The sequence below is a fragment of the Mustela nivalis genome (genome assembly GCF_964662115.1).
Source record: "Mustela nivalis genome assembly, chromosome: X".
In the NCBI taxonomy this organism is placed as follows: domain Eukaryota; kingdom Metazoa; phylum Chordata; class Mammalia; order Carnivora; family Mustelidae; genus Mustela; species Mustela nivalis.
Genome location: NC_139040.1, coordinates 118,917,465 through 119,060,574, shown reverse-complemented (window position 1 = coordinate 119,060,574; position 143,110 = coordinate 118,917,465). Strand labels below are relative to the sequence as shown.

Genomic DNA, 143,110 nt, shown 5'->3' with positions numbered 1-143,110 from the left:
AGTGGTCCAGTTTGGGGGCACCTGGGTGGCTCAGTCGGTTAAGCATCTGCATTTGACCCAGGTCATGATCCCAGGGTTATGGGGTCGATCCCTGTATCAGGCTTCCTGCTCAGCATGGGGAGTCTGCTGCTGCTTCTCCCTCAGACTCTCTTCTCCCCTGCTCCCATTTTCACTCTTGCACTCTGTCTCAAATGAGTAAATAAAAAATCTTTAAGAAAAAAAAAAAACGGTCCAGTTTGATTCTTCTACATGTAGCTGTCCAGTTTTCCCAACACCATTTGTTAAAGAGATGGTCTTTCCCCCATTGTATATTCCTGTTTCCTTTGTCATAGATTAGACAAACGAGTGAACATATAACTGTGAGTTTATTTCTGGGCTCTCTATTCTATTCCATTGATCTCCATGTCTTGTTTTGTGCTGGTATCATGTCCTTTTGCTTACTAAGCTTTGTACTATATCTTGAAACCTGAAATTGTGATACCTCCAGCTTTCTTCTTTCTCAAGATTGCTTTGGCTACTTAGGGTCTTCCACTTCCATGCAAATTTTAGTATTATTTGTTCTAGTTTTGTGAAAAATACTGTTGGCATTTTGATCGAGATTCCATTGACCCTGTAGATGTGGTGATATGGATATTTTAACAATATTAATTCTTCCAATCCACAAGCATGGAATATCTTTCCATTTGTTTCATCTTGAATTTAATTCATTAGTGTTTTATAGTTTTTGGAGTACAGGTCTTTCACCTCTTTGGTTATATTTATTCCTAGGCAGCTATAAATTTCTCAGTTTCTTTCTGCTACTTCATTATTGATGTATAGAAATGCTACCAATTTGGGGGTATTAATTTGTATCCTGCAACTTCACTGAATTAATTTATTCTAGTAGTTTTTTGTTGATACATAGGATTGACTATGTATAGTATCATGTCATCTGCAAATAATGACATTTTAACTTCTTACCAATATGGATTCCTTTTGTTTTCTTATCTGACTGCTGTGGCTAGGACTTCTAGTACTATGTTGGATAAAAGTGGTGAAAGTAGACATCCTTGTCTCATTACTGATCTTTGAGGAAAAACTACCAGTGTTTTACAGTTGAGTATGCTGTTAACTGTGCGTTTTTCAAATATGGCCTTTATTTTTTTAAAGCTATTTTTTTAAAAGATTTTATTTATTTATTTGACAGAGAGAGATCACAAGTCGATGGAGAGGCAGGCAGAGAGAGAGAGAGAGAGAGAGAGAGAGGGAACCAGGCTCTCTGCCGAGCAGAGAGCCCGATGTGGGACTCAATCCCAGGACCCTGAGATCATGACCTGAGCCGAAGGCAGCGGCCTAACCCACTGAGCCACCCAGGCGCCCTCAAATATGGCCTTTATTAATGTTGAGGTATATACCCTCTAACAATACTGTGTTGAGAGGTTTTTTAAATCATGAATGAACATTGAATTTTGTCAAATGCTTTTCCTGCATCTATTGAGATGATCATATGACTTTTATCCTTCACTTGGTTGCTGTAGTGTATCACATTGATTTGCAGATACTGAACCATCCTTGCATCCCTGGAATAAATTACAGTTGTGGTGAATTATCTTTAATGTATTGTTTTATGTGTTTTGCTAATATTCTGTTGAGGATTTTTGCATCTGTGTTCATCAGAGATATTGGCCCGTAGTTTTCTTTTCCTCTCCCCTCTCCTCCCCTCCCCCTGTCTGTCTGTCTGTCTTGTGGTCTTTTGTCTGGTTTTGGTATCAGGGTATGCTGTCCTTGTAGAATGTATTTAGAAGCTTTCCTTCCTCTTCTATTTTTTTTCTTTTTTGTGATATAATAGCTTTATATTAGTTTCATGTGTACAATATAATAATTCAACAATTCTATACATTACTCAGTGCTCATCGAAATAAATGTACTCTTAATCCCCTTCACCTATTTCATTGTTTTCCCCACCCATCTTCTCTATGATAACCTCCTCTTCTATTTTTTGCCATAATTTGAGGAGAATAAGTATTAACTCTTCTTTAAATGTTTGGTCAAGTTCACTTGTAAATCCATCTGGTCCTGGATTTTTAATTTTTGGTAGTTTTTTGATTACTGAATCATTTTTGTTACTTATAATCTGTTTAGATTTTCTGTTTCCTCCTGGTGCAGTTTTAGAAGATTGTATGTGTCTAGGAATTTATCCATGTCTTTTAGATTAATTAATTCATTCATTAGTTTTCATATTATTCTAATTCTTAGTATTTTTGTAGTGTCAGTTTCTTTTCTCTTAGTTCAGATTTTCTTTATTTGGGCCCTTGCTTTCTTGATGAATGTGAGTAAGGCTTTATCAATTTTGTTTATCTTTTCGAAAAACCAGTTTTTGCCTTCATTGATTTTTTTTTTCTATTTTTTTTTAATCTGTCATTTATTTCCACTCTGATCAGTATAATTTCCTTTCTTCTACTCACCTTGGGCTTTGTTATTCTTTTTCCAGTTCCTTTAGGAATAAGATTAGATTATTTACAGGGTTTTTTTTTTAATTATTATTATTATTTCTTTAAGAGAGAACAGACAGTAGGGAGGGACAGGGCAGAGAGAGGGAGAGAGAGAATCTTAAGCAGGCTCCATACCCAGTGCAGAGCCCCGTGCAGGGCTCAATCTCACTCTGAGATCATGGCCTGGGCCAAAATCAAGAACCAGACACTTAACTGACTGAGCCATCCACCTGTAATGCCCTTTTTGGCTCTTGTTACAGTGTTTGTTTTAAGGTCTATTTTGTCTGATATAAAGCTATACCCCAGCTTTTATTTTCACTTGCATTTGCATGGTAACTGTTTTTCCCTGACTTCTTTTTCATTCCATATGTGTCTTTAGGACTGAGGTGAGTTTCTTATAGGCAGCATATAGATAGGTTTTGTTTTGTTTTGGTTTGGTTTGGTTTTTATAATCCATTCCAGCACCCCATGTCTTTTGATTGGAACATTTAGGCCACATACATTTAAAGTAATTACTTGTAGGTATGTACTTATTGCCTTTTGTTATTTGTTTTCTGGTTGCTTTTGTATTTCTTCTCTGTTCTTTTGCTCTCCTTTTGTGATTGATGAGTTTCTATAATGTTTGACTTTCTTTCTGGTTGTGTGTGTGTGTGTGTGTGTGTGTGCGCGCGCGTGCATGTGTGGTTCCTATATAACGTCCTAGGTAAATGATCTATATTAATTTACTGTCATTTAATTTCAAATACGTTCTAATAAAAAGAAAGGAAAAAAACTTTTCCTCTTTTCTTGTTTAACTCCCTACTCTGTGTTTTGTGTATATGTTGTCATATTTTACATCTTTTAATTCATAATATTCTTATGTCTAATTACACACATTTCTTTTTCACGTAACGTCCCTTTGACATTTTTTGTAAGGCTGGTTTAGTAATGATTAACTCCTTTATCTTTTGTTTTTCTGGGGTTATTCTATCTCTTCAAATCTGCATGATAACTTTGCCAGGTAAAGTATTCTTAGTTGCAGGTGTTTTTCTTTTTAGCACTTTGAATATATCATGCCATTTTCTTCTGGCTTGCCAAGTTTCTGCTGATAAATCAGCTGATAGATTTATGGGGTTTTCACTTGAAGATAACTTTTTCTCTCTTGCTGCTTTCAAAATTCTCTATCTTTAAACTTTGACATTTTAATTATGTGTAGTGATGTGGGCCTTGTGTTTTTCTTCTTTGGAACTCTGGTGCTTCTTGGACTTGGGTGTCTATTTCCTTGTCAGGTTAGAGAAATTTCTGGCTATTATTTCTTCAAATAAGTTTCCTACCTCTTTGTCCCTCTTCTTCTTCTGGGACCCCTATAATGCAAATGTTTTGCTTGATGTCCAAGAAATCCCTTAAACTATCCTTATTTAAAAAAATTTTTTTCCCTTTTTGCTGCTCAGCTTGGGTGCTTTCCATTACCCTATCTTCCAAGTCACTGATATGTTCTTCTGCATCTGCTAATGTACTCTTGATTCTCTCTAGTGTTTTTTAATTTTATTTCAGTTATTGTATTCTTCAACTCTGTTTTTTTTTTTTTTTAATGTATCTTCTATGTCTTTATTGGAGGTCTCACTGAATTCTTCCACTCATCTCTCTGGCCCAGTGACTATTTTTATGTTCATTTAAATTCTTTATCATACATGTTGCTTATCTCTGTTTTGTTTAGTTGTTTTTCTGTGTTTTTTTTCTTTTTTTTTTTAAGATTTTATTTATTTATTTGACAGAGAGAGGGTGAGAGAGCGCAAGCAGGAGGAGTGACAGGCAGAGGGAGAGGGAGAAGCAGGCTTCCCACTGAGCAGGGAGCCTGATGTGGGTCTTGGTCCCAGGACCCCAGGATCATGACCTGAACCAAAGGCAGATGCTTAACTTACTGAGCCACCCAGGTGCCCCTCTTGTTCTTTATTTTGGAGCATATTTCTCTGTCTCCTTCTTTTGCTTGACTTCCTCTGTTTGTTTCTGTGGATTAGGCAGAATGGCTACTTCTCCTAAAGTTGATGGAATGGTCTTGTGTTTGGTCATTCCCTGTATCGACTGTGTGTGCTTGGTGAATTTTGCCAGCTGATTGGAACTGTGGCTGCCATGGAATAGGGGTCCTGGGGCTTTCTGTGGAGCAGGTGCCCTGTCAGGACAGCTGCCACTGAAGCAGATGCATGCCAGGGTGTCCCGGGGATCTGCGTGCTGAGGTGAGCCCAGCAGGATACTTGCAGCTGAAGTGGGTGCTAGCCAGAGGCTTCCACGGTCCTCTGCGCAGGGGGTACCTTGGCAAGGTGGGGAGAGCTGATGTGGTGTGGGGGCTGTGAGGTCCCTGAGCTCTCTGTGCAGAGGGTGCCCTAGTAGGGTAGCTGAAACGAAAGTGCACGCAGGCTGGGGGGGCCTGGGGCTCTCCAAATAGAGGGGTACCTTGGCTAGATAGCTGAAGCAGAAGTGAATATAAACCATGGTGTTCCTGGACTCTGTGCAAAGGTTGCTCTGAATGAAGGGGTGGCTGGAATTGAGGTAAGGTACAGGCCAGAAGGTCCCAGGGTGCTTTGCATAGAGGGCACCCTAGCAGGACAGCTGAAGATAAAATGGGCATGGACTGATGTGGTCCCTGGGCTCTCCTTGCAAACTGCCCCAGCAGGACAGCTGAAGCTCAACCACATGCGAACCAGGGTCTCCCAAGCTGCTTTGGCAGGAGATGCCCTTGCTAGGCAGCTGGAGACAAGGTCAGTGCAGGCGGGAGGGTTCCAGGGCATTCTACACAGGGCGTGCCCTGGTGAGGTGGCTGAAACTGATGCAGGCACAGGCCAGGGGTTTCCAGGGCACTCCCTGCAGGGGGCATCCTGGCAGGGCAGCTGGATCCGGAGCAGATGTCAGTTGAGATGTTCTGGAGTAGTTGACACCCTAGCAAGCCAGACACCCTAGCAAGCCATCTAAAGCCAAAGGGGCGTGGGCCTAGCATATTCTGGGGTGCTTTGCAGCTGTGTCACCTCAGTGTGTAGGCCGGGCCTGTAGTGAGTTCTCCCCAGCCGTATCCTAGTGTGTACTGCCCTGTGGTCACCTTGGTGGGAGACCTGCAGCTGGTGTGGGCCAGAGGCTCAGGTTTGCTGAGCAGGCAGGCTGGTTAGGGCGCCTAGATTGTGCACTGGTCTGTGCTTTCAAGGTAGAAGAGGAGTACAAACTATGTCTGCCAGCCCCTCCCACCTGGAATATTCCAGCAGAGCTCCCCTGCGGTTGAGTGAGGTTCTAGAGCTGACTCTTTCATATGCTCATTGTTCTTTTAAACTGTGGCTTTTTAGAAAAATAATAATAATATAAAAAAGAGAAAAGGATGAAAACCAGAGAAAAACCAAAACAAGGCAAAAAGACCCCATGGCTTATTTTTTATACCCCAGGGCAGTTGGGGCTGGTGTGGGCTTACAGACCCTGCATATTTGTGTTTGCAACTTCTGGACTTGAAGAAAGTCTTCTCTTTCCCTCTAGTTGATGTACTTACTCTCTTGGATTTTCTTTCTTTCTTTTCTTTTTTTCAAAGATTGTTTTATTTTAGAGCAAGCGGGGAGGGGCACAGGGAAAGGCAGAGAGAGCATCTCAGACTCCCCGCTGAGCACAGAACCTGACATGGGGCTCTATCCCAGGACCCTGAGGTCATGACCGCAGACAAAATAAAGAGTCAGATGCTTAACCAACTGAGCCACCCTGGTGCCCCTACTCTCTTGGATTTTCTTGCAAGATTTTAATTTTTCCATTAAGCCTTTATGTCCAGGAGTTGATTTTATGTACTCTACTATATGGTTTATTTGTACATTCCTCCATATGGATACTGTGTCACTCTGGTCTCCTTTATTGAACAGTCCATGCTTTGACACGAAATTGAACCAACACACTGGTCATAAACTAATTTCTCAAATATACCAATATTCTAGATTTTCTAGATAGGTTCATTAATTTTTGCTTCTTTTCATACTGATGTTAATTTGATTTTTGTGGCTTTATAGAATCCCCCGACACATGGTAAGGCTCCTCCACTGTCCTTTTCATCCTTTTCTTAGCTATTTTCAGACATTTATTTCTCTGTGAACTTTAAGATAACCTTATAAAATTCCAAGAAAAGTCCTGTTAAGGTTCTAATTGAAATTGAATGAAATTTATATATTACATTTGGAAAATTTAACATTTTTAATTATAGTAAGTATTCCTATCTAAAAACAATTATAACCTTCCATTTGTTCATAAATTGTTTTCTGTCTTTTAATAGCACATTATAGGTTTTCTTTGATGGGTCTTATGTCTCTAATATTAAATTTATTCCTGAATATTTTATAGTTTTTTGCCACAATTATAAGAAAAACTTATCCCCATTTTCATTTCTAGGTACTTACTGTTAGAGTAAAAAAATAAGTTGTAATATATCTACATATATACCTCCTTATCAAATATTGTTAGTAAGAATAAAAGGTTTTGGTTTTTTTTTTAAACATGGTCTCTTGGGTTTTCGAGGTAGACTATTGTAGCACCAATAAACAGAGCTAATTTAACTTTTCTTTTAGGGTTACTAGACATAGCAAAAAAAAAATGTGCAGAATTCCCAGTTAAATATGAATTTCAAAAAATAATTTTTTTAGACTGAGTATGTCCCATGCAATACTCGGGACATACTTATCCCCCCAAATTATTCATGGTTCATTAGAAACTCTGCATTTTATCTGGAAACTCCTTCTTTCCCAGTGATCGCACGTGCTATTTTATTTTCTTCACATGTTATGTTTGCCGAAGCCTCGAAGACTGGTTCTCACTCCAGGCTGTGTATGAACATCAGCCAGGAAGCTTTTTAAAAAATTCTAGTTCAGGCCCCTAGGCTCAGAGATTGAATCCATATATATTGTGAAAAGCTTCCCAGAGGATTCTGATAGGCATCTGGGGCTGAGAACTTCTGCCCCCAAACAGTATTAAATGATCATCTTGTTCGAATGCATTCCTGTCTCTTCCCTGATTTTAATTAAACATTTTTAGTGTTTTGACATTTAAAATACTTGTTGTTAGTTGTTAATAAATGTTCTTAGTTTTGTTTACATAGCGTAAGGGCCTATTCAGTCAGAGGTTGAACTGCCATTTTGCTGTACAGCTTAAATTGACCTTGCCCCCCCCCCCCGCCCCCAGGGAACTTACTTAAAAGCAAGTCTGGGAAACCAGTCCCAGGTAACAAAAAGTCCAAGTCCAAGGGTGGGTCAGGCCAGGTGGAGGTAGTTAATCAGTGGGGGCACATACTGTCTCCTAGCTACCAAGGAGTATGGGCCCCCACTCTTTGGGAGCCTTTTGGCACCAATCCTAACCAAGGTGTGATAGGCTGGTTCAAATGTCTACTAGGGTAAATTGTAATTCAGTTGGTCACCTAGCATCACTGTGGAGTTTCCTGTGTGTGGCCAGGCCCAACCACATGGGCTTTGCTCTATAAAAGTTAGTCTGGAAAGCAGGGAGGGGTCGTCCTCTCTGGAGGGGCGGCCCCGGCCAGTCTTTTTGATGGTTGGTCTGATTCCTGATGCTTGGCGCGAAATAAAGCTTTGCTTGACCTTCGCTTTGTATCAGTCTCGGTCCTTTAATCACGGACCCATTATTGGGGTACCCAATTTTGGAGGACCCAACAATAGTTTTCCTCTATTCCTATTTTACTGGCAGTTTTTATTAGGAATGGTTGCTTTTAGCGTCTCCTGGCATTAATTAGGCTGCCTGTATGGTTTTCTGTGTTGGTTTATTGATAGAATCATATTGCTAATTTTCTTCATATTGAAACACTTTCTACATCTTTTATTTCATGCCAGAGTCTATTTGCTAATGTGATTTAGAATTTCCATCTGTATTTGTGAATGATGTTGAGGTTGAGGACACCTTCCTGTTGTTAGGATGAGCTTTGTCTGATCTTGGTATTGAAGTTACGCTTCAATATATATATAATATGCTTTGTCAAGTGAACTGGGGTGACATGGATTCGTTTTCCCGACTGCCCGGAAGCGTGAAGTCCATGATCAGCAGCATCCTCTTCACCTGGGAACTGGTCAAAAAGGCAGACTCTTGGGGCGCCTGGGTGGCTCAGTGGGTTAAGCCTCTGCCTTCAGCTCAGGTCATGATCCCAGGGTCCTGGGATTGAGCCCTGCATTGGTCTCTCTGGTCGACTGGGAGCCTGCAACCCCCCCCCCCCCCCCGCTTCCCTCTCTGCCTACTTGTGATCTCTGTCAAATAAATAAAATCTTAAAAAAAAAAAAAAAAGGCAGACTCTCAGGCCCCCTCCAGATCTCCTAAATCTCACTCTACATGTTGACAAGAGCCCTTATCATTTGTGTCCAAGAAACGCAGACACAACCCCGCACTCACTTGTGCACTGAAGGCTGGATAAAAGCCAGGGGTGGGCCTGTGCGGTGCCTTTTTCACGGTAGACCGCCACTCTCCTTTCCAATCTGGAATTGGTCTCGTTGAAGTTGTTGGTCTGTTTTGGTGGCCATAGTTACAAGGAAATTTGAACTTAAAGGAAATCATTTCCTTTAAGTTGTTCAAATTTCCTTGTAACTGTACATGATTGTTCTAATTTCTAAGAAACCTGTGGGTAGATCACCTTTCCTAGTCCTCCTCTTGTGAACTTGGGCTTGTTTTCTTTTCCCCTTGATCTGTCTCCAGGGGCTTACAAGATTCTATTATTTGTCTTTTCTAAGTACCAGCTTTTATGTTTGTTTTTCCCTTGAGCTATTCGGGGTGGGGAAGGGATATTCCTTGTCTATTTCATTTCTTTCAGCTTTTATCTGTAAACATTCTCTCTTCTATGGTCCGGTTGTTATTTTGCTGTTCTTTTTCAAATGGCTTAAGTTTGGTATAGGTCCAATACTGTTAAAAATAATGAAGACATTTAAACTGTTAATTTTCTTGTAAGACCTGCTTTCACTGTGTCTGTAAATTTTAAGCAGTAAAACTTTTCTCCTTTTCATTAGGTTATTGGCAGCAACTTCCTTTTGAATTTCCTCTTTAAGGGGTTTCTAGGAGGGTCTCTGTTTACACATTGAAAACATTCGATTTTTTTTTTTTTTTAAGATTTTACTTATTTATTTGACAGACAGATCACAAATAGGCAGAGAGGCAGGCAGAGAGAGAGAGAGAGGAGGAAGCAGGCTCCCCGCCAAACAGAGATCCGTATGCGGGGCTCGATCCCAGGACCCTGAGATTGTGCCCTGAGCCGAAGGCAGAGGCTTAACCCACTGAGCCACCCAGGTGCCCCGGCTTTATTAAATGATTCATGAATCGGGCAGCAAGCATCCCCGTCTAGCAAGTAGAGGGGAACTCAGAGGAGTGGTACATCATGGAAGGATTTTATAGGAGGGGGTATAAGAAAGTCATAAGTGAAAGCAAAGGATTTTTCCAGGCCAGGTACTCTCCCTTAAGGGGAAGAGCAGAGGGATCTTAACCCTCTTTTTCCTTTGGGGGTTGGAGAGGGCCCCATCAGATTCATTGGCTCCCATCAAACAGTTCTTGACTGACCAATTAAGTAAGACTGCAGTGCTTGGGGAGGTTGAAACTGCAATTAGATTACATCTCAAGCCCTGACTTTTGTGCTTGGCCCCAGTGGTACTACTTTGGGCCTGTGGTTTTCTTTTTAACAGATTTAATAAAAAAATTTTTTCGTGGTCATGTACCTGATCTGTTTCTGTAAATATTTCATGGACATGCAAAGTGTATATTTTCCATCTGAAGTCAGGCTTTCTATGTATTTGTTACCCCAAATTATTAGTTGTATCAGTCACTTCATCTGTGCTCTTAAACTGAGTTTTTGCTTATTAGATCTATCCAATTCTCTGGGGCACCTGGGTTGCTCAGTCAGTTAAGCATCCAACTCTTGATTTCAGCTCAGGACATGACCTTGGGGTCGTGAGATTGAGCCCCGTATTCAGCTCCGCCCCAGGCATGGAGTCTGGTTTGGATTCTCTCTCTTTCCCTCTCCTTCTGCCTCCAACCCAGCTCTCCGGCTCTCTCTCTAAAGATAAAATAAAAATGAAATAAGAGCTATCTAATCCTGGGCGCCTGGGTGGCTCAGTAGGTTAAAGCCTCTGCTTTCAGCCCAGGTCATGATCCCAGGGTCCTGGGATCGAGCCCCGCATTGGGCTCTCTGCTCGGCAGGGAACCTGCCTGCCCCCTCTCTCTCTGCCTGCCTCTATGCCTACTTGTGATCTCGCTCTGTCAAATAAATAAAATATTTTTTAAAAAAATCTATCTAATCCCGAAAGAGGTGAATTAAAACATCCTTCCATCACTGCATTTTTATTCTATTCTATTTGCATTTCTAAAGGGCTTTCCCCTTATAACCTTAGCATCTACGTTATTGAATGCACGTAAGTTCATGAATGTTGCATGCACCGACTGTATTTTTTTAACCTTCTACGGCGTCCTTTTTTATCCTATTTGGTGTCTTGAGCATTGGTTTTTCTCTTCACCTGTTTTACCCGGTTTCTTGTTAACATTTCCCTTACATCTTTTTGGTATTTTATTTTCAGTCTTCCTTTGGCACTTATTTTGTGTTCTCCTTCCAAGCAGAATAAACCTAGATTTTTATTTTCAACTCTGACAGTCTTTGTTTTTTACTGGGTAAATTCACTTTAGCTGATTTTGGTGAATTAACTAACATGCTTGATTTTACTTTACTCAGCTTGCTCTGTTTATTAAGCTGCTGTTTGCCCCCCCCCCCTCTATTTTTTCTAGTTCGAGCTGCCATTCATTCCATTTCCCTGGCACTAATAGAGACTATAGTAGTTTTAATGGAACTTTTAGGTGTGTAGTTTTGTGCATGTATGTGTGTGTTTTGTAAGTTTTTATATGAAAGTTGTAGCTGGGGGCGCCTGGGTAGCTCAGTGGGTTAAGCCTCTGCCTTCGGGTTCAGGTCATGATCTCAGGGCCTGGGATCGAGCCCCACATCGGGCTCTCTGCTCAGCGGGGAGCCTGCTTCTCCCTTTCTCTCTGCCTGCCGCTCTGCCTGCTTGTGATCTCTGTCTGTCAAATAAATAAATAAAATCTTAAAAAAAAAAAAAAAGAAAGTTGTAAGTGACAAAGAGGCAGAGATAAATTCATGGAATTGAAAGTCAAACCAATGGCCTTGTGACTCCAATCCAGGGACCTTTCCACAATACCAGGGATTCACAGCAAAGCCAAGCATTTCTAACTACACAAACCCTCATGCTCAGATCAGCTTAGGGTCCGAGTCTGTCATTTTCTCCTGGGGCGTATCGGTGATGGTCTCGGTGAGCCTGAACTGAGCATGTCAGGTAGGAAGGGTAGGTCCTCAGTGTCCCGTGGCTTCGTGGGCCTGGTGTGGCCAGAACCACAGACCTGTTAGCTACATTGTCCAGGAGGCCATGTGGGAGGGTCCTGGATTTCTGGCCCTTTCAGGAATGTGTCTTTAGTAGTGGAGAGTTTAACCTTTGAACTCTGAGCACCTCAGAGCAGGCGAAGATGTTTGGGCTGTGTCCAAAAGTTGAGGAAGGTGACATTCCAAAAGCCCCTATGGCTTTTGGGGCTGTCATCAAAGGACAAGGGCCCCCAGTCTTCAGAGTGGGTAGACCTGCCTGGAGCACAGGCCGGAGGCCCCAGGCCCAGCACCAGTATTAGGTCCCTTCCTGTCCTGCACTGCTGCCTCCTTGGGTCTTTGCCCAATCGTTATCCTAAGGGGGACTGCCATGGTGGCAGCAGAGCCCATGGCTCCCCTCCTGGGGTCTCTGGGCCTCCTGAGAGGGCAGTCATTGTAACACGAGTCCACGAGATGTCACTTTATAAAGCTCTCCAGGGGCTCTTCATGGAGCTTCAGTAAGATATCTCAGGCCAAGAAAAATGTCACATTTCTCGGCTTTTGGCAGGAATCCCAGCTCCTCAGTTAGGGAACACCATTTATCCTCGCTGAACAGAAACTTCATTTGGCCATTATGTTGGTCTCCAATTAATAAATTACAGGAGAACAAATTAATTTACGTATCACGTGCAGCCTGCTAGATAAAAATCCTTCAAAGCCTGGGGAACGTGGCGTGGCCACGAAAACACCCCTGCGGGAAGAGAGCTGGGGATTGGGGCGGCCACGTCCGTGCTGGGTCTGAGCAGACTGAACAGCTCCGCGGGGTCCGCTGGAGGGGCCGACCCTGCCCCGACCTCCCGGGACCCGTGTGAGGGTCTGCATGAGATGACGGTGTTGGCCCTCGCCAGGGTCTGAACGCGAGTGGAGGGTGGCGGTGTCGTGCTTGCGGGGACCCCGCGGACGGAGCCTTGGTGTGGCTCCGAGCGGCAGCCGGGCCCTCCTCACCGCCCCGCGCTGCCCGTCTTCCACCGCGGAGAACCCGCTCCCGCCTCTGAAAAAACGGCAGCGCAGCAGGGGGCCGCACGACAGCATGGGACAGAGCTCGGGAAGGGGCGTCAGAGGACAGTTCTGCTCCAGCTCTGTTGCTCATGGGAAGGAGCTGGGGCTTGGGTGTCCTCACCTGTGACAAAAGGGGGCTGGGACTGAAGACAAGAAGTACTTGGCAGTCCCCGTGGCCTGTGAATCCTGGCCGAGGCGGGCTGCAACGCCGGTGTGGCTGTGTTCCCTCCTGCTGTCACCAGAGGCCTGCCGGTGGCACTGGCGGTGCTGAAAGCCCTCCCGGCTGGCAGCCTCCTGCTTGTTAACTCGCGAACCCTCGCAGCCACCCCAGGCGGTAAGCGCTGTTCCGGGCGCTCCTGTTTCGGGGACACAGGCCAGGTACCCGCAGCTGTGCCCCTGGGGTTGGGGGACAGGCCTGCTGCCAGCCCGCGGTCTGCGTGTGCTCACCCGGCTGTGCTGTCTGGGAACCATCGTGGGAGCGAACTTAACCAAAAACAGCGCAAGGATCAGGAAACTCCATTTTAACCTGGAGTTTCCACCTCGACGCTCTCACCAAATTTTACTTTAAAAAAGTAAAAAATAAAAAATCCCCAAACCAACAGCGGAGATGCTAGCAGTGGCTGGAAGGGCTGCGTTCGCCGGCCCATTTCCCTCCCCGGCGGCCAGGAGGTCATCCGGCCCTGGTGCTGGGGACGCACCCGCCTGGGTCCCCACGGGGCCGCACTCCTGCCCCCGCCGCCGCGGCCGCCCCGCCGGACCCCGGACCCCGGACCCCGGACCCCGGGCCCTGAGCCACGCGCCGCTGGAGGCTTCCTCTGGGGGAGGGCGAAGGAGGCAGGCGGCGGGGGCCTAGGATCTGGAACCGAAGCAGAAAGACCCCAGCGGAGGCGATATAAATGGAAACTCTGAGGCTGTGTGATTCACTCTGCCGTCGTGACTCATGCTCTGCTAAGGTTTCCGCGAACAATATGTTCACAGTCTGATTTAATTATAGCCTCGGCTCCCCGCTGCCTCGCTGAGCTTCCGAGCGCGCCCCGTCCCTCGCTGCCTCGGCGACGCCGCACGAGCCGAGATGCCTCCCCCCCACCCCCCCGGGGGCAGGGGGCGCTGGAGTCGGCCTGCGGCGGGGCCCTGTGTCCTGTCGCACGTGCTGGGCCGCTCCGGACGGGGCCCCCCGCGAGAGGGCGCCTTCCTCGACCCGGCGCGTGAAGCTTCGGGCTTGGTCTCCAGCCCACTGGGGTGTCTGCCTCTTGGGTTTCCCCTCCGCACAGAGGCTGCTGCCGCCGCCGGCGTGTGGGTGCGAGGGAGGGACTGCGTGGGGGACAGGATTTCGTCAAAGCTCCCGGGCGGCGCGAGGACGGCGGGAAGCCCAGGGCTGCTGCCAAGCGCAGGGACGGCGCCTGCTTTACCCCGCGCCCGCGTCCTGGGCTGCACGCCCGCGCCGGGGTGTCGGCGTTTGAGGGGTTTGGTTCGCAGATGAAGACGTGCGCCCGCAGTTCCAGTCCTGGTGTCCCCCACCCCCCTCCCCCAGCAGGGAAGTCCTACGGTGCATTTCTAGGGACAGGAGCATTTGCCTGGGTACCTGGCACTGTGCGACGTGCGCACCGAGCAGCCTCAGCTCGTGGAGGGGGGACAGGACAGAAGGCGGCCTGACACTGGCCGACTCCGGGGTTGCCAGATAAAACCCAGCACGAGCCGTTAACTTCGAACCCGGTGTGGTGAATAATTGTTTAGTACCAGCATGTCCCGAATATGAACTGGGACATGCTGGTACTAAAAGTGTGTTTGTTGTTTATCTGAAACCCCAGTCTAACCCGACATCCTGCATCCTTCATTTGCTAACTCCGGTAGCCCCTGGAGGCCTTTGGAGTTCCACAGCTTTTCCCCCTCTGCCACCCAGGGGCCGTGGTGGCTGAAACTCCGTGGACAGATGACTCAAGCATTTGGAGCCTCTGCTTCTGGTCCTGCACACGGTGGGCCTCCCACAGGAAGCCACTGTTGGCGGTCATGCACATGGCCTTCATGCCCACTGCTTCTGGAACTGCTGGACACTGACATCTCACAGCCATACCCTTTCCCCAGAGTTGCCCAAGGCTGAGGGGAGGCATCTGCCTCAGAGGTCACGACCCCAGACCCCCACACCACCTGTGACAGCCGGTGGCGGGCAGGCCAGGGTTGAGCACATGGTTCCAGCCCTTTCCCTTGCCCTCAGGACATGTGGTGTCTCACCACTGACACCAGGGCTCCCTGGGGGACAAGTAAAGCTAATCTCCACCTGGATACACAGCCTTTCTCAGCAAATCCCCGTTCTCTTATTCCACTTCTAACACTTGCTTCCCGGTCTCTCCCAAGAACAAGCCCTCAGTAGATTATTAGCACAAAAGCCCTCCAGCGACGGCACCAGAATTACCGTTTGGCTCCCTGGATGGTGGTGGTCATGCAAGCCTGTGACCTCTCCACATCCGAGCCCAGGCATGGCTCCTGCCCTGGCCCTAGGGGCACGGTGGGGGCGTGTGGTCCTTGGAGTGGAAGGGGCTTGTCTCCTCAGCGAAGTGGGAAGTGGAGAGGCAGGCCCGGGCTCTGAGTCCTCCCTGCGGAGTGGGATGTGACACCTGGGGGCGGGCGGCTGGGGTCCAGCTGTCTTCTCTCCTGGAGCCAGGCCAAGGAGGCCACGAGCCCCACGGAGGCCTGGCCCTGGCGGGGCAGTGACTGGGCAAATTGTCAGGACCCCATTAAATTCAGAAAAGCCAGCTGAGCTGAGGGGCTCCGCCGGGTGCTGTGTGAACGCTTCCCTGTCGCCCCACCTCGCCGGTGGGCTTCCGCGGGGCACACGGTCTGTAAGAAGAAGCGGGGGAAGGTTGAGGAGAAGGTAGAGTGTTTTAAAGAGCAAGGCCTGGCTTTGACTCTCGGTTCTGCTGCTTCTCGACAGGCTCTGGAATCTGGAGCTTCGGCGCCCTGCCAAGCCTCAGTTTCCTTCCTACGAGCTGGAGGCAAAAAGGCCTCTCCTCTGGGGCTGGCGGTGAAGAACAAATGAGCCGCCAGGACTGCTTATGTTCTTCGTCATGAAAGTCACTCTCAACATCCCGAGTTAAGAACATCTTCGCAGGGCATGTACAGAGAGGGCCATTTGGAAACGAAGTTTTTTTTTTGTTGTTTTTAAAGATTTTACTTACTTATTTGACAGACAGAGATCACAAGTAGACAGAGAGGCAGAGAGAGGGGCGGAAGCAGATTCCCTGCAGAGCAGAGAGCCCAATATGGGGCTTGGTCCCAGGACCCTAGGATCATGACCCAAGCCAAAGGCAGAGGCTTTAAAAACTGAGCCACCCAGGTGCCCGAGAAACGAAGTTTTAATTTTGACTTTTGAAAGCTCTGCAGCTCATGCAATAGTTGCTGAGTTTTAACGGCCAAGGGAACAGGTGGTTGTCTAATTTCGGAAGACTTAGGGCAGATGGCAGACTTTAACTGGCCAGAGTTTGGGAGCTGGTGACCCTTGGGTCACTTTCTGAGGAAAGAGGATGCTCTGAGAGGGAGGAGTGGCGCAGGGCACAGAGGATGAGCCCCCAGGAGGTCCCTGGGGAGGAAGAGGAGGCAGTGGTCCTCGGGAGAACGGCCTCCGTGGCTGAGCCCTCTCTTGGTCACTCCCAGGGAGTTGGCACATATGCTGCTTTGCTTTGCCAGGGTCTGTGTGGGAGGAAATAGCCCGTGGGTCATCAGTGACCCGCCTGGAAAAGGGACAGTGCCTCTGGGCATGCTAAGGGGGCACTCCCAGTCCTGGAAGGGGGCCCCAGCTTGGCAGGGCTCTGGACCTCCGCGGCCCCGGCTTCCTGACCCAGCGCCTGCCCTTGGGCTGTCTGTGTATGCCCTGGGGTTTGACACTGTTGGCCCCGCCAGGGTCGATGACATTTAGCATCCCTCATTCCCTTGGCTCGCGCAGTCAAGACTCGCCGGCCGCCGTGTGCTCCGTCAGTCCGCGCTACGGCGGCCTTTCCGAGCAGCCTGGGCCATCTGCGATCCGAAAAGCATGGTGGTGCGCTGCGCTGGCGGCGGTCTGTCGGCCGCTGGGTGAGCCGGACCCCGCAGGCCCCGGCTCCCCGTTTTACGACCTCCGTGATCTCTCCGAATGCGGACTTTGCACTGTGCGCGGGCGGATCCCAGAGGGGCACGGCCTCGACGCTGGTGGGCGGTGTACCGGCATCTGCGGTAGGCCCCGGGCGCACAGCACCTCTCCCCGCTAGGGGGGACCCAGCAAGCTGGGGTGCTGGGAGGCTGAGTGGCCTTGACGTGGGTCCCAGTCCTGGTCAGCAGCCAGGACCGCATTGGCCTTTGGGAGTGGAGAGGGTGCTTCTTGGGAGGGACCAGCGGCGAACAGAATTCCTCCCCACGAGCGTGCGGACGGTCCCCCTCCCAGGATGCTGTGGCCACGCTCGGCGGCTCCGAGGACACCTTGGGCTTCCCACATGGCTGCCATGGGCCTTGGGACCCCACAACCATGACCCCGCTTTACCTTCTCAGCAGCCCCTCCCCACCGTCCCGAAGACCAGAACGGCTAGCACTGGATGGCCCAGAATCCTGTCACATTCAGCATGCCCCCCGCGGCCACCCCTGCCGCCGCCGGACCCGCGCTGTCCTTCCAGCTGCTCCCGCTAAACCCCTCGCGCCTCCCCGCACCCCCCGCTGCTCTCCCTGCCCACCTCGTCTGCCAGCAAATCCGCTTGGCTCTCTCTCTGACCTGCCTCCGGAATCCGACCCTGTCACCGTGCCGCCGCCCCAGGCCAAGCTACCGCCCTCTCGGCCCATCTGTGACGGCATTCACCCCTGACCAGGTTTCCCTGCTTCTCTCGCCACCCCGTCCCCACAACCTGGGCTGACCTTCTTTAAAACATAAGTTATATTCGGTCCTGCCTCTCTGCGGGACTCCAGAATGGCTCCCAGTTTCAGAGACAAAGGCCAGGTCCGTCCAGGGACGGCTGAAGCCCTGCGTGACCTGCCCCTGTGGGCCCTCTGGCCTCACGGCTACCTTCTCTCTCCCCCTTCCTCCCTCCCTCTCTCTGCTCGGTCACAACACAGCACTGGGGGCCACTCAGGTTGCAGGGCACGTGCCCCTGCCTTCAGGGTCTGTCTCGCCCCAGGGCCCCTGGCAGTCTCCTGCAACCCTTCTACGTCTCGGTTCAAGCCTTTCCCTCCCGAGCCCTGGCCTGGGCACCCTGCTGCCTTCTGCGGCCTGACTCCCAGCCTCCGTGCAATGTGTGTCAAGGAGACTGGCCTGGAGGGGTTGAGCACTGTGCCCGGCTCCCCCAGCAGCCCCGGGGTTAGAGCAGAGATCTGAGCTCAGACCCTCGCCCCGAGATCCAGCCTCTTCACCCCTGCGTGCTCCCACCCACCCACGGCCCGGCAGTATAAAATTCCTTCAAAGCCCTGGGTTTTTCATATCTCACAAGCTTTGGTATGCAATAGTTCCATTTTCATTGACTTCTGGAGATTTTAAAGGTTTCGTTGACGTCTTTCACTTGGGAGTTATTTAGCAATTTAAACATTTCCAAATGTACTTGCATCATTTACCTTTTAAAAGGTCAGAGATCGTGGTCTGCATATTATATTTCACTAGTTCCTTCTTTATGGCTTGGTGTATAATCACTGTTTTAATGCTCCAAGTGTACTCAGAGAAGCCACTCGAAGTGTTACATAGGCCTGTGTATGTGCCCATTAGGCAAAGGTTGTTGATTGTGTCATTTGGATCTTCTGTCCTTGATGAGCTGCTGTTGGGCCCCTTGACTTAGCAGTAGTCAAGACGTGTGTTCATGTCTCCTGTAGTGAAGACCGCCGTCCCCCTGGTTCTCATCATGCTGCCTTTCCATATGCTGAAGCGATCCTATTGGGTACATCCGTGGTTAAAATGGAAATCTCATCTTGATGAATTTCATCTTTTATCCTCCCGTAGTCAGCCTTTTCATCCCTAATACTACTTCTTGTCCTCAAGTCTATTTTAGCCGACATCCCCACAGCTTGCTTCTGGTTACCATCTGCCTGACAAGGACTTTTTCATCCTTTTATGGTTCCTCCTTCACGTCCACGTGCTGATAAACACACATCTCTCTATATTAATCTAGTGGGCATGTCTTTTAACCGGCAGTCTGGATTGTGTAATCCTCATGCTCTGTGGCTTGTTTCTTAAATTTTTCTCCTAGACTGGGGCTTGTCTCACCTTGTCTGTTTCTATGCTTTATCCTATCGTGCAGGGAGGTTAAGAAGGTGGTGGGGGGGGGGGCTAGAGTTGATGGAAACAAGTAGAAGAACCCAAAGTATTTAGCAAACAACAGCTCTCCCCAAGCAGCAAAGGGCTCTGGATGAGGCATGAGAAATTTCAAGAAGCATGACCGAGGCCAAGACGATGACCTGAGGGCTACGTGCTTATGACAGGCACTGGACAGGTGGTCCGGCAGCCATCTCCCTTCTTCCTCATTAACAGAACCCCAACTTTGTGTCAGCTGTGACAGGTGAGGTCTCAGAATGTGGCTTCTACCCCTCAGGTCCACGATAGTTCTAGATTTGCAACTACCACAGTTCCTAAAGCTGTCTTGTTAATCAGTACTGGCTTTGCCAGCGATTGGTCTGAAATTGGTATGGGGCTCAGTTCTGGCCAATGAGAATTAAGGGGGAGTTTGCTAAGGGGAGGAAGGCGGGTGGGGGGAGGGGTGAGTGGGAGAGAGAGAGAAGCGAGAGAGAGGAGCTTGGGCACGCTGCGCCCCTCCTTCCTGGTCAGGATGCTGTGTTTTCCGCGTGTGATGCGCTAAGCTGTTGGTGGCCATTTTGCAAGCACAAGAGAAGACGCCCCCAACTCCGCAGACCGGAAAGGCATGGGTCCTTCATGACATTGTTGAACCCGGGTCCCAACCCTGCAACTTCCCAGTGCCTGACTCCTTGCTAAAATAGAGCCATGACTTTATCGTTTGAGCCACTGATGGCTGCGTAGTCTCTGCTGCACAGCTCCAAGTATCGAGAATCCTGAAGAATGTGTCCACTTGTAGGATCTGGCCTTTTCGAGTTCCAGGAGCAGACAGGCCTTCTGAGCGCACCCCCAGGCAGTGCCGGCCCACACGGAGGCAGAAAACACTGCGGGCAGAGCTTGGGGGCCCTTTATCCTCCCCTCTCCTCGGCCCTGTCCTCTGTCACACTGTCCAGGCCAGAGGCTGAGAATTTCACAAGTCAGGAGCTTTCGCTAAGACTAAAACGGGATAGGAAACGCAAATGCCTCTAAAAGGGCCTGCAAGGAGCGTCTCCGAGGACAGAGGAGCCTGGCTCAGCGTGAGGACAGAAGGGGAGCAGAGGCATTTGGGGGTCGTGTTTAAACAGGAACTCACTGAAGGGTTACCTTTACTATCTAATTTTTTTTTAATAAGCAAACACTTATGTAGCTCTTACTCTGGGGCCGAGTGATATCCAAGCACTTTAAGAATATTAATATATTTAATCCTTGCAACAACCACATGAGTTGGAAGCGCTATGATGAACCCCAGCTTACAGAGCATTCGGGCCTGGCATCCAGCCCCCGCTCGGGCCGGTGCTCTTGGATGTTCTGGAGGCAAGGCGGTTCTCTTGGTTTTAAGCAAACAGCCCCCTGCCTACACTGTCTGCTTCTGGGCCCCAAACCCTCTGGGGCTGCCGTGCTGGTGGGGTGGACTGGACCACCTGCGTGGCCTTGTCCCGTGACAGTGCCCATCCCAGGCGCTTTCTTCTCCCAAGGCCTCAGTACCTCTCCCAACTAGGGGAGCAGGCTCAGACCTCTCTTCTCACACCAGGCCCTTGGAGGCAGGTTCTAGGAGGAAGAAGGAATTCAGAGGTTGATGAAAATAGGGCTTTGAAGCTCTCCATTCCTCCTCCTCAAAGCGCCACCCTCTTTCTCCGTTCGCCCTGCTTCATCCTTGGTCCACAACAGAGAGCCCTGCTCAGGGCAGAGCAGATGATAGTGACCTTGATCTCTCTAGAGTGCAGTAATTGATGCCTGAATGGGGCCAACCCAGGTGTGGCCGGGTTGCAGTCCTGACACTGCTCTAATTTTTTTTTTTTTAATTCCCATTATCTCATTGTTTGTGGTCCTCCACAACCTTAAACGATGAGCACTATTATTGCCATGTGACATATGAGGAAACGCAGCTCAGAAAGTGACTTCATGTCCATCCGTGGCCACGCAGCTTCAAAGTAGCCTGAGTCCAAAGCCCACATTGGTAAGCACCTGTGATGAGGGAGCAGGAGGCTGGCTGAGAACGGAGCAGGGGCTGGCACCTTGCACCCCCTCTCCACCCACTCCCCTTGGTAATATGTGTGACATTTCACAGGCACCCCTGACTGCCCTAAAAGAAGAGCAAATGGTTATCTTGCAGAGATCACAGTCCTGCAAGGCAGGAGTCTCTCTTGGTTTACAAATGTCCTTGAGATTTACAACAAAGAAGTTGTCTTATCAGTAGCCCAATTTCCAAAGACACATAACTCAGTTCCTCAAGCCCTAACGTCACCCTCCCCTCCATAAAAAACCGAAGGAAACGGAGGTAGAAGGAAAAGTAAATAAAGTTAAATTTCTTTTAAAGACCTAAATCTCACTAACAAGGATGTTTGATAGCAGGAATGTAACATTCCACCAGGAGACTCCCAATTGTCTTTATGTTAGTGCCTCATTAGAGGGAAAGTGGCCTTGGCTTGATAGTAACCAGGCCTTCAATATCCTGACAGTCTTCTTTACCCCAATAGCCCTTCTGAACACCCCTTTGTCCTCACCTACCCAACCAGCCACTCCTCACAGGCCCTGGGCAGCCGCATCTCCGTCTGCCCACGGGTCCTGTCCCCGTGCTCTAATAAACCACCTTTTTGCACCAGAGACGTCTTAAGAATTCTTTCTTTAGCCGTCGGCTCCGAACCTCACCCCACCTAGGTTCAGGAACTTCATCACCTGGGCTGCCTCCCGTGGGGATCAGGAGTGTGCAGACCTTAGTGGGGTGTCGCCAGTGGCTTATATGCATTACCAGACGTGATTGTATGGACATTCCTATTACCTACTCTGTCCAGTATTTGGTACCGCCCAGTGACACCAGCTGCGATAACCATCACCCCATTTCACAGAGGATCAAACTGCAGCACCAGGAGACTGCGTAGTAGCTGAGAGCACTTGGTCCTAAGCAGCAGCCTGGAGACCAGACTTCAGGCTGGGCGAACCCCGGGCCCGCGGCCGGGAAAAGGCCAGGGCGTCCAGGGGGTGGGCGGGGCCAGGTGTGACACCTCAAGCCAATCGCTGCCTCCAATACAATCTGCCAAAGGCTGACCATCGGTCAAGGTCTCTAGCGCAGCAGTGACTACATGAATAGTCAATCCAGTTGTTCAGAGATTTGTAGTTCCCGGGCGCCTGGGTGGCTCAGTGCGTTAAAGCCGCTGCCTTGGGCTCAGGTCATGATCTCAGAGTCCTGGGATAGAGCCCCGCATCGGGCTCTCTGCTCAGTGGGGAGCCTGCTTCCTCCCCTCTCTCTCTCTGCCTGCCTCTCTGCCTACTTGTGGTCTGTCAAATAAATAAGTAAAATCTTAAAAAAAAAAAAAAAGATTTGTAGTTCCCACCGCACGGACCATGTTTCTTCCAATTGGGAACCCTCAGAGAAAACGGAGCTGGGCCTGGCCTCCCTACTTTAGCTGGGGAGCCAAGGGCGATGGGAGGTGGGGGGCTGGGACCGACGAAGCCCAGAAGCCCACATCCCTGGTTAGTCCAGCCCTGACCCTGCGGCGCCTCCGGGCTGGGTGTGCCCCATTCCTGAACTGGGTGGAGCGTTTCACACCACACCAGGCTGCCCATTTGCAAAGAGGATTTGGATCGGCTTAGGCTGAGCTGGGTTTTTTTAAGTCCCTGTATGCTAAACTGAGACTTCCTGTCCCCTGCAATACTCTCTCCATATGTACCATCCAAACCTTGTGTAAACCAAGGAAACGAGTCTCTCTTCTGAGGTAAATTTGTAAAAGCAGTGCAGGGTTCTTTGCCCAGATTTAGGTGAACATGGAGTCTTGAGACCCAGGTTTCAGTCTGGATCTACAGTGGGAGAATTTATGCAAGCCTCATGCCCGGTGAGCCTTAGTTTCCCCATTTGTAAAATCCTGGTGCTACTAATGCTCAGGTGACTAAGCAAATGTATGCTAAAGATCGGGTTCTTCTCCACCAACATCTGAGGGCTGTAGGGTTGGAAATCTCGGCTGCCTCCCTCTGTTTCTAAGACCCCAAGGCTCGCCCAGAAGTAAGACCCGCAGAAGACCCTAACCCTAGGGACCCCTCAGAGCCTGTCCTGTGGGCCTCACCTGTTCCCAGTGTATTTCCACACTCTCCCCTTTACGGTGCACACCCCCGGGGCAGCCTCCTGGAATGTTCCCCTGACCACTGCTTCTCATCAGGGAGCTCTTCCCTTCCTCCCCGGGATGAGTCACTACGTTGCTTGCTTGCTTTTCATTGTGCTTTTTTTAAGTTCAAAAAAAGAAATGTGTCAAATTTAAAACTCCGCACAGCACATCTATTTAAAGTGCAGAGGAAGAAGCCTTCGAGCGAGTGCAGAACCCGAAGGCCTCAGCCCCAGTCTTCCCTGAGCTTTCGAAGGTCCTGACTTGAAAGGCGGGGCGTGCTTGCGGTCCCTTCTGGGCTGGGGACAGGAGAAGTGGGAGCAGCGACTCTGCAGGGGCAGAGAAGGGCAGGCGAAGACTTGCCTGAAGGCTAGCCCCAGGGCACTTGGACGGTTTGCAGCCTCCCCGTCTCCGCCACCCAGTGGTCACCGCTGCATTCCAGGGGTGGGAAGCGGCGCAGGCTGAGGCCCGCGACAGTTGTGCGCGGGGCCTGGTGTGTGTTTGCTGGAAGATGGCCTGGGCCCGAGATGGGGCAGTGGTCCAAGGGGGGTGACAGGAATGGCCCCGCTCAGCCATCTGATGGCCCCTGCTTTGCCGCTACCCGATTCTTGCCCCTGAACCGCTGCAGAGCAGGGGAGCCCGGTGGCGTCTCAGGAGCAGCTGACGAAGGTCTGGCACCTTAGGCACTTGCTTCCTTCCCTCTGCTTTCCGGACACAGCCCCGCCAGAGCTGCTGTCTGGTGAAACCCTTCCCTCCTCTGCCCTGAGCTCCGGCCCGTGGCCCTGCTTCCCTCTCCAGTGAACTTCTCTGGGACACACGTTCCCGAGACAGAACTAACAACTGGGGGGCGGTGGGGGCAGAATGGGTAGGTCTGCGCCGGGATTGCCTCCCAGGCCCTGGGCCGGGTCCTTCTGCACTTAGCCTTCACGACTAAGAGGCGTTTCTTCATCCCGCCCTGCTTGGCCATATTCCTGTGGGCCGAGCACCGCCGGGCCTGAAGCGGGCCACAAAAACTGCTTTCTGAGCAATTCATGTCTCCGAACAGCTGACATATTGCGATAAGGCAGAGGGAGGCGTCACGTGACTTCAGAGTTCATTGGTTCCGATTATCCCACTCCGTCTGAGAAGGTGTTTTTGCCAAAATTGCACATATGTTCCTTAAAAACACACAGTTGTTTTCTGGTGGAGTTGTTCCCTCTCCCAAACCGTCAAATACTCGGAGTGTTAGACTCCAGAATAGTCTCTTGCGGTTTCGGTTCTTCTCATACCTCCGAGAGCTCTCTTGGTAACTCAAAGAAGTGGCTTTTCCTAAATGGCTTTGAGTAAGGCAAGGGGGCACTGGGCTCTAAGAGGCGACAATGTGGCTTTACCGTCCCCTCGCAAGTGGTGGAATCAGTGGCCAAGTCCGGGTGAACAGAAAGCATTCTGGGACTATGCAAAGTGCAGAGACACACACAACAGATGGCAGGGACTTCAAAAGCATAAGAGTCACCTTGAAAGATAATGGCACCGAGGGAAGGGGTGGGGGGCTTTTGTACCCTCTGACAACAAGGAAGCAGGGAAGACAAAAGCTATTTGCCAGACTTGCATGTGTATGTACAGGACTGAGCGATGGTTCTGCTATAATTTACATCAAGGGAGGCTGAGCCTCCTGTCGTCCTGTCCAGAAATAAATGGCATCAATCAGCTGACAAACTGTTTCTCTGGCCTCCTGATCTTCTGGTCTTTTTTCTTTTCCTTTTTAAAAAAAAAAAAAAAAACAAAAAAAAAAACCAAAAAAAACCACAGGGAGCATTTAAGTTCTATTTAGGCAGCTAATGTATAAGTCTCCTTCCATTCACTAGGCCCCAGAAAAGTGGCAGAAACTCTAACGGACCTTTTGACAGATGCCCACCCCGTGAGACACGGGCACGACCTGGAGACCTGTCTGCCTCTGGCCCTTGGCCTGGCTGGGGGCTGCCACTGGACAAACCTGGATTCATGTGAACCGGGAATTCCAGGCTCCGCCCGCCAGAGGCCGGGAGCAGAAAGGGGTCCCGTGATTCCCTCACACGTAGCCCCGTGCCGGTCTGCGGGCCTTGGTGTACCTTTGACGATGGGCAAACTGGGGTACACAGAGGCTACATCACTCACCCCCAGGTCACAGAGCTGGGCTGGAAGGCCAGTCTGTCTCGGGAGACAGAACCTTCGTTCTTGCTGCTGGCTTCACCTGGGTCAAAGCCAGGGTGAGCAGCAGGTGGGGCGGCCAACAGATTTTCAATGGATGTTAAAAGAAATGTTTGTTCCTGGCTCCGAAAAAGAACATGCTACCTCCCAGGACCAGTAAAGGTCAAAACTGGCCTTTCTGCTCTGTGAAGGACAGAGGGACTAGCAGCAGGGGCCGTGGGCCACGCTCACCTGGCGTGGAAGCCCAGTGGGCCGTGGCTGGGATAGTGGCCGCACAGGGCCTCTGCCATCCCTAAGCATCTGTTCTTCTCCGCGGCGTGGGCCTCAGCTGCTCATAATGGCAGCAAGCCTCCGAAGCCCGTTCTCCTCCTTTGAAGCTGACAGCTTGATGCCTGTGGAAATGTGATACTATTTCAGGATTTCATTTGAAAGAGGCTTCAAAAGAGGGAACCGAAGGCGCCGCTGAATTGCTTATTATGGCTCTGCCCCCCGGCCCGCACCTCGGCTGGTGAGCCCCGCCACGGCGTCTGTGGTTTGCGTACCATCCATGGGCAGGTGATGTTCTAAATTAGCATCTGGCTCAATTGGGAGGGCTGTAACTCTTCTGGAACTTTCTCTCCCAAGAAGCCACCAGGACTTACACAGCTTGTGCCTTTGTTACGTTGCCTGCCTTGGAAACGACCCTCCAGGAAGTCTAGCAGGTGAAGTGCGTGAGGCATGTCTTTCGAAACCCCAAAACAAAGGTTATGAAAATGCTACTCTGAAACCAGGCTGGCCGTGCCCACCTCCCTGCCTTGGACCCTCAGAGGCACACGGGCCCAAACATGCCTCCCTGGAAAGACGGGGCATGGGCAGGGAGCACCGCAGGAGCGCGGGGAGTGTGGTGCCAGGCCAGGCCATGTGCTGCGTGGGCAGGAGCCGCGGGCCAGGCCGCACGGTCGCTGAGCTCCATGCTGCCACCTGCGCACCGGGCGGGCCCGGCCTTCCGGTCCCCGCGGCGGCTGGGTCTCTGCTGGGTCTGTGCCACCGAGCGCGCAGCTTTTTTCACCAGCCTTCCGGCCGGGCTGAGGCCCTTGAGCACCGAGTCACACCTCCTGTAGCTTTGTGTTCCCGCCCCTGGTGCGGAAAGTGCGCAGCATGTGCGGACATTGATAGGGAAGGGGGAGAGGAACAGGGAGAAGTCCGTGGGCGCGGGACGGACAGATTCCGGTGTGGCTCTGTATGTAACCACCCCAGGCCTCAGCAAAGAAAGAACTGCGCTTTCAAGAATTCCAAACGAGGTCCCCGAGTCACATGTTCATGGGGCGTGGACACCACCGAGCCCAGGTAAGGAGCGCTGGGCCATGTGTTTCTCGACGCTCTCTCCCTGGGGCCCAGCTGAAGAGCGGCTCTCCCACGTCGAGAATAGGGATCAGTACGAAGTTTGGACTCCGAGGGGCTCTGGGCACCTCTGTGTCCCCTCAAAGCAGCGATAGTATCAGCTTTCTCCCCCTTCACATAAACCTCTGAGCCAACGATCCCGGGGCCATGTTCCCCACCTCAGTGGCAGTCGTCACAAACCTAGCCCGTCACCCTCCAGCAGCTGGAGCTCACCATTTAACCACCGGGGGTGGCCTGTCCCCCAAAGTCTGCCACCCACAGAGACTGGTCCCTGTTGTTGCCCACCCCGGCCTCCAAAAGGTAAGACAGTGCCTAGAGAGAAAATTCTGCTCACCAAATACCAGCCAAAGACGGCGAGGCCCTCTCCTACGAGGATCTGCCCTTGCTTGGCATTCCAGGCCCCCAGGCACGCCTGCCTTCCAGGGAACAGGCTCAAGTAGCCACTCTGGCTCTGTGCTAAGACGGAAGCATTGTCTGTGCAAGGGCACTCCGCTCGGCTCCCGGGCGTCTGGAGCACCCCCCCCCCAGGTGCGGGAGGAGATACTGCCCACCCGCAGGGCGGTCACTGCATGTGGGGGTAGGGGGCCCAGGCCTTCCAGAGGGACTTCCTGCTCCAGTCCCCAAACAACAGTTGGCCCAGCTCTAAGGAGAGTTGGCACCTCCCCTGCCTCTGTGTGTGTGTGTGTGTGTGCTACATCCAGAAGATGTGGGGTTTTTTTTCTATATAAGGCAGAAGAAATCTCTAATTCATAAGGAGCCAGGATAAAAGCCTTGAGACCACAAGCCAGAGTTAACTGCAAGCAGTTTTCTCAATCTCGGCAAGAGCGGATGCTGTCACACAAAGGTAGCTCTGCCAACAAAACAACAAGAGCCCTAGAAAGCAACAAGACACAAGGAAACCAAACTTCCACAGAAAGACAGAGTTGTTCTATTTGGTAAACAGTTTGGTCCACTACAGACTAGCGGACAGACTACATCCTGGTAAGACGTTCCCCTTGTCAAGGTCCGTTCCTGCCGCAGTAAGGCTCTTCCTATCTTTAGATGTGTCACTAGCACCGCCGACTGATTGCAGGAACTCTCAGCGAGAGCCGATTGAAGCTGGCTTCTCCGTTCACACTGCACTCAAAAGGGACCAGTTTCCAATTCCTCTTCAGACTCCGAGACCAGATGTTGCAGCAAATGTTACAGCAAAGCAAACCTAGAAGGGGATCCTGTGGCACTCCTGGGGGGAGCACAGGAGTCCTGCTCGGACAGACACTGGTTTCAGGTCCACTGCTGCCACCTCCTCCTGGCCAGGGTTTTTGATGGGACATGCTTCTGCACCAACACAGGGGACCCTGAGGAACAGAAAGTTCCCAACGAGGCTAGGGGGCAAGTGACAGTCTCAGGGCACCAAGGCCCTACTGCATCTGGCACCCTGAATTGGGCAGCAGCTCCTGCAAATGAGAAGCCACTGCCTTCGTTAGGTAGGTCATTGTCCCATAGGCCCCACTTGGAGCACTGTCATAAAAGAAGTGGCAAATGCCTGTGGCTTGGTCTTTGTCCAGGGTGTCCACGGCTCCAATCGACATCTGCAGCAGGAAGACCGAGGCAAAGAATGAACAGACTTCCTTCCCTCTCTGGCCCTGGGAGGACGGTATGTGCTAGAAGCCAGCAGCCCCCAGAGAAGGGCTCTAAGCCCAAGGGCGGGAGCCACGAGTGCCCGGAAAGGGACATCCAGCCTCTCCTCTGGGCACCACACTGTGCTCCCATGTGCCCTGGTCTGCAGCATGGCTCTGACTCCGCAACGACAGGACGGCTCCTCCCACCCCAGCTCCGGGCGCAGGGTAAGTAGCTGGTTTACCCAGGGCCCCACCCATAGCAAGTCATGTTTGCGCCAAAACCTAGGCCCAAACGACTCTCTCCATTTCCAAACATCTTTAGACTTCCCTAGTGGCCACTGTGCCATTTTCTAACCAACCGGTTGATGGTTTTTTTCACCATCTGTGATGACATTTTCTTTGAGAATAGTCTTTCCTACTGGACAAAGAAGCCTCAGCCTTGACAGAGATAGATACCAGCCTGGCTGCTACCTTGCCTCTGCCCCACCTCGGCTGGGGGCGTGACAGGGCAGGCCTGGGCACACCCACCTGGTCGTGCAGGAACAGCTGGTTGGCCGTCCGCACGATCTGGTCCACGTGGATGATGCCCCCGATGCTGTTCATGTCGGTGTCCGAGAGCAGCGTCAGCACCATGATGGCCTCCACCAGCAGCTGCCGGTACTCGGGCTGTGGCACGCGGTTCAGCACCGACTCCACGTGCACGGCAAACTTGATCTCCTGGGGGGTCATCTGCCAAAGGGACCAGCGGAGGGGTCAGGAGGGAGGGGAGGACAGCCAGCCCTGCTCCCAGCGTGGGCCGCAGCACCCGTGGCCTCCAGGGCTCGGCCCAAATGCTGCCTCCTTTCTGGCCACATTCTTGATGCCGGCAGCCAGAACCCTCTGGAGCGGGAGGCCGACAACTTCGCAGTGGGGGTGAGTTGGCCTTGTCCTCACTTGATTTAACTACCCCACTAGACTGGGACGTCCAGGGGCCAGGGCCCTCTGCTCATTCCTTTCTTCCTCCTCACTCCGGCCGGCATATAGCACCGGGTCTCGGGCGCGGTAAACACTCAGTGTGTGAAAGAATGCATAGGGGAAAGGGAAGCAGGAAGCTGACTGTCCTCGGCAGAAGGGGCGGCAGTGTGTGGGGCCACAGCTTTGCTCTTACGGGTGCTTTCAAGGGCAAAGGTAAAGCTCTTGACAGGCAGATCTGTGGTGTGGGAAGCACGCCCTCGCGCCCTGCGGGGAGACCGGCCGTAGGTGGGCACCAGGCTTTCCCTGTCCTACCTCTCTCGTTGTTGACGACGGCAGCACGTATCCATCGATGGACAGACCGTGGCACTGGAGGCAGAGCACAGCACGCGCCGGTCAGACTCCGGAGCCGGGTAAGTGTGCACACGCGTTCACACACTCTCCAGTCACTCTGCTCTGGAAACCTGCACGCGGGCTGCACACGCCAGACTGCTCGCGTTATTTTTAGAGCGCTTGTTCTCACTGCCCACAGGCTGTGTTTTTGATGGACCAATTCTAGGGAAGCAGCAGGCGGCTTTCAGATCGCACACGAACAATGCCCCAGGGAGCTGCTGGGTCCTCTGGAAGCTCCGCGTTTCACTTGGCTACTGGGCCCTGCCGGCGGCGCGGCCCCCTTCAGGGCCATATAAAGGGAGATTTTCATGGCTCCTGCTGGCGCAGTGATACTTCTGTGCCTTTGCAGGCATCTATTTTTGAGATTACTATAATAAGCACCAATCACAAAAGACTCGAGCACATGCACAGACATGCACACGCACACCCTCGTATATAAATATCCAACGCCAGCTCAACACAAAATGCTGCTTTTTCATAATAGAAGTGTCTTGGGATTGAACCAGGAGAGGTCTGGATGGAAGCGTATGATGCCCCAGGAAGAGTGGGGAGCTTTTCTAGGAAGTTCGTTCTAGTCTAATTCGAATTGGCTGCCTTCTAAATCCCAGGGGTTGGCAGGCCCAGGACAGGGGGGCAGCAAACGCCCACGCCTCTGGAGCAGAGGTGGGGGAAGGGGAAACCGAGGCTCCCGTGGGCTCTGAGGGCATTGCTGCTCTGTGTGGACCAGCTGCCTGAGGACAGGGCCCACTCGGACCTCCCCGTGCTCAGCGCTGTGAAGGCCTCTGTCCCCACAAAGCAGAGACGCTAAAGCTCCCTACTGGCCCAGGGGCCGCTGCCCCAGCAACAGAACAGCTGAAACGTGCTGTGCCTTTGGGAAGGGGGTTGTAGTACATGCTCATTTGGGATGACTTTCCTCTCCTCGCCTATGGTGTAATGAGCTAACAAAAATAGTTTAAAAAAAGAAAAAAAAAAAAAAAAACAAAACACCAGTCCTCCCCATGGTTCTTAATTTGCACCAAAGCTTTTAACTGAGCTTTTAACTTTTAACGTGCCTGGGTGCAAGGAAAGATGAGCTGCGGCAGGACCCTGGGGGACACACAAGTGCCCTGTGGGGGTGGGGGGTGTGCAGAGCAAAGTGGTGTGGCTTCCACCACTGCCCCATCCTTGGTCACCCATGTGTGCAGCCTCCGCTGTGTTCTGGTGTGTGCAGGGCAGGCTGTGGCTTCTGATAACCTCCGCTGAGATTTTCAAGGCCTCAGGCAGCCCGAGAACTGCAGCCCTGTCAGCTGGCCGCAGGCCTGGGGGCAGCTGGTGCAATGGAGGGGGGCTGGGGGCCCCATCCTCTAGGAACAGAGCCAGAGGCGGCCCCGGGGAGGTGGGTTTGTGCTTCAGGCCACCCGGGGCCTGACACGGGGCCCTACAGCCCCAGATGTGTGTATCACGTTGCTGAATGGTACAGAGGCCACCACCAGGCACACGTGGGAGGCTAAGGCCTAGGGGTGCCACTGCAGGTCACCTATGTCACAGTGTTGTCATCAAAAGCCTTCCCTGCCTTATCTCATTTTGGTCTATCTTGACTTTTCTATGTTCCTGAAATAGGTCAAAGGTGGGCCCACAGAGCTTGCACCGCCCTCTGATCTTACATGCTGCGGTTTCAGCCGGCCATTCTCAGGTGGGACAATCTGCTGCCCGGGGACACTTGGCAATGTCCAGAGATAGTTTTGGTTGTCACAACTGGGGGGGAGTGTCGGGGGGCATCCAGTGCACGAAGGCCTGGGATGTTGCCTAATGTCCCACGATGCACAGAAGAGCTCCCACAAAAAAAGAATTACTCGGCCTTGAATATCAACAGGGCCAAACATCAGAGGGGAAGAAACCCTGCTCTAGGCTGGGGGCTCCCCAAGCTCAGGGGCCAAGTCCGCTCACTCTGCAGGGGCCACCATACTTCACAAAGGAAGTAGGGCGGTGCCTAGTTCCCCTGGGAGGGTGTGTCCCCAGCGACAGGGCTGGTGGAATGCAGTCCAGTGGCCAAGCTTACCTTCTGAAGTATCTTCCACACCTTCTGGTAGAATCCCACAGGGACCCTGTTGATGGCTCCGTCCAGCCTTCTCCTGCGGAGCCACTGGCCCTGGCGCTCCCCCCAGCCAATGTGGTGCCCGCCCGAGTCTGAGGATGACGTGCCAGTGGGCGAGGATGGGGTGCTGGACCTCTGCAAGACACAGGGAGCGTGGCCTTCAGAATCTGCAGAAACGGAACCCCACAGGACTACTGGCCCTCGTGAGGGAGGACTCTGCTGATTCCTCAAAACAGAGACCATAGGCCCAGAAGGAACATAGTTCCTTGATTGCACTCGGGCCATTTCCTGCAGCTGGACTCATTCTTTCCTGTACAGGCTGGCTACTGATCTCTTTTCGTGTACTCCTCCCAGCCCCTGAGAGGGGGTACACCACCAAAGGACCCTGACCTGACCACGGGGAGGCCTAGCAGGCCAGAGTGCAGCCCCTGGGGTCAGACTGTGACTCCCAAGTCAACGCCGCTGCATCTACCCAGTTGCTCTGGGCCTCGGCCTCCCCTGTCCAATGGGTCACAGTCACACCTGCTGTGGGGAGCCGTGAGCACTCACTGCAGGAAGACACAGAAAACCCTGAAAGCGCACCTGCCTTGAGGTAAGGGCACACGGGACTCAGCTGTCCCTGCCAAGGCCCTCTGGCATCACTGCACGAGGGAGGCGAGAGCGAGCCCAGGCCAGTAAAGGCCAAAGTGGCCACTTTACTTGCACAGTGCCCCACAGAGGCAGTGGACATCTCCCTGTCCTGCAGGTGCCGCAGACAAGGCAACACAGCATATGGGGGAAGTCGGAGAGGGGTGGAGTAAAGGCTGGGAATCCTTATTTAGTAGCGAGGCCTCTGAGATGACGGTATATTTTCCCCCCACCCCACCCCACCCCCATCCCTTTGAGTCCCTTTGTTTGCCTGTTCTTGGCCCTGGACTCCACCCTAACCGGGGAGCATGGCAGCCGCCGAGCTGGAACACAGGCTTTGCTGAAGCAGAGGGAGCATCCCATTCCCTCCTCCTGGCCGGAGGCTGGCCTTATTCTGGCCTTCGAGAGCCAAGCGCTGGGGCAGGGCCAGCACTTCCGCTTCTGGCCTCAGGAGCCAGCAGGCCCGCCCACGACTGCAGATGCAGCGCCCAGAGGCGCCCAGTGGGGGCCCGGAGCTCTGGCCTGAAAGCCGTGCTGGCTTCCTGGGGGGAGGGGGGCGGGGGAGTATGGCAAGGCTCACAGCCTGCTTTCTGCCAGAGGATGGGTTCTTACTTGCCCATCTACAGGGCAGCCGAGGGTAACTGTCATCCTCCTGTGTTATCTTGCTCCAGCCTAGCTGGTACCTTCATTTCTCAATGCACAACCTCGAACTTAAAGGTTTAAAAATGAAATCCAAATGGCGAGCATGCTAGCAGGCCAGGAGGCAGTTTTCCCTATGTACTCATTTTGACTTCATCGGATCTTATTTTGAAAAGGCTGTTAGGCTGGGTTATTCCATGGGGCTCATTACTGCCATTTAAATACGGCAACAATTAGATACAAATAAAAGTAATTACAGCCGCACTCATCAATGACTCAGCTGGTTTTCTCCTTCTAGTTTCAAGAGGAAGATTAAGACTCGCTTCTGCAATTAGAATATTTCCTACTCCTCAGGCCAAGCCAGGGCGTCGTGAGTACAAGGTGCTCATCAACACTTGTAGGCCCTGGCTCACCACCACAGCTCAGAAGAAAGGCATAGAACCAGTACCCCGAAGGTTCCAGAAGCTCCTGGACAGAGCTCAAATCAAGAACTTCTCAGCTTTCCTTCTAGACCCTCTTCATAATGACATTCAAATGAAAACTCTTAAACCTGGTCAAAGCTGTGGGAGTTAGGGATGAGGTGGGTGCACGAGAAGGACAAGAGCATTCAGACACCACGAACGCAGAGGCGGTGAGGAGGACAGTCGGGATGCGTGGTTTACCGCGGACTTGGAGGAATGCGCACTGCTGGACATGGCCTGGCTCACAGAAAACAGCTATAAAACAAAGAGAGTCCACTCAGTCATGTGCAGTGACACCGAAGGACGCAAGCAGACAGGAGGAACACAGAACAGCATCAAGAACCCCCGCGGAAAGAAGGCGCAGAGGAGGCAGGCGGGCAGGCAGAAGTTTCCACTCACCGTCCAGGCCAAGAGCCCCAGATGCCAGCCAGCACAGAGCTCAAGGCTCCATGTCACGGGGGACTTTGGAAATTATCTTTCTCGGGAGGATGAAATGTTACCCATTCTAGTCCTCGCAGGAGATGCCTTATCAAGTTAGGACACAATTTATTTTCCAAAGTCCCAGCCACAAAGCATTAATCTTTAAGAGTTGTGAAAATCGGGGCACCTGGGTGGCTCAGTGGGTTAAAGCCTCTGCCTTCAGCTCAGGTCGTGATCCCAGGGTTCTGGGATTGAGCCCCACATCGGGCTCTCTGCTCAGCAGTGAGCCTGCTTCCCCTGCTCTCTCTCTGCCTGCTTGTGACCTCTGTCAATTAAAAAATCTTAAAAGGGATGCCTGGGTGGCTCAGTTGTTAGGCGGCTGCCTTCAGCTCAGGTCATGATCCCAGGGTCCTGGGATCGAGTCCCACATCAGGCTCCTTACTCGGCAGGGAGCCTGTTTCTCCCTCTGCCTCTGCCTGCCTGTGCTTGCTCGCTCTCCCTCTGTCTCTGACAAATAAAAAAATCTTAAAAAGTGAAAATCTGTAGAAATCAATCAAATATCTGCCCATAACCAGCACTTAGCATCTGGCCCTACTGGCATTAAATAGATATTTATTAAATGAACAGGTAAGAGCAGGCTGATGACCTTTGCCCAAACAAATATTTCCTCATCTAAAAATCTATAATATATCCTTAACTTGCATGGGGATAGTGCCTGGGCAAAAACCATGCACCCGTGGGGTTCTTGCAAAAGTGAGTCAAAATTTAAAATGTTAAAGCATCTATAAAATTTTGGAGAGAGAATAATTCTTTCCTTGATGTAAGGGGCCAAACAGAAAACTTGTACTGGCGGAATTTAAACCTAGCAACGTCGATCATTTTGTCCCAGAAGATACAAGGACAGTACTAAATGGAGGCAGGAGCCAGCCATAGTCCCCCACAGCGAGCGACAGTCGGGGTCTGGTGCCACCGAGTGGCTAGCAAAGGAAGATGTTTGCAAAGTTGGTTCCTGACTTGGAAAGAACCTAAGGTAGCAGCAGAGACAACATGGAGAATGTGCATGTCACTCTCCAAGTCCTCAACGCTCGCTCGCTCACAGGGCACTGAATCATGGGGAATGTGCTTCAGACTTTCTGGAGGGAAGCGGAAGAAATGGGTCCCAAAGGTGCCTGGAAAGAACGGTATCCGTACACTGTTTTCCTTCCAGGGTTAAATTCCCCCAGGCAGTGTGGGGACAGGGATAGCAGTATTCTTTCTAGTCATATAATCAATGACCATGTTTTACTTTTCTCTACTTCCTTTTTTTTTTTGCATAGAAACTCCTGGCAAGGCAGAGCCCAGAACATCTCACAAAGCCTCTTATTAAACCCAAGAGCTTGGTAAATGGATTTATGGTAAGGCCTCCTCTCCTGCTCTGCCTGCCCGCCACAGCCCGAGAAGCTACCTCCACCCAAGCGGATTTGATGGGCAAAATCACTCTCCATATTCGCAGCCTTGCTTTCCACATCCAAGCCAGAAAGAACACAAATCTGAACACAAAGCACACGTGTGAAGGACAGAACAAGACAATGTTTCACCTGGTCGTCAGCACTAAATCGCCTAGTCATCTGAAAGTAAAAATACGTCAGGACATAAACAAAAGCCAGTTTCAAATCAAGGATGCCCTACTTCTATCAACCTCTCGGAAATCCAGGAGTGTGCTGGCCCAGCTGCTAGGTGTGACCCACGAGCGCCTCAGGGACTCAATCTACTGAGTCATCATCTGACACAGAGAAGAGAATCTAAGTACATTTCTCACTCGGGTGGTGGTCAGAAGGACACTCTGCTTCCTCTTACAGAGCAGGTAAGTTCTAGCCCCATCCCTGGCACACGAGGACTGAAGAGCTATGGCCTTGAGGTCCTGGGGGGTCACTTCAGAAGGAATTTCTGGGGGCACCTGGGTGGCTCAGTGGGTTGAGCCTCTGCCTTCAGCTCAGGTCATGATCCCAGGGTCCTGGGATGGAGCCCTGCATCTGGCTCTCTGCTCACCGGGGAGCCTGATTCCCCCTCCCTCTCTCTCTCTGCCTGCCTCTCTGCCTACTTGTGATCTCTGTCAAATAAATAAAATCTTTAAAAAAAAAAAAATAAAAAAGAAGGAATTTCTGGTGAGGTTAAAAGTGAACCGAGGAGAGAGACAGCAGCGGACGGCGGCAAACCCAGGTATCATGAGTGTCCTGTTCTATTTCTACCTTCTTTGTGCTACGTCATTTGAAGGACACATTTCACAGCAAGACGATTCAGTTACATTTTGTACGACTCTAATTTTGGAATAGCTGTGGCCCTCCACCGAGAAAGTGTGGTTCTTGGCAACAGAGACCAACATGGGTAAGGGTGTTTTCTGGAATGTTCACAGAATTCTTAGATATCTGGGTAGAATGTGTTCAGATTTCAGGACAGCAGGGATCACACATCCTCTACAAAGAGCACCGTGCAGGCCCTGGGTTTCTAGCACTTTCTGAGGTGAGCCCAGGTAGGACAACCACTTCTTTCCCAGCACTGCCACCAAGGGTCCTGTCTTACCTGTTTCATCTCGCTCCTCAGCCTGTTAATGCCACTCCTCTCGGTTTTGGTGACCCCAGTGTGTCCCACTTCATGGATGGAGATGGCAGGGCTGGATGTGGAGGAGTGGATAGGCCGCACTGAGGGGAAACACATACATGGCTCTTAGAAACTACTAGCGTCCACCCTGAGGGAGGAATACATGCCCTGTGCTTCTTTTTATCCACCTCTAGCTCTCCCACTTGATGAAAAACTCCAGAAGGAGACAGCCTCCTCCGCTCCAGCCAGTGCTCTTTCCAGCCCCTGGCACGGCACCTGCTACAACGGCCCCGGCCCCAAGGGTGTCGGAGTCAAGGGCTGAAAAGGTGAACATCACTTAATTAAGCGGCACGCAAAAAAAAAACCAACAGAGTGGCCATAAAACCCTTTAATGAGTTTTTTTTTTTTTTAATTTCTTCTCCAAAAGCACACCTTCCTTGTAGAAAAGTAAGGCCACCCCACTATGGGACCCTTGGGGGCTGGAGAGGAAGTCCTCGGAGAAGAAGCCAGCGGAGGGCTGCAGGCGGAGACCTGGCTGCCCCAGGCCCGGCGCGCTCCTGCCGGCACATGAGGGGTGGGGTGGCTCCTGTCAGTCGCCTCACTTTCAACCTGCTGTGGCAGCCTCCGGACTCGGACTCGGGGCTCTGTGCGCCCCACCCCTCCCCGCGCACCGCTTCTCAGTGCTTGGGCCGCAGCAATCATTCTGAAGGCAGGGCTGATCATGTCACACTCGGAGTCCTTCCAGGCCTCCCTCTGCCTTCAGGGTGAAGCCCTCCTGCCGAGTCCCACCTGCCACCCCCCCCCCCCCCCCCCCCCCCGTCCAGTGCCCCGAGCCCTGCACTCCTGGGCAGCTGCACAGGGCTGGTCCCACCTCCCCCCCACCCCCGCACTCCTGGCCAGCTACAAGGTGCTGCACATTTGCACGTGCTGCCCCCACCCACCCCACCCGCTCCTCTGCAAACCCAGCTCAACGGTCACGTCCTCAGAGCGGCTTCCCCTGAGTGCCCAGCCTTCCCACCGGGCCCCCACTGAAGCCGCAGAGTGGAGGGTGCCATCTAGGACAGTGGAGATGACTAAGGAGCCAGCAGATACCGACATTTAAAGGACAGCGGGGAGGAAGGATACCAGGAAGGTAGAGAACAGAAGCCAGAAGCTACAGCAGGGCCTGTATAGGGTGGGCAGAGCTGGAAATATCTCCAACATCTCAGGCTTTAACCAAAATTCCGAGACTGTTTGAGTCTCTTAACTTACAAAAATTGAACGATGACGGAAGACAATTAACAAATGATGTTATGTGTAAAAAGACGGCAATTAGCCTTGCTTGCAATTAGACATATTTATAGCTTTCAAGTGACACTACTCTGTTCTCAATTTTGTAAGCATCTATAGCTTTAGATCTAATACCAAAGTTTTCGTAATTATCTGTGTCAAACCCCGAATATTATTTTCATGAGCAGGAACACATAAAATATTTATCTTGCATATTTACATTTCAAGGACTGTGCATTTGAATAGAACTGAAAATTACTTTTGGAAAAGGATCTCAAGCACTCCTCCTTCAGGAAAGGAGAAAAGCGACCAAAACACATCTGATTGCACGATGCCGTCTTTGTTTGCTGGCTGGTGTGCACTCTGGGGAAAAAATACGAAGTACCCGATGTCCTTCTTATTAAATAAAAAGAATGACAGCCCACACGGCATTTCTTTGGCTTGATGAAATAAATTTGCCAATGTGTCTGCAAATCATTTTGCTTTATTATGAGGGGGAGAAATGATAATTGCTTCAATTATAATTAGGGAGCATTTGAGAACAGAATTCCACCAGGACTCGGGCGATTATACTTCCTAGCACAGCAAACAAGGTTCTGGTACAGATCAGAACGGAGTGAGCAAAATGGAGAAGCAACCTCAGCAAGAAGGTGCTAGAAGTAGAGGGCTCTACTCGCCTGAACGGCAGTGGGGGTCTGCTTGAGAGTGCTTCAAGCCAAATCAAGGGCAGGGTCACCTCACCCCCTCCTCACACGTGTGCACAAGTGACAGCGGAGGGAGGGAGGGGGCAGGCCGGGGCGCGTGCCACACCCACACGAGACAAACAGCACTAGCAGCAGGTCGCTGAGGGGTCACAGAGGCCAATAGGCTGAAATCTGGACCTAGGACTGTACCTCCCCATAAAGTAGCAATCTGAACCTCATAGATTCTGTCCACGACCGCAGTATCGGGAGCCCCTGGGCCCGCCAGCCCGGCCCCCTCTGGTCCCCCAAAATGGTGAACTGAGCATTTACTTACTGCTTCTCTCGACGCCAAACTCTTTTCCACTGAGAATATGGTGCAGGAGGCTTTTCATGTCGAAAGGGCTGAGGTTCATCAAACTTTCAGAAGCTTCTTCTCCTATAAATACACACCTTTTAAGTGTCTCTGACACAGGGCTGGTGGCACGTAGAGGCAGGTGGGCCTGGGGGAGGTGGTGACAAAGGCCACTGTGGCGGGTCTCCCTGCTTGGGATGCCCTCACTACCAGTTCAGGGATGAACAGGACTGCTCCTCGGTGATTCTAACCTGTGGTTTCAATATTCGGACACGTAATTTTTCACACTGTGATGATTCCCAGTGTTGGAGCGCGTCTCACTGTTCACTTACATCTCTAAATCGGCAGGGTGACTCCCAGTGGGAGGTGCTAGGAAGTGGGGGATGGCCTCTCGCCGCAAGGACATACAGTAGGAACTTAGCTACAGACGCAGGGCCCAAGGACCCTCGTGCCTCACTCTCCCTGACGCATGAAAGTCCGCGTCTACATGACAGAACCTGGGAAAGCATGAGCACAAGCAAAGGCCCAGAAGCTCTGCTTCCCAAACCCTTGGGCAGGCTCCCCGTGGGGCAGGGTGAGAGGGCGGGACCCCCCCCGCCCCCCGAGAGTCCAATTGCACACACGTACCTGAGCAGTTCAGGCTCCGTGCCAGCTCCGTGGCCATCACCTGAATGATCAGTCCGATCCGGAGTCTGAGCATCTCCACGAAGAGGCTGGGCTGCGCCCTGACGTACATGGCCAGGTAGACCACAATCTCCTGAAGCAGACACATGCCCGGGCGGCGTTGCAGAGCCCAGCTGCGGGGGGAGAGGCCCCTGCGCCTGGAGGAAGGCGGCCGCCCCGCCCCGCCCCTCCCCAGCCCCCGGACCTGTGTGAGGACAGCGATGCTGATGTCCTGCCCACTGGCTTCGTAGATGAGTTTTGTGAGCTCCTCGGGGGGCAGGGGACTAGGAAGAAGCATCAAGACACAAGCACCATGAGAGATGCCCAGGAGGGGTCTTGCCCTGCCCTCCACAGAACAGCCTTATTTTCCCGTGGGAGGCTCCCAAGTGACAGGGTTTTAAAAAGACCCTCTTCCTGGGGCGCCTGGGTGGCTCAGTCAGGTTAGTATCCAACTCTCGATTTCGGCTCAGGCCATGGTCTCGGGCTGGTGGGACTGAGCCCCGGGTAGGGCTCCCTGCTCAGCGCAGAGTCTGCTTGTCCCTCTCCTTCTGCTCCCCGCAACCCGGGCTCGTGCTCTCGCTCTCTCTCAACTAAGTAAATCTTTAAAACAAACAAAGACCCTCTTCCTGAGTGGTAGATGGCACAGATGCTCTCAACACAGTCCCACAAAGCCCCACAAACGTCAGGTCCCGAGGCTGAAGGCTTACGCAGAGATAGTCTTCTCCCGGGGCTCTGGCGGCAGGCCCACCGTGAGCTGCTTCTGGTGTGACAGCAGGTCCGTGCAGGCCTAATCACGTAGGGAAAAGGGTGAGGGCCACGGTGACAGTGGGGGAGAGGGGGAAGTCAGCAAAGCCAACAGGCAAGTGTCACCGCCCATAAGACCATAAATTTACCTTGACAAACTTTATAACCCAGGTTGCCGTTTATTTGAAAATTCATGTATAGACCCCAGACTGAGCAACCCAGGCAGGGCTGGGGCCCTGTGAGCTCTGTGGCCTGGGCCTGGCCCTGCAGGGCCCTCTAGGGTACTCGGTGCCCACCCAGCAGAGCAAACACACTGCATACGCAGCTATTCCACAAGGGAGATGAGCTGCCATGAGTCCAAAGATACCAATGTTAAGGGTTAAAGTCTTCAGTTGTCAAGTGTCCCCATTATTCACGTACAACAAACACCTGTCGCCTTAACGGTAACACTGCACTCTAATGTCTTAGAAAGCAGTTCTGGGTTTTGCAGGACCTCAGGGTTAAAACGTTAATCATGATTGCACTGCAGATGGGCAGAATTAAGAACGCTGCATGAAAGGGTTGCCAGGCCACAGAGCATTTTCATTTTATTTCTTGGTAAACCTTCTTCTGCAGCTAAAAAGGAACCAAACTAATCAACTTGCATTTCATTTCCTTTGTTTGCCCTCCAAGAGCAGTGGGAGGCCAGGAGAGGCGGGCCTGTCCCATCTGTGTGTTCGATAACTGCTTTTCTCTACAAATAGGAGGTGCTCACTTCCAGCTTTACAACAGAAAGAGGGCACGGGGCTGGAAAGAACACACGGAAGTCCCGAGTGCGCTTGCTCTGACCTCCGCCAGGACTTCCACTTTCTTCCTGAGCAGGCCAGAGATATAGCGGATCAAACCCCACTCCTGGTTCAAGCCAGCTTTCCTGTAGAGCTCGCTGAGGAGGTTGTGAACCGTGACCCCGTGTTGTCCGGAAAGATTTGTGTCCCAGCTGGGGCCCCTGTCGAGAGAGGGAAAACCCCAGAAGTATGGCCTGCAATGCTTACGGGCCGGATTCTCTTGCAGCAGAGCTCACTTGGCAGGGAAGGAAATGAATCACCACACATTCTGCCAAGCTCTGGGGGCCCTGCTGGTGCCTCTGAGTCTCACCAAGAGGGTTCCATCTTACCAAAGCATCCCTTCTATTTGAAACAGAAGCCTAACAACAGGAAGCAGTGAGATCCTGGCCTCGCTCAGCCTTCTCATTCCAGGAGGCCAGTGCTAGTAGGCAGAGAAGGGGATAGAAGTCTGTTTGTGGTGATCCTGGATAATCCGGCTGAATCGTGACCTGGTGTGCTGGAAGGCCAAGAAAACTAGAACAAAGAGTCAAGGAGAACGGAGCGAGCTGGGGCTGGCGAAGACCGTAAACTTACTTTATTACATACAGAATGTACAGAATGTCTGCTTGTTCCTGGAGGTTCGCACAATCTTTCAGCTGCTCCACGAGCTTCTCACAGTCCACGTCACCCTGGTCATCTCTGGGCCACTGGAAGTCCTCTTCAGGCGCCTGGCCACACAAAAGACAAAGAGCAGGGGAGAGAAGCTAAGCATGTGAACTCACGGAAGACCGGGAAGTAACACCAGCGGGGTCTTGGAACTCTGTCACTGTTGGGCTCCAGGCTCTTGGGGACTCTGCTGTAGCTTCTCATTTATAGGTTTTACTGTTTCTGATCAGCGAATCACTATGCTACTCGATGTTTGCAAGAGATCAGGCCGAATGGGTTAAAATATGTGTAAGTTTTATTTATGCAAAGTTGAAAAACAGGTGAAAACCAACCCCTGGTATTAGAACTCAGGCTAGCGGCTCCCACCAGAGTGGAGGGGAGGAGGCCGCTGGGAGAACACCAATGGCGCAGTCCCCACCCCCGGTCTCCTGCTTCTGCCAGGCCCGCCTTTATATAGTTGGTGCTACAATAAAATATCCTTTTGAAAGCAAAACAAACACAAAAAGCATGTAAGCTTTAAATGACCTAAAACTGAGGTTAGGTTAAAAGATTCTCCAGTAGACACTGAATCTTTCTATTCATGTGGGATAAAATTAAGGGAGACTTCTAGATAAAAGAAATTATGGGAACTGGTGGAGAACACCCTGAGATTTTTTTCTCCTTGGGGATCTCTTTCTAGTTTTGTTCCCTGTTCTGCAAATTGGGGCCTGGCTTTGGCTCGCTGGCACGGATAGGACAGGGCTAGGTAGTGAGCTAGCTTATTTCCTCCAGTGTGACAGACTCTAATGACAGGGCAGAAAGGCCTTTTCCCCCATGCAAAATATAAAGGTTTGCATCAAATGCATTGTGAATACAGACCCAAAGCAGACTGCCAACAACTAAGTGAGGGGGTTCCCACTGAAACCCAGAACTTCCAATCCTCAAAGTCCTAGATATCAAAAAATATGATCTTTCAAGTTCAACCTTGTAAAAGAGTTCTTAGGACTATATCAGCATTGAAAAACATTACACTTAAAAAAAAAAAAAAGTGATTCTAAATACTTCACCTTTTTTAGGAGTGGCTGAGGAGAATCAACAAGATTTAGTGATTTCCGGTGAGCACTCAGAACTTTAGTTGGCAAAGTCATGGGAACAACTAGAAAACAAAAGCATAAAGGAAACCCTTCTGAAGAGGAGGAAGGATAAGATACTTCTTTTGAGAGGCATGGGGCCTACTCCTTGTCCAATACAAACCAATTGAAAGAATGAGTACTTACTTAGTTTAATTTCAGCAAGAATTTACCATGTAGCCACATCATGTGTTAAATCTGGGAACAAGAACTGAGCAGGACATGGGTCTTGCTTAATTTAAGGGGCTGAATTTTGCTTTTCTCTCCTGGAACTCCGGGGAAATGACATAGCATCTAAGGGCTGAAAGGAGCCTTGGAAATGACTGAGGCCAACCTTTGTCTTTCAGATGAGGAGACTAGGAACCAGAGAAGGAAGAGCATGTGAGCAAGGTCACTGGCCTTCTTGTAAGGAAGGCGTCCAGCTCCCGGGAGTCTGGTGTGCATTTCACTTTGCCAGAGCCCCGTGTTGGAGCTTCTGGTGTTTCACCACCTTCGGATGCTGTCATTATCAGTACTTATTCATCAAGCCATCTGTGTCTTCCAGGCTAGATCTTAACATCTTGGGAAAATAGGGGGCTTTCAAGATAGAGATGGGGCATATTTAAAAGGCATTTATAGACCTCCAGGTTATACGAGTAAAGGACATACACATTCTAATTTTACTTTCTCTCAAACCCCACTAACATGGCAGAAAATCATTTTTAAAAATTTTTAAACATCTTTTAAAGATTTTATTAATTTATTTGAGAGAGAGAGGTAGCGAGAGAGAGCATGAGCGGGAGGGAGGAGCAGGGAGCCTGCCACAAGCGCGATCCCAGGACCCCAGGATCATGACCCCAGGCAGACACTCAACCGAGCCACCCAGCAGCCCCTAATTTTTTTTTTTTTAAAGACAAATCCTCAAGAATAGGGAAAAGCGGGAGAGAAAACAGTAGTAATGACATTTTGGAAGTGGGGGAAAGCTGATGAATGAAAGATAACGGACTTAGTAGACACATGGCAACCAAACCCCAAGTCTGCAGTGGGAACAACCAACAGCCAGCCAGATTTAGATCCGAGAATCTTTAGAAGTCTCAGGAGCTTGCTGCACTACACACCTCTGGAACTGGGGGATCTTGAAGGGGTATCCAGAAATAAGGAAGACTGGACAGAAGCTGTGGAAGAAGCAGTGAGCTCTCTAGACACCTTCCTCTAACCCACACAGCTCAGCCACTGCCTTGCTCCCCTGGACAGAAGACTAGAAGGCTCTTTGAAGCGGTAAAAGCGAAGGTGGGGCGTGTGGCAGGTCTGAAGGACTGTGGTGGGATAGGAGACTGTACAGCTCCAAGTGACCAGAGCCTGACCTGTCAGAAAGGAGATGGCAGAAGAGACGGTAGAGTATCTCTGGGAAGTCTACACGGCCTACACCCGTTAAAGCCCCAGGTGCCGCTCCTCCGCCCTGAGACACTGACAGGCGCGCCAGGAGAAGCACAGAACACTCCGCATTCCAGGAAAGACTAACGTGGAAGACCGAAACCAAAACAGGAAAAGTTGACTTGGGGGACCTGGAAACCATTCAGGGAGAAGAAAAATGTAAAAACCAAACCTCAACCCCCTGCTGTTAATATTCTTAGTTAACTGAATTGCGTGCATGGAACAAGAATGGACGCAACTCAGAGAACAAAGATTGAAAACACAAGAGCCGAAGTACAGAAACTCAGCTGACGGGATGGAACTAAAAGTTGAAGCAACGACCCTCAGAACAGAGCAAAAGACAGAGAAATGGAAGACCGAAGAGAAACGATAAAGCCTTCTCCAGGAGGTCAACACTGGAATCCGTGCGTACCAGCGAGAGAGAACAGACTAAATGTAGGGAAGGACATGAGTCAAGAAATTTTCAGGGGCACGTGGGTGGCTCAGTGGGTAAAGCTGCTGCCTTCAGCTCAGGTCATGATCTCAGGGTCCTGGGATGGAGCCCTGCGTCGGGCTCTCTGCTCAGCGGGGAGCCTGCTTTCCCCCCCTCTCTCTCCCTGCCTCTCTGCCTACTTGTGATCTCTCTCTCTCTGTCAAATAAATGAATATAATCTTTTTAAAAAAATTTTTCAGAAAAACTTTACAGGACTGAAAAACAAATTTCCAGATTGAATGGGTGCACTGAGCCTCCACACAGTGGATGAAAATAGACCCTGGTCCAGGCACATCACTGAAATTTCACAACCTGGGAGCAGAGAAGATCCAAAAAAATTTCAAAGAGAGAAACAGTTTATATTGAAGGAACAAACATCAGAATGGGTTTAGATTTCTCAACAGCAACACTGGTAGCAAAAGGACAGTAAAGCACTGCTTTCAAAATCCTGATGAAAAATTCATTTTCAATCTAGAATTCTCTGCCCAAACTCTCAAATGGATATATAGAATATTTGTAGATGTTTTCAGACTCAAAAGGTCTTGACAATTCTTCTCACCATGTACTATTTCTCAGGAAAGTGCTGGATGTTTTGACCAGAAAAAGAGTAAGCTAAGAAATAGGAAAACAGAGACACAGAAAACAGGAGAGCCAACCCAGGAGACAAGAAGTCTCCAGAAACTCTCCAGGATGCTGGTGTGGGAAGATCCCAGGATAAAGCTGACAACCCAGACACGGAGGCAAACAGGCAAAAGGGGCCGTGAACTTCAGAAACAAGCAGGTTGAAGGCTTGGCAGCGCTGTGCCTGCCCTTCTGCTACTGTACCAGTGGTTTTTTTTTTTTTTTAACCTTTTGAAATAGTTCTAGAATGTGTTCCACTATTGCAAAGATTAAAGAGAAGTCCCAGAATGTCAGGTGTGCAACAGGCCTAGAGGACCATCAACTAGACAGAAGGAAACTCGTGGACGCTAAGTATATAGCTGACAGACTCATGGAAATGACTAACCCTGTGGAAATTTGTATCGTGGGCCACTGGGAAGTAGCGAAAGGGGGCAAACCAAAATGAAAAGATAGAGCAACTTTCAATAAAGTTAATAGTATTACTGACTTTTAAAGTTGACTTTAACTTTAGTGTTAACTTCAGAAGAACCCAAAAATAAAAACAGTAGTATGATCACAGGATACTATAATGCTCAGCTGAGAATAATACTTGCGTGCACGTATTAATATAAAGAGCGAATACGGATTTAACGACGCTTTAATCCAACGACATCACTAGGTTATGGGAAGGAACGTAGAGGAGTAGGGACTGAGGACAGCTGAATCCTCATCCGCAATTAGAGAAGGCCACCAGACACGGAATAAGGTCGACGCATCTAAAGATGGCAAGATACACAGACTGTTTTAGAAAAACAGAGATATGTAAACACCAGGAGAAACGACGAAGAGTTGAAAGCGGTTGTCTCTCTGTAGAAGGACTGGGTCAGTGGGGAGGGGAGGGATGAGGCAGGAAACGTCTACATGTTGTTGTCTTCTAGAATCCTGACTTTTAAATTATGCTCATGCATTACTCTGAGAAGTTACTTTAACAGGCAGAGAAGACTTCTTAACGCACATGGAATTTCCAAACCCTTTGCTTTCGCCATCACGGAAAGTATATCCCGAGTGGAGTGGATGGCACTGAAAACATGGCTGTCTTCTGTCTTCTTACAAAGAGGGGGCAGATAGCACTTCAGGGATGTGCTTTGTAGGAGGTGGTTGATATACTGGTCCAGTTCATCTTCGCTCTCTGTAACTGGACAAGCAAGAGAAAGAGCTAGTGAAAACGAGCTGCAGACATATGTCAACGTGTCACCGTGACACCGTGTAGTGCTGATCCTATAGGCGGCGCTAAGGAGCTTCAATGGGGGGACAACATTCTGATACAAATCCCTGCACCCCCACTGCTGGAGGCTAAAGACGTTTACAAAGATAACGTACATGCTTATAAAGTTACTGTTTGGAAGCCCTTCACCCTAGGAAAAGAAAATACAGGTCAAGATAGATACACATCGTACCAAGATGAACTTGAAAGCGTATGAAAACCCTGAGGGCCAGCAGCAAACATCTGATCTTTTGTTTTAATCGGTCACCAGGGAGCTAAGCACTATGGAATGCCCAGCCCCCATTCCATGTACTGCGCGAAAGTAAAAACCGGTCACTTCAACCCAAAAACCTTGCTCCGTTTGAGAAATATTATACACACAGGATTTCATCCCCATTATCCAACCAAACCTGGATGACTCTACCATTCCTTTGAAAATTCAAGCAATGTGTTTCGTCTTCAGAGTATATTTTGTGAAGAATCCTCATTCCTGAAACCCTTTGTCCCTCTAGGTTTAAAAAAAACACTTCTGCAGTGTAGATTTATAAACTGGCATTTTATTCATTTTAATAGATGCGAGTTCCCAAAGCCTCTTTTTGTTATGTTAATTACCAATCATTTTCTGTACGTGCGGCAATTTTATCACAATGCCAAGGTTTAAATAAATTCAGTGAACCACCTGCAAAGGCATTCCAAGCCATACCTTGATTATAGGTGTCTTCCAAGTACCCTCCCAAATCCGAATCGGGACTGAAGCTCCCTTCACTGTCATCATCAAACAACTTCTCATCACAGTCTGGATCCAGGAAGGTCAGATATGTGTAGAAAGACGTAGTAAGAAATTCCGAAAGGCTCCCTAATTTTACTCTGCCAAGGAGACACTAGGTTAGAGATACAGATGCACGTGGACAAACTTCCACTGTGAATCAGAGAGAGACTTTTCAACAACCAGATGGTGCTTCTGCCAGAATTGATTAATACGTCACTTTGCAGAGCGCCCCACATAAGTAGTCGGCCAAGAAATTAAAACGAAAATTCAATACCAAGTATAAAGTGGGAGCACGGAGCATATTAAAAGCTAAAATGAATCATGCTGATTTCTTTCTCCCAAACCCAACACAAACAGAAATCCATTTTACTGAACCAACCAAAGTTTTACAAAACAAATGGACTAAACCACTTTTAACTAGAACCAAATCAAGCCTTGGCCGGGGGGGTGGTTCTGCCTTAAAACTGGACCAGAACAAAACCTACCATGCAATATGGTCACCCAGGAACAGGTATATGAGAGGTCTCTGAGAGGAGAGGCAGTCTCAGAGACAAAGTTCTTTCTAGAAGGAATGCGATGGGGCCATCCCTAGACTGGAGCAGGTTCACAGAGTGGTCTTACTACATTTTCAGGCTGGGAAAAGTTCCACTGAAAACCGCAAGCTGGGTTTGGCAACGTGGGGTCCTAGGTTCAGGAAACACGAGGGAGGGCCAGCCTACAGAAAGCCGCCACTACGCGCTTCTTAAAATGTTAGCTCTGGGGGCGCCTGGGTGCCTCCGTAGGTTAAGCCTCTGACTTTTGATTTCAGCTCAGGTTGTGATCTCAGGGTCCTGGGATCGAGCCCCGGGGCAGGCTCAGAGCTCAGTGCAGAGTCTGCTTGCCCTTCTCCCTCTGCTCCTCCCCACATTCTCTCTCTCTCTCTCTCAAATAAATAAAATCTTAAAAAAAAAAAAGGTAGCTCTGGAGGCAGAAGACAATCGGCTCCTCGGAGCTATCAGCATCAGATGAGGGCTTAGTTGAAAAGGCTGAGGAAAACAGTTTAAGGAGCACAGTGAAGCCTGCGATGCAGATGAATTCGGGCGTGCCTAAGCTTCAGTGGGCAAACGGACTACAGCAAGAAACATGGCCCGAGGGAAGGAAAGAAAAGCCTTTTGGTTAATGAGTAAAATCTTTTCCTTCTAGATTCTAATGATTCTGTTGCCTTGAGACTGGGGACAGGAGGAGGTGAGGGGCGGTGGAGTGTGCAAAAAGAGACAATGGAAAGTTTCTCTCTGAAGGAAGTTGAAAGGGCAGGTCAAACTTGAGACGGGGGCAATGCACAAAGGCTTCTGAGAGCAAGATACCCCAGGTGGGTGCGGAGGGAAGGTCTGGCAACGGGGGTGAATTCAGCTTTTTAAAGACCCTCAAACCTAAGGAGAAGTCATAATGAGATTCAGTTTTAATTATCAAGAACTTCATAGGAAAGGCAGCCCACGGAGCCTAGGCATTCCTGCTCCTGTCCACGACTCTCCGGGTCATCTGCCATACTCTGGGAACAGGAGGCCCTCCTGATTTTTGTTAAGCCCTCGTCCAGCTCGTCATGGAGATGAGAGCCTGGTTTCCGTGTTCATACAGAGCTCCTGTACCTCTTTACTGTGTGGCCCTTGCTCTCTGAGCCTACAGCCCCTTGTCTGTACAACAGGAACACAGGGGCGCCTGGGTGGCTCAGTGGGTTAAAGCCTCTGCCTTCGGCTCAGGTCATGATCCCAGGGTCCTGGGATTGAGCCCCGCATCAGGCTCTCTGCTCAGTGGGGAGACTGCTTCCCCCTCTCTCTCTCCCTGCCTCTCTGCCTACTTGTGATCTCTGTCTGTCAAATAAATAAATAAAATCCTAAAAAGAAAAAAATTTTAAAAACAATAAAATATTATCCTTTTCTCCATTCTATATCTTTTAAGAATAATTTCTAAGGAAAGGCCTTTGCAAACATGGCACAAAACCTAGAATCAATGAGGATAAATATCAGTCTAACAACGTAAAAATCAAAAACCTGTACGGCATGAAATGAAGTCAAAAGACAAGTTGATACACTGGAAAAAAAACATTTGTGGTAATAGTATGGAAACAGAGGACTAATTTTCATAATATCAAACAGCTCTTACAACCAGTAAGAACAAATGGAAAAATGGAACAAGACACTGACAAAGTTTACACAAAAAAATGTTTAACTGTCAAACGTGAACAAAATTATAAATAAATGCAAAATATTACGACAGAGAGACTGTATTTTCCCAGTAAGATTGCTAAGATTAAAAACACAGGCATAGGGGCGCCTGGGTGGCTCAGTTGGTTAAAGCCTCTGCCTTCAGCTCAGGTCATGATCCCAGGGTCCTGGGATCAAGCCCCGCATCGGGCTCTCTGCTTGGCAGGGAGCCTGTTTCCTCCTCTCTCTCTGCCTACTTGTGGTCTCTGTCTGTCAAATAAATAAGTGAATAAATCTTGAAAAAAAAAAAAAAAGGAATACAGCCCACAAGACAAAGTGAAGACTCAATCAGACGGTACAAACCAACACGGGGCACACCGCAAGTGAGCCATTAACTACAGACCGTATTCTTTTGGACAATGATTAGATTTCAGTTCAAGAGTTCATTCTGAAAAGCAGTTAATTACGGGCATATGGTATTTTCTCTGGGCCATGATGCCACACACCAGGTGGCAGCTTATCCAAACTGGACGTGAAACATACAAAGTGCAGGCCAAGTGCAGTGACGGTGCTAGCCCTAGAAATGTAGATGGCGGATGCAGATGCTGGGGACAGTCTTGCGGACGCTTCGAGGAGAAGCTCAGATTGAGGGCCATTCACGTCTGCTGCAAAACTCCCCAGTAAGCTCTGGGAGCAGAAGTGCCAATCCCAGCACTTAGAAGTACAGGAACTCAACTCTGAAGGGACAAAAAGGCCAGGGACAAAAATCCATACTGCATGGGTCCACTCAGTTGAGACACCTAGAGACGGAAAACACAAGGGCAGCTGCCAGAGGCTGGGGCAGGAACGGGGGAGCTGTTGTATAATGGGGAGAGAGCTTCAGTGTTGCAAGATGAAAGGAGTCCTGAAGACTGGTTGCACAACCGTGTGAGTGTACTTAACATTACTGGACTGTATATTTTAAAACGGCCAAGAGGGTAAATTTTACGTTACGAGCATCTTACCGCCGCTTTAAAAAACATTACAGTGGCAGCAGGGTTCCTAGGGTGGGAAGACTTGAGAAGGGCTGACTTCAATGCCCAAATACTTAGCAACTGGCATTCTAGCAGGGACCCAGTGGAAGACTACAGGGCCCAGACTACGCGTGGCCAGCTTTACAGTGAGGTTCTCTTAGAACCTTTCTCACATATTCTAGGGGATTTGGAGAGATCGGGGCACAGATGATATCGAGAAAATTTCTGCCTTGTGACAGTCAGAGCGTACAAGAACGGAATCAGTTTTTCCAGGAGGTGAGCCCCCCGTCACTCGAGGTGCTTACCCATATTACTGGGGAGCATCTGGTACCACGGGCCTGCAAACCAGGGTACGTATCGCTCCACTGAGGATGAGAGGCAATAGTCTAGGCAGGCCCATTCCGGCACCCTGCTCTGAGGGCCACCAAAGAAATTTATAAAGTTCTGTGATTCATTCTTCAGGGGACAGCACGCTCAAGTCAATTCAAGGAGTGTCTCCGAGCACCTACCAGACCTAGGCACTGGGTGTTTACTGCCAGGCCTTCTAACCAGAAACAGACCCGGCATCATCCCATACAAGCGATCCCAGAATGCCCCTGCAGACAGACTCGTACATTCACCTCTCTATGCCCCAGGCCTCCTGGCAGCCATAAAAGCTGCACAAACACCCCCCAAGAGCTGCTTTTGATACAATTCCAGCTCTACATGGGTGAATGCCCAAGATTTAACTTCTTTTTTAGTCTAAAGCTCCACACTTCCACGTTCAGCAACTGATATGAAAAGTGGGAGAAGAGCAACAAAGGACTTTTAAGAAAGGTCATGATACTTTATAAAAAAAAAATCACAAATTACCTGGCTCCCCCAAAATATCCATCCTCTAGTTTTCTAATTGTAGAAAGAACTGCAGAATGAATGTCTGAGCCATCATTTGCTAAGGGAAAAAGGAAAAGAAAAAAAGACAAGTGAGTTTACTTAATCTGGGAATACTTTTTGGTTTGGGGGGCATGCGTAGAAATGTCTTCCTCAGTACAATCTAATTAAAATACTTATGGAAGATTCCTGAGCTCGGAAACCAATCTGTTAAGAACCCCCTTCAGTACTTGGCTTTGACTTGTTTTAAACATTTTGGAAGGGGCCCAAATCAACAGTGGGACATGAATCAGGCAGATCAAGTTCAGAGACTTACTGAGCATGGTGTGGGTGATGGGGAAGGTGAGCGTGGGTCTGCCTGTCATTCGCCAGCAGGTGCAGAGGTAGGCCAGCTCGATCCTCAGCATCTCCACGATCATCTCATTGTCCAGGGCCAGGTAGAAGTGATGCTGGTCGGTGAACTGCAAGTCAGATCAGGCCCAGTGAAAGGCTGTCCTCCATTCCCTCGACACAACCCCAGCTGTCATTCACGGCAATGCTAATCCTTGCATTTTGTTCCCAGAGAAGAGGCTCAATCCTGGCTGTCATCCTCCCCCATCAAGGGGCTCTCCTTGCCATCGGGCAAAAAATCAATCTGTCGCCTGCCCAGGAGCCGCAGCTACATTCGCGTGGAAGGGAAAGGTGTATGGCCAGATCTAATTACAGCTCCTCCGATGAGGATTTAAGCACCTGGCCCAACACCGCTGTCCCTGAAAGGAAATCAATAACTCCTTAAATCCTCCTCATTCTAAGGTTGCTGGGCTCAGAGGATCTCTAAGTGAGGGAAGGGAGGGCGCTGGGAGCCGGTGAGACAGTGGAGACTGCATCTACCCAACTGATGGCCTGGTTGATGTGAACTAAAGGCACTACCGCCCGGTGTCGATGAAAATCAAATCGTTCTCCTAGCCTCTGGACTAGGCCACACTCTGCTCTACTCTGAAATTTGTTACAATGGGAAGTAACACAAGATTAAAGCGAGCAACATGGGCTACCGACCCGGGACCCCATGGGTGACAGTGTGCCTGGGTGGGGGCCTGTGTCCACAGTGACAAAGTGAGCCCACAGCTGATCTTTCTAGCTGGCCAAACGGATGGAAAACATTTGGCTTGGCTTCCATGGGGTACTTCCCTTTGTAAACAAAAACTCTGAAAAAAAATCCCATAATTGGTATATTTGTGATGCTATCAAGCGGGTCGGGGCCTGAAAATCAGACAGGCTGTGTGCCACCGTGTTCAGACAGACTAAGCAAGGGTGAGGGACTACGGCTACCCAGGGCTTGAGGGTGGCAAGTCAAGGGCCAGGTCCCTAGCAAATTTGGAAAGCAGTGTGAACTTCTCTACTCCTCGCGACTGGAAGTGATGGCACATGAAGTCTGCTTCAAGCCATGCCTACTGAGCATCTACTCTGAGTAAAGAATTGTACCGGGTACTGGGAATCACCCTACCCACTGCTGTTTGAACACACACACACACACCCTCCTTCTGACGCATTCACAGCAGCTCACTGAAAGGGAACTTAATCAGAGGACGTGTGTGGCTTTGCTTCCGGCCTGCTCTGCTTACCTGGGGTGTGAAAGTGAAGATCTGGTTCCTAATCACATATAGCTTAGATGTTCCAAGAACACCAATGTGCCGATACGGTCGCCCACTCAATTTCATATTCTTATTCCGTCCTATTTGAAAAATAAAAGAGAAATTAGAGATAGAACCAATATGGTAACATGTAATCCAAGCAACTTTGGCTAAGACCGGGCTTATTTTCATTAACCCACTCTAGGGTTTGGTTTTTCTAATACCTTTGACCCTTCTTTAAAATGGGACAAGGAGGAATTAGAAACAAAAATTTTAAAAATTAAAATTCCACCGCCTTCTCTTCATGCATGTATAGCCAGCACCCAGTTCAACATCTCTATGGAATAAAACCACTGATAGAACTTTATTAATGCTCACTTCTAATTTCATATTGAGCCTACTACGTTAGGTTTTAGAAAAAGAGAACGCCCCTCCCATTTTAATGGGTCAAGGAGCATTTTCTGAGACCACAGATAAAAATCAGAAATGTTATCAAGACACAAAAGGCTGCTCCAATCGTGAATTTTCAAAGAGGGCGCCTTATTTTTACAACAGATCGGGTGAAGGGCAAGCCCCCCTGGGGTGATACCTAGCGAGCGAGTGTGAGAATGTGCTATGGTGCAGCTCCTCTTGACCTCCAAGAGGCCGAACCCCATGCTTTAGTGTCTCGCCCAGTTCTTCACAATTTATACCTCTCGGTCCCCCTCAGACCCCAAACCTAGAATCAAGATGCCCCCCTTGCCAAAACCACCCACTGTCTCCCCAGACCTACCAAGCTTGGCATATATGTGACTAAGAATCCGGCCCGGCTGGACCCGGATTGGATGAATGTCAGCAATACTCTGGACGTTTACCCCATGTTTCCTCAGCAAGTCCTGAATGTGGCTGTTTTCGGCCAGAACAGTAACTGCGAACAAGAGCGTAGCATGTGCATTAGACCGTGGCCTTCACCTCCTCACATGGAGAATATGTGACCGACCGAGCTTTCCTCTGGCCTGTGCCATACACATCAGGATGCTCTCCACACACGCTGGGGGGCTTTGAAAATGACAGCAATTGTCCTGCTGCTCTTCCTGGTTCTCTCTGCCACACCTCACCAGCCCCCAAGATGTGTTTTTATTAAGTGCCCTCAGTGCACCAGACGGTCTGATAAGAGACTTCTGGAAACGGTCTTCGACAGGTCCTGAGCCAAATTACCCCATCTCGAATGATCTCCTGCCTCCCCGTAGGTGTGCCTTTATTCTAAACTGTCTTATGTTCTTGTCCCTTGGGATGAGAAGCAGAGACAGCTCTGGCTGGGGAGATGTCAGGAGAAGCTGGAGCTCCTGCTCTCAAGGAACCAAAAAGAGCAATACTGTGGTGTGGGGCCGCAGGGAGTGCTCTGACCAAGGACGGGGGAGGTCACTCCCTCTGGAGAGAAGGGAAAGCAGGGCTGCTAGAAGGTGCTGGTGCAGCCTGGCCGGGGCCCGAAGCCCAGCACAGGCTCTTGCTGGTGGGTAAGAGCTGCCTGAGAGCTGGGCCCCGCACCCCAAATGGGCTGCTGTGGACCCCATCTCCCGTGAGTGCGGCTGGCCGGCTGGCTCCCCAGCAGGCAGGGAACTCACATGCCTGGAATGTGGGGGCCTGGGCGGGGACTCCGAGCCCTGCACCTCCTGTACCAGTTCCGCTTGAATGTGGCTTTTTTTTCCCCCCCAAAGATTTTATTTATGTATTCAACAGAGAGAGAGAGATCACAAGTAGGCAGAGAGGCAGGCAGAGGGAGTGGGGAAGCAGGCTCCCCGCTGAGCAGAGAGCCCGATGCGGGGCTCGATCCCAGGACCCTGAGATCATGACCTGAGCCGAAGGCAGAGGCTTTAACCCACTGAGCCACCCAGGTGCCCCTTGAATGTGGCTTTTAAGAGAACAACAGTGCTCTGGCAAAGGGCAGGAGTCCTGGGAAGGGGACTGGTGGAGGGGACTTGTGGCCACAGAGAGCGGGTGGTGGTGCGTTCGGCTGCAGGAGAGCCACGGGAAGTGCGGTGGGGTCAGGCTAGACGACAGCTTGGTTACTGTTAGCGGCCCGCTGAGCCCCGCCATTGCACCTTGAATGTACAATACACATAAATGCCATGGAGACCTGCAGGTCACCTCATTTAAATAGCACGTGATACTTTTTCAAAGTATTTTCACAGCCGTGATCTCATCTGAGCTTCACAACAAGGCCCTGTGGGGAAGCCCATCCCAGCAAATGGGAGCATCAGCCACGTGCGGCTGGGTGGCTTCCCTTCACGTCGGTGTCTTCTGAAGCTTCCAACACCACGTAGAGATTAGTGGTCACTCTCTGTACAAGTGACTCTTCTAGAGAAGTGGTTTGCCCGAGGCCTGTGGGCCTCTGATCTGATACAGCTGTATGTGGGCAAGTTCCTGAAACTGCACTTCTCCTTCCCCCGGGCCAGACCTTCTTATATTTCCTCTTCTGCTTCTGTTCTAGTCTATCACGCTGAGGAGACACTTGCAGCCGGAGGCCCACCAACGGGGCCCAGCCGGCGCTTGGAAAAGCGGCCTTGGGATTTACGGGCTCGCTGGGCAGCGCGGGTGGCAGGTAAGCGTCCACTGCAGACGGAGTCGGGCTGGGTCACCCCACCCGGACATCAGCACGGAGTGTGCGCCTCCCGCTGTTGGCTCGGGGTCCCTGAATGAGCTGACTTCTGAGCCTCAGGTGTAAGTTGGGGATGATCATCCTAATGGTCACACTTTCTATCTGGTCAAGCTGTTTCGCCCACTGGGCGCGCCTCTGAGGGCCTGGAGCGCAGTACTGACTGGATAATCCCCGCAGGGCCTCCAGCCGCATCCCAGGCAGGTGTCGGGGAACAGGTCCATAGTCACACAGAGAACTGCCTTGCATTTGTTCAATAATTGTTATTAACCTACTGAGTGGGTGAGTGTCAACACAGCAGCTAGAAGAATGCTACAGGCCTGGTCCTTAAATGTATGGTGTCGAGGCGCTTGGGTGGCTCCGTCGCTTAAGCATCCAGCTCAGGTCATGATCTCGGGGTAGTGAGATCGAGCCCCATGTCGGGCTCCGTGCTGGGCATGGAGCCTGCTTAGGATTCTCTCTCTCTGCCTCTCCCCTCCCCCACTTTAAGAAAGAAATGTACGGTGTAACTGAGACGCAATAAAGGCACATACACAATGTGCTCTGGTGCCTCAGTTGCTCTATGAGGCATGTGAACTCCTCAGGAGTCCTCCCCAGGAGGGAAGGGAGAGGGGAAGGGGTGAGCGAGGACCTGCACTGAGGGCTTTCCTTGGGCCCATCGCAGTGCATCTCAAGGCCACCCAGTGGAGGGGGCGGGGCAGATGATGAAGAGCCTGAGGCACAGAGACGTGAAACAGCCAGGCTGGGCAGAGCTGGCTCTGCAGCAGCGTCCAGGCTGGCCTCCCCGCTCTCTGGAGGGGCTGCCGGTGGGACAGGAGGGGAGACAGCTGAAAACACTGCCACTCTGGAGAGAAGTCAGACGTCAAAGGAAGGAATGAGTGCAGCTCCACTTGGGTTTTGAGTTTTGGCCACGGTCATGTACTTTTTTTTTTTTTTTAAAGATTTTATTTATTTATTGGACAGACAGATCACAAGTAGGCAGAGAGGCAGGCAGAGGGGGAAGCAGGCTCCCTGCCGAGCAGAGAGCCTGATGTGGGGCTGGATCTCAGGACTGTGAGATCATGACCTGAGCCGAAGGCAGAGGTTTAACCCAAGGAGCCACCCAGGGGCCCCCATGTTGTACTTTTTAAAGAACTGCAGCGAAAAATGGGGCTCAGTGAATCATTGGTGCCCCAATTGCCATCAAGATTTAGATTCGAGAAAGCAGATGCTTTGTAGAAAGTAACATTGTGGTTGGGACGAATACTGTTGCCTTTGGGAGCTAATGGGTTATGGAAGGGATGTCACAGAAGCGACAGACGCTAAAGCACACATCTGTGCTTCTTAAACAGAACAGGAAACTAGGAAATCTTTCGCATTAAAAATAACATTGGTGGGGTGCCTGGGTGGCTCAGCTGTTAAGTGTCTGCCTTCGGCACAGGTTACGATCCCAGGGTCCTGGGATCGAGCCCCGCATAGGGCTCCCTTGCTCAGCGGGGTGTCTGCTTCTCCCTCTCCCACTACCCCTGCTTGTGTTCCCTCTCTCACGGTCTCTGACAAATAAATAAACAAAAATCTTAAAAAATAATATTGGCTTTACACAGTTAAATATGAATAGGAAACATGCTCACAAACCTTGTACTACAACATCAGGTTTGACGGAAGTGGAAAATCTTCTGTTTAAGGGATCGATTTCCCCAGTGGCAAGGAACCCCTAGGAAAAGAGGAGCATTAGCCCTGAAAAGCACTTAATGAAATTTCACCTTAAACCCAACTTGGAAAATGAAACATCTGGGGGCTCAAAGTATTCAGTATTTTATTCCTTTATGTTTTTCAGGTCAGTTGCTTATCTTCTCTAAAACGCAGTACACCATTTAGATAGCCACTGATAAACATATTGTGCCTTTGGCACCCAGCTCTCCAGGGCTAGTCACACACGCCACCTCGTGTGACTGAAAAGAACAGCAGTGACTCCTACCCCCTGAGCCCTTACTCTCTGCAGGGTCCTGTGCTGAGCTCCTATATGTACAAGGTCACATTCAGGCCTCCTGATAGGGAGGCACTACCATTAGCATTTTACAGGTGGGGAAACTGAGGTAATGCACTTAAGCTAGGTGGCAGAAAGGGCTAACTGTCCCGAAACACAAAGCTCCCCTCCCTGCTTGCATGGAGCGCTGTTTGAACATGGGTCCCTTCACAGCTTCTACGAATGACCAGAGTCTTCAGCAAGCGCCATCAAGGTGCTCTGGGAGTTCTGAGGAGGACTGGGACCTAATGCTGGGAGTGTAGGAAGGTCTTTCCAATGAAGAGGAGGCAACAGGAGCAGAGCTGTTTGTTCCTCATCTCACTGACCCAGAAATCAGAACTGGAAAGAACAGCAGAAATGACTAAGCCCAGCCTCTTTACAGATGTGGAAACTGAGGCTCCCGAGGTCAGGGAGCTAGTCAGAGGCAGAGCTGGCTTTCCAAGAGATAGACGCGGTTTTCCCTACTAATAAAGATAGAAGTAGAAGACAGTCCCTACCCCCATGGCAATCACAGCCATGAAACAAGTGGCCCACCTCCGCACCCACAGCTCCTGAGGGCCACTTCCACTGTGACAGCTTTACTTTACATTGGGAACCCCAATGGTATGGGACTCACGACTCACCCTCCCCTACCCTCCCCACTTCTAGAGTCTGGCAGAACACACAGGACTGGACCAGCCTCACAGGCTGGAGCTCCCAGCAATTCTCCTGGACTCTTTCATCCATACCTCTCCCCAGGGGCCCAGAGGAGTAAGCTGGGCAGAGCCTCTGAGGACAGATGAACCCATCTGATAACATCACTGACACATCCTCACACCCCCACACCCTCCCCAGCCCCCACTGGGGAGGTGGATTGATTTTCAGTTGGCATAAAACCATTTGCATTTTAAAAACTTAAGACGGGGGCAAGAACATGTTCAACAAGAAGAAATGAGTCAGAGGTCATAGACCTTCCATGTGAGGGTGTTGTGGGCTAAGGGAACATCTGACCCAAAGTTCAACACAGCCAAACCAGCCGCTGCCCCTTCACAGAGATAGCACCATGGAGTCACTTGGTTGCCTGTGGCCAGGACTGTGCCAGCAGTGGCCGGAAGCAGACGTAGCAGCTTCCACAAACCTGGATCTTTCACACATGTGCTGAGCCTGACTGGGAAGGTTCTAGTCTCCTGCTGACCATCAGCTCAACCTGGTTCCAGCCACAGACCAGGAATACGGGGGTGGGGGTGGAAGGTGACGGGAGCGCTTGGCACACAGCTGACTCTGAAGTAGTTTAGTGTAAACATGGACACATAAGCCCGGGCGGCAGGCCTCAGAGCCGACCCACTCCAGATGACCGTAAAGCTATGAGATGCCAACGACATTCACAGCCACCGGGGGCAGAGAGCCCCTGTGCTCTTCCGGGGTCTGCTCTACCTCTTAGCAGATGGTTTCCAGTCTGTGAAGTCCCCAAGTCCCTTACCTCTGCCAAGAGCGAGCTGAGGATGTATAGGGACTGACCCCACAGATGGGGCAGCTTCCCCAGAGGGACTCTGTCCACTGTGTGGGGATTCTTATACTCTTCATCAACCTGGCAAAGAGAGAGAAACCCAAAGTCAGGATGTCAGAGAATAAAAATGTCACTGTCTATTGGGGAGCGCGCTGAGAATTTACAAAAGGCCGCCCACCCGAGCCTCCAGGCCAGTTCTGTGCAAGAGCTGTGACAGAGAGGCCACATGGCTCAACACAGCAGAAGAGGAACTCAAATCCAGGCCTGACTCCAGGCCAGCGCCCTGCCCACAAGCACACAGACGGCAGAAGGCAGAGGCAGGCACGTGAAGCCTGCCTCCTTTGAGCATAGCTCTGGGCAACAAGAAGTTTCACAGCTCACGCTTACACTTGTCTGTATTATGGGTACAGTGATCTAAAACAACACCCTACAGCCACGGCAGGGCATGGCGGAAAGCAGCCTCTCCCGCCCCATCTGCAGGGGCTCATAAACTCTGAAAATTACCAGAAGGTGGCACTATTTATTGAGGAAAACACTACTGTATGCTCAGATCCCTAATTTTCCATCAGGAAATTTTTTTAATTTTTTAAAATCTTTTAATTTATTTTTTTAATTTTTTTAATTTTTAAGCAGGATCCATTGGGGGCTTCTGACTCATCAAGATAAGCTACAATTGTTTTTTGGATAGACGTTGCTGGCTACACATTGTAAAAGTTAGCCTGCAACTTTTTCTGCTGCAAACTCCATGCTGACCTTTGTATTTTTTTTTTTTTTTTTTAAATAAACCCTACCCCCATTGTGGGGCTCAAACTCACAAGCCCGAGTCAAGAGTCACTTGCTCTACTGAGTCAGCCAGGCGGCCCTGACCTTTGGGTTTTTGCCATTATTACAATGTTGGTTGGGGGTAACGTTAGTGACTACTTTTTCCCTTCGAAAAACAAAGCAACTGAAGAAATCCTTCTCCAAGAGGGAAAAATCACAACACGAGGGGAGTTGTACTCTGCTTGTGGATTAACCAGCGATGTTAATAACAGATTGTTGAAATTTGCTTCAGTGGTTAAACGTTAAGAAGAACTCATAAACTGAACATGATTAAAACATGTCAGTAATCAATCGAATAGGACAACAGTGTGGCAGGAGGGTCTCTAAAATGTTAGAGTTATCTTGGGGCATAAGTTTGGCTATCTTTGGGTAGTAAGAGTAGAGAGAAATAGGTTCTTCCACAGAATCCTGGATGTTTTGCAGTGCACAGGACTGCTTTCACAGTCTAACAGCAAGTTAAGGCTAGGTGAAAGGTAAGTAGTGATAAGAAAGATTAAAAACCTCGAATGAGAAATAGTTGATGCCAAGCACAGAAGGCAAAGTGTCTGGATTGAAAGACAGCTTGGGGCGCCTGGGTGGCTCAGTGGGTTAATCCTCTGCCTTCGGCTCAGGTCATGATCCCAGGATCCTGGGATCGAGCCCTGCATTGAGCCCCGAATCGGGCGCTCTGCTCAGCAGGGGGCCTGCTTCCTCCCCCACCACCACCCGCCTGCCGCTCTGCCTACTTGTGATCTCTGTCAAGTAAATAAATAAAATCTTTAAAAAAAAAAAAAAAAGCTTGACTCTGGCTTCCCCTGACCCATGGGCCAGCTCCTGCCTCCCTGTGGAGGTGCTGGGGTCTCCCCCACCGCCGCCCCATACTCCTTATGCCCTGGCAGGTCCCCTGACACACTAGGCCTTGGCAGCAGCACTCCCGTGCCTGCCCTCCACGCCCCAGACCCACTCCTCCCCCCGCCCCCCCCCAAGCCTGCAACCTCACAGAGGCACAGCTGGCACTACCATAACCCCTTGGTGCCCCGTACCTAGCTTGCTGCTTTGGAAACTACTTCTGAACAAAAAGTGTTAGCTCTGAAAGAGGGATTAAAAAAAATCCCCAAAGGCCAAGTGTGAACCCACTTTGCTCTAGATACGCAGTGCGTGGTTACCTTGTTAGGCGGGATGGCGTACAGTTCTGGCACCAGGTGGATCCCGTTCTTGCCTCTGATTAATATTCCCTCCAGGGCCTCCCGGTACTCTTGCACCTGGAAAACAGCCCCACCCCCACAGCGGGAGAGAGGCGCCGTCAATACCGCCACGGGAGTGCATCATAGAAAAACACCTCTCTGGGCAACCAACGGATTATTAGTAGGCCACGGGGTCGAGAAATGCATGAACGCCTTCCACTTAAGGAGTGCAGGAGGAACTAGGGCCCCCGCTGACAGCGAAGGTTTGAAGGCGCTAGAGGCACTGGACTTTTCTGTGTGGTCTTTAACTCACAACATGAGTCTTTCACCTTAACTTCTCACATCCGTAAATGTTGTCTCCCTAGCTAGACGTTATAAGCTTCTTGCAGTGGAGGCTAGACCTTAAGCGGAGCATCGCGTTTCTACCTGTCATGAGTTTTCCACCTAAAAGGCCCTCATTCGAGTACCTATTGCTCAGGAAATGTTTGCAAAATGCACCTGATGTGAGGAAAAGGAAGTTTGCTGATTATGAACACCATATCCAACATGTTCTCACCTGAATGGCGTCACCGGTGAAGACCCCGTCTATTATGAAATATGTCCAGAACACGGGCCACTCACATTCAATGTTTTCAAAGAGCTTGAGTTCCGCAGGGTCATAATGCAATCGGTTTGGGTCCTGGAACCACACAGGAAACCTTCTGAAAGGTGCTGTCAGATTACATATAGAACACCACTGAACCCCTCGCTTTCTGAATCACTACAGCTCTGCGGCGGCTAGGATTAGGAGTTCGCTCTAATGGAGAGATGTTATGACTGGCAGCTTTCCATGGTAAAATTTCCAAAAAGTCTATCGGAAATGTACACAAGACTCCTTGGTGGTTTATTATATTAAGCTTCCTAGATTGCTAACAAATAAATAGCAATTTGCCTATCGCAGTGCTCAGCAGACCATCTGCTTTGAGGAAATCACTCTATCAGTCACTGTGGCACAGAAACTCGAGAAGGAGGCCACAGTTGCTCTTGAACACATCGTGAGCCACAGAACTGTTTGTCCTTGTCTACAGGCTGGTTTTAAACCACCAGCTTGCTGTCCTCCTGATGATATTATCTTACCGCCTAACTCCAGCCTTGCTGTCTCCAAAATTAAGATTTCCCCGTCCAATATTCTAACATGTAATTTTATAATCAAGAGAGGGAGAACACCACAGTGGTGATTTAAATATGAAGCAGTTAAGGAATCATAAGAAACAATATTTAAATACAACCTCTCTTGGGGTTTTATAACCATCTCGAAGGAAGCGACAGCATCCATAACGCCCCTAGGAAGATAAAGAAAAAAAAGTGCATTTGAGGAAAGAGAACAATTTCTTTGTCTTTGTCTTTTTATGTTGGTTCGTGTCAGCCATTCACCCCCATTCCCATGAATCTTTTAGTCACGAAACATGTACCAAGTACTCTTTGTTATCAATACAAAAGGTTATTTTTAAGTAATAAACCAAGTAAATTCAGGGTTGATCAGGGTGGAGAAGGGAACGCCGAAACTTCCGGTGAGAGTATCAGGGCTGGGACAGTAATCGCTGAGAGTTCCCAGAACGACCAGCCCTTCATTCTGATTGGCTGTATCACGTAACGATGCAGAGGGACCCTCACTGCTCCCAGAACCCACCAAGACAGATACTTGAATTGGACCGCTTCTACCTGAAAGACTGGAAAGCCAAAAGGACATTCCAGACTCCTCACAAGTAGGCTCTAGATGCAAAGAAGTAGGGCAGCGAGGTGGAGGCAGGGCAGGGGTGGGATGGGGTGAGTGGGGCTTCCTCCGGCCTAGGGCTCTCGTTGCTGGTTTCCCTGGGTGTTGAGAAAGAGGGACAGTGGCACAGAGCTCTCCGTCTGCTTCCCTAGCCCCTGGCACGCAGCGCCGGGGGTCCTTTCCCCGGTTTCTTAAGTGCCTGGGAGCTCCTTTAGCACAGGCTGCAGAGGCCAGACACGCCCAGCGCCTAGCCCCAGAGAGTTCTCGGAGTCCTGGGGAAGCCCAGCCAAGAACCTGCTTCCCTTTAAACACTTCATTCCCTGCATGGACTCCCTGCCTACTGCGACAAGCTAAAAGAGCTTCCTTTTTCTCCACTGAAGTGTGAGACAGCTTCTTTGGGGATGTGACTGGAGACCCTTCAATCCCTCTGTATCCAAGGGCTAAAAGCATTTTTTACGGAATCTAAGTAGGATCATCAACATGAAGATTTTGGCTCAAGAAACTTACTTTTCTTTCTTTCTTTCTTTCTTTCTTTCTTTCTTTCTTTCTTTCTTTCTTTCTTTCTTTTTTTAAAGAAAACTTCTATCTTGATCATTTTACTGACAAGTTCAGTTGCCTTGGCTATTTAATAAAATTATCAGTTTGGTATATTGTCATAGTTCCTGCATTTCACCTCAGAGCAGGGATTTTCATAAGCTCAATTGACCTTTGGGATCCCCAAGTCCCCAGACATGGTGTATAAACTTGGAGGATACTGGGACGTGTGTGTTTTTTTTCTGGCAGAGATCTTCTAGCTTTCAAGAGATTCTCATGATCTCTAAAGGGTTAAGAAGCTCTGCTTCAGAAGCACAGAAAGGGTATGAACTGGAGTTCAAAGGCGCCAGCCTCAGTTTAAGCTCTGTTGTCAGGAAAAGAACTAGGGCACTGGATCACTCTGAAACTGTTTTCTCCCCCGTACACTTGGCCTTGGATCCCACACTCCGAGTCCACTTAGACAAACCAAGCCACTGACCTCATGGAGAACCAAGATCAGGGTGAGCTGCTCCATGTCATCACGAAAGGGGCACGTAACACAGAGCAGAAGGGCGCCAGCATGAGTGATGCTTACCTGGAGCTTGGAAATAATTTCATTTTTGGTCACATTCACGAGGTTCATGTCTTCCACTGCAAAGGCCGGGAAAGAGATAATGGAAAGAAGTCCAGCATCAATCTCCTTAGATGTTGATGCTCTTGGCAGCATGGAGAACAGAATAGACTGAACGAGAAACAAAGAGATGGCTTGAATCTGGGAAGCATGAACCGTTGAATACAGTATCTAGAGACCATGACCTTAGTCCCAAGGAACATTTGAATGAGTCTGCTGATTTTCAGTAGAGCTTTTTCCTACCAGTACAACCCCTGCTGGGGGACCTCACCTGCCCAGCCAATGATTCCTGTTCCTTATGGGAGAGGACAGGGTCAGGGAGGGCACAGTGCTGCCTGGACCCCATGCTGAGAACTGCTGGTCTCCCTCTCTTGGGGGCCTTTTGTTGACTTTGCTGTCTTTCAGACATGCAGGGAAAGAATTATGGACTACTCCGTTAGCAGGCCAGGGTGTCCTGGCTGTGAAGACAAAGACAGAGGAGCACACACATATATCCAGAGGGCTAGCACGGAGAAATGTCTGACTTCTGTGGAACATGCCTGGGTGATCCAGAACCCATGTGAAGGGGTCAACACCAAGAGACCACACGAACCCTCGGGCAAAATGGTAGATAAAAGAATTACTGTAGTCCTAGAACTCAGGTTACTTAGTGGCACTATGCTATAGCCTCAATTATAAGGTGGTTGGATCAGGCACTGTAAACTAAAGGAAGGCGAGCGGTAAGTGTAGGAAGGGAAGGCAGCGGACATTGGGATCTAGCGTTACAGACACGGGGCTAGAGCCCTGCAAATGTAAGCGTATTACATCTCATATAAACGTGGAATACTACATTAATTGATTTTTAGATGTTAAACCAATTTTGCATTCCTAGAATAAACCCCATCTGGTCATGTTAAAAAAATATTTTTTTCCATTTTATAAAGAAGGAATTTGGACACTATGTTCAGTTCACACACGAGGGCTGAGATGCAGACACAGAGACTCATGTGACAGAACAAGGATTCTAAGCCAGGCTCCACTGGCTACAGAGCTCACACAGCTTCCACCAGGGACCACGCATCATTAAGGGGCACATCAGCTCAACTCTATTAAACTATGCCCGATGAAACAGCAGATTTCCCATTAAGGACAACTTAATGCAGGAAAACGGAGCGAGCTGAAAAGGGGGTAAAGATGGGGAACGCTTCAGCTTCAGAATAAAGCTTCATTTTCTCAAGCGAACTGACCCCCAAGCCCAGTTCTTTAGCTGCCCTCCCTCAGGCTCTCTGCCTGGAAACTCGCACTCCCCCTAGAAGCTCTCTGCTAACAAGTCCGCACGGCTCACACCCCTGCAACACCGGCACAGGCTGTGGCACACAGTGGGCCCTCGGTAAGTAAGAGTTTGCTGACTGACCGGCAACAGGGGACCTACTGTCCGCCTGATGGAGTCCCCTAACCGGCAACAAGTCCCTGCTTCCTCTGCCCTTTATTCCAGGCAGGGTCCACTAGTTTGCCATTTCTTCCGTCTCAGCTCTCCTCCACTATATGCTTTCCGCCCCTCTCCACCCCTCCCCAAGTGAACTACTGCTTGCTGGTCCTTCGATTTGGTGGCCTCATGAAAGAAACTTGAGAGAAAACCACCTAGATGCTCAAAAAGCAGACCAGATTTTGTCTCTAGCCAAACAAGGTTGCTGTGATGGTTGGCGTCATAGATATACCTCGCCGTCATTGTGTCTTAGGTTGACGTAGTACTTCTCAGCTTACAGAGCGCTCTGACGAGCTAAGCTGATTTACTCTGATCCTTATAACTGCCCTGTGGGACAGGAGGGGAAGGTGCCAGTAGGCCCATTTTATGGATGAGGGGACTAAAGCTCAGAGAAGCCAAGTGCCACCAAGCAAAAAAGGTGAGGAGTATGGGGTGGTTGGTGGAGCACACAACTCTTGATCTCAGGGTCATGAGTTCAAGCCCCATGTTGGGGGTAGAGATTACTTAAAAATAAATCTAAAAAAAAAAGAAAGGAAGGAAGGAAGGAAGATAGATAGATAGATAAGGATGTGAGGAGCCCAGGTCTTCTGCTCTGTCAGCGTCCTTCCCTCCCGTCCAGACCGTGAGAGGCTGGAGCTGTTACCTGGCAGTGTTCGACGTCATCAGGCAGGACATGGATGACGGACTTGCGTCCTCCATGGGCTCCAAAAAGGTCCAGTTCATCAATTGCCTCAAGAGCTGCCTACAAGCACAGGAATGAATCACTTTTTCTTTCTAGTAAACAAACACTTCTGTATCCAGTGCTCCTCCTTTGCCACTAAGCAATCCAGCATACATGTTTTCCCAAAGGTGATGAAACACACATCTTTAAAATTCAGCTAAAGTGTCCTGTAGACATGTTCTAACCTTATTTTCAGTGGAATCAGGCCTTTCCTACACATTGCTGCTCTTTGCAGAAACAAGAAAGAGACAAACAAGAAAGACAAACATTTCCCCAAATGAAATCAGTATTCGACCAAAACATAAAATATTAATAAGTTCCTAACATTGGCAGGGTTGTAGGGGGAGGGCACTAAATTCATGGACAGCTTTTCTTTCATTCACCTATTTGTGTTAATTCTAATGTTTAGCATGCCTGCCACTTAAAGGTCAATTCTTTTAGTATTAAGTATGTTTTCTCTCAGCTGGCCTTCACAGAACATATTTCCTGTTGCTCTGAAAATTCTAGCTCTGGAGTCTTTATTCTGAGGCTTCAGTCTTGAGCGGGAGGCAGGAAGGGAAGCATGTGAAGTATCTAGGACAAGAGATGAAAATTGGTGGCTGGGGACTGACTCTGGCCCACAGCTGTGCTCTGTTTGGCCTAAAGAAATTTTTAAAATTGATTTTGAATTGGAATACCTTTAAAGAAAGTTCCCAGGGTCCCCAGTACCCTTCAATATTTTTCTATCTGGCTAGCTTCACTTGTTTATGTTACTTGCCTGACCTGACCCCTACAGACTTTTGGGAACTTGTAAGCCTTGCCCTACAAAGCAGTCATATTCTTCAGCCTTCTTTATGACCCAGAAAAGAAGAGTGGACATCACACACCCAGGTGCTCAGACCACAGCAAGCCCTAAGACCTGGGAGTGATAATGATGGATAATAAGGCAGGAGGGCGCTTAATTTCTGGCTCACGCACATTTCAGAGTAGGAAACCTACACTCTTTCCCTATAATCTCAGTCCGGCGGCGGTATACATGCCACTTGAATTTCATACCTGCTGCCAACTTTTGAAAAATATGCTAATCAGATTAAATCCAAACTCCTAAAGATAAGAACCAAATCAAAGCAGTAGAAATGCACAGAAGGAAGAACAAACAGGTCAAGAGCGTCACCTTGGCCATTCCTACAGAGCTTGCATTCAATTCCGGAATGCCCTGATTAGTCTTATCTCCGCGTTCCCACATTCCATAATCCTGCAGAGGGAATAAAAAAAGGTAGTCATCAGAGCAGGAAAAAGAGGTACAGAAGCAGTGCTATGGAAAAATAATTCCTTTATGTTATCACAGGCACAAAGAAACATGAATATCTCTTCTCAAAGGTTCCTGAATTCATGGCTTTCTATACTCAGGCATGCTCGCCCTCAATTTCACTCCATTTGACCTCTGTGCAGAATTTTGCAAGTAAATACTCAAGTGGAACAAAATCGCATGCAAAGACACTCTCAATTTTCTTCTTCTTAAAAGTTATCAATTTGTAAGAAACTCCTGATTTGTAGAGAACAAAATGTTTTATCTTCAAATCAAATGAAATGCTGCCCCTCTATTCAACTGATCCCTTTGAACTTGTATCAAATTGTAAGATAGAAAAAAGAAACTTGAACAAATGTATTCTAACTGCTTGAAGCCAACCAAATCATTTAATATAATTTAATACCTATTTCTAATATTACTTCTTGGGGGAAAATGCTTAGCAAATAACAAGAGGCCAAAATCAAAATTGAGGCACAGAATACTGAATGTTTTTGGGTCTTTTAAAACCAATTATTGTGAATTGGCTCAGAACACGCCATACAAAGGCTGTGATACACGCACGCCTAACTTGTAATTCCTATTTTCACTGAAGAAAGGCAAGCGCTGGGTACTGTTTTGAAATAGTGTTACACGCACTACTGAAAAATTACAAGCCGACAAGAACAGAATCAGTGCCAAATTTTCAGTATTTATTATTTGATCTGCAAAGATGAACATTTCTAAAATGTGCAAATTTAGACATAGGCACACCAGAATGATGTTAGACTCTTTTCTGCTGGCATGCCTGGTAGCTGAGCCACAGGACGCAAATCAGTGTTCCTCACTCACATGGCCTTTCCACATTCCAACCCATTCTCTTTCCAAGCCCAGACCGAGTGACTCATCCTCAAACACTGCTCTGATCGGCTCACTCCCCTAGGCAAGAATTTCCAAAGACAAACTGCTTAACCCCGAGGGGCTCTGGGCACCTCCCTGCCACCAGCCACCCCTCCGTTATGTGGCCTCCACCCCCTGCAGGCCCACACGCAGACTTGGGTCTCTGCTAAGTCTCCAGCTTCCCCGCACTCCCTCTCCCCAAGGACCCCTCCCACACTCAGAGCCCATTCCTGCCCAGTCCTGTTCCGGCTCTTTCCACACCCTTCTGCTCATCCAAACCTGGTTCACCCTCCAAGGTCCAACTAAAGTCCCACTCTTTCCAGTCCCCTTTGGTTTCTTTAGATTTCGGCCCTACTGGCATTTTGAGCCGGACCATTCTTTGTTGTGGGGCTGTCCAGCGGAATCCCCCACCAACGCTTGCTAGATGCCAGTAGCTCCCTCCCCAGTGTGACAAGCAAAAAACATCTCCAGACATTGCCAAATGTCCCCAGGGAGGGGACGACTGCCCTGTACTGAGAATCGCCTCTTTAGACCTAGGTAGCCCTTGGACCCAACCTGGTCTTCTGTCACCTATTTCTGTAAAGAAGGGCTATCTGGGACTCAGCCATGCTCACGTTCATCTGTTGTCTACCGCTGCCTTTTAGCGACAAGGGCAGAGGTGAGAAGCAACAGGGACCGCAGAGGCCAAAAAACTATTTACTGTTGGGCCCTTTACAGAAAATGTTTGCTGACCCTGGCTTTTGACCATAGTGGCTTTTTTTTTTTAAACCAAACTCTACCCTTTCTTTACTGCCCTTGTAGTCAGCTTTGCACAGATGAGTTGTTGTTGAACAACCAGAATGCATGAGGCTTCACCAGCTGCAACAGAGAGCAGCCTGGAGGCACTGGGCTTTGTACACTTTTACAGCCACCCACACCTGGCCTGGGGCACACATCTGGCCCACGCCCCTCTGCCTGTGGGCTGCCTGGAGTGGTCCCCCCTGCACTGCAGCTCCTACTGACAAGCTGACCCTGTTGCCCCACATGCTGATTCTGGCTGGCTTGTGCACCTGCTATTAGACACGTTAGGATCTTATCTAAAACAAGCATAGGGACGCCTGAGTGGCTCTGTCAGTTAAGCGTCTGCCTTCGGCTCAGATCCTGATCTCAGGGTCCTTGGATGGAGCCCTGCATCGGGCTTGTTGCTCAGCCAGGGGCCTGCTTCTCCCTCCCTCTCTGCCCGCCGCTCCCCCTGCTTGAGTTCTCTTCCCTGTCTCTTTCTCTCTCTCTGGCAAATACATAGACAAAAATCTTTTTAAAAATTTTTTTTAAAAACCATAAAGGATTCAAACAGAGCACGTGATGCCTTCCAAACGTATCAACTCCTCCATTGGATCCCAGGACAAAAATGCGTACTTTGTGTGCATATGTGACAATCTTAAAGCTCAAATCTTGCTAACCTTCTGATCAGGCCCAGACAGCCTGGCCATCCGAGACCTGTACGATTTTTATTGTTTTGAACAGGGACACCTGAAAAACTACCAGGTTGGATACTTACAGCAACTTTATATGCAGCTTCTATGTAAAAAACAAGATTCTGTATGAAGGCCACTTCGTCAAGGGTAAAAATAATACGTAAACCTAGTAAAAAGAAACAATGAAGTTACAGAGTTATGCTGTGGAGAGAGAGATGTGTGCTGCAATCCCAGATTACAAATATCTCACTAGGAAAGAAATTCTTGTACCCCTATTTTCATTTTTCTTCTTCCATTTTCATTTATCTTACTAGACATCAAAAATTAAATCTAAAGTAAACTGAAACAGTTAATGTCTAATCTCAGAAAGAGAAAGGAGGGAAGGCAGGCAGGTGTGCCTATGGGTAGAAAAGGCTGAAAGGGCGTGGGGCCTTCTGCTAGTGTTGGATTTGCACATTTCCAACAAAGCACAAATTTTAGCCCAGAGCAACCAGATACTGTTCTTATCCTTGAGTGAGCCCAAGGGTGGGTATCCTTCCCCTGCAGCAGACAGGTAAAGTAGAGCCCCCAACTTCAAGAGAAAGCCCTTGACCTTGTGGGAAGGTGAGCGCCCCAGACCTCCCCAGGGGGGCTACACGGACTCTCTGAAGTAGGTGGTGATCGAAAGAGCTGGATTTTTGCTGGGGCCCTTGAATGTTTAGGTGATTATGGCTAATGTACGTATTTTGAAAGTATGGATTTTTGAGGCTGGTAGGGATATGGTAAGATGGGAGCTCTTACATCAACAGGGGGAGTTTAACTAGTAAAATGTTCTGCAAATGATTTGGTAATATATATAAGTAGCCTCTGAAGGCTATCCGACAGAAGGCAGCAAGTAGATATGGGGTCAAAGTTGGTATTTTGGGGCACCTGGGTGGCTCAGTGAGTTAAGCAGCCAACTCTTGATTTCAGCTTGGGTCATGACCTTGGGGTCCTGGGATTGAGCCCCACATCAGGCTCCATGTTCAGCAGGGAGTCTGCTTGAAGATTCTCTCCCTGTCTCGGTCTGCCCGTCTCCCCCAACCTCTCTCTCTCAAGTAAAGAAATCTTATTAAAAAAAAAAAAGTTGGTATTACAATATCAGTTACACTAGGGGGAAAAAAGGAATAGTTTGATTATGGCACATTCATCGATAAAGTCACTAAAATTATATTTATGAGGAGATTGTAAGATCATGGGGAAAATGCTTAAGTTATAATGCTAATATAACAACAGCTACTATTTATGTAAACAATATGATCCTAAATTGGGGGGGGGGAGACTTAGAAGAGACACATTTAAATGAAAATTGGCGGTGGAATTCTTTTCTATTTTCCAAACTATTTACAGCAAGCTCATCTTAATTTTCATAACCAAAAAGTATGTTTTTTTAAATAAATGCCTGGCTTATTCACAAAGCTATAACAGTATTATTTACTGATTTCTGCCACCTTTAGTGTCTCACAATTGCAGACTGAAATTCATGGGAAGCCCCTAACTCAGAAGGCCAGTGTACCGGACTGAGGATAAGAACTCTAAGGACGCAGCAGCTAAATGACCTAATCCCCGGAGACGGTTACAGCAGACTGTATCGTGGGACAGACCATTTGGTTAGCAGAAACACGCTGCGCTCTGGAGCTCAGGGGGCCTGGTGTCCAAGCTGCCATGGAAGCCAACAGCTTGGGCTGAGGAACAATGTTCACAGTCAGGGAGTTTCTGGCTCCCTCCCAGGATGAAGGCTATGGACTGACTGACCACTCTGGGTGGACAGCCGGGTTCTAGAAATTATGTTGTTTGAATATAATTCCGGTAAATGAGGGCGTGTCTAGAAGAGGGGGTAAGAGGAAAAGGTGAAGGGCCAGCTTTGAGATCAACCAGAGAGATGCTACCGGAGCTGGCCTGACAGGTCAGAGTCAGTGTACATGACATTCTAAAGACACACGCTTTTTCTTTACAGAAATAACTTCTTTTGAATTTGGATCACTGCCTGCCCCCCCCCCCCGCTTCCGGATTGCCACTCCCTGTGCAATGGGCTCCAAGGGCCCGGGCTCACCAGAGGCAGTCATCTGGGCCAGGAACAGGAGGAAGAGGGAGGTGGCATCCACCTGGAGGTGGCCCCACTGGTCGTCGCCCACCACGGTGCTGCAGGTGGCGGTGTTGTACTTGGCGTGCAAGCTGTCTTTGGTACTCTGAGTGTGCTTGAACTTCTCCACTTTATCCACCTGAGGGAGAGAGCAGGCCGGCTCCACATGGGTAAGGGGCTCATGGCTGGCACAGGCCTCACCCGGGGTCCATTTCTTGGTCCTCAACTTCTTAGCCGCTACCTCCAGGAGCCAGAGAGATGGAGGGCAGCACATGTCCCGTAGTGAGCACCACATGGGGCGCTGTGTGGGGGATTCTACCTGCCCACCCCAGAGATGGCCCAGCCCAGGGGGATTTTAACAAGCTCTGCAGGACAAGGGGTCAAGCCAAAGGGTTTCCTTGTCTGCATAAGCCCAGCAGGAGCTGTGACACCTGGTAGGTGCTCAGCGAGCGAGAGGGGAGAAAGAAGACTTGTTTCAACTTCAGGGTCCAAAGGAAAAGACCCACTAGGGCTTTGAAGAGTAACCAAGCACATGCTGCTGAAGGGCGGGGCCAGTATCATTCATTTTGGAACCCGTGCGGATCCTGGTATGATGCTCTGTGCAGAGTATGAGCTTAGTAAATTATTTTATTTACCCCTCCCTGAAATGCCACGTTTTAAACACTCAAGCATTTTCAACTCAAATGAAAAGAAACCCTTTTATAAACTCAACAGAATAAACAATACTACACGGCTGTCCGAGAGTGGCTTTTGTAAACAATGATTTTGTCTCTATTTTGAAAAAAAGGCATGTTCTCCTTCTTACAAGTAACTCTTCAAAAGAGATAGCGAGAAACAGGGTCCTCAAAGTCTGCGGTTCTATAGGAGGATAAGATTAGTGAAGATAATTTTAAAGGACAAAGTAAGCAAAGTGTTCTCAATTTCTCTTCCACTTAAGAAGAAAAGCTCAAAACACTTTAGGAATGTCAGCTGTCTCCACGAAAGTGACAGATTACCCACTCAGAGGACCTAAAAACACACTTGTCATTTTTCTGCCTACCTGTCTCATCATGCACTGGAGAAGACCCCGCATCAGTTTCACCACGTTCTGTGGAAATAAAGTGGGATCAGTGACACGTCAGCCTCCCTGCTCCGTGAAAACCACAACCTCACCACACGGCCCGTCAGCCAGGGCTGCCCACAGACCTCCCTGAGAAGGCGCGTCCTGAGCACATACAAGTGTTTGGTCTGTTGAGGTGATCTCCGCTCCCTCACAGAGACAAAAATCTTGATGCAGTGACTTACCTCAAATAAAGGGGTTGGACCGGATGGTGCCTCTGGTTCTGAAATCCAGTGACTCCTCACTGGTATTTTAGCAAGACAAATTTTATAAGCCTGGTATCCTGATGCTAAATTCTGATGTAATTCTTCTTCTTTTTTTTTTTTTTTGTTATGCCAAAGATGAATTAAGTCTACCATGCTTGACCTGAAGTAATGATGCTTCACCAGAAGAGCCATCTGTGATGCCATCACAGGACTGTTGAGTAAAGTTCTTACAAAATGCAAGTAGCTGCCACAGTTTCTTAATAATACGTATTGCAACCAACTATTGTCATTATCATTATGAATAATAGCCTTAGTACTAGGATAATCAGACATTCTGTCCAGGCACTGTACAAAAGCCTCGACCAGGACTGGATTCGGTCTAATTCTTGCAACAACCTTATGAGGTGGGTGTTGTTATTACCCACTTTATAGAGGAGGAAGCTGAGGCTGAGAGAGATGAGGCAACGTTGCTAACGTCTGCCAGTGGGCAAGGGATGGAGCAAGGACAGAGCCCACAGCCAGGGATCTGACTCCAGAGTTTGAGCTCTCAGTTAATACGCTATATTGCCTTTCACTTCCTCCACAATTCAGACCCATGAAAAGGCTGGTCTTAATCCGTCCTGTTAAAAATAATATAAAACTAATTCACAAGTGGCTACAGAATGGGATATTCTGTAGGTCGAAGTAGCCTGGCTGAAAGAAGTTCCTCCCTCAGGACCATGAGCATCTCTTCTCTTGTAGAATGTACACGGTCTGCAGGGGAGGAATATAGTGCAAGACCATGAAAGTTCATCACCAGAGAAAAATCTGGAATGAATTATCCTTCTGCCTTTAAAATCCTAGGATTCTAGAATACAATCTCATTTTAGGACATAAACTCAGGGCACCTGGGGTGGCTCAGTCGCTAAGCATCTGCCATCGGCTTGGGTCATGATCCTGGGGTCCTGGGATCGAGCCCTGCATCGGGCTATCTGCTCAGTGGGAAGCCTTGCTTCTCCCTCTCCCACTCCCCCTGCTTGTGTTCCCTCTCTTGATGTCCCTCTCTGTCAAATAAGTAAATAAAATCTTTTCTTTTTTTTAAAGAGGATATAAACTCTTCTGAGGCAGAAAATGTTACCTCATAAAGTAGAAATTCCAATATTATAATTAAAATTTTCTATGTGTATAGCACAAATATTTGTCAACCGACTTCCCTTCAAATAAAGTGTCTATTACGAAGAAGCACATCAGTTCCCAACTGGGGGTGACATTCCCATCCCCAGGGGTGGAGGAACATCTTGATATGGGGGGCTAGAGGCATTTTTATTGTCACCATGATGAAGGTGGGGATTACTGGCATCTAGTGAGTAAGGCCCAGGGAGCCCAAGTATCTCTCAATGAGCAGGACAGTGTCACACAATGAATAACTATACTTCCTACACCCCAAAGGCAATAGCAGCCCTGCTGAGGATCATGGGAAGATCCTGTGTTATCCTCTATAATCAAGGGAAAGGTCCCTCTTTAGTTATTACCCACACTCAGCACAACAATGTGGACTATTCTGGTCTCACTGCTGTCAGTCACAGCGCAGCAAATCTAGTCAGCTCTAGCCTGCATCAGGAAACGCGGACAGAGGAGAGGTAACCAGGTATCCCGTGTGTGCGTGTGTGCACGTGTGTATAGGCAGGAAAGCTTTACTGTGATTTTGTCTCAAAGGAGGATGGGAAGTTTGATGAACATCCACATTAAATTATTATACTGCTAAAGAATGATTCACTTCCAAATGACTTTTTTTTTTGAATGATTCAAATCCAAATAGTCCTTCCCTTGCTCCCACAGACTGGCTTCTTCTGTTAGTTTCTACTGCCGTCAAGGCTCCTGCCACTGCTGCCCATTTTGGCTGCTATAGAAAGCACTGATGAAGCCCTACGAACAGTTCCTGGACCTGATAACCCACTGGCTGTGAGGGCCAATGAGGAACATGTGAATCAAACATCAATCCCAAAGGCTCTCATGCTAAGAGAGTGCTAAGACGGTGCTCTGCGTCAATGCTCCCCACCTCAATGCTCTCACTCAACATATTCTGGAAATACCTCCTCTGCTCAAGGGCAGACTATTTTCTTACATACTCAGTGATGGCAGATCTTTGTGAGTATGTCTGTTTCTCATCTTGGAAACCAATAAAAGGACTGCATCATGCCGTATGGTCACTCGGGCCTGAATACTGGACAACACCAATGTGGTTTGAAATGAAAGGGTGACAGACTATAAATCCATAAGACTGCTTTGGAATGGTTCCATCTGGAAAGGAATTTCTTAGGGAAATTCCACATTGTTTTAAGCAATAGCAATACCGTTTGGAGAAATACCCTTTCAATATGACTACTCCGGACTATCCTACTTTGGAATGGATATTTCTGGTGGCTGACTCTTTAAATACAATTGTATTAGTTTATAAGGACACTTTGTATATAAGTAAATATAAAATTGACAGAGGATGTGCGAGAGAAATGTAGCTAGTTAGAAATTTGGATGCTTTCCTTTCCTTTTCAGAATCGTGTGGTTTGGCTATTTTTTTAAGCAGGGGAAAAAGAAATCTCAATGAGAACGACCAAGGAGACCACCTAAGTGCCTCCCTAAAATACTCTACGGCAGAAATGGAGGTGATGCCTCCACTGAACTGCTCTGCACAGCTACTTCCAGGCTTTTTTGTTTAAGGAAAAGGCACTGAGCAGCCAAGACATGGCTGCCGATCAGGATTACCTGCTCCAACTCGTAGGCTTTGGCCTTGTCCTCATCACGGTCTGCATTCTTGCGGTAGGCCATGCCCAGGCCCCACACGGCCAGAATGCTGTAGATGTTATCCCGCACCCAGGCGTCCTTCTGCTCGTGACTGGCTGACAGCAGCCCTGTGACGGGATTCTGTTAGAGAAGAGACACAAAATGACTCGGCACCACCCTCGCCCAGCTCTTGGCAAACGAATGCTCGCCCTTAGGGGGCACAATGAGGGCTGGGGTGAAGAGTAGAAATCGGAGTTCTAGTCCCTGCTCTGCCACCAACAGCATGATCTCAGGTGAGAAGGGACATTACTTTTCTGGGCTTTGGTCTCCTCATCTGTATAATGGAAATATTAGACAAGAAAGTCTCTAAGGAATGTTCTCTGATGTTCTTCTTCTTTTGCTTTCCAACCAGATCTGCTGTAGTGACAAATAGAAGAAAGAGCAAACAGAAAAATCCTACAGGCTTTCACAGATCTGTGCACTGAAGGCTTAAGTCTTCTTCCGCCTTCGTGTTTCTACACCAGTTGGTGAAGCACTGACCCTGGGAGCACGAGACCCGATGCAGGGTCCCACTCCACCAGTCTAGCTCTGTGCGCCAGGGGAAGCCACCTACCTTAACTGGGCCTCCACCGCCGGGTCTGTGACACTTCATGTGCCTGAATAGGAAGCACTAGGCAAGAGGACATCGGGGGTCCTACTTAGCTACGATATTCAAAAGGACAGCTGAGTCACTAAAAAGCCAGATCTTCACACCAAAAAAGTATACACAATATACCCGACAGCATTATTCATAATAACCCAAAAGTGGAAACAACCCAAATGCCTATCAACTGATGAATGAACAGAATGTGGTCTATACAAACAACGAAATATTATTCAGCAACGAAAAGGAAAGAAGTGCTAAGATATGCTACAGCACGCGTGAGCCTTGCAAACATGATGTGAAGTGAAAAATCTGGTTACAGAGGACTGCATAATGCATGGTTCCATTTATAAGAAATGTCCAGAATAGGCAAATCTGTAGAGATAGAAAGTAGATTAGTGGTTGTCTAGGGCTGGGGTTGGGGGAAGGATGGAAGAAGTAGGGAGTGGGTGACTGTTAACAGGTTTCTCCCTTTCTGGGGGTGATCAAATTGTTCCAAAATTGTGGTGACGGTACACAACTCTGTGAATATACTACCAATCATTACATTGTTTATTTTAAACAGATGAGTTATATGATAAGTAAATTATATCACAATAAAGCTATTTTTCTTAAAAGCCAGTGCTAATAAACTCTGTGCCTAGAAATAAAACGGTAAGGTAGAAAAAGAGTCACATCAAGATAAAGTCTTGTTGACTTTTCCTGAAAATATGCAAAAAATATGTACCTAATAAAATACAGAGCTTTGCCAGCTTAAACAAAACTAATCAAAAGGGTACTTAATTATCTACAAGAAGGCTCGTGAAAAAATTTGGGTCCTTTTGAAGTGATATTACCATGGATATTAGGTTAAAAAAAATTGGCATAGTTTCAAATGGTCCCACATAAGGAAGTAAATATTTAACTTTCTCTTTTAACTAACCTATGCCCTCTTCAAAAACATCTAAAGCTCAACTAATACTGCCCTCGGGGGCAACGGCATTCTGTATTTTAACACTGTTTCATAGCCAACAATTACAAATCAATCATTTTAAAGTCTAGAACTTAAGTCTAGAAATGGCTGAGTGAAAGTACAAGTCTTATTCCAACAGTGGATGACTGGAAAATCACATAGTGATTCGCACCAACAATGTACAACATAAGCAACTGGAACTGTTCTGAGGCCGGCTGGCTAATCCCAGGACAGCAACTAGTCAGGAGATCCAGGGAAAGAAATCTGCCCTTTCCTGGCATACCCATCAATCGTGAGTCCACAAAGACAAACAGCCTTCCAATGACACAGCAGAGACCGCTTACACACAGTGCCAAGTGTGGTTTGGATTATGAAATGTCACTGTCCTCTTAACTGAAAGTTACTTCTTTGATTCTTCAGTTTGGGCTTAACTGTTGAAGTGGATTCGTTTATCCCTACCCAGAGCTAGAATGTCTGAACCCCTCATTCCACTACAGAGACACAGTCTAGGTGTTTTGGAGACCCCCACATTCAAAACTCCATACTCAAACCGTGTTAACTTGGGGTGCTGCTGCACTCAGTGAAAGAATCCTTACGGTTATGGAATGAATGTTTGTATCTCCCCATATTCATTTTATTTATTATTATTTTTTAAGTAGGCTCCATGCTTAGCGTGGAACCCAATGAGAGGCTTGAACTCACAGCCCAGAGATCAAGACCTGAGCTGAAATCAAGAGTCCGACAGTTAACTGACTGAGCCACCAGGGCGCCCCCGTCTCCTCTATATTCGTACATCGAAATCGAATTCCCAATGTGATGCTGTTTGAAGGTGGAGACTTTGGGAGGTGATTAGGTCATGAGGATAGAGCCCTCACAAAGGGGACCTAGTGTCCTTACAGGAGGAAGCCAGAATGCTAGCTTGCTCTCTCTCCGCACTCATGCAACAAGCAGCCGCCTGTCTACAACCGGAAGAGGGCCCTCACCAGAACCTGACCACGCTGGCCCCCGATCTCGGACCTCCCAGCCTCCAGAACTGTGGGAATTAAACCTCTGTTGCTCAAGCCCCTGGTCTGTGGTATTTGTTATGGCAGGCGTAGCAGCCATAGCTAACACTTGCTTCTCTCTTAAAGTCTATGAAAAATAATGTGTGGTGCCGGAAGACGTGGGAGGTTCCATTTTGATGTAATGCAGGACACCTGAAAAGAGCACAGACTGGGAGACAGTCTGGCGTGAAGGCGGGTCTGCTGTCCCTCCCTCTCAGGCCAAGCCAGTGGTTTCCCCTGTGGGCGCCTCCCCCACCTGGAGGCGGCTTACACAGTGCCACCTGCCGTCCGGCTCACCAGCTTCTGTGACCCACCCCACAGGTCCATCTCCTTCAAGCTCTGGGTCTTTTACTTGCCTTAGCGATCTAAATGGAGGGGGAACAAAAGGCCTCCGCAGCAGATGCAAATTTTACAAGCTCAACAGAAAGAAGCAAACTGGACAAAAGGAGGAAAGTGGGTAGATCTGCTCAGGCTAAGCCTATGGCCTCAGACAGGATCATTTTAGCCTTCTGCTGCTTCCAGTCTTTTAAAAATATAATCTAATTCAGTGGATGCCCACACATAAACTTAGTGTATTGTGTTTAAAGAGCACAGGTTCTAGAAACAGATGGCTGTGTAAAAAGCTCTACCACCGTCCAGCTGACCTGGAACAAATTACTTCCGTGTCTCTGTCTACCCATCGGGGATTAGAACAATACCTAGACCTCACAGGGGTGTTAGTGAGAATTACAGGAGTAAATTCAAATCAAGTATTTTGGTCTATGTCTAGCACAAATTAGTGCTCGATAACTGCTCACTATATTATCAACCTATTTGAACAGATTTCATTCATGTTACTTTTTCATATAATTATTTTAGGAAATCAGATAGAGACGGTAGTTGGGGGAAAATCTATGTTAGCTTAATGTAACCATCATTAGTTTTTTTTAGGGGGAATAAAAAAGCCTTGTGCCTTCTTTGATTTTTAGAGTAAATACTGCTAGTGAATAGATTTATCCCATTGTTATGTTTGACACAAAACCCCTGGCAACTCTAGATCTTCTCCAGGTCTTTGCCTTTCCTCTTCTTCAGCCCTGATTTTTGCTCATTCAAATAAATCTTCCCTTTCTGTTTATTTTACTAAACTCTCTACGTGCGTCACCTGAAAAAATAAATCTTGGTGACAAATTCTGTAATAGGCGTCAAGGGCACAACCATCTCCTGAGGTGACAGGTGTGGGGCCACGACGGCAGAGGATGGGGCAGATTGCAGACAACCGAGCTACTGGGAGAGCCGTGAGGAGTCAATGGTAGTGGCCCAGTGTGGGCTTAGAGGAGACGGCACAGGCCTGAGCCAGGGGACTCAGCACCCCTGCTGCAAGGGAACTGGCAATGACATCCTTAAACTCGAGGAGAAGAGGCCTGAGACAAAGAAGCCCAACATAAATTGTGTCTCACTGAGGACAAGGGACCAAGAGCTGGGCATTCTGTCATTCAGGTTCAGTCGTCTGTCAGCCCCGCCTACCTTCTCCACCACTTCTTCACTTCTAATGTAGAGAAAGAGCCCTTTTTGGCTCCTGTTTATGAGAGAAAGGCCTAGAATACACTGGGCCCAGGGCTTGGCTTCTGTGCTGTGGTAAGAAACATCACGAAAATCTTGGTGGCTTATAACAACGAACATTCCTCCTCCACACCTCGTGTCCATCCCTGGTCGGCTGTGCTTCCTCTAGGAACGAGGCTACTGCAGCAGCCGGTACCCACAGCACTGCCCAGCTCGTGGCAAAGAAGAAGAAACACACAGCAAACTGTGAGCTGCCTCTTCAGGCTGCCAGGCAGAACGAACGAACACTTTGCTTCTCCTATGTCATCCGTGAAAGCAAGTCTCACGGCTGTTTCTGAGGTCAACGTGAAACCTGTGAAATCCTCCGCTAAGGATGAGAAGCAAATAATTGTGAACTATTATGTGAACAATTATGTTGCCATGATGACCTCACGTGCTAGCCATGGTGGGCTGGGACCCCCCCCATCCCCACAGCCCACCCATAAGTGAATCTGAAGTGATCAGAGTTTAATATGTAATGAACAACTTGCATTTTGCTTTTTGGCTTAGAAAAAGCTATTATATAAAATGAAATTCCTACTCTTTAGGACGGGGGAAGAGGAAAAAGGAATTGAGATATTAATCAGACAAAACAGACTTCACAGAAAAGAATATTACCAGGGAAATGAAGAAATGTTATAAAAATGATAGGGTCAGCTCACCATGAAGACGTAACGATCCTAAATGTGTTTGTACCTAATAAGAAGCTAAGGGATACAGGGGCACGTGGGTGGCTCAGTGGGTTAAAGTCTCTGCCTTCGGCTCAGGTCATGATCTCAGGGTCCTGGGATGGAGCACCGCATCGGGCTCTCTGCTCAGCAGGGAGCCTGCTTTCTCCTCCTCTCTGCCTGTCTCTCCACCTACTTGGAATCTCTGTCAAATAAATAAATAAACTTAAAAAAAAAAAAAAGAAGCTAAGGGATACATACACAGTGGCTAGAATAGAGAGTCCAGAAATAGATCCACACAAATACCACCAACTGGTTTTTGATAAAAGTCTAAAGACAAACAGGGAAAAGACAGCCTTTTTTTTTTTTGATGATGATTTAATTTTTACATAATCTATACACCCAACATGGGGCTCAAACCTACAACCCTGAGATCAAGACTCGCATGCTGTACTGACTGAGCGAGCCAGGTGCCCTGAAGAACAGTCTTTTTTATAAATGGTGTTGGAACACAAAAATATAAAGGGTTATAAGAGAATATTATAAAAAGTTATATGCCAAAAAATTGGATAACCAAGAAGAAATGAATAAATTCCTAGAAGCACACAACTTTCCAGAACTGAATCACACAAATGGAAAGATGCACGATACTCATGGATTGGAAGAATTATTAAGTTAATTAAATTAAATTAATTGTTAAAATGCCCATACTAACCAAAGCAATTTACAGATTCAATGCAATCTCTACCAAAACACCAATAGCATCTGGGGTACCAGGGTGGCTCAGTCAATTAAGCATCCTACTCTTGGTTTTGGGCCTAGGTCACAATGTCATAAGTCATGAGATTGAGCCCCATGTTGGCATTCCCGGTCAGCAGGGAGTCTGCTTGAAGATTCTCTCCCTCTACCCTTTTCCCACTTGTGCTTGCTTGCCCTCCCTCTCACCCTCAAATAAATAAATCTTTAAAAAAAAATACCAATAGCGGGGCACCTGGGTGGCTCAGTGGGTTAAGCCTCTGCCTTCGGCTCAGGTCATGATCCCAGGGTCCTGGGATCGAGCCCCACATCGGGCTTTCTGCTCTGCAGGTAGCCTGCTTCCTCCTCTCTCTCTGCCTGCCTCTCTGCCTACTTGTGATCTCTGTCAGATAAATAAAGAAAAAATCTTTAAAAAAAAATACCAATAGCATTTTTCACAAAGCTAGAACAAAAAATCCTTAAATTTCTATAGAACCACAAAAGACCCCAAAGAGCCAAAGCAATCTTGAGGAAGAAAAACAAAGCCGGAGGTATCACAACCCCAGTTAAGATATACTACAAAGCTATAGTAACGAAAACAATCAGGTATTGGCACAAAAATAGACACACTATAACAGAATACAGAATCCAGAAATAAACCCATGATTATATAGTCAGTTAATCTACAACAAAGGAGGCAAGAATATCTAATGCGGAAAAGACAGTCTATTCAATAAATGGTGCTGGGAAATCTGGACAGCTACATGCAAAAGAATGAAGGTGGGCCACTTTCTTACACCACACACGACAACCAGCTTGAAACAGATGAAAGACTTACACATAAGACCTGAAACCATAAAACTCCTAAAATAAAACATTCTGTGATTACAGAATCACGTGGACACCGACCTTAGCATCATATTTATGGATAGGTCTCCTCAGGCAAGGGAAACAAAGCAAAAATAAACCATTGGGACTATACCAAAATAAAAAGCTTTTGCACAGTGAAGGAAATCACCAACAAAATAAAAAGACAATCTACTGAATGGGTGAAAATATTTGCAAATAATATATCCAATAAGGGGTTTATATCCAAAATATATAAAGAACTTATATAACTCAATAACAAAAACCAAATAATCTGATTTAAAAATGGGAAGAAGATCTAAATAGACATTTTTCTATCCAGAGAAACAGACCAATAGACACATGAAAAATCACCAGGGAAATGCAAATCAAAACCACAATGAGATTACCTTACACCTGTTAGAATGGCTAAAATGAAAAAGACAAGAAATAACAAGTGTGGAGAAAAGGGAACATCTGTGCACTGTTGGTGGGAATGCAAATTGGTGCAGCCACTGTGGAAAACAGTATTGAGGGTTCTCAAAATATTAAAAATGGAAATACCCTACGATCCAGTAATTCCACTACTAGGTATTTATCCAAAGAAAATGAATACACTTATTAAAAAAGGTATCTGCACTCTCATGTTTACTGCAGCATTATCTACAACAGCCAAGACATGGAAGCAATCCAGGAGATTCATTCATTCACTGATAAGTGAATGGGTAAAGAAGACATGATATATGTATATATATACAATGGAATACCACTCATCCATAAAAAAAATGATATTGTGCCATTTGTGACAATATGGATGGACCTAGAGGGTATTGTGCTAAGTGAAGTCAGAGACAGAAAGACAAATACCATGATTTCACTTATGTGTGGAATAATAAAAAAAAAAAAAGTAGAAAATAGATTCATAAATACAGAAAACAAAATGGTGGTTGCCAGAGGGGCACGGGCATGGGAGGATGAAACAGGTGGCAGGGATTAAGAGGTACAAACTTCCAGTTACAAAATAAGTTACAGGGATGAAAAGTACAGCAGAGGAAATATAGTCAGCAATACTATAAAAACCTCATATGGCATCAGATGGTAACTACACTTCTTGTGATGAGCATTTCATAATGTACATCATTGTTGAACCATTATACTATACACAAAATATCAATAAATACTCAAATATTACAGCCACTGGAGGAAAGAACAAAAATAATAAAAAGATATATCTTGGGGCGCCTGGGTGGCTCAGTGGGTTAAGCCGCTGCCTTCGGCTCAGGTCATGATCTCAGGGTCCTGGGATCGAGTCCGCATCGGGCTCTCTGCTCAGCGGGGAGCCTGCTTCCTCCTCTCTCTCTCTCTCTGCCTGCCTCTCTGCCTACTTGTGATCTCTCTCTGTCAAATAAATAAAATCTTAAAAAAAAAAAGATATATCTTTTAAAATATTAGGTGAGTAAACAAAAACAGTAAAACTTAGATGTCAAAATAGTTGTTGACATGGTTATAAAACAAGGCAAATACCAAAAGTAATGAGCAAAATAAAAGCTACATAATGGAAAAAATTTAAGAAATGGTGTTAGAACAATTGGACATCCATACGCAAAAATATGAATCTCAATCCAAATCTCACACCTTATACAAAAGTTAAGTTAAAAGGAATCGCAGATCTAAACGTTAAATGGAAACTCATAAAACTTTGGTAAGTAGACATAGAAGAAAAACCTTCATGACCTACAGTCAGGCAGAATTAGCTATGATACTAAAAATACGATCCATAGAAGAAAAATTAAAAATTGGATTTCAGCAAAAGTACAAACCTTTGCTCCGTGCAGGACACTGTTAAAAGATAAAAAGACAAGCTACAGACTAGGAGAAACTACTTGTGAGTTGCATACTCAGCAAGAGAAATCCAGAATATATGGAGAACTCTCAAAACGCAACAGTAAGAAAACAACCTAATTTAAAAATTGGTAAAAAACAAACAAAAAGACTTGGACACTTCACCAAAGAAGATATATGATTGACAAGCACATCAAAAGCTCAACATCATTAGCTATTATATAAATGCAAATTTAAGACCTCTATGAGATACCACTACATACCTATTAAGATGGCTAAAATTAAAAAAAAAATACTGCCAATACCAAGTATTGACAGAGATGTAGAATCACTAGAATCCCCATACATTGCTGGTGGGAATGCAAAAACAGTGCTGCCACTCTAGAAAACACTTTGACAATTTCTAATAAACTTTAACACTATCGTACAACCCAGCAATTCTGTCCCTGAATATTTACTCTAGAGAAATAAAAAAAAACTCTACATGCATGTGTAAGGCAGCTCAATTCTTACCTTCCCAAAACTGCAAACTCAAATGTCCTTCAATAGGCAAATGGGTAAACACAGCGACATGTCCTTATAATGAACACTATTTGGCAATGAAAAAGAACAAACTATTGACAGAGACAGCAACTTGGGTGAATCTCACAGGCCTTCTGCTAAATAAGAGAAGCCACTCTTAGAGGTTACATATCACATGATTCCACTCATATGGCATTCTCCAAAAGACAAAACTACAGTGATGGAGAACTGATCAGCAGTTTCCAGGGCTTAGGGATGGGGAGAGGGTGTGACAAAGGGGTAGCAGAAGGCAGATTTTGGGGGCTTTAAGGGACTGCTTTGCATCTTGATTATGGTTATGGTTACATGACCCTACATGTTTTAAAATTCACAGAACTATACACTAAATATATAATAAAAGGAAATGTATTGTGATTTCTAGCACATTCTTTTTTTTTTAAAGTTTTACTGAGATATAATTCATACAACATACACTTTATCCATTTAAAGGATACAATTCAATGGTTTTTGCTATAGTCATATACTAACAGAAACACCAAGGTTAATTTTAGGATATTTTCATCACTCCCAAAAGAAAGTCCCTACCTACCTGTTAAAAGTCATTTTCCATCTGTCTCCAACCCTCAATCCCCCAGGCCTAGGCAACCCTTAATCTACTTTCAGTCCTATAGTTTTGCCTGTTCTGGACATTTTGTATAAATGGACTCATACCATATGTGATATTTTATATGCTCAGGGTCTTTCAATTAGCATAATGTGTTCAAGATCTGTCAGTGTTGTAGATGTAGTAGTACTACATCTCTTCTTATTGCAAATAATACTCCATTGCATAAACACAGTATATTTTGTGTTCTCACTCATTAGCTGATGAACATTTTTGTTGTTTCCACTTTGGGGATATTATAAATAATGCTGCTATGAATATTCACTTATAAGTTTTTGTGTGGACATGTGTTTTCAGTTCTCTTGGATATATAGCTAGGAGTGGAATTTCTGGACTATATGGCAACTCTAAGTGTAACATTTTGAGGAACTGCAGAACTGTTTTCCAAAGAGGCTACACCATTTTAAATTTCCACTGGCAATGTACGAGGGTTCCAATATCTCTATATCTTGTCAAAATTTATCCGTTAAATGAAACAAGACAAGACCACACCGGGAGACAAACCATAAGAGACTCTTAATCTCAGGAAACAAACTGAGGGCTGCTGGAGGGGAGAGGAGGGTGGGAGGGATAGGGGGTGCTGGGGGATGGACACTGGGGAGGATATGTGTTGTGGTGGGCGCTGTGTATTGTTTAAGACTGATGAATCAGGGGCGCCTGGGTGGCTCAGTGGGTTAAAGCCTCTACCTTCAGCTCAGGTCATGATCTCAGGGTCCTGGGATTGAGCCCCACATCGGGCTCTCTGCTCGGCAGGGAGCCTGCTTCCTCCTCTCTCTCTGCCTGCCTCTCTGCCTACTTGTAATCTCTGTCTGTCAAATAAATAAATAAAATCTTTAAAAAAAAAAAAAAAGAGACTGATGAACCATAGAGCTGTACCCCTGAAACAAATATATTATTGGTTAATAATAATAAAAAATTTATCTGTCTTTCTCATTGCATCAATCCTAGTAGTGTGAAATGGTATCTCAATTGTGGTCCTGATTTGCATTTCCTTACCACAGTTTGTGATAAGAGCATCTTTACATGTGCTTATTGGTCATTCGTATATCACTTTTGGAGAAATGTCTATCAGACACTTTGCCAATTTCTAAATTGTTATTCATCTTTTAATATTGAAATTTAAGAGCTCTTTATGTATTCTTGAATCAAGTCTCTTAACATACACGTGGTTTACCATTTTCTTCCATTCTGTAGGTTGTCTTTTCACTTTAATGGTATGGTTTGCGGCTCAAAAGTCATTTTTTTTTTTAAAGATTTTATTTATTTGACAGACAGAGATAACAAGTAGGCAGAGAGGTAGGCAGAGAGAGAGAGAGGAGGAAGTAGGCTCCCCGCCGAGCAGAGAGCCTGATGCGGGGCTCGATCCCAGGACCTGGAGATCATGACCGGAGCCGAAGGCAGAGGCTTTAACCCACTGAGCCACCCAGGTGCCCCCAAAAGTAATTTTTTAATAAAGTCCAATTTATCTATTTTTTTCCTTTTGTCACTTGTGCTCTTGTTATTGTACTAAGGAGTCTTTGCTTTCCCTAAAGTCAGGAAGACTATTCCTGCGTTTTCTTCTAAGGGTTTTATAGTTTCAGCTCTTACATTTAGGTTTATGATCCATTTTGAATTAATTTTTGAATATGGTACAAGGAAGAGGTCCCTTAATTGCTTTGCATGTGGATATCTAATTGCCCCAGTACTGTTTACTGAAGAGTATTCCTTCTCCATGTAACTGACTTGACACCTTTATAGAGAATCACCTGACCATAAATGTGGTGGTTTATTTCGGAATCCCCAATTCTGTTCCCTTTTGTTTCATTGAACTGTATGTCTATAACCTTAGGCCAGCACCTTGTTCATTACTGTTAGCTTCCCCTGCCCACAAAAATTTTATTTATTTGACAGAGAGAGACAGTGAGAGAGGGAACACAAGCAGGGGGAGTGGGAGAAGCCGCTGCTGGGCTTGATCCCAGGACCCTGGGATCATGACCTGAGCTGAAGGCGGATGCTTAACTGACCTAGCCACCCAGGTGCCCCAAATATATATATATTTCTTAATATAAATCACATCACAACTATATTCTTTCATGTCTGGCTTTTGCTCAGTGTTATGGTTATGAGATTTAGGGTCCTAGGAATGGGCCCCGCATGGGGCTCTCTGATCAGTAGGGAGTCTGCTTCTCCCTCTCCTTCTGCTTCCCCCCACCCATGCTCTTTCTCTGTCAAATAAATAAATAAGATCTTCAAAAAAAATACTGGTTCCTTCCAATCCATCCTCCAAAAGGAAGGTCACAGAAACAACTAGAATCTCAAGACTTCACTGCCCTGCTCAGAATGCTCCAATCCTATAAAACAGAATCTGGGTCTCTTAGATTGCCCTACAAGGCTCAGCAGGTGCGGGTTCTTCATCTCACAACCAGCCTCACCACCTCACACACACACCCTCCTTAGCCCCGGCCCCAAAACCTGAATTCAAGTTTCCTGCACAGGCTCTGCTCTCACACTTCTGGCCTGGGTGTCCATAGTGTCCTCATGGTAAATGCCTCTCCACCTGTTTGCTCCTCTGTGAGGCTTCCCCTATACTCCTGTACTTCAGGAGACAGAGGTCAGAGGCTTCCAGCTGACCCATACCCTCAGTCCTTTTTCCTTTAGATTAAGAATGGCTAAATACACGTCACTGCATTGCTCAGCTCCAAGAGAGGAGAGTACAACTCAATCATTCAAATGAAATACCTAGAAGAGACTAGGACAAACGCTGAAAATAGAAGATTACTCGCCATCACCCCCCCACCCCCATGTTGGTAAAGCAAAAAACAGAAAGTGGAAAATTCTGTTATAAAAACTCCAAAGGGCGCCTGGGTGGCTCAGTGGGTTAAGCTGCTGCCTTCGGCTCAGGTCATGATCTCAGGGTCCTGGGATCGAGTCCCGCATCGGGCTCTCTGCTCAGCAGGGAGCCTGCTTCCTCCTCTCTCTCTCTGCCTGCCTCTCTGCCTACTTGTAATCTCTCTCTGTCAAATAAATAAATAAATCTTTAAAAAAAAAACAAAAACAAAAACAAAACTCCAAAAACCGGTTAAATTCATTTTTTGTGCTGAAATTTTATTCTGGCAACTACCACTTAAAATATTAAAGGGGATAGGGAAGGGCAATGCCTTGGACTTGAGAGGTTTTTGTACAGTGGAAATTCCAATAAACTTTGTTTTAAAATGGTTACACCTGGGGTGCCTGGCTGGCTCAGTCAGCAGAGCATGGGAATCTTAATCTCCTGGTCATGAGTTCAAGTCCCACATCAGGTGTGGAACCTAGTTAAAATAAAATTTTGTTTTAAATGTTAAAAAAATTACTGTGAAGTGTGTAAACCTGGCAATTCACAGACCTGTACCCCTGGGGCTAATTATACATTATATATTAATAAAAAAATAAAGTACTTTTAAAAAGTTAAAAAAATAAAATCAAATGATTATATCTGCACTTGAGACAATGGGCTGTGTCACACTTTCTTTTTCCATTAGGTTAAAAGATAAGTTTTGTATAGTTTGTTATGTAAACCTTGGGCATTCAGAGAAGTGCTAAACTTGAGCTCTAACATGCAACGGCCATATGCTTTTAACCTAAGGAGACCACAGGTGTGCAATTTTCGAATGATGTCTTTTGCTAAACTCCTGCTTATCTGATTTCCCCCCTCTGCATTTACAAACTATGCACAAATGACAAGGTGCCCTGGGCCTGGGCCTTTGCACCATGTCATAGGACTGAAGGATGGCTTGCGGGGAAACAAAGTGGGTCAGGAGCCAAGTAATGCGGGCATCTGCTTCAGTGCAGGGGTTTCCAGTTTCATCCCAGATCCCAGCACTCACCTTAAAACTTCTGAAACTTAACAGAAACCATGTGGGCCCCTTAGGTACCATCAACGATACAAACCACTTGACCACTGTTTGAAGACATTTTATTTCTTTGCCTCACTTGCCAATCCCAGTTGTGAGGTGGGGGAATACTGCGATGTTAGTCCTTAGCCTGGTGTGGTGAAAACCGACAGAACTCAAACTCGTTGTGGGGTTGCTAGGATCCTCCTGGCCAACACCTCAAGTCTGAGGTGTCAAAGGCTAACTGGCTGCCACGCTAGTAATGTCTCCCCCAAACAGGAGAGCTGTGGGCCTCACGGTTTATTTTCAGCTCTAAGACTGACTTTTACTCTGTTGGGTTCAGAACGCCAAAGGACCACACATGTCACTCTGAATCCGGACTCTCACTAGAGGATCTACTAGGAGGCCACCGATGGGCTTTGGTGAGGGTGGGGGGTGGGGAGGAGAATTTCTGGGAGAGCATTTTTCTCAGGAGACAATAAAACACTCGGCTTTCATCAAATTCTCAGATGGGTCTGTAACTCGTTTGATTAGGAACCACTACTCCACATGTATGTTATAAACATAAATTGTGTTCTCCCCACCTACTGTGAGGCAGACGTGATCTTTACTTCACTCTGTGACTTTTACTAACAGAGTGAAATAAATAGCACGTCTGCATGACAGTATTTAAAGAAAGGGCCCATTTAAAATTTCACTGAACAGACAAAAATCAGGAGACTACAACTTTATTTAGTGTTTCACAGCAATCTGATGTATCTTAAGTATTTCTCTCCATTCCTCTGGCCTGTTTCCAACAAGACACCGTGCTTATCACAGGGCTGTCAGCGCACCAGAAGGATGGCCTTGAAAAAGGTCCCCTTAACTCTCTTGGCTGAAGTCTTCAGCTGTAAAAGGAAGCGAGGTGATCCAACCAGATGATCTTTTGGATCCCTGCCAAACCTGAATTCTAAATCTCTCCCTTGTATGCATTATTACAGTCCTCTATCTGTAAGTAGAAGATTCAAGGACTTTTTCATTCAATTACTCTAATGTTTCTATCTGGCACTCAAATTTTTAAAAGCTGTCCTGAAAAGGTTGTCCTGGCAACCAAAAGAGTTGAAGTAGGTGGTGGCAAAAGGCAGGGCACTGAATTGTATCAGGAAGGGAAAAATGTTATCCATTCAGTGGTTGCTTTCTCCAATCAACGCACAGAGCAGGCAACCATCCCTTAGCCCTGAAAGGGCTTCGGGATCCTAAGGGATCTGGGGACCACACTCCTGAGAACTGCTACACTACTTCAAAAGCTGGAGTGTATTTTTCCTGTCCACGTATTAGAAATTCTTACAAGTATATGTCCTAAGCAAGGAAGAAGAATATTATCTGGGGTGTTTTTAAAGTTCTACACACTTAGCAGACTGTACTTAGTCTTCTATAACTTGCTTTTTTCACTCAACTTAATCTCTGAGTACTATCCAATTTGATGCATGTAAGTCTAGGTCACTCATTTTAACTGCTATATAATATTCCATCGTGCGGCTAAATCTCTGTTCATTTCCAAAGTGATGAACATTTAGATTGTTTTGAATTTTTCTCTTTTATGAACAATGGTTCAACAAATGTCCTTGTACTTGTCTTCTTGGGTAATGTACATGTCTCCAGAGCACATCATTAGCATAGAGAACTACATAGGGACCTCCTAGGTCATATGGTACACACAGCTTCAATTTCACCAATATCTCCCAATTGTTTTCCAAGGTGACTGTACCAGTTAACAGTCTGTAACTTACATTCGATGGCATAGACCATTAGCTAATCACTAACTGAATTTCCTTTTCTTCTTAGGCCATCAGCTATATTACATTTCCCATCCTCCCTTGCAGTTAGATGACCAGGTGTTTGAGTTCTAGCCAAAAGAATGTGAATGAAAGTGAAGTACCCAATTTCCATGCCTTGGCCATAAAACTCTCCCATAAACAATTTTCTATACTCTTTCCTAATCCCCCAGCTAGATGTCTACATCCAGGGTGACCTTCCTTCAGAGCTGCATGTTGAAGATGGCAGAGCCACTGGTAGCCCAGATCTCTAGATGACACCCTTATTGACCTGGACACACACCCGGCTGTTATAGGAGTCAGAAATAAACTTTTGTGTTTATTCAATGAGATTTTGGACTTAGAGCAGTTAGCCTATCCTAATACCTCTTCCCATGAATAGTTTATGAGATTTGCTCCTTTTCCACAACTTTGTCAATACTTAAAATTCTGCTTTGAAACTGCTCCCCAGTTGTCAGTCTGAATTTACTGTTTTGATCTGCTTTACTTTCCCAGGTTACTATAGTGAGGTTAAGCCATCATTTCACATGTTTATTAATTTCCTCTTCTATGATCTGCTAGTTTATATTGTAGAATACAATCATAGAAATATAATAAAGTTACTATAAATGAGAAAGGGAGTCAACTTGATTAAAGGGAAATAATAAAGTAGGACACCTGGACTGAAAATATTTTTTTGTTACCCTGGCACTTCTCTTTGCTATTAAGAGAAGTAATGAAAAGAGAGTATTTACAAACCCAGAAGCTAAAGAGTGATGTCACCTGCTATCTAATCAAATAGAAACAAGCTCTCAAGTCAAATTGAAACTTAAATCCAATCAACTATAAGTAGCTGGTTCTCCAAAGACTCTTAGGATTAAGCCTCTGTATTTATTTATTAATCACCCCAAAACTTCCTCCAAAAATTGAGAACCTAGTTTCAGTACTTTCAGGTTCTCTATGGTATTTATATCTGCAAACATCATCTCTATCCCGCTCATTTTTTTTTTAAAGGTCTGTTATGTCGGTCATAATTACAATGCAGAATAGGAGTGAGAGTGGTGACCCTTGAGGTCCCTGACTTTAAAGATATGGTTTCTGATCTTTTGCCAATACATTAGTTATGTTTGTAGATATTTAAAAAAAAAGATTTATTGATTTATATGGGAGAGGGAGATAGGTAGGGACAAAGGGAGGGAGAGAGAGTCCCAAGTAGACCCCGAGCTGAGCACGGAACCGACAAGGGACTCAATCTCCCAACTCTGAGATCATGACTAGAGCTGAAACCAAGAGCTGGACGCTTAACCAAATGTACCACCCAGGTACCCGTTTGTAGATTTTTTAAAACATTATGCTTTATCAAGATAATACAACTTCCTAGAATGCCTAGTTTGCCAAGAGGTGTTTTTAAAAAATCATTCTAGATGCTGAATCTTATCAAATGCTTTTCTATACCTATTGAGGTGATCACACTATATTTTCCTTTAATTTATTAATGAGGTAAATTGCATTAGATTTTCTTATAGTAAATTTCCTTGTATTCCTGGGTAAACTCTACTCGATTATGATGCATTTTTTTAATACCTTGCTGGATTCATTTTATTAGTATTTTACTTTGTATTTCACATCAATATTCATACATGAATTTCCTCCACAAATATTATTTCTCATTATATCTTGTTTGCCTATGGTATCTTGACCATATTAAAGGAGTTAAGAGTTATCCCTCTTTATCTTTTATCTGAAACAGCTGAAGATCCGGGTTATCTGTTAATCCTGGTCTCCCTCTCACCCCACTGCAGTCACTGGGCAAAGCCCCAGCTCAGGTTAAATCCGACTCTTTGCCTACTCTGGGGGTGCAGCTCACTGGGGCTGGAGAAAAACACAACCATGCTGATGGAACTCACTGGAAATGAATGGCCCACAGTGCTGTCCAATAATCATATTAAAAATCTTTGGTTTCCTTCAGAAGGGAGGACTATTTTATACTAGCTTCTCACTCTTCAAACCTCCAATGACTCCTATCTGTACTCTCAGCTGATGACTGTGCCTATGTTTCACTGAAAAAGTGGAAATAATCCAGAGAATATGGTGCCCATGTACCCCACCTCCCTTCTTGTTTTGACGGATGAGTTCTCTGTGCTCCTCTTTAAGGTTGCCCACTGCGCGCGTGCGTGCTACACTTCAGCCCTCTCGCTCACTCTAGGACTTTGCCCCAGTGATTCTCACTCTGCATCTGCTCAGTCTTCCTTAGCAGCTGCTCTGGACCTTTGGGATCTTTCCATTTGTGTAAAGCTCCTCTTTGAACGTCATTTTTTCCTCTGTCTACACTCACTCCTGTGATCTCATGCAGCCTCATGACCTTTTAAACACCACATAGATACATACCAATATAACTCCCGGATTTTTCTCTCCAGCTCAGATCTCTCCCTTACTTCAAGATTCAAATATTCAATTGTCCACTTACTGTTTCTACCTGGATGCCTCATGGGCACCTCAAAGTTGGTAAAAACTCCTTATCGTTCTCCCCAAATTTCCTCTTCCACAACCTTCCCCGTCTCAGCAAACGTCAATTCCATCCCACCAGCTGCTCAAGCCAAAACCCTGGAACTCATCCTGGACTTCTCTTTTTTCCACACACCTTAGACGCAATCCACGCAATTCGGTCTCTGCAAAATTTCCCCCGGATTCCACCCCTCCCAGTGGGCTCTACTGCAACCACCCTTGTCTGAGCGATCATGCTCCAGCTGCAGAAGCTTCCTCGCTGGCCACCCTGCTTTGCCTCGTGACCCCATACAGACCATATTCTATGCAGGTGATGGAGTGATTCTTTTCCAGCGTTATTCAGAGGTCACTCATTTGCTCAAAACCCTCTCAAGGCTTCCCTTCCCACTTAGAATAAAAGCCAAATTCCTTCACCTTCAAAGATGAATAAATAAATAAGCTTCTGGATGTTCCTCATTCCTTGTCTTGTAAACCCACCCTGGACTAGGATATTTTCCTGACTCAACACATTTCTTTAAGAGTTACAGATTGAATTAGGATTTCATTTTTTGTTAACATTGTTAACATGGTTCTACAAAACTGTCCATTTAACATATCCACATATGCTGTCAAAAAGTATTTATAGCATTTTTCCATTTTCTCCTAATATTATTTGTCCCTCCTTCCCGGCTCCCATCAGTCCTGCCAGAGTTTATGTATTTATTAGTCTTTTCTAAAAAAGAAATTTTGGGGCACCAAGGTGGCTCAGTTGGTTGGGTGTCTGCCTTTGGCTCTGGTCATGACCCCAGAGTCCCAGGATCAAGCCCCACATCTCGCTCCCAGCTCAGCAGGGAGTCTGCTTCTCCCTCTGCCCCTCCCCTGCTCATGCTCTCTTGCTCTCTAATAAATAAATAAAATCTTAAACAAAATAAAAACTAAAAAACAGCTTTTGGTTTGCTCAATCCTTATTGTGTGTGTTTTCTAAGATTTTATTTATTTATTTGACAGAGATCACAAGTAGGCAGAGAGGCAGGCAGAGAGGAGGTGTGGGGGAAGCAGGCTCCCTGCCAAGCAGAGAGCCCGATGCGGGGCTCGATCCCAGGGTCTGGGATCATGACCTGAGCTGAAGGCAGAGGCTTTAACCCATGGAGCCACCCAGGCGCCCCCTTATTGTGTTATCTTACACCAACTTTTGTTCCTGTATTATTTCCTTTCTTCTGTTTTCTTGGCTGTACTGTTATCCTATTCTCAATGAGTTCCTTAACTTTAAAGTCTTTCTTCTTTTCCGATATTTATTTCAAAACATAAATTTCATATCCCACATTAGCTGTATCTCATTTGTATTTGGAATGCTCCTGCTGTCACTCAGTTCTAGGTATTTCATAATTTCCATTATAATTTCTTCTTAGAGATACACACACACACACCCCATGACATATCTATCCATGATCCATAGAGATATATTTAGAAGTGGGCTTAGTAAGATTCCAAACATACTTGGAGATTAAGCAGCTGCTTGTTATTGCTAACTTTCTTGCATTTTGGCAAAAACTGTGGTGTTCGTGAAGTTGATTCTTCAAATACTTCTGAGACTTTCTCATACCCTAATTTGTCATGAATTTTTAAAAACCTTTGCAAGTTTGAAACAAATACGTATTTTCTATTAGTGGGGTGCAGAGTTCTACAGATGTATACTTGATTGAGTTTGTTCCTCATGATGCTCCAATTTTCTATGTCCTAATTATTTCTCTGCTTGATCTATTAGTGTCTTAGGGGAGTATAAAAGTTCTTAATATGATTATGGATTTGTTAACTTCTACAGTTGGGTCAAGTTTTGCTTCAATCATTCTGAAGCTGTTATACTCTGCTGATTTAAGATTGCTTTATTTTCTTGGTGAATTATCCTTTTATCACTTAATAATAATGTTTTTTATCCCTAATAATGAAATTTTTAAAAATTTCAAGATCTACTGTTTGACATTAATATTATCACACCAATTTCTTCTTTAACATCTGCCTATATATCTTGTCTAACTAAACTATAATCAACCTTTGAGGGCACATGGGTGGCTCAGTCAGTTAAGCGTCTGACTCTTGATTTTGGTTTAGGTAATGATCTCAGGGTAGCGAGATCAAGCCTCACCACAGTGTCCACACTCAGTGGGGAGTCTGCCTGGGATTCCCTCCCTCTTCCTAAACCCCTCTTGCTCACTTTCTTTCTTCCTCTAAATAAATAAACTATTTAAATCTTAAAAACAAACAAACCCCAAAACTACTTTCAACCTTTGAGTATCCCGTTTAAGGTTGTATCTCTCGCCTTAAAAAAAAAAAAAGGTGGAGTCTTAACACAGGGCTCAATCTCATGACCCAGAGATCATGACCTGAGCCGAAACCAAGAACCAACTGCTTAACTGTTTTATTTCTTAGAACCCACATTTATTTTGGGGCACCTGGGTGGCTCAATTGGTTAAGCGTCTGCCTTCTGCTCAGGTCATGATGCCAGGGTCCTGGGAAGGAGTCCCAGGTCTGGCTCCCTGCTCAGTGGAGAGTTGGCTTCTTCCTCCCCCTCTGCCCCGCTTGTGTACAAGCTTTCTCTCTCTCAAATAAAACCACATATATCTTTAAAATTTTTTTAATAATTTCTATTACTGGGGCACCTGGGTGTCTCAGTGGGTTAAAGCCTGTACTTTCGGCTCAGGTCATGATCCCAGGGTTCTGTGATCCAGCCCCGAATTGCATCAGGCTCTCTGATCAGCGGGGAGCCTGTTCCCCTGCCTCTCTGCCTACTTGTGATCTGTCAAATAAATAAATAAAATCTTAAAAAAAATAATTTCTATTACCTGGCTAATTTAAGCATTTACATTTATTGTGATCACTAATATAATTGTACTTATTTGTATTGTCTTTGTTTTTTTTTTTTTAAACTTCCCTCTCTCCCTAAGCACTCTTTTCCTTCCTTCTCTTGCCATGATCAATTTTTCTTTATTCCTCCAGTGTTTGAAAAATTATATATCCCTGGGTAGGGGGAGGGTGATGTAGCTGATGGGGATTAGGGAGGGCACCTGTCATGGTGAGCACCAGGTGATGTGAGCACTGTATTATACACAGAAACTAATATAATACTGTTTAAAAAAAAAAGAAGTTATACTTGCAAAAAAATTTTTTAAGGTTATATATTCCCTTCACATTCAAGCATTACAGAGAAATTCTTGATTTAAATATGTAATACCTCTCTCTTTCTTAACGTGATAAAGGCCTAAGAATGCTTTAACCCGGTTTCCATTCTATTCTTCTGCCGTGTTATTTCACAGTACTTAATTTTATCTTTTTAAAACTTGCCCCAAATTAGTCTTTATTATTAATACTATTTGTTCCCTACTCCATCTTTTAATTATCCCATTCTCTTCATTTTAAATTCCATTGGCACTGAATAAGCAATATTTACTAACTTTTCTGCTCCCTTAATTATCTGCTTTTTATACCAAATAAACTGCAGTTATAATTACTGCCTTGATCACCATTTCTGATCTATATTATCTTATAACTACTTTGTACCTAACACTTTTGGTTATGAGCTTTCAAACAGAACTGACATTCAAAAAATGTACGTAATTAGTATTATCTGGACCAAAGTAAATCTAGGAATTTATTTTCAGTAATTATTTGAAGATAATCCTGGAATGTACAATTATATTCTCTGTATACACAAAACCATACCTGCGAAAGGACCCTTTCATAAACATAGCTCTTTTCTTCTTTGCCTTTAAGATTTAATTAATATTTAGTAGCAAATATATTTGACAAATGACTAATGAAAAAATTGTTCCCTTGCACAGATACAGGAAAAGGAATTAGTTTGACACCCTATTGCCTCAAACTGAAGAATAACTGGGAGTTTGACATATTTAACACTGAATGATTTCTAACAAGTGAAATCAATTTAAAAAGCAAATCAGGGGCACCTGGGCGGCTCAGTCAGTTAAGCGTCTGACTTGCGTTCAGGTCATGATCTCAGGGTCCTGGGATGGAGCCCCGTGCCCTCCGCTGGCTCACTGCTCAGCAGTGGGGAGTCTGTTTGTCCCTCTCCCTCTACCCTTCTCCCCACTCATGCTCATGCTCCCCATCTCTCTCAAATAATCTTTAAAAAATAAAAAGCAAATCAGAAACAGTTCAGAGCTTGCACCAGCTGACACTGAAAAATGTCTCAAAAACATCTGCATGTATCTACGGGAAATGGGGAGATAGAGCATAAATTTTAGAAACCGCTAGTCCAGCTCGTTCATTTTTTTTATGGTAAAATATACATTAAGTGGCTTATTTGTTTTTAGAGTAGTTAGGTGACCTCAGAAAGATGAGATGCTAAATAGATTAATGATCTACAACTGCGAAGACTAGCAGTTGGGGCGGGATGGGCGGGGGCGGAGGCTAGGAGCTCGCGCCTGCGAAAGCGGACTCATGGGATTTCCCAGCGAATTCTACCTGGAGGACTCTGGTTAGCCACAAGCATAAAGAGGACAAATACCAGAGCTTCTCACCGACTACCCCCAAAATAAATACCACTAAAGGCTGAAACACCTTTTTTTTCTTTTTTAATCATTAAAATGTTGGAGAGGAAAGTCCAACACTGCAAATTTGCTTTAATAAGACTGTGCTTTTGCTCCTGAGAGAAGGCAAGCCTGGATCAATGGCTGGGCCATTAGGATGGCTCAGAGCCTGCTGGAAGTATTTTATCAACAAGGACTTCACGGCACCTTTCATGTGCCAGGAACACTGCTTAGCACAAAAGGAACAAAAGTGATGAGGCCTCTGTGCTTAAGGATCTCACTGCATCGATGCAGAGACAGAATTACGTTTATAGACCGAAAAGCAATTAGTAATTGTATCAAGGCCTTCAGGAAAGGGAGTAACATGGCCCACGGTGGTGAGGTGAGGACATGTGGCCTAGGTATCTGTGGCCTATGTTAAAGTCATAACACCACCAATAGCGCTGTTTACTGATTGCTTACTGGATGCCAGGCAATGTACTAGGCACTAATTTTTTCTTCACAATACCTCCATGGAGGTAGGTGTTATTGTCCCCATTTTACAGATGAGGCCATGGACTTGAGAGGTTGAGCAAATGCTAATAGGTCATTCAAGGTAGAGCTGGGTACACAAACACAGGTGTGACCCAGAAACCAAGCTTCATCAGCTCTCCTTAAAGACACTTCCCTCACAGTAAGGCAGGAAAAAACCTTCCAACTTCAATTAAAACAGTCTGTAGATGTGATTATAATACATACTCCAGTCAGGAAGGCAAAAATTAACCACCATTTGCCTGCCTAATTCTTTAATTCTCAACTTAATGTCATCTCTTCCAGGACTCCATCCCTGTTCCCCAAACTGGGTTAAACTCCCCAAGTAAGGACCACAGTCCTTCATGTGCAATTTTAAAAAGCCAATAAGTTCTGAAAATCTAAAGTGTTTTCGTAAGTTTGCAGCAAGCTTGGTGACAAAAGGGTGACCTGAAGTGACGTGAGGCTATTGTAAGTCTTTACTTTTCCTACTCGGTGTGAATATTCACATTCAGATGTGAAAAAAAAAAAAAAGTTTGATTAAGGGATGCTGCCCACCGCAGTTATTACAGAATACATATGTGTATTACACCTTTCTAAAATCCAAACATTTCTGCCTTGCAAACCACACCTGGCCCAAAAGAGCTCAGACAAAAGACTCTGGAACTATACCCTACACTAAAATCTCACTGCACTACAAGCATTTATTCCTCTTTGTAAGCCCAGCTCCTGACAGAGCGTCTTGCATAGAATAGGTACACAATAAATATTTCATGAATGAGGAAATAAGACTGAGAAATTGGCTAAGAAGTGAAAATGGTCAGTGGCCTGGGAATGACAACGGTTCTCAACGTGTAGGCTGAGCCTCTAACTATGGAATGCCACTCTTTTTCGGACAGGGAGGTCCTATTAATAGTTGCTGCTGATTGAGGGAAAGGGACAGAGCCGCTGTCTTCATTAGGAATAAAAATAGTCCAGTGGTCTTACATGATAGGCCCACATAGAACTTAAGTCCAGTAATATAGAACAGCAGGCATATTTGTACCTCAGACCACATGGGCAGCCTCACAGGTCCTCCTTAAACTTGGGGGCAGAAGACCTGCATTTGGTTCTGACCCTGCTACATGTCCTAACCTTTTTGGCCTGTAGTTTCCTCATCTGTAAAGTATCAACTAGAGTAATCCCTAACGGCCCTCGCACGTGGGTCTCTAACAGGTAACTCACGGGAGGGGCAAGAACAGTTGCCCCACACTCTGGAGGAGCAGGATGCAAACCTCAGGAGGTTCTTCACTCCTGTCTACCGCCCTGGCAGTCCTGAGTTCACCGTCCCCGTCCTTCTGTCCATCCTATACACACCTCCTCTCTCAACCCGCCCCCCCAAAAAAACAGTCAACGCAAAAACGCATTTTTGTACCCAGGACACCCAGCGGCGGGGAGCTCTTAGAACCCCAACAAAGGTCAGAGAATTGTGTTAAGAGCGGTCGCACAGCCCTTCGGTCCCCTGAAAGAGAATGGGGTGGAATGGGGGTGGGGGTGGGGGTAGTCACTGGCCGGCAAGCACCGGATTTAAAAAAGAAAACCTCCTAAATGCGAAGTCTCAGGACCGGGAGGGGGTTGGGTAGGGGAACGAGTGCCACGAGAGGGCTGCTCGGGTGGTCCTTCCTTACCTGGTAGCACAGGATGGTTTGCTGGACCAGCCGCGCGTAGCCATCCAAGCGGACCCCGGAATTGCTCCTGCTCCTCATCTCCGCGTGCTGCCCGGGCCGGACCGGCCGTGCAGAGGTGGGACGCCCGAAACTGTGGCCGCCGAGCGGGCCTGCTTCCCAAACACTACAGCCTGGGTTAGTTCTCGGGACAGTGCCCGGCTGTGGGCGCTCGAGACTTTTTAAAATGAAAGAGCCAAAGTATGATTGGAAAGCAAGCCAACCAGAGTTTCACTCCTCTGCAAAACGCGGGGGCGGTGATGAGGGCTGGCGCTAAGGCGGGCCCTCCCCGGACCAGGCCGGCCGCACTCTCCACACCCGCTGGTCCCGGACAGGCCCGCGGAAGACGCGAGGAACTGGGTTCTGGACGTGAAACAACGAGGACCCCGGCGGGCCTTTTACGTCTTCGAGCGGTCTGGAGGAGTCCCGGGGCCGGCCGCCGCGAGGAGCCCACCCGCCGGCCGCAGCCCACTTTCCGCCCCGCCCCCGGCCCCGCCCCCGCCGCGGAACCCAACCCTCCGAGTCGCGGCTCAAGGCGGAAAGGAAAGGGGGTGGCCCACAGGAGTTCCGTACTACTACGTTCCGGGCGGGAATCAAATTGCCTCCCTGAGCCCCTTACCTCCCCGCCAGCCGTCGACCCCAGGGGAAGCTAGGGAAACAGGCCCTTCCGCGGTGACCACCTGGACGCCCTGGGCCCGCCCCAGGCCCCACCTCTGGGCCCGCCTCCGGCTCCGCCCTGCCGCGGAGCGGAACCCGCGGAGCGGGGCTTGAGGAACAAGGTAAGGGGGACGCTTCGCCGGAGGCGCAGAACGCCCCTAATACGGTCGCTTGTGGCCCCGCCCCGTCCTGGGATGAGCTCACAGCCGCATCGACGACCCCGCCTTCCAGTCCCGCCCCCGCGGCATCAGGGAGATGAAAGACGGGTTCCAGGGCTCCTCCCCGAGTTGCCAGGAGGCCGGGGGAATGGGCAGCCAACCTAACGGGAGGCCGGAGAAGTAGGCCCGCCGACCGCGGCCACCTGGGCTGGATCATAATTATCTATCTGGCTGCGTCTCCACCGCAGTCTCCACCACTGAGCGATAGCCGAGTAGTGTGGCCTCTCAGGGAATGAAAGGGGGCACACCCCCTTCCCCCTTTCGCTTCCTGTAGGCACTGCCCCTGATCTCGGTTCTGCAAGTCAGGCCTGTAGTCCACCTCCTACAAGCCTACAACGTGAAATTGGCATTTTCGCAGCGGCTGATTACGTACAGTTCAATCTTTGACCCAGTGTTCATTTTCCAGCAAAATCTGTTCCACTGGACAGCTTGGCTAATGTAATTTTCAGAAGCCCTTTTCTACTCTCCATGCATTTACTGTAAGCTTGACCAAGTAGGCCACTCCTCTTCGTCGCCTACCTGAAACCCATTTTTTTTTTTTTTTAAGATTTTATTTATTTATTTATTTATTTGACAGAATGATCCAGGGGAAAAGGCAGAGTAAGAGTGAGAAGCAGACTCGCTAAGCAGGGAGCCCCTTGCGGGAGCTCCATCCAGGAATCCTGTGACCGTGACCTGAGCTGAAGGCAGCCGCTTAACCGCCTGAGCGGCCCAGGCACCCCTGAAGCCTATCCTTTAAGTGTCAACTCAATTCCCCCCTCCTAGAAGCCCTCCCTATTCTCTGAATTGCCATCTAATTTCTTTGTAAGAACTTAGGTTTCGGAGTCAGTGCAAATTAAATTCAAATTCCGGTTCTGCCATTGACAAGTGTGAGCTTCAGCATTGCCACTGCAGCAGTTTGAAATTCAGGTTCTCATCTGTAAAATGGGGATAATACCACCTACTTCCAAAGGCGGCTAACATCAAGGGGATGAATGTAAAGCACTGAGCACCATGCCTAGCTCATAGAAAAGTATTTCATAAATCATAGCTATTTTCATCTGTCATTTGACTATATTTCCATGTGTTATTTTTGTTTTCAGATGAGGCATGCTTTTGTAACTGGATTCTAAGATACTCATTCAAACAGCCTTTTGAGGGGTGTCTGGGTAGCTTGGTTTAGGGGTGAGGCTTGGTTTTCACTCCAGTGGTTATCTCAGGGTGGTAAGATCCAGGGCCCTCCCCCCACCACCCCCTAGGGCTCGGAGCTCAGCATGAAGTCTGTTTAGGACTCCCCCTCCTGCACCCAACCATAAATAAAAATCTTAAAAGTCTTGGGGCGCCTGGGTAGCTCAGTTGGTTAAGCATCTGCCTTTGGCTCAGGTTATGATCCCAAGGTCCTGGGATCAGCCCCATGTGGGGCCCTCTGCTTGGAGGGGAGCCTGCTTCTCCCTCTCCCTCTGCCTGCTTGTGCTCTCTCAAATAAATTAATTAATTAAAAAAAAAAAAAGGCTTTGAAATCTCCTGCCATGTCTGAAGCAGTGTTGAGCATGTAGTTGTAACTCAGTGTTGAATGAATGAAAGAAAATCAGTCCTGCTAACTGGGTTCCCTTAACTGAATTCACTTTAGAAATTCCATATCATAAATCTGTCACTCAACTATAGCACCCAAACCCACATCATGTCACATACTTTTTTCTTATTATTGACTCTTAAATTATTCAGCAATCTATGTGATGTGCCTCCATGCAGAATTTGTAACAGTCTAGGGGTAAATAACATTAAACATTAAGTTATCACCATTGAATCTCTTTTGGACTCGGAGTATATACTCTTACTAGAATTCATATATTGTGCATCGAAAAGCTGGAATGGAATTATTTCTTCATTACTATTTTTGTTCACACGGAGTACTTCTTCAAGAGTCCATTTTGCAGCCATAGGGGGAAATGACGGATAACCTTTGCTCATTACCTGTCATTTCCATCCAGTATAGAAACATTTTCCATTTATCCCATTCTTAGTAAATTCTTCTATGCACGCATATGCCCCTTTTGATGAATACCTAGCCTACATTCTTAAGCTTTGGTCTATGGTTTAATGAATATTATCATATCAGCTACATTTTCTATAAGCTTGAAATTCAAGGATAAAACCAACAAGGAAAGCTATTCCTTTTTAGCTTTTAGCTTTTAAAATTTCCATGCATATTTGGACCTTATGGTCAGCTTATGCTGAGCTATAAGCATAACATATAAGCATAACATATAAGCTATAACAACAGTCTCCTATCTTAGTATCCCTATGTCCGTAAGATGCAAAATTTCCATCTCTTGGTTTCTATATCCATGAACCCTTTCTCTGGCTGTGATCCAATAGACAGAAACCTGTCTCCAAGTCATTTCTCAAATATTCGTCAAGAATCAGGTATGGAACATGATGGGGTAAGTTCTTCTTTCTGAAGTGGATTCATGATCTTTGTAGACATGAAAGCCCAAAAGTGGACTCTAGGGTCCACACAGGACTTCTCTGACCTCATCCAGCGGGTCTGCCTCATTGTCCTGCCATTGCGGTTCAGGTCTATGAAGTTCCCAGAGAGCCCCATGTCAGCAGACCAAGGTAGAAACTATCCAGGGTTTCTTCTGGAAGGCTCAAATTTTTTACCCTAAGGAAGAGCACCCCATCTTTGACACAAAGGAGAGGGTCCATTCTGAATGAATTTTCTGAAAAGAGCCAATGTACTGAATTTCGTTATTTCTATGACAAATCTTTTTTGACTGGCAATCATCTTTATTGTAGTATTTTAAAGAATGTACGATTTGGGGTGCCTGGGTGGCTCAGTGGGTTAAGCCGCTGCCTTCGGCTCAGGTCATGATCTCAGGGTCCTGGGATCGAGTCCAGCATCGGGCTCTCTGCTCAGCGGGGAGCCTGCTTCCTCCTCTCTCTCTCTCTGCCTGTCTCTCTGCCTACTTGTGATCTCTCTATGTCAAATAAATAAATAAATAAAATCTTTAAAAAAAAAAAAAAAAAAAAGAATGTACGATTTGTCTCTATTCCAGATTCCTGTAGCTAGTTTGAGACTAATAGGTAAAGAGTAGAAACACCAAGGAGTGTAATATTTCTTCTCAGTGAAGAATATACAGACATATTTAAAAGAATATATTCTGGAAGAATGTACTCAATTTTTGTCTGCCCCAACATTTTGATGCTGTACCTAGAATAAAGAAAAAAAGAATCTACTGACAAGAATTCTGCTCATTCAAGATTATGTTTTTATGTCCACCCAGTGTTTCCTTTTTCCTGTCCTTCAGACTCCAACCACATCAGTTGAAACTGAGGCACAGACAAAACTGAATAGTCCCTAAAATGCCGTTATGGAGAAAAAAAATGTTAACACACTAGTCCATTCAGAAAACTGTTCATTAAATAAAGTAGCCCTTTGTCAAAATGGCCTTCAAACTAACCTCCTTTCTAGATGACCACATTAGATACAACCCAGTATCCCAAAGGAAGCCATTTCACCATTCTTGCTGAGACTAGTCCTGATGCTGCTCCCTAAAGTTAAGAGCTACTCTGTGGGATTAATGATTGCAGTGTGTTTGGGGGAAAAACTTCTCGAATGTTCTGAGGAAATTCTTCTTCAAATACTGGTCACTGCTGTGACGTGCCTTGCCTCCTCATACTAGCACTTCTGTCTCCTTCATTGGAGTCTCAGATTGTGAGACCAATTTTAAACTCAAAGAAGGTTGTTTCTCAGGAACATTCTCTCTATCCTGCCCCTTATCCATGTGAAGGAAAAAAAAAAGAGAATTTGGCTTAAGGACCACAGCTCAAACACAAAACATAAGAGGGAAAATGAGGGGGCACGGACAGAATCTAAAGAACACGGGCCACTGGGCATCCTCTGGTGTACACTCAGATTACATCCTCTCCTGGAGATTCTGTCTCTGAGATCTCACACCCAAATCTCAGGTATCTCACCGCCTTCCTCAACAATTTAATCTTCAACATCTTTGAGGCAGTGGAGCATCACAGGAGCGACTGCTCAAAGACCTCTTACGGAATCAAGGCCAGCTTCCCCCAGCTGTGGCTCCCCCATACTCATCAGGTCCCCCAGAAGCCCCAAATCCTGTCTTCTCCTTCTCGAAATCCTACTGCTCAATGCTGAGGATGCGGAGACATGGAGGAAAGGGATCCAAATCCGGGGTTGCAAAGGCCGATGGTAACGTGTTAAAAAGGGAGGCTTGAAAGACTGTACGGGAAAAATGAAAAAGAGACCTCAGAAACTGATCTCATGGGGAGGAACCTTGCTCTAGCCTCACAGTCACTGTGTGTCTGCTGTTTGCCAGAAGATGTTCCCGTCGCATTCCTCCATGTCAGGCCACTCACACGCCACGCTGCCGGGGAAGGAGATCACAGTCGCCTTCTCTCAGTGAAAGCTTTCAAACTCGAAGGACTGAACTACAAATTTATTTTGGCGATCTTAACATTTTTGTCGATTCTGACATAAATACAAGACAATTAAATAAATCAGAGAAGAAATATCGCAAAGGCAAATCAGCACTCACAGAGGTGTATTACATTATTACTATGGTTAGCTGGGGCTACGACCTTCCCTTGAAATATATGCGAGGGAACCGTAGTGAAAGACCTAACTACAGGGTTTTGCAAGGTTCCTCATCAGGACACACCTGAGGCGTAGCTCAGGCCGCTATAGCCAGGAAGCACGATAAACCCTCTGTAACTAAGAGCAATCAGGGTTTGATACATACGGAAACAATAGCATTGCAGGATAGTTCACGCTCCCAACAGCTGCTCCCCCTTGTCACTATACATTCTTCAAGACTTGATACCTTTTAAAAAATAATCGTAAGTCTGGCTGGCCCAGAAAGTACCAGTCATGACAACTAAAGTACTATACAGTTGCCTTTTAAAGAACAGCAATAGGATTTTTTTTTCTTCATCTACCTCTCCTTTAAAAGGGAATCAATCCTACTCTCCTCCCCTTGTCTGAAAGGCTCTGGGGATGTGAGAAGTGGCGGTGTACGGATCTCCTCCACATTCACAATTTTCCTGACAGATGGTCTAGATCACGGTTCCATCCCTCTCTGTGGCCAAGATACTAGGTGAAACATCTTGGTGCAGGTTCCATAATCTGCTGACTAGGAATGAGGTCAGGAGATGGGCACTGGGATTGGCTGCCACGTTTGTTGTACACTTGGTGCCCTACACAAGGGTGCACCCAAGAGGATACGTGGGGCTAAAATATGCCTCCCCACTTTGTCTGCCAAACCATGAGCACTCGGGGCTGTGTCTGCCCGGGGAGTGGGGGCACATTTTTCCAACTTGCTCAAAGGCACTAATGAGCTAATTGTGGCACTGTCATTTTTTCCAGTCGGGCTGGCACCATTATTTCTTGATTTCAGTGAAGCTTCCGTATTTCACATCCCATATAATCTCCAAAAGGAGCTTTAGAATTCACTGACCCAGCAAGGATTTTCTGAATTATCACATTAGACACAATAACACAACCACGATTCTACAAAGAAATTAATTTACACAGTAGAAAATAAATACAAGAAATGTAGAAGATATTTGACATGGGGGTCACTAGAATTTAGCTTATTTACAACAAAGGCATGCACAACTGAACTCACCAACAGGCTGAAGTCAACAGTTGCTTTATCGGACCTTATCATAGATGACTCGGCCTCTTTAGAATACGGCTAGAAATGAACTACTTTGATTTTAAACGAGTCTTATTCTTACTGTATTGTTTAAACCCAACCTTCTTTTAAAATGAAGGTTAAAAACCAGATGGCAAATGTCTAAAAACCATGGATAATGTCTTGGGTTTCCTCTTCCAATAACCATTGCCCTCAATTAGCATATGTTCCTCCAGAGGTTGCTGAGTATAAAATTAGTTGATTTTCACACATCTCACATTGTGTAAAAGGTAAAATTGGACATTTTCACACTGTCAAGCATCATGCTTTGTTTTTAGAAAAAGGAATCACATTTGCTCAATAAAGTGTAAACTTCCCCGCTTTGAAGTCCTTCTGAGAGCGATACGGCTTTTACCGTTGCACACATCTTCTTTCTCAGTAAACATGTGCTGTTTTCCAGTGAAATCATGAAGGCACACATCTCCATTCTGAACACTGAAAGAAACACCATTCTTCTCCGTTGAAGCATTCCCTATAGAAGGAAAAACAAATCTAGTGTCACAAAGTATCCACAAAAAGCAATTAAAAAATAAACACAGTTAAATCCCTTTGCTCTGAAGTAGGCACATGTAGTACGTGTTTTCTTTTTTAAATATATAATATTATGTTGTATAGAAACTAGAGAATGTGTTAGAAACCTGTTCTCTATGGCAATTTTTTTTTTAATGAAATGGTCAAATATGAAGGAAAATAATATATTTGATTGTAAAAGGCCAATTTCCTAACTCTGGTTAATCATAAGAAGTAGTAGCTTCTGAACTGCATGACCTAATGTAATATTCTGGTCTCCCCCAAAAGATTAAGGTTAACAGAGATCCCATATGTCCCCTTATGAAGTTCTTGGTTCCTTAAGATTCCTATAAAATAGGGTGCCTGGGTGGCTCAGCTGGTTAAGCAACTGCCTTCAGCTCAGGTCAGAATCCTGGGGTCCCAGGATCAAGTCCTGCCTAGGGCTCCCAGCTCCACGGGGAGTCTGCTTCTCCCTCTTACCTTCTCCTCGCTCATGCTCTCTCTGTCTCTCTGTCTCTCTCTCTCTCTCAAATAAATAAATAAAATCTTAAAAAAATATATTTCTATAAAATAAAACTTTGTACCAGAGACTGAGAGCAAAAATAGTCATGGGCAAGACAAAACTAGCTCTGGTAGACTAAATCAGCCCCTCTGACTAAATCAGGTCAGGCCTGATTCCCACGAGGAAATGACCAATTTATTACAACCTCAGAGTCCAAGCCAGGGTGCAGCTGGACATCCTGGAGACATCGTAGTTTTGACCTGGGCCTCCCACATTGCAAGCAGGCTCTTAACTCTGTGTGTGCAGGAAGCGCGAAACCATAGCTGCTAAGACCCTCCGGCTACTTGGCACTATCCTCCTGAACATTATCCTACTAGAAGACTACGTAGAAAACCAAATACCGGGACGCCTGGGAGGTGTAGTCAGTTGAGTGACTGACTCATGGTTTCGGCTCAGGCTGTGATCTCAGGGTTCTGAGATCGAGTCCCGTGTCAGACTCTATGCTCAGTGCAATCTACTTGAGATTCTTTCTCCCTCTGGCTCTGTCCCTTCCACTTGTACGATCTCCCTCTCTCTAAAATAAGTAAATAAATCTTAAAAACAGAAAGCTGAATAAGAAGCCCATTTTTTAGTTCATGCTATAATCATCACAATCATGACTAACAGTGTTGAGAACCGTGTAAGTATTATCTCATGACATTGCGCACTGGGTGCTTTTATTATCCCCATTCCACAGACAATGAAACTAAGGTTTCAGGAATCAAGTGTTTTGTACAAGGTTTTGTGTGGCTCAGAACTGATGGAGTCAACACGTTTCTTTCAAAATGTGAGCTTGTGGACGCCTCCCCACCCCGCAGTGCAGAATGAGATAGCCGCTCACGCAAAATCAGATAGGTGACGGGGCGCCTGGGTGGCTCAGTGGGTTGAGCCGCTGCCTTCGGCTCAGGTCATGATCTCAGGGTCCTGGGATCGAGTCCCGCATCGGGCTCTCTGCTCTGCAGGGAGCCTGCTTCCTCCTCTCCCTCTCTCTGCCTGCCTGTCTGCCTGCTTGTGATCTCAGTCTGTCAAATAAATAAATAAAATCTTAAAAAAAAAAATCACATAGGTGACATTCGCACAAACTAGGTGATGGATATGGTCAACACAGCCCAAATAGGGCGTGTGACCATCTGAGGCCAGCTGTCCTGCTTTAGGCATTTTGGTTTGAGGACATATTCCTGCAGGGACGATCTGACCTGGTGAAATAAACCATTAAGCTTCCACCTTCTTTTTTGGAGTGGCCCATCCTATCCCTCATCCACCGCAGATCCTGGTGTGCAGCCCGAGGAGTCAGGGATGCCCATCTGATGAGCTTGCTACATGGTATTAAAAACTCGGCCGTTCCGGTGGCGAAAAATCTACCCCCACCCTCACTGTCGGCCACCAAAAACAGCTGTGTCAAATCAGCCGTGTCAAACAGCTGCACAAAAATGTATTGCTTCTATCAAATCTGACTGCCCGAAATATGGCAACACAGGCTAGGCAAGTGAGGCTTCATCGGTGAGTTGTTTCTAGAATATGGAAAACTCTGGCTTTAAGAGCACCAAACACTTCTGTCCAAGCCAACAGGCTTTCCAAAATGTTGTAGTTGCGAGGATTCAGGATGGCTTACCTCACACCTCTGAGTTCTCGGCTTTGAACTTGCTTTTTCATGCTAACTTACCAGCCAGTCTTAATCACTACTGCCTCTGCTCTCTTTACTTAGTCATTCCCCATGGAGCCATTTGTCCTAGAACTCAGAGCTCTTACCCTGACAACTGCAGTAAGGAGCTAAGGCCAAATGGTAGGTGTTTTCCATCTTCTACAATAATGGTTCTCAGTGAAGGGGAGGTGGGTGATTTTACCCCTCAGGGGACATTTCGCAATGTCTGAAGACATTTTTGGTTGTCACAGCTGGAGGTGAGGGGGCAGGTATGCCTGGTATCTGGTGGGTGGAAACCAGGGATGTTGCTAAACATCCCCCCAACCCCCAACCGCATGGGACAGGCTTCCCTCCTCCCAAAACCAAACAGTTACCTAGCTCCAAATGTCATCTGTGCCAAGGTTGAGAAACCTCGACTTAGAGGGATCCTATTGTACTTTTAAAATTCTCTATAAACCAGCAGGGCCTCCCATCTTTAGGAGATTAGAATATAATTAAAATAATTATATTAAATTAAATTGATTAAATAATTAATATCCTAACACAATGAATAAAGGCAAATTCTCCAGGGAAGGCGACAGTATATGAGCAGAAATAGATGTTTTTATGAAAATGCTAAAGATGTATTAAGAAGCCAAAGACGAATGAAGTACATAAGCCTTTATGAGTAATGGACAGCCCCAGTGTATGAAAGAAAGAAAATATAATGGAAGTTTCAGCTAGAAATGTCAGAATTAGTATAAGGAGGCGTTGCAGCAAAAACCTATTCATATACTGGTGACACACATGGTCCCTGGAACTGGCCTCAATTCATCCTGGCAGTGTTTGATACATTAATAGGGATCTGGGCACTGCCACCAGGCAGCCATGCTGTGGAGAAGAATGGACAAACACAACAAGCAAAAAATAGGAAGGTTTAAAAGTATTGAAAATATGTATGATTACAGATGTACTATAAAAATCAATATGGGGCGCCTAGGTGATCTCAGGGTCCTGGGATCGAGTCCGGCGTCGGGCGCTCTGCTCAGCAGGAAGCCTGCTTCCTCCTCTCTCTCTCTCTCTGCCTGCCTCTCTGCCTACTTGTGATCTCTCTCTCTGTCAAATAAATAAATAAAAAATCTTAAAAAAAAAAAAATCAATATGGTCTTGGGCACCTGGGTGGCTCAGTGGGTTAAGCCACTGCCTTCGTCTCGGGTCATGATCTCAGGGTCCTGGGATCGAGTCCCATATCAGGCTCTCTGCTCAGCCGGGAGCCTGCTTCCTCCCTTCTCTCTCTCTGCCTGCCTCTCTGCCTACTTGTGATATCTCTCTGTCAAATAAATAAAGAAAATCTTTTTTAAAAAAATCAATATGGTCTTAACTATTTTCAGTACAGCTTATACAGCAGGAGCACAGCACTGAGGTTTCTGGGCAGCCCTTAAATTAGGGTTTGCAAGGTGAAACATTTTAGGTCATCATGAAGTCCCATCATGAAAAACTAAACCTTAAAAAAAACTGCTTTTCCGGTATTTGCTCTCAACTGAATACATCTGAGTTAGTAAACTTTCTGTTCCGTAAGGGAGCCGCATTTCGATCCACTCGTTATAGGTACTTTTTCTCTCTGCTTAGCAAAAATGCCACGAAAGGAGAAAACTACTTTAATAAAACAAACACTGGTTTGAGAAGTACTACGTTGAGGGATACGTACCGTTCCCGCTCGCAAGGCCCGAGCAATCGGTATTCACCAGCAGCGTGGTGGAGTGCGTGGAGTTACTGTTTGACTGTAAGGAATTTGAAGAGCTGGACACTCCTTGGTTTACAGTCTGCTTCTTTAAACCATTAGTAGCAGTTTTACTCCAGTCTACAGCAGAATAAGCATTTCAGAGAAATAGGGCGGAATGTTGAAGCTCAAATGCAAGAGACAGATCACAGTGGAACTCGTTCTCGCAACCGATCTCACTGCCTCTTCTTACAAAGGAGTCACACACTAATTGTGTGATCAAATGTGTGTGCATGTCAGACTATTTACCTTATTGTCCTCTAAAGGACCACCTAGTTAAAAGTAGCCTATATTCAGGCCACGCTGATTTGATTGTGTCTATAGATAGCCGCTGAATTAGGCACTGCCCCAGAGCTGAGGATGGTCTTAAGAAGAACACAAGATTAGGGGTGCCTGGGTGGCTCAGTGGGTTAAAGCCTCTGCCTTCGGCTCAGATCATGATCCTAGGATCCTGGGATCCAGCCCCGGCATCAGGCTCTCTGCTCAGCGGGGAGCCTGCTTCCCCATCTCTCTCTGCCTGCCTCTCTGCCTACTTGTGATCTCTGTCTATCAAATAAATAAATAAAATCTTTAAAAAAAAGAAGAAGAAGAACACAAGATGGGGCTCCTGCCTGCCTGGCTCAGGGGGTTAAGCATCTGCCTTCAGCTTGGGTCATGATCCCGGGGTTCTGGGATGGAGCCCTGCATCAGGCTCCCTGCTCAGTGGGGAGTCTGCTTCTCCCTCTCCCTGTACAGCTCGCCCTGCGTGTGTGCTCTGACTCTCTCTCTCAAAGGAATAAATAAAATCTTTAAAAAAGGAACACAAGAACTGTGTTGTGGCGATGGGTGGCTCTTATATGACTTAACAGGACCAGACTATATGCACTGCCATTTTCTGAGGGCAAATCTACTGCCAACAGGCCTCTGCTGTACGGTAAAGGTGGCATTCATTTAAAAGGAATTTATATTTTCAAACAGTACTTCAGTTTTCTTATCTTCTTGAAAAGGAGCCATTTGCTCTGCAACACAGGGCACGCCTGAAAATAACTTCAAAATAACCAAGGTATGCTAAAACTCCTACACGACGTCTGGCCCACTAACAAATTAAGCAACAGACAACCAGGACCTGTAGAAAAAAACATTTGAGCCAAAGGTGTTTTTTTTTTTGGTCTTTTCAAATAAGAAACTAATATGCTCTATTAAAGAATTATAGAATTCTTTTAATGCTTTTAAGTCCAGTTCGTTGACATATAGTGCACTATTAGTTTCAGGGGTACGCCATAGTGACTTAGCCCTTCCACACGTGCTGAGAGCTCATCCCGAACACATGCTCTACAGAGTCCTCATCACCTGTTTCACCCACTCCCCACACCCCCCCAGGTTGAGCCAATGCTTACCAAGTTCTAAAGGGAAATAGGACAAATGACTTCGGACAAACGGAAAACCTGAGCTCAAAAGGAAAAATTGACCTCTTGTTTCATTTAAGAACCAATGAGCCGTTAATCCTACTGTTCACAAAATTCCCAGATTATAAGCAATTACTTTTTAATTCACCACAGCTTTTTCCCCTAATGTTCACAATTGGAATCCGTTCATTGATTTCCTGATCCGACAGCCCTCTGGCATGGATTGCTTTAGATCTTAACTTATGTCTTTTCCTCAAGATTTAAGAGGAGAAAAAGGTCAATCTTTACCAGAATTTTCAGCCAGCCGTAACTTTCCACAACAAAGATACCGCCTCCATTGCTTTCTGACGTTCTCTTTTGCTACGCAGTAAAAGATGAATATGAAAAATCCTATGGAGGAGAAATAAACAAACCAACCTGTAATGTAATCCCAGACTGAGACCTGAGCTTCCTTTGCACAAAGATAAAATCTTTGGCAGCCATAGGCAAAGTGAAATTTTGCAAATTGGAAAAAAAAAAAAAAAAAAGTCCAAAGCGTTTAGAAAGTCTGCTATTGGAAGGCACCCTGAAGAGACTCTCTTTGTAAGATAAAAACTTATGAGAGGAACGGTAACTCCCTGTTTCCAAAATTCAACGGTCTCTCCTCTCATATCCTATCCTTGGCATTCTCAATCTTTCCAAGTACAAGTCCTCCACTCCCCTCAGGATGCCAGCTCAGACCTAGGCTCCTCCTTCTCACGCTTCCATATTTATGTTCCGTCTTCATGCCCTGTCAAGTGCCACATCCTCCTTGGTCTCAAAGCCCCAGTCCCTCTTCTCCGGCCCTCAGCAGAGTCCTTTGCCTGGGCCCTTCCCTCTTCCTCCCAAGCCCAGTGCCCCACAGTGATGTCCTTGTCTGCCTTCCAGGCTCCCTCTAATCTGTTCAAGGAAATTTTCCACTGGTGTCCTGGCCACAAAGAGAGCAACACTACAGACGTGAAGAAGGACTCGGGTTCTGCCTCCTCCTAACCAAGCTACTACCACGTCTCAAGGCTTTTGCCCATAAATATTTACCGAATGAAGGGGCGACTTCTGAACTCTCCCTCTCCTGAAACCCCAATCGATCTTGTAAAATCTTCCTTTTAAGGGTCAGGTTTCCTTCCAGTACACTACACGTGCCCATCCTGGAACCTGCCATCTTGACTACCGCTCACCCCTGTTTATCGGCCACCCTTGGGCAGCCCGTTGGCTGCAGAAGAGGAAAAATGGCAGGTAAGAGAGCGATCCAGATGGGCCTACCTAAGTCCCAACTCAGAACCTACACTCCGCTTTCCTAAACCCCAAAGCCCAGTGAATTAGGCTTCAGTTCCCTTTTGTAAATGAAGGGACACATTCCTTTCATTTATTCCTATTCAAATGAGAAGACATTCTGGGGGAAATGAAGAGCGAGAAGCAGGATCGGTTTCCGCAACAAATATGAGGATAGGTACCTTGCTTTTGTGCTTGTGATTAGTGTGATTTGGGCATATTTCTTTTTTTCTTTTAGCACGCCATTATGGCACATAAAACTTTCCTGTTTAATACTATGTAGTAGAACACCTGGATATACTATTGTTTAATACTATGTAGAACACCTGGATATACTAGTTCAGGAACTGATACATTGTGAGTTAAAATTAACAGGGGCTGGGGCGCCTGGGTGTCTCAGTGGGTTAAGCCGCTGCCTTCGGCTCGGGTCATGATCTCGGGGTCCTGGGATCGAGTCCCACATCGGGCTCTCTGCTCAGCGGGGAGCCTGCTTCCTCCTCTCTCTCTGCCTGCCTCTCTGCCTGCTTGTGATCTCTGTCAAATTAAAAAAAAAAAAAAAAATTAACAGGGGCGCCTGGGATCTTGATCTTGATCCTCAGCCCCTCCTCTCTCTCTCTCTCTCTCTCTCAAATAATAAATAAATCTCTAAATACACAAAATCTTTTTTTAAAAAAATCTAACAAACCATGTAACCAACAAGTATATTAAGTGGCTTCCTCCAAATGAGGCATTTGAATTCAATCTCAGCTTGGGATTTCTTTGAAAACCGGCAAAACCATCTACTGCCAGAAAGAACTGCTGGGTGGGCGGGGAGGACCCTGTGGGAGCTAAGAACAACAGGAAGGAAAAGATGAAACTGGGAGACCAGGATGAATGGAAAGGCATCCCAGCAGATTTGGAATAAAAGGAAACCAAGGGCAGGCGCCTGGGTGGCTCAGTGGGATAAGCTGCTGCCTTCGGCTTATGATCTCGGGTCCCCGCATCGGGCTCTCTGCTCAGCAGGGAGCCTGCTTCCTCCCCTCTCTCTGCCTGCCTCTCTGCCTACTTGTGATCTCTCTCTGTCAAATAAATAAATAAAAATCTTAAAAAAAAAAAAAAAAAGGAAACCAAGGGACATGAATTATCGTTATTGTTATGTAAACCTATTAGCCTGCTTAGCATTTAATGCCCAAATACCTCCATTGAAAATTAATTAGAGCTGACAAGTCTTTTATACAGTTAATAAGAGTCACTGGGCCTGGCTGTGGCCACTTGGCTCTATCTTTTGACTTCAGGTTTCTCATTGTCTTCACATCAAACAGATCTAGAAGGCAGGCGCAGCCAGAAGTCACTGGGACATTTGTGGTTATGGAGGAGGAGGAAAAAAGTACCCGTTTCTTCCAAGGATCTCCAAGCCCCCTTTTCCGGAGATGAATCTGTTTTAAACAAGTCTTAAGCTCCGAAATGAGCCACTTCCAAGATACTCTAACTCTTAGACATTTTCAGCTCGACTGGGATCATTCATGCCCGGCTGGCGCTGTAGAGCTCACCTTGTAAGGTGTTAAAGATGGCGAAGAGATACATGAAAGTGACGTTAACTGGTCCCCAGGCGAAGAAGGCAAAACCCCAAGTAATGCCCAGTAAAAACGTAAGGCCGGCAACGCTCCGGAGGTCTTGAATACTGGTTTTCCGCTGGGCTCCCAGTTGTTTCTTCTTTTTAATTCGACAGAGCTGAACCAGGACCACGATGAACATGCTGACGTTCAGCAAAAATATCACACAGAAATATCCCACAACTGTAATATAGAATACAGCACTGCTGTTGATCCAGCAACTGGAATTTGGGGGGAAAAACAATGGGGAACATATTACAGTGCTGAAATATGGTTCAAAATGATACAATGAATCTTTATCGTTTTACTGAGACATCTCCTAAAAGTATAAGAGAAAAAAAAAAGATAAAACCGCCTGCCCTCCAACAACCACTTAAAGCTCAAAGGAAAAAAAAAACAAAACACGAGGAGTTTATTTTAGGACGCTTGGTGATTAGAAGTATTTAAAACCTATTCTTTGGAAACATTCAGGATTTTATCCCCTTTAAATCTTAGCAACTCTATCCATGAGTCTTTACTGGTAGCTAGTATTTCCTTTTTATCAGAGGCTTAGAAAAGTATTTTCAAAATACTTCCAATTCGTTTTTTTTATACTTAAGTAGGAGCGTGGCATTTCTGACTAGCTTATCTCATTACACACATAACTGAGAAGACTGGATTTTATTAGGATGAGAGTCGGAGTCGATACGCCGATTACATACTCTACTTTCTTGGAGAATTCTGTTTTCCAGTTCCCTTAACATTCCCTCAGGGGCTTTGTACTCACAAGTCATCAGGTGAGCCATTGGGGAATTTCCCATAGGATCCGAGGCCATAGTTACTTGGGGATATAGCCAAGACGATGGTCACGACCACAGCTGGTACCCCTGGGGGATGGGAAAACATCAATCACACGGAGTTCTAGTAACCAAGGTGTTGAAAAGAAAGACTGGAGAGCACGTTCTATTTTCTTCAGGTAGCAGACTGGTGAGCTGTTCAGCAAACCCTGCTTCTCCTTCTCCTTGGCACGCGGCTGGACCTCTCCCAGCCTGCTTTGCAGCTCGGTGTATGTGGCCACGTTACCAGGTTATGGCCAATGAGATATTGACAAAAGTGCTCTGCTCTACCTCTATGCTTGTCCCACAGAAACTTCCTATAGGAGATCCTCCACTCTTTCTTCTCTCAAATTCATGGCAACTTTGGAAGCCCTGTCCTGAGGGAGAGTTTCCAATACCGTGGATCCTGAATAACCTCGAGACCACAGATCTCTCTGGTCCTGCTAACTGGACTGTGTGTGAGAAATTATCTTCTTCTGAGGTTTTTTGTTGTTGTTGTTTTTGGTTGGCTACAGTAGCTCGAGTTACCCTTAACTTACACACACCTGGAATGTAATTTTGAGGCTCAGATGGCCAGCAAAGTAAAAGACTCGAAAATGTAAACAACAGAGTAGGGTTATCAGCCACTCCTGGCAAATCTTCCATTATGAACCCCAAATCCTTCACTGATTATCTGGAACCCACTGATGGACTGGGGAGCAGACCCGGTTGATCTGGGGGTGCTGACTGCCGCCATACTGGCTCTTTCAAGGGCTTACTGGTGCTTCCACAAAGCAGCAGCACAATGAGAAGGCTCTTCCCAGTTTAAAATGGCATTGGGTTGGGAAGGAATCCCTTTCACCCCCCATCCCATCACCCCTCAGCCGACTCCATGCAGACAGCTCACACTCTGGGCATAAAGACCAGCCTGACATCCAATCTCAAGTGTCTGGTAAATAAAAAAACAATTCTTCCTCATAAGTTGGGGCACCTGGTACAGTGTAACATAATATTTCATTGAATTCTTTTGTACTTGTACCTTGCAGAGACACTAATATACGATGACTTCCTAAGTGAAACACTTTGCTAAAAAGAAAATCCTGGGATCGTGGAACTTGTCCAGGACCGAGAATGTGGCCGTTTGATATTCCACAAAGACTGAATCCATGCCCAATGTCAGAAGCGGTGCTTGATTTTTCTAGGAAGAAGCAACTCATCTCTCTGGAAAGATGTTCTGTTATTCTTGACAGAGATATAATGACAGGTGGGTGACAAGAGTGGTAAAGGGTCTGCGGTACTGCTGTGTAGAGAACAGCTGAAGGAATATTTAGCCTGAGAAAGAAGACAGGGAGGGATGGCGGCTCTAATCCAGTGGAAAGGACACACATGAGAAATCAGAAAGCCCAGCAGGGCTGCTCTCAAACTATGTGAATTGGGTAAACCACGTCATCGCTTTAAGCTGGTTTCCTTACCTGGTGTTAGCAATAAACTGCCTTGTGGTAACTTCACAGGCTTGTCTTTCATGGGGTTACTTATATGAAAATACATGGAAAAACAGGGCATTTTTCACAGTGTTCTATACTACTTGTAGATTATCGAAAGGGCTCTTTGGCAGAGAGGAATCAGCTTATTATTTTTTTGCCTCACAAAGCAAAAATAAGACCACTGGATGAGTGCCGCCGGAGAGCCAAGTGAACTTAATGGGAAATCAGAGCTGTAGGGCTTTAGAAAATGGTTATTGGCTGCTTCGTAAGGTATTAAAAACCAGACAACAGACCTAGAATTGAGTCACTTATGGCAAGCCCGAGGTCATGAAACTGAGACTTGACTTCATTACAATTTCAGCTCTCCCAGAAATGGAATCTTAAACCGGGAATCACATTATTAGCGCTAGTTAGGTAATCTGCCTGATGGACACTTCTGTCATCCCCTAAAGGAAAGGAACCTGGCCATAACAAACTTGCTTTTTTGCCTAGCATAACTTGGTTATTCCTGTTTCCTTTTGCCTGTCAACATCTTTCCTTTTGTACAACTCCTTTTTTTTTTAAGATTTTATTTATTTATTTTATTTTTTTGACAGAGATCACAAATAGGCAGAGTCATGCAAAGAGAGAGGAGGAAGCAGGCTCCCTTCTGAGCAGAGACACCCCTCCCCCATGCAGGGCTTGATCCCAGGATCATGGCCTGAGCCGAAGGCAGAGGCTTTAACCCACTGAGCCACCCAGGCGCCCCTGTACAGCTCCTTTCTGTCTGCTAAACTGGATGCTATTGATTCATGAATTCCCTGAATAGAGCTAATAAGATCTGTAAAATTTAGCCAGTTGAATTTTTTCTTTTTTTAACAAAGATAATGAGCTCCCTAATAACAGAAGTGTTCAAGCACAGGTTAGATTACCTGTCAGGGTTATGACATCGAGACCCACACTGGGCTCTGCACTCAGCACAGAGTCTGCTCAAGGTTCTCTCTCCCTCTCCCTCTGCCCGCCCCTCTAAAACAAATAGACAAATCCTGAAAAAGAAAAAAGAGAGAGAGACTGGACAAGATTGCCCTTTGGGCAGGGCACCATTTAAGGACAATGCAGCTGTTTAAGAAACCTGCTAAGTAGGACCTGCTTTACTATTGTCTCTACCTGATGAAAAACCAGAATAGCACAGCAAGAGCTTTGGAGAAAGCCCAGGCAATGTGCAAGCCAAATTATACATACCCCAACCAACAATGCAGAATTTGAGGATGTATTTCCGGATGTAAGTATTAAACACTTTCACAAGGGCCAGATACATGTGGAATGCTTCCAGGCCCATCCAGGTGAATGAGACCAACAGAAAATAGTGCAGAAATACAGCCACGGAGATGCAGAGGCCTCGCATGTCGTACAGAGCTATCCACGAGTCCAAGAGGAACACCAGGTTCAGTAGGAGCAGAGCCGCACACAGCTGGATGAGGATTTTGGAAGGATAATCCCTCCGAAGCTTCCTAAAAGGAGAGGACAAGAAAAGAATTAGCACCGCAATCTGACAAGCCTTATGTGAGCATATCTAAGAAATGTATTTGTGTTCTTTGGTCAAGGTCTGTATGCCTCAATTTCTTCCCTGTGTGTGTCCCGGTGGGGCTGGGGGCAGGCATTAAAACTCAGCAACCCAAAGAGCAACAAAGGAAAACCCGAAACAGAGTATCTGCTGTCCTAACAATATGGAAAATCTCTATTCACAGTTCCGGAGAACCTTTCACGTGCTGACGGCTGACCCATCCTTTTAAGTAATTTGTAGTGGAATCGATCGAGTGCCCACCCTCATTTCTCCCCAAATGACTTTGAAAAGCACTGCTGTTGCTTCTCCTACATTCAGATCTTCAAAACCGAACGAGATCCCCTATTATGCTATTAGTTAAAATGAGATCATGGAAAGAAGAGTTTAAACTATAGCTAAATGAAAGAGGCAGAGGAAATCAGAACGAACTGATGACATGTGCATGTCTATGTGTGAGAAATTGGACCTGGTAAAATCATTCTGAGTCATGGCTGGCCTGATGGTCATTTAGTCTCATTAATCCTATTAACCCTCAGTTTGGCACTGCAAGTCAATTTCTACATTTCCTAAGCAGTGTCCAAAATCCAAACCCCAGAACTTACATACTCTTTAATTTAGTTAATGTATTGAAAGTGCCTATTTTCGTTTTTTCCCAACAGAATTTGTTGGAATCCGCCCCCCCACCCCCCCACATTCCAAAATGACCAAAGGGAACCTTCATGTAAGCCAAGAAGAAGATGCCATTATTTGTAATGCATTCTGGTTGGACTTACAAAACTGCACTCATGAAATATCGATCTTTTTCAGGGAGGTCTTATGCCTCTTATTCTTCTTCATCCTCATACCTGCTACTGTTTTTAATCTTTTGTTTACTCAGTATGACTTAGAAACTCAGTAACTTGAGAGCTCTTATGCTGTAGGCAAAGCTATGGTCTATCATCAGATGAGAAGCTCTTGAGTTTCAAGGTCTGCCTCCATCTTTCATTTTACACCTGATGTCGGCTAGGCAGCAGGCATCATTCTAGGGTAAAAAGATGATTAAGACACAACCTCTGGGGCACCTGGGTGGCTCAGTGGGTTAAAGCCTCTGCCTTCGGCTCAGGTCATGATCCCTGGGTCCTGGGATCAAGCCCCGCATCGGGCTCTCTGCTCAGCAGGGAGCCTGCTTCCCTTCCTCTCTCTGCCTGCCTCTCTGCCTACTTGTGGTCTCTCTGTCAAATAAATAAATAAAATCTTTTTTAAAAAAAAAGCTTTGCACAGTGGCAGTATCGTAGCCAATGAAGTTTATCCGAGGCGCGATTATTGCTAATTAAAAAAAAAAAAAGACACAATCTCTGCCTTCACTAAGTGTACAAACTAGTAGAAGGAAGTAAGCATTTTAACCAAAAAGTCCCACGAAGTTTCGCATACAGGTGGCACCACTGGATGGTATATAGGATAAGGTAAGCCAAGGAGCACACATAATACATTTTGGCAGTGGAGATGGGTACTGCATCCTACACCCCAAGTGTCTTGTGTGGATACTCACTCAAAGGCTAAGTAGGTTACCAGAGTAACTGACAGAAAAATTGATGAAAGCCCACAACCAATATAGGTGATAAACGTCAGAGCCATCATCTGAGAAGGTGGCAAGGATGTCCGAGATAGATCCTGCAAAATAAAACACTGCTTTCAAGACCAAATATTTTCAATACATTAAAGAGCCATGGTTTACATTTATTATTATAAACCAATAATAACCAGTAATAATAATATTCTTATTATTAGAGTGTTCGAAGTGCCCATCCATAGCTTAGTCAACAAACCTACAAGGTAGACCCAATTATTATCATCACATAAAAATAGTGAAACCGAGGCCCAGAGAGGGTCAATAATTTGCCCAAGGGCACCCAAGTATGAAATGGAGGAGCCGGGCCCCAAATTCTGGTCTGGTGGACTCCACAGCCCATGTACGTGAGAGGTACAGCCGGTTTCATTCCACTTTCCCAGAGCAGCCACCTGACCAGCCTCCTTGGCCAGCTGTCAGTGTTGGGAAGAGAATCCGTCCGGTCAGTGAGGCGGCTGCATTACGATGCACTGGGAAAGCACTGGGCTAGGAGCCTAATGACCTGAATTTGGCTTCAGACTCTTACACTTCTTAGTTCTATTACTAGGACACTGGCCATCCAAAGTCTTAATTCCAGCTTCCTATAACAGTAACAACACCCCATTCCGCCTGTCTCGTAGGACTGTTGGAGAGATTACATAAGAAAACTGAGGACAGAGCATTTTATGAAAAAAGCAATGTTTTTAAAGATTTTGTTTATTTGACGGAGACACAGCAAGCAAGGGAACATAAGCAGGGGGAGGGGGAGAGGGAGAGGGAGAAGCAGGCTTCTTGCCAAACAGGGAGCCGGATGCGGGGCTCAATCCCAGGACCCTGGGATCATGACCAGAGCCAAAGGCATGACTGAGCCACCCAGACGCCCTTTATGAAAAATTTAAACTGCGGTGCCTGGGTGGCTCAGTTGGTGAAACGTCTGCCTGGCTCTGGTCATGATCTCAGGGTCTTAGATCCAGTCCTGTGTCGGGCTCCCTGCTGGGCAGGGAGCCTGCTTCTCCCTCTCCTGCCCGCTCCAGCTCTCTCTCTCTCTCTCAAATAAATAAATAAAATCTTTAAAAAAAAAAAAAAAAAGGAGGGTTTAAAGGGCAATGCAAACTAAACAATTTTTCTTACCCATTTTAATCTGAATCCCCTAGGCGCTGTTATTTAAAAGAGGAAAATTTATGTGTAAAAATAGACTGGGGGGAAAACAAACATTCCACTGTCAAATACTATCTTTCTTTTTCTTTTCTTAAAGATTTTATTTACTTGAGAGAGAGACAGAGAGAAAGAGAGCACAAGCAGGGGGAGCCACAGAGGGAGAGGCAGGCTCCCCGCTGAGCAGGGAGGCTGACACGCCCGAGGCTTGATCCCAGGACCCTGGAATCATGACCTGACCTGAGAGCAGACACTAAACTGACTGAGCCATCCCAGCACCCCAAGTTACTATCTTTCAAGTGCATTTGCTCATTGGAGGAGTAATTTCATTGTTTTGTAAGTTTGCTACAATATCCTATCTGCTGATCAAATTCATCCATCACATTAGACATCATGTCGGGACGCCTGGCTGCCCTGCAGACCCAGAGTCAAAAGCCATGTAGCATGGGTCATTACCAGTAGGACGCCAAAGCTTGTAAGGTGGCTGCACGTACAGACGGTCTCGTTCTGCTTCCTGTCTTTCACAGAGCAGCCATCCGACGACCAGCCTCCTCGGCCACCTGGTGGTATTGGGAAGAGTATCTGTCCCGTCAGCGAGGCCATGGTCTCAATGATTGCCCCTTCTTCCTCTTCTCCACCCCCGCCCACTCGAGACTGAAAAAGGTACGACTGGTACCTACCATTTCTGCCCAAGTCCCAAAATACACATCTCACGGTTAAGTCATCCTGCCATGGAAAGATAAGTAACAAATAATCAATTCATGGAACTGAAAAAACTGAAAAGCAATTGGAAAAACAGTATGAAATTTTCAAATTGCAGAATCTCATTCTTGATACTGGGAGAATTCTTATTGTATTCTAGTCCCTAGCAGCAAGTGCATCCCTCATAGGTCAGCACTCCTTAAACTCAGCCGTTGTGCACAGGAACCACCTTGAGGCCTTGCTGAAATGCACGTTCTAATTCCAGGGATCAGCGTGGGGCCTCAAAGTGGGCATTTCTCACAAGTGCCCAGCTGATGGTGAAGGTACAGGCCTGCAGACCAGACTTTGAGTAGTATGGTCACAGATACTGTTCAATCTGAACGGAAGTGAGAGATGTTTTCCCCTTGGGGGTGAGAATCAGACCTGTAGCCGCAGATCTTAATGCACTAAACTAGACAGTAGCTGGCTTTTGTGCTGCACCTTCTTGGGAATGAGGTGATCAGTTATTAGGCAGGCTAAAACCCAGCAGAGCGACCCTATGATCCTAGCCTCACACGCTGCCCTTAACCGAGTGTGAGATTCCACTCCATCTCCTTCTTTCAAGCCAAGTCTGACAGATGTGGTTTGCGCAAGCGCATCTGGTCCAAGGAGAGACCAGATGGGCCTCCCACACCTGGCTTGGGGTGATGTGCTTTAAGGTGACCGTCACGTTTCTTGCCAAGTTCTTGACCGTCAGGTTTGCCACGCTGGACGATATGACGTAGCTGATCAGAGAGAGGTTCTCCAGGGCAGGGTCCTAGCACACCAAAGAATCAACAAGATGGCTTTTAGAGCAGGAAGGGACCCTGAAGAACAGTAAGTTCACACGGTTGATTTTATAATTCAGGTGAGAAATTGAAATTGAGGGTCAGGGAGTAACCCCTGGGAAAGTCCCTTTACTCCTTGGTGGGCCCACGATTGGAAACAGAGCCTGCTCCGCCATACCGTGCTCTAGCTACTGACGGAAATTTCACAGACCGACAGAAGAGGACCCTCAGGAACTGTCAAGAGAATCGAACATGAAGCTGCTTAAACTGTGTGTTCTCAAGCAAGTTAAGCTCTCTGCACTTCCTTGCCCTTATCTGCAAAGTTGGCATAGTGGTTGAATACTTCCTCTCTCACAGGGTCGTTGGGAGGATTAAAGTTAACATTTCCGGGGGGCCTGGGTGGCTCAGTGGGTTAAGCCTCTGCCTTCCACTCAGGTCATGATCTCAGGGTCCTGGGATTGAGCCCCGCATGGACTCTCTGCTCAGCAGGGAGCTTGCTTCCTCCTCTTTATCTCTGCCTGCCTCTCTGCCTACTTGTGGTCTCTGTCTGTCAAATAAATAAATAAAATCTTTAAAAAAAAAAAAAAAGTTAACATTTCTGAGTGCACAGTAGCAGGCTAACATTAGTTATCCTTATTTATCCTTAGGTTCTGTTTAAAAACAAACTGGAAGGGCACTTGGGTGATGGCAAGTGGTTAAGCATCTGACTCCTGGTTTCCGGTCAAGTCATGATCTCAGAGTCAGGAGATGGAGCCCTGTGTTGGACTCTGTGCTCAGCGGGGAGTCTGCGGAGAGTTTTTCTCTCCTTCCCCCTTGGCCCCCTGCCCATTACGCGCGCGCGCTCTCTCTCTCTCTCTCAAATAAACAAATAATCCTCTGAGATAAATAAATCAAAATAAATTGCCGCTTTCATGGAGAATGAAAAGAAACGAAACTGCCCCCCTCCAAAATAAAACCTAAACCCAAAGCAGTTAGCATTAACCTTACCTGAAACAGGGCAGGTGTTTCAAAGAAGTTAAACTGAATCCTGGAAGCGAGCTCCACATCATTAGCTGGTAAATTACTCATCAGTGATGATGGCAGTGTAATAACACCAATACTGTTCTCAGGAGGCCGGGTTTCCAGAGAAACCTGAAAATCAAGTAAGAGATAATAAAAATGCCTGGGGCTAGTATAATGAATAGATGGAAAACGTAAGGACTAATTAAGGAGGAGGATCCTGTAAAGGCATTTATTTGTGGTAACCTCTGTCAAATCAGTTATCGTCTCTCTGATTGCTATGAAACTGGAGAGGATGTATAATAGAGAGACAAGTCCTCAAAGCAGGAAAGGGAACATTTTAAAGATATATGGAAACCATCGGAAAGTGTAGGATGTTCTGTGTCAATTATAGCTCAACAAACCTGGGGCTGGGGTGGAGGGCAGGTGCTGAAAACCGTAACTGCAGACACACATCAACTGGCCGCCTGTTAGGGCAAAGTCTTTGTAGAACCACATGCACTAAACTTGAAAAGGGAGAACTATACAAATTAAGTTAAAAGGCAAAAAGGGCAAGACTTGGTCTGACTTGGGCATTTCCAGCCCCAATCCCTCTAATAGGTGGATAGAAAATGCTAGAAGCAGGACTGATACTCAGCTCTGCTACTGACACCAGTGCAGTCCAAATGCTTGTTAAAATACTGAAATGGGTCGGTAAGTCCCTGCTCTCTTGCAACTGCCCAGTACCCTCTACTGGACACTTCTCCCCACCTGAGCCCCCCACCTCCCTGCAAAACTTCCATAGTCTAGGTGCCAGAAGGTTAACACTGGGCCCAAGGACCTCTCAGATCCTGCTTCAGCCAAGACCAATGTCCTGTTTCTGATTCTGCGGTGCCGCACTGTTCTAGATGTTAAGTATTTTGAGTATCACCCCTGACTAGAAGCAGTAATTGCCTCCAGCACGAAGTACATGGAGGTTACAATCATAGACAAGAAAAGGGTTTTTTCACAAAGGATTAGGATGTACCTGAAGATTTGCAGGGTCTTGGGCAGCGAAGGTAGTTGTGTCGAAATTACTAGCATTCACTCTGATTACAGCCAGAGCCAAGGAAGGGGAGGTGAGAGTTATGGTCTTGGTGGAAAAATTCAGCTGTAAGCCAATGTCATCCACTATTTTTAGCAATCTGTAAAGACAAGTGGTTCAGATTCAACACTCCCACTTTGTCTTCCCCGCTGGAAGCAGAATATGCAGTAGCAATGTAACAAAACATTATGAATCTTTTCTTAGCTGTAATTAATCCTGATAAGAAGTATCACTGTCGTTAGAGGGTCCCCTCTCCTGAGCACATCAGTTTGCTAATACCTACCTCTGGGCCAGAGGAGCCAGCAAGGCAGGTGGGGAATGAAGGAGTTTGCTGACATGGTTTATCATTTCTCCTGCGAGGTTAGGCTCCAAGCTACCCAAGGACAGAGTCTTTTCCATCTGGGACACTTGACTCTCAAGATCAGAAACACTGATGCTGCTGGTATAAACCGTTTCTGCGACAGAGAAGCCAAATCATTTTATGAACATGTACTGGAAAAATCGCTAATAAAGAAAGACAACAGACTCCACGACTCCTAGGTATTTGCCCCAGGGAAAGAAAAACATGTCTCAAGAAGACTTGTTTGTGAATGTTTATAGAGGCTTTTCATTATACCCCCCCAAGCTGGAAACAACCCAAGTGTCTACTAACTGAAGAATGGATAGGGGCGCCTGGGTGGCTCAGTGGGTTAAAACCTCTGCCTTCGGCTCAGGTCATGATCCCAGCGTCCTGGGATCGAGCCCCACATCGGACTCTCTGCTCAGCAGGTAGCCTGCTTCCTCCTCTCTCTCTGCCTGCCTCTCTGCTACTTGTGATCTCTGAATGTCAAATAAATAAATAAAATCTTTAAAAAAAAAAAAAAAGAAAGAAAGGATAAACAAACCGTGATCCCTCCGTACAATGGACTATTATTCAGTAATTAAAACTGATAATTGCAACAATGTAGACAGATCTCCAATTCTCCAATATGTCAACTGAAAGCAGCCAGACCCAAAAGGCTGCATGTTGTATGATTCTGTTTATAAGACATTTTAGAAAAATCAAAAGTATAGGAAAATAAAACAGATCAGTCAGTGGTGGCCAGGGGCTGGGGGTAGTGGATAGGAGTTGACTACAAAGGAACATGAAGGAACTTTGGGGGTGGTGAAATGTTACGTATCATGATGGTGGTTGAGCGGGTCTGGGTGTTTAATCCAACCTCGTGGAACTATAAAAATTTCATCTATCCACAGATCTGGATGAATTTTATTGTATGTAAATTATACTTAAAAAAACCCAACTGAGGCACCGGGTGGCTCAGTCTAAAAAAGCATGCGAGGGGCTGCCTTCAGCTTAGCTGCCTTCAGCTTAGGTCATGATCTCAGGGTCCTGAGATTGAGCCCTGCATCGGGCTCTCTGCTCAGTGGGGAGCCTGCTTCCCCCTCTCTCTCTGGCTGCCTCTCTGCCTGCTTGTGATCTCCTCTCTCTCTCTCTGTGTCAAATAAATAAATAAAATCTTAAAATTAAATTAAATTAAAAAAAAATTAAAAAGCATGTGAGTCTTGATCTCAGGGTCACGAGTTAAAACCCCACATTGGATGTAGACATTATGTAAAAATAAAATCTTTAAAAAAATAGAAGAGGGGTGACTGGGTGGCTCAATTGGTTAAGCATCTGTCTTCGGCTCAGATCAGGATTCCAGGGTCCTGGGATTGAGCCCCGCATCAGGCTCCCTGCTCAGTGGGAAGCCTGCTTCTCTCTCTCTCCCATTACCCCTGCTTGTGTTCCCTCCCTCGCTGTCTATCAGATAAATAAATAAAATCTTTAAAAAACAGTAAATAAAGTTCAAAATTTTCCTCTTCAGAATGTTGGAAACTGACCTCATAACCTTTTGTGGAAGAAACAAACCTGTCAACTAACTCGTCTCAATAAAACGGGGTATGTTTGCCTCAGAGCTATTTCTCCACTCTCTTGCTCAAAACAATCAAACTCAGCCATATCTATGTTCTATGAATGTCTGTAGGAAAGCTCTCAAAATCAAGCAGACTTCATAAAAAGAAAGGGTCAACCTGGTCTTATTACAGGTATCTTGACTAGGCAGGCTAGCTCCTGCGTTTGCGGAAGCCAGATTGTAACAAACAGCAGCAGCCTGGCTCCGTCATACTGACCTGTCTTGTCAGGAGGGGAGGTGGCCGTGATGACATCCACAGGGGCAGATGCGGTGGGAGAAGAAAGTGAGGATTTCACAGGTGGCAGTGTCTGGGAAAGATCAGTTTGGGGCGTAGGGGAAGAGATAGTTCCAGAACTGGGAGGCGTATCCATGGCAGAGCTCGAAGCTAGGGGAGCTGAAGGCTGGGGAGAAGGAAGGTGAATCACTTGTGTTGGAGGGCTCTGGGTTAGAGGTGGATGATTTAGAGGTTCACGAAAAGAGAAGGCACTGGAGACCTGGGACAGAATGGTGGCCTGAGGAACAACAGGGATGGAATTGCTAGAAGAAAATGGTGAGCCATCAGGATGACCAGCAAGACATTCAACGGGATCCTGCAGGTCACTGAAAGAAAGAATCAGAGAGAGGCACATGAGAGACCGAAGAGTGAGAGGCTGATCTCCTCTAGCAACCATCCGACACCACCAAGGGAACTTGGCTTTGCCAGGGACCTGCCACTCCCAGCCTCTGCCCAGCATACTTTCTGTGCGCCCTTGCCACTGGCCCCTGCCCCTGCCCGCGTCCACCACTTCGTCCCTGAGAGAGGAATTAGCCAGGAGGGATGCTGTTTTATGAATTTCCAGTTCTGGATGACTCATTCACCACTGCTCTCAGGCTCTTATCCTTTATTACTTATCACTCAGCTGAAGAGATCTTGTAACAACACTTCTGTGTGCTTCTGGGGGAGGGGAGATCTTACATGCTATTACCAACCTAGTTGATGTTCATGTATTAGGAACCTGTCTTAGGGTTTATTTTTTTTTTTAAGATTTTACAAAATGGATTCTCAAAAAAATAGAATCACGTGCCCAAACTGTTCTTAACATACTGGAAAGTTTTCTAAAAACTAGGTGCCTGGGTGGCTTAGTCAGTTAAGGGTCTGTCTTCTGCTCCACTAATGATCCCAGGGTCCTGGGATCGAGCCCTACATTGGGCTCCCTGCTCAGCAGGGAGCCTGCTTCTTCCTCTCTCCCTCGCTGTTCCCCCTGCTTGTGCTTTCTGTCAAATAAATAAATAAAATCTTTAAAAAATTTTCCTAAAAACTTAAATACCAAAATATCATTTTCCTTGACTATTTGAATCTACATTAATAAAACTGACTCATCATTTTTAGAACAATTGAGTTTACTCTGAAGTGAAAGCATCTCCATTTCAAAACCGTATCTGTCTATAATAAATTCACAAACGCTTATGTCAATTCAGTATTAACACAGGGTACAAAAGGGTATGGCATAAATTGAAAAGCCAGCTCCAAATTTACCAATAACCGTAAAATGTTTTTCAGATTTTTCCCGTAGTTTTTGCAAAGTACATTAATTCTGTCGATTATACTTACAATCTTCTGTGTATTGACCCATATTAGAAAAATGTGCAAAAATAATAATTATTGATTTGGATAATGGACTTTTTTATTTCAGCAAGTTCTCATACTGGTCCTAGTGAGTCACAAGTAAGTCTTTCTTTGCCATGAAACCTCTAATTTAGCTCACTCACATGCAGTGTGATATTAGCTGGGATAGATAAATCACACTGCCTTTTTTTTTTCTTTAACCTACTGATTTGTTTCAAGAAAATCTTTTTTTTTTTTTTTAAGATTATTTATTTATTTATTTGACAGACGGAGATCACAAGCAGGCAGAGAGGCAGGCAGAGAGAAAGGAGGAAACAGGCTCCCTGCTGAGCAGAGAGCCTGATGTGGGGCTCGATCCCAGGACCCTGAGATCATGACCCAAGTCGAAGGCAGAGGCTTAACCCACTGAGCCACCCAGGCGCCCCTCGTTTCAAGAAAGTCTTGAACTGAAGTTAATAATACATAAACTTTTGTGAAGCCGATGAATAGAGGAACCTGTCTGAATTGATCTTATACCACTATAGTGCAGCGTGAGGCTAACTGGCACATAGTGAGTGGCCAGGAAATGTTCATTGATTAAAAAATGGATTAAGGGGGTGCCAGGGTGGCTCAGTCATTAAGTGTCTGCCGTCAGCTCAGGTCATGATCCCAGGGTCCCTGAACGAGCCGACATCAGGCTCCCTGCTCAGTGGGAAGCCTGCTTCTCCCTCTTTCACTCCCCTTGCTTGTGTTCCTTCTCCACTGTCTCTCTCTCTCTCTCTCTGTCAAATAAATAAATAAATAAATCTTTAAAAACAAAACAAAACAAAAAAAAAACCACAAGAATTAAGCAGGGGCCATAGGATCCGCAGCTTATAAATCAGCTATGCCTCAGTACTGCTTTAGCTCAGTGGTTCTCAACCTAGGCCATACCTGAGAAAACCCAGATGACTTTCAAAAATATACAGAGATTTCCGTGGCCTACTCCTCAGCGGCTGCTTCAGCTGGTCTTGGTGCAGGGGTGAGGCCCCCAGGCCCATATATTTTCATGGCATGCAAGGTTGAGAAGAACTCATATACTCTCCAGATCCACCAGTCCTGGAGGGTGGGGGGGGGGGAAGCAACCAGAGGGGGCCACAAACTATTACCTAGGGAAGCCTCTGACGGATCCAGTTTTAGGTGATGACTTAGGAGCACCCACTAGAACGTGTCCTCAGAGCTTCTCTGGGGTGAGAGGCAGGAATACTGTGTTGAGGAACCCGAGGTGGGTCCTACCCGTAACAAGAAATGCTGGCTCAGTCTAGTCTGGCCCGACACCCGCAGGAGGCCTCTCAACACAGCCTGAGGTTAAGGGGGGGCAGTATGGACGAAAGGGCGCCAGACAGACACAGAACTGATGAGTCAAGAAGCCTTGGCTGAGGCTCTGGCTCTCATTAGTCCTCTAGGCGACCCACCCCAGTTCCCTGAGACTCCATTCTCTGAACCGTATACTGCAGCCACTCACTGGGCCAAGTCATGGCAAAGGTGCTTTGCAGAGTATAAATGACATTTTCTTCTTATGTCTGGGGGTCTGCAGCAACCCGATCCCCCCGGCACGAGCAGTCCCATTCACCGGGATCTGCCAGGAAGAGGCTACCCTCTCTCTCTGATGCTCTTGGCACTTGGTGGAGAGAGGCACCGGGTGGGGAGGGGGGGGAGGGAACGGCGGCGGGCAATGCCCACTACGCGTTAGGAACCTCAGAGCCTGCAGCCCCGGGGTGGGGCTCCCTTCCCCAGCCCACTCGGGTGGACTCTCCAGGGGGGTTGCGAGTATCCGTGTTTGCTGCTACGCGCTTCTCCTCCAACATGCAGCCTCCATCCGATAGACTGTGCTTGCCTTCAAGAATTCTTACACATATACACCCATATCGTCACCACACAGATGAAGAGAGAGCACTTCCAGCACCCAGGAAGGCCACCTTGACATATCAGTAGGTTTTAAAAGGGCCCAAAGTGGCTCAGTCAGTTAAATGTCTGCCTTACACTCAGCTCGTGATCTCGGGGTCCTCAGCTTGAGCCCCATGACAGGCTCCCCACTAAGAGGGTAGTCTGCTTCTCCCTCTCCCTCTGCCCCTCCCCCTGCTTGTGTGCTTGCTCTCAAATAAATAAAATCTTGTTAAAAATTTAAAAATGGGGCACCTGGGTGGCTCAGTTGGCTACGCGCCTGCCTTCGGCTCAGGGCATGATCTCAGGGTTGTGAGATCAAGCCCTACATCAGGCTCTGTGTTCAACAGGGAGTCTGCTTCTCCCTCTCTGCTCCCCTCCCCCACCCCCATGCTCTCAGTTGCTCTCAAAAAAAAAAAAAAAAAAAATCAACCCATCGAGGAATCCTGAAAGAAATCCACAAACCTGGGCTATACCCCAGACCAATAATAACATCCCCATTTCCGAGAGTGGGAAGCAGGCAGGGGCGTTTTTCAAACTCCTCGAATGATTCCAATGAGCATCCGGGGCTGAGAAGCACTGCTCTGTGGGCTCGACCCCACTACGCAGTTAGGTCCCTGAACCAGCAGCACTGGCTTCACCTGGGGACTTGTTAGAAATACAGCACCTCAGGTCTTTCCCAGACCTCCTGGACCAGAATTTTAACAAGATCCTCTGTGACCGACACGCACAGTAACCTCTGACAACTGCTGACTGGGCTCACGTCCTCATTTTCCAGAGGAGGAACCTGAGGTTTATTTCTACGGATAAAGAAGCAACCGCTGGATACACAGTGACCTGAGGACAGAGTCCTAGCCAGACAATGAGCTTGTGCTCTGCCTCCTTCTCTGTGTCCTGCGGCTTCTTCCTCACAGCAATTCGAATGGACAACCCCCAGCGGTCTGTGGGGCTTCCTAAAAAGAGCTATGATTGGGCGCCTGGGTGGCTCAGTGGGTTAAAGCCTCTGCCTTCAGCTCAGGTCATGATCTCAGGGTCCTGGGATCAAGTCCCACATCTGGCTCTCTGCTCAGCGGGGAGCCTGCTTCCCTCTCTTCTCTGCCTGCCTCTCTGCCTACTTGTGATCCCTCTCTGTCAAATAAATAAATAAAATCTTTAAAAAAAAAAAATAAAAAAATAAAAAGAGCTATGATTTCTTCATCTGATCTGGTACTTCTAGAAATTCCATCTCTCGAATGGGCCTCAAACCTCCAGCTTCATGGTGCATTTTAAGCTAAAACTTACATATTCTTTACTTTTTATTATAGAAAGTGCTATAAATCCTAAACTAGAGTTCTTTAGCTATTCCTTGAGTCCAATGTTTTACTATATCCCAGAAATACAGCCCACACCGGGCAGACAGGCTACAGTTAGCCTTTTGTTCCCATATGAAAAGGTTTACATTGGAAAATGTATGTCCTTTTGTCCAAATACAAATTTTACCCAATTGTAAGAAAGTACAGAAAATGCTACAAAGAAAAAAAAAGGAATAGTAAGCAAAATATCCCCCATGATGACAGTACCTAGGCCAGTCACTGAGAACCCCTGTGACTATTCTCATTTATTCACTTCCGAGTTTTTTCTGTGTATATTTATATACACCCGTGATGACGTCACCCATGACTTTGGGGTCATCTGCCTCCCAGCTTCTGTCCATCACAGGGCTGAGTTTAAGGCAGTCATTGTCAACATTGGTTGCACATTAGAATCGCTGAGGGGGCTTTTAAAACCCTTGATCCCTGGACTGTGTTCCAGACCAAATAAATCAGAATCGCTGAGGGTGGGAGACTGGAAATCGGGATTTTCAAAAAATTCTTCAATGGAATTAATTTGAGGCTTATAGAAACCCTGCAAAAAATAACACAGAGTTCCTTATACCCCTTACTCAGCTTCCCTCGATGTTAACATCTAATGTCTGGAATTGGAACCAAATAGCTATCAACGTTTAACATATTCCAAAGATGGCATCTCAAATCACTGAGGCAAAGACAGACTTTTAATAAATGGTGCAGGACCCCTGGCTAGACATTTTGGAAAGGATTAAGTTAAATCCATACTTCTTCCCACACATAAGAATAAATTCTAAGTGTATCTAATATAAAAAAAAAAGGGGGGGGAAAGAAAGAAACCAAATAAATACTAGAAAAACTCAAGGGTGAATTCCCCTATAACCTGGGCATTGGAAAAGGCTTTCTAACAAAGACTTCAAATCCATAGGCAGTAAAAGAAAAAACTGGCAAATTTAACTACAATTTTTTTTTTAAGATTTTATTTATTTATTTGACGGACAGAGATCACAAGTAGGCAGAGAGGCAGGCAGAGAGAAGCTCTGTGCTGAGCAGAGAGCCTGATGCAGGGCTCGATCCCAGGACTCTGGGACCATGACCTGAGCCGAAGGCAGAGGTTTTAACCCACTGAGCCGCCCAGCCGCCCCTAACTACAATTTTTAAAAAAGATTTTATTTATTCATTTGAGCACAAGCAGGGAGTGTGGCAGGTAGACAGAGGAAGAGGCAGAAGCAGGCTCCCTGCCAAGCTGGGAGCTTGGGGTGCAGGACTGGATCCCAAGAGCCCAAGATCATGACCTGAATGGAAGGCAGATGCTTTACCAACTAAACCACCAGGCAGGAGCCCCTTAACTACATTTTTTTAAAAAATTTAATTCGCGTGATAAAAACATGAAATCAAAAGATAACTGACAAACTGGGAGAAAATATTTACAACATATACCACAAAGGGTTAATATCCCCACTATATAAAGGACTCTTAAAAACTGATCAGGTGATCAGGGGCGCCTGGGTGGTAGGGTGGGTTATAAACATCCATTCCTGCTTTTGGCTCAGGTCAGGATCTTAGGGTCGTGAGATGGGGTCCTGTGTTGGGCTTTGTGCTCAGTGGGAATGTGCTGGATGTTCTCTCTCTGCCTCCCTCTCTCTGCTCCTCTACCTGCTCTCTCTCTATCAAATAAATAAAATGTTAAAAAAAAAAAAATCAGGGGCGCCTGGGTGGCTCAGTGGGTTAAAGCCTCTGCCTTTGGCTCAGGTCATGATCCCAAGGGTCCTGGGATCGAGCCCCGCATCACATTCCCCACGCCACGGGAAGACCACTTCTCCCTCTCCCTCTGCCAGCCGCTCTGCCTACTTATGTGCACTCTCTATCAAATAAATAAATAAAATCTTAAAAAAAAAAATATCCAGTAGAAAAAGTGGGAAAGACATGAACGCACAATTAACAAGAAAGATACAAAAATGACCCCCAAATACATGAAAAATGTTCAAATAGTCCTCATAAGAGAAGTGCAAATTAAAACACCACTGTGTTGCCCTTTCTCAACTACCACACTGGAAGAATTTAAAAATAAGAGGACATTCAGTTGGTGAGGCTGGAAGGTTGGAGGGAGGTGGCCAGAATATTTCTAATACTCTCCAGGAGATTCTGATGTGCAACCAAGATTACAAACCATTATTTCAAAGTAATGGTCCAAGTGGAAACTTGATACAACAAAAAACTGCATTTCCCCTAAAACTGAAAACCCTTCTTCACGGTCAAAATTCCAGAATTCCTTAGCCAACATGGCAATTAAATATTATCGTTATTATTATTAACATTATTGCTTTTAGGAAAAAGCTCAGCCTGTTTGCTACATACCACTGCAGTTTTCCTAACTCTTCCGGCGAGGAAGGACATGGTATCCTGACAGAACAGCAGCACTGTTCTGGAGACAGCAGTAAAAGAAAGAAGAAAATACATGGTCAAGAACAAGGCAAGGCAGAAGCTCAGATCCATCAAGTATTACGGTTTCTACAGTGGCTGCATTTTATAAAGCCTTGTCTAAAATAGGTGATTAAAAAAAGAAACCCTGGATACTATTATACTGACAATCATACATGTACATAACAGGTGCTCAAAAATATTTATAGCGATCACTCTTCAGCAGCTCCTAAGAAATCTAAAGTAATCACATCCAGCAGCAATGCATCAAACACTCCAGACAGAAGTCCCTCTCAGTAGGGTTTTTTTTCTATCTTATTTTCAAATACAGTATACTGAAACTTTACTGGCGGGGGGTGGGGATCACCTTTTAGAGCTCACTAAAAACTGTCCGAGTCAAAACAGAAAGCTATCACATACCTAAATTTACTTATTATATTTTCAGTTTTAAGAAGAACACATCAAAGTCATGTGAAAAAGAACACAGCAATAAAGATAGAGACAACTTACCCATCGGATGAATCTTTGCACTTTTCAAAGCAACCATTACAGCACATATGTTCATTGTTTTATTCATTTTTATTGTGAATGTACAATTTAATGTGCTATGAAGAGAAATATAGATAATTGGAATGTTACTAAACTGGAAATCTACCTACAGATTTGTAAATGCTTTTTCAAACCTGGGAGTGAGGAAAGGAGACACTGATGCTGTGAACTTGGTGACACCCCAATGACCTTGCAAACATCCACAACTTTGACCATGAGACATTTATAGAGGTTTACGGTTGCAGAGGTTGCAAACCAGAGACCCTGTGACCACACACAACTGTTGATTCATTTTGCCTGCAGGAACCAGGAACTGGCAGGGGTGCAACTTGCCTGCAAAGACACGCATCTTAACATCTAGATTCTTACCCCTAGCTGGCTACTTATCAATTATCTATGGGTGTTTTAATTTCCATCATGAGAGCCCTGTCACATACCAGCCTGGATGAACATCGAGGTCTCTTAAATCCAAAACCTCTCTGGCAATTCAATCTAGATCATCTGATAACTAGCAATTTAAGACATTATCGCTTTTTTTTCTTTAGTCTTGCTTTACATGAAAAAATGTTAATGTTGCAAATAACCAAAAGTGGTAAATGACATGAACTCAATACACACACACACACACACACACACACACACACATATATATATATATTTAGTAGATAGGGATTCAATCTGCAGCTTTATGAGGAATTGCCATTATCTGTACCAACGAACAGCTTGATGAGCAGAAACTGTCACTTTCTGGGACCTGTGCTTTCACAGAACGCTCAGGATTCAGGTGACGACATTACTGACCCATGTGAGCCATTAGCTTATGCAGCCAGGCCAGCTGATGGACACAATGTAACAGGATCATCTGTGCAACCTCAAATAACTGTCCGGCAATCTCTGATTCACCCCTGCACCTCTTTTTAATTTTCTTCTCTTCTCCCGCATTCCCATCTTTCCTCCCTTCTCTCCTTAGTCCAAGCACCATATTATGTTCCCTCTTCTCTGTCTCGCCTTCACCAGACTGGACCACTGGGAGCCATTTCTTGGTTATACTGGTGGCCCTTGGGGCTAAGGATACTGACAGTTCTTAGCATCACAGCATCAGAGGCAAATGGCCCAATCCCACCCACCCCTCTGCAATCCACAAAGAAACGGGAAGATGCATGTGACAGAGCGATGAGTGTTTCAGAGGCCAAAAACATATATCCAAAATGTATGATTATGTATGTATTTACTTTTTAAATATTATTTATTTTAGAGGAACACGTTTAAAACCCCTCAATACCTTATTTCTCATGAGTAGCGAAATAATATGGATAAAAGTATTAAAAATGACTGACCTTTGGGCCTCTGCTGTGGCACACACGGTAAAATAAGTCTGGAAAAAAAAATGTATATACAGGTTCCTTTGATAGTTGCAAATGGCAGACCAAACAACCCAGCACTTATCACAGCCTCACAGAACCGTAGAATCGCAATAACCCCTAGGGATCATCCAATTCACATTGCTGTCGGATTTCCGCCCAACTGTCAAAGTTACTGGGGCAAACAAGGTTTGTGTGCATCCTGCTACCGTCAAGAACTCACTACCACACAAGGGAGCTCATTCTGGGGCCTTCGTTTTAGGAAACTTTCCCTGTAACATCCACCCATGGTTATTTCCAGCTCTGACTCTGGATCCATCCAGTTCAGATTTCTGGGGCAATGGAATTAGTCTAGTCAATCTTTCTCTGTGACAGATTTGGGGAAGTTTGAATACATTTCTCCTCAGGAACGCACAGCTGCATGCTTTCCCCCAAAAAGAAATAGTAATGATAAACAAGGCATAGAATGTTCTCTGATTACCTCACTTAAGGTTTGCAGGATTTTGTTTAGCTCTGATCGTCTGTTAATAAAACGAGAGAAATTGACATGAAGGAGATCACTGGTGACGTTAAATTCAAAACAAGTTAGATTTTTAGCAATTAAATTAAGCCTATGGTATTTACTGTTTCCAGTGTTCACTTTGAAGAAACACTGGGTATACTAAGAGATTCCTATGTGAGAAAAATAAATTATTTATATGACAAGGGAAACTAACCAGACAGAAGCTGTATCAGTTCTAGCCAACAGCAATATATAAATTATGGTTGAACGATCTTGTTATTCATTAGGCTCCTGCAACCCCCAGGCAGCTTCTTCTGGCAGAGGGCCCAAGGGAGAGCCAGCCCAAGGCGAAATTTCTGAGAGGGGCTCACCACTCACCATGGGGCCCTGCACCCCTGATTGCTTCCTCACTCCCTCTCCACCTGACCCCACCGCCCTCTAGCACTCTCCAGCCCTCATTCCCTTCCTCACCACTCCTCTTCCAGAATCTCCCTCATTCTTTTCCTCCAATCCCTCTCAAACAACTCTTCAATGTGGAAGAGTTTCACGAGAGGTTAGGACAAAAGAAACCTAGTTAAAGAATTCACTCTAGGAGTGCCTGGGTGGCTCCGTAAGTTAAGCATCTACCTTCAACTAGGGTCATGATTTTGAGGTCCTGGGATGGGCTATGCCAGGCTTCCTGCTAAGGGGGAGCCTGCTTCTCCCTCCTCTGCCCTTCTCTCTCAAATAAATGAAGAGGAAGAGGAGGAGGAGGAGAATTCACTCTAAGGCAACCATTCTCAATTGGGGGGAGCGGGGCGGGGAGGAGACAGACTCTGCCCCACAAAGGACATTAGGCAATATCTGGAGATGTTTTTGATTGTTGGGGGCTGGGTGTTACTGGCACCTAGTGGGTAGAGGTCATGGATCTGTTACAGATCCTACAGTGCAAACACAGCCCTGCATACTAGAGGACGATCAGGTCCAAAATGACAATAGTGCCAAGGCTAAGAAACCCAGCTCCAAGGAATGGGCAATAGTTCTAGGTGGTTCCATGGAAGGTCTAGAGGAAAGAAGAGAACAATTGTGACAACAATAAGTAGTCAGCTAGCTTTTCTATTTGGCAGGAGCCGCTCCTCCTTAACTGTGCTCAGAAGCTACCTTTCCGGGGATCTTCCTGGTCCCTGGGTTCAAGTCCATCCACTCTGCCTGCTCTATATTTAGAAATGTAGAACATCCTTCAGTGCCCTAGACATATCGCATTCATTGTAGGGATTGTACTGTATCATTATTTGTTTGCATCCTAGGTCTATCCTACCAGACTCTAGATTCCTGGTTCTAAAAATTGGCCTCAGGCTAGAACCACCAGGGGGCATTCAAAAGTATCAACTTCTGTGTCCCAGCCCCCAAATACTGATCTAATTGTTATAGTGTGCCTGGACATCAGGATTTTTAAAAGCTCCTCCAGGTGATTTTAATATGCAGCCAGGATAGTGAACCATTGTTCTAGAACAGTTTTCCATCCTGAGAGTTGGGTTTATCCCAAAGGCCACACACATAGTAGGTACCCAACAAATGCTTTGTGGCTTTAAATGAATTCCTCTGTATTTCAAATCTAATCATTCAGATGAATTGTAAATATGCAAATTTGTGTTCTATTTATAAATTTGTGAGTTTAAAAAAATGTATCTTGGGGCGCCTGGGTGGCTCAGTCAATTAAGTGTCTCCCTTCAGCTCAGGTCAGGATCCTGGAGTCCAGCACCAGGCTTTCTGCTCACTGGGGAGTCCGCGTCTCCCTCTGATTCTCCTCCCTCTCGTGCTCGCTCGCTTTCAAAGTTTAAGATGCTTCTAGGACATTGAGATTTTCTGCTTTTTATTTCATACATATACTCTGAATAGCTAGGAAAGCTACGTTTTTATTAGGAGTTCAAAAAATAGGAATAAAGGACAGAAACACCACTCCTGTCCGTCCCAGTTCTCACCACTCTCACTAGGGGAGCCCTACAGATGTCCGATAGCTCCCAGAGATCAGATAGAAGAGATATAAGGCTCCCCTCCACCTCCGCACTGCTAACCCAGGGGAAGCAGCCAGGTCAAAATGCTAATTGAAAGGATGACCCTTAAAGAGTGTTCTTTTTTGTTTTGTGTTGTGTTGTTTTGTTTTTGACCTAGTTCAATATCATCACAGATACTCCCCGGACATTTTGGATTTAGTTCAAAATTTGATGCAAACCTCATTTGAGGGGTAGTAGCAAGGTTGAGAGCAGGTAGATTTGATCTCCGATGCTGCTTCCAAGCGCGGGGGTGAAGACATGATGTTTCGGCTCCCAGTGTCGCTCAGGTAAGACTGACTCCAGGCCTAGACTGATATTTTGACCTCGTGTCTGACTGGGAGCACCTGTATTTGTAATGTATTTCTCACTGTCCATGCTTGAACCTGGCAGCTGGTACCTACTTCACGAAGACCTCTCTCTCTCTGACTTTTGAATGACTGAGGCTTGATGAAAGCACGAACAGATGGATCGCACGGCATCCCACCTTGAACTCCTCTTCCAGCCTTTCTACCAAATCATATTAAAGCTCAAATACCAATTCAAACTGACCTCTTAACATATCCACGAGTGTCAAGGAGAAGAGACTCACAGGGCTATTTGATGATGGGTGACTACCGTCTATCTGCTAAGAAGTCAAGAACCAATTCTTTATAAGCTTTGGGTCTATTTCCCCTTCTCGGTTTCCAAAAGCAAAGACCACTCAACAAGCATCTTTCTGTGGCTGATGTTTTAACTTTTAAATCAAGCAGCAGATTACTCACCTCGATTCCCTTAGAGACAAGATGCCCGATAAGGTGCCATTAGCCGCATTTTGATTCTGTTAGGGGCACAAAATCATTAAGAATGTAACAAATACTGTTGTGGGGTTTTTTTTTTTTACACTCTCTAACAAGAAGTTGTTCTTCAGTTTCATTGACCACCCAAAGAAATACACCCTAAAACGGAATGCTAACCAAAGATCAAATCCTATCGACTGAGCTAGTTTCTGTTTTTATATTTCCTTTAAAAAATATTCTGAATCAGCAAGTCCAATGTGCTCACTGATTTCATTATTTCAAGGGTTCCCCCAAAAGAACACATTAAAGCACTCCACATTAAAAGGTCCCAGACGGGGACGCCTGGGTGGCTCAGTTGGTTAAACAGCTGCCTTGGGCTCAGGTCATGATCCCAGGGTCCTGGACTAGAGTCCCGAGTCGGGCTCCTTGCTCAGCAGGGAGCCTGCTTCTCCCTCTGCCTCTGCCTGCCTCTCTGTCTGCCTGTGCTCGCTCTCTCTGACAAATAAATAAATAAAATCTTTAAAAAAATAAAATAAAATAGAATAAAATAAAAGTTCCCAGACGTAAAGTAAGGAACTTGCAAAGAGGGAACTTGGTAGCAGACTCCACTGCATTTCTAGCACCTTCTTCCTCACCTGGTGCATAGTGGGTGCTCAGGAAATAATCACTAAAAGAACAAACCACATTTGGCTGGGATCCTCTGACCTGATCCAGGTCATGGGAAGACTGACACTACGGTCACTAAATCCCCCGTAGGCTGGAACAGAATCAGATTCATAAGACCTCTTAGATTCAATATATTTCTTATTGCCAGAAGTTTCTACTATAATTTAAAAAATTTTTTAAAGGCAATAGGATTCCATCATATAAACATTCAGCAGCAAGCTTAGTGAAAATTGAAATATGCTTATTAACAAAGTACCATGATTATTATGAAGTCAAACCCCCTTGACAAAGCTAGTGACTCAACAACACGTTTTTATTTAAATTTGGTCCTAAAAGTAAATATGCCAAATACCACGAATAATCTGAACCTTAAACAAATCTTTACATGCACAAGCACTTGCTTTTTAAAATTAAATTTTAACAATTTTAACAATTGAAAAAAAAATCTTTTAAAACCTACCTGGGTACCATTGCTTTCTTCATATGGAAACATTATTTCACCTCTAAAGAATGCTAAAAATAAATTTGCAAAACAAAAACTTGAGACTTGCATCCTTAGAGCTTAAGGGTTAATACAACACAGGAAAAGACTATCAGATTAACAATGAATAATCAAACTAATAAATGGTTTGTCAAATTCTTCGCAGTTACTCACATTTACCATCTTTTCTGTCAGAACCATACTCAATGACCATCAGTACAATTTTCAGAAAATGCGAACAATAAATTCTGTGTGGGAATGTGGAAAGAGAAAAACCTTGTCTCCTGGTCAAGAAATTTTAATCCTACATGCTGCTCATCAGAGCCTCGTTTCCCATAAAGATGCTAACTTAGGGAACTGGCTCTAACATACAGAATACTTTGGGGGGCGCCAGGGTGACTCAGTTAGTTAAGCTTCTTCCTTTGGCTCAGGTCATGATCCCAGGGTCCTTGGATGGAGCCTTGCACCCAGGCTCCCTGCTCGGTGGGGAGTCTTCTCCCTCTCCCTCTGCCCCTGCTTGTGCTTGTACTCTGTTTGTCTTCTCTCAAATGAATAAAATAAAATCTTTAAAAAATAATCTTTTGGGGTTTTCTGGTTGTAGTTACATACAAAAAGGAGGGAGAGAAAAAGCATTTCTCAGAAATTAAGCAGCTGTATAATAGTCTAATTATTCCTTGTCATTTGACTTCGGGTTTTTTATTTTTTTTAAGATTTTATTTATTTATTTGACAGAGAGAGACACAGCAAGAGAGAAAACACATGCAGGAGTGTGTGAGGGAGAAGCAGGCTTCCCCCTGAGCAGGGAGCCCGATGCGGGGCTCGATCCCAGCACCCAGGGGTCATGACCTGAGCCAAAGGCAGCAGCTTAACAGATAAGCCACCTGTGCACCCCTTTTTCTTACCAAGTGCAATCAATCTCTCCCCAAGAACAAAGTTAAGATTTTGCTTTTGAAACCTGACTAGTATGCAGGGAAAATCCTCTCTTCAGTTGAACAACTCACTGTGTCTTTCATCCCAGAAATGCCAGAAAACTCTGTTCTTAAAATGTGCACTTCGGGAAAATACAGAACTCAATTTCAGTCAACCTGTTTCCTACAGGGTATACTTGGAGGGGCTCCGAGTCAATAAAAAAATAAATAAATGAAGAAAGAAAGAACGGAAGGAAGGAAGGAAGGAAGAAAGAAAAAAAGAAAGAGAAAGAAAATAGAGACTGCTTAACACAAGTACACTGTGTGCAGTTCATAATCTAGAGAGACAGAAAACCGGCCTCTTGAGCGGAAGGCAAAAAGGTCATACAAACTAGGGCAGGTGTCAGCCATTTTTCTGGTATCCGATCAGACATTTAAGGTTTTGTGGGCCATACGTTCTGTCAGAACTACTCAACTTTGCAGTTGTAGCATGAGACGCCAAACAATAAGTACACAAATGACATGGCTATGTCCCAATAAAACTTTATTTACAAACAGGTGGCAGGCATTATTTAGACTATGGGCAGTCGTTTGTCAACTCCTGAGCTGGAGGCTTAAATGCCTTCTCAGTCATCTCTTACAGCAACTCAAAGTACCACTGATGTCCACAGCCAAGAACCCAATGGTCCACTCCACTTAAAATGGCCTATAAAGCCACTGGCCCAGTAACTTACAGGATTTCTCTCTTTTAGCAACTTCCCTACTGAGAACCTCAACTTTGGCATATTGATACCGAAATCTCAATTAATGCAGCATACAATTATTAAAAGTAAAGATACTTGACATATGCATAGAATTACTTCTAAATTTGGGGGCGGAA

The 143,110-nt window shown here is 46.6% G+C and overlaps 2 protein-coding genes across 14 annotated transcripts; both read right to left on the bottom strand.

Annotated features, from left to right (window-relative positions):
- Positions 1-27,668: 27,668 nt before the first annotated feature.
- PHKA2 (phosphorylase kinase regulatory subunit alpha 2) lies at positions 27,669-101,169 on the bottom strand. 12 transcript variants are annotated; one of them, XM_082718360.1, is made up of 34 exons: positions 100,962-101,163; positions 100,307-100,520; positions 75,950-76,108; positions 72,942-72,989; positions 71,873-72,041; positions 69,885-69,967; positions 67,334-67,414; positions 66,103-66,201; positions 63,959-64,105; positions 62,366-62,419; positions 61,654-61,776; positions 61,080-61,175; positions 59,086-59,193; positions 57,236-57,314; positions 53,759-53,893; positions 52,978-53,087; positions 51,693-51,837; positions 51,359-51,437; positions 47,248-47,411; positions 46,296-46,475; positions 42,733-42,821; positions 41,615-41,748; positions 41,046-41,202; positions 40,181-40,260; positions 39,679-39,757; positions 39,438-39,567; positions 38,793-38,894; positions 36,489-36,607; positions 35,507-35,536; positions 33,711-33,764; positions 31,747-31,917; positions 29,631-29,684; positions 28,893-29,093; positions 27,669-28,100 (listed from the first exon to the last, which is right to left on the bottom strand). In XM_082718360.1, exons 2-34 carry the CDS (start codon positions 100,382-100,384, stop codon positions 27,813-27,815), a joined length of 3,825 nt encoding a protein of 1,274 aa, XP_082574486.1. In that variant the 5' UTR covers positions 100,385-100,520; positions 100,962-101,163; the 3' UTR covers positions 27,669-27,812. The 12 variants fall into 12 exon arrangements, 9 of the variants coding, with proteins under 9 accessions (XP_082574486.1, XP_082574490.1, XP_082574491.1 ...); XM_082718364.1 differs by having other exon boundaries at positions 27,669-28,334; positions 100,962-101,161; XR_014307346.1 differs by lacking the exons at positions 33,711-33,764; positions 35,507-35,536 and adding an exon at positions 29,311-29,516 and having other exon boundaries at positions 27,669-28,334; positions 100,962-101,165.
- Positions 101,170-105,644: 4,475 nt separating this feature from the next.
- On the bottom strand, positions 105,645-141,350 carry ADGRG2 (adhesion G protein-coupled receptor G2). 2 transcript variants are annotated; one of them, XM_082718375.1, is made up of 21 exons: positions 141,302-141,350; positions 140,161-140,216; positions 137,346-137,385; positions 136,841-136,878; positions 135,465-135,559; positions 134,892-134,958; positions 128,195-128,300; positions 127,918-128,101; positions 126,053-126,224; positions 125,713-125,869; positions 124,695-124,838; positions 123,575-123,697; positions 122,880-122,925; positions 122,656-122,759; positions 120,988-121,109; positions 119,138-119,406; positions 116,405-116,504; positions 115,576-115,859; positions 113,048-113,149; positions 111,303-111,455; positions 105,645-107,394 (listed from the first exon to the last, which is right to left on the bottom strand). In XM_082718375.1, the coding sequence occupies exons 1-21, from the start codon at positions 141,332-141,334 to the stop codon at positions 107,210-107,212; spliced, it is 2,580 nt and encodes an 859-aa protein (XP_082574501.1). In that variant the 5' UTR covers positions 141,335-141,350; the 3' UTR covers positions 105,645-107,209. The 2 variants fall into 2 exon arrangements, with proteins under 2 accessions (XP_082574501.1, XP_082574500.1); XM_082718374.1 differs by having other exon boundaries at positions 127,918-128,300.
- Between the last annotated feature and the right edge of the window lie 1,760 nt (positions 141,351-143,110).

Bases quoted from the DNA above. Each gene is read 5' to 3' on its own strand.
- PHKA2 (XM_082718360.1), bottom strand. From the start codon at position 100,384: ATGAGGAGCAGGAGCAATTCCGGGGTCCGCTTGGATGGCTACGCGCGG. The intron at 72,042-72,941 runs GTAGGCAGAAAA...TCTCTCCCTCAG, and splicing joins TCCAGTGCATGATGAGACAG to GTGGATAAAGTGGAGAAGTT. The intron at 46,476-47,247 runs GTATGGCTTGGA...TTGCTTGTCCAG, and splicing joins GGAAGACACCTATAATCAAG to TTACAGAGAGCGAAGATGAA.
- ADGRG2 (XM_082718374.1), bottom strand. From the start codon at position 141,334: ATGTTTCCATATGAAGAAAGCAATGGTACCCAG. The intron at 135,560-136,840 runs GTCAGTCATTTT...TTCTCTTCATAG, and splicing joins GCCACAGCAGAGGCCCAAAG to CACATTAAATTGTACATTCA. The intron at 116,505-119,137 runs GTATGTATAATT...CCCATCCCCCAG, and splicing joins ATTCTGCATTGTTGGTTGGG to GGGTACCAGCTGTGGTCGTG.